At 38.4% G+C, this 126,925-nt stretch overlaps 8 protein-coding genes across 10 annotated transcripts; 3 read left to right on the top strand and 5 right to left on the bottom strand.

Annotated features, from left to right (window-relative positions):
* Positions 1 to 3,176: 3,176 nt before the first annotated feature.
* timeless (timeless circadian clock) lies at positions 3,177 to 16,498 on the bottom strand. 2 transcript variants are annotated; one of them, XM_084732048.1, is made up of 30 exons: positions 16,356 to 16,498; positions 14,923 to 15,034; positions 14,631 to 14,784; positions 14,249 to 14,363; positions 13,571 to 13,633; positions 13,321 to 13,422; positions 13,048 to 13,203; positions 12,828 to 12,961; positions 12,420 to 12,507; positions 12,151 to 12,327; positions 11,218 to 11,435; positions 11,029 to 11,132; positions 10,626 to 10,795; positions 10,410 to 10,535; positions 9,923 to 10,074; positions 9,739 to 9,836; positions 9,534 to 9,654; positions 9,237 to 9,438; positions 8,562 to 8,701; positions 8,267 to 8,346; positions 7,674 to 7,797; positions 7,460 to 7,542; positions 7,168 to 7,322; positions 6,778 to 7,009; positions 6,460 to 6,528; positions 6,234 to 6,352; positions 5,419 to 5,668; positions 4,470 to 4,521; positions 4,308 to 4,372; positions 3,177 to 3,494 (listed from the first exon to the last, which is right to left on the bottom strand). In XM_084732048.1, the coding sequence occupies exons 2-30, from the start codon at positions 15,002 to 15,004 to the stop codon at positions 3,364 to 3,366; spliced, it is 3,762 nt and encodes a 1,253-aa protein (XP_084588174.1). In that variant the 5' UTR covers positions 15,005 to 15,034; positions 16,356 to 16,498; the 3' UTR covers positions 3,177 to 3,363. The 2 variants fall into 2 exon arrangements, with proteins under 2 accessions (XP_084588174.1, XP_084588165.1); XM_084732039.1 differs by lacking the exons at positions 3,177 to 3,494; positions 4,308 to 4,372; positions 4,470 to 4,521 and adding an exon at positions 4,749 to 4,893.
* Positions 16,499 to 17,486: 988 nt separating this feature from the next.
* On the bottom strand, positions 17,487 to 26,243 carry prph (peripherin). Its single transcript, XM_084732026.1, has 9 exons — positions 25,602 to 26,243; positions 22,542 to 22,602; positions 21,249 to 21,344; positions 19,927 to 20,091; positions 19,717 to 19,842; positions 19,397 to 19,617; positions 19,058 to 19,110; positions 18,366 to 18,433; positions 17,487 to 18,253 (listed from the first exon to the last, which is right to left on the bottom strand). Exons 1-9 carry the CDS (start codon positions 26,222 to 26,224, stop codon positions 18,173 to 18,175), a joined length of 1,494 nt encoding a protein of 497 aa, XP_084588152.1. The 5' UTR covers positions 26,225 to 26,243; the 3' UTR covers positions 17,487 to 18,172.
* A 7,329-nt stretch (positions 26,244 to 33,572) lies between these two features.
* Positions 33,573 to 42,416, bottom strand: pmela (premelanosome protein a). Its single transcript, XM_084732015.1, has 12 exons — positions 42,256 to 42,416; positions 40,348 to 40,443; positions 40,102 to 40,248; positions 39,668 to 39,802; positions 38,558 to 38,719; positions 38,171 to 38,455; positions 36,979 to 37,806; positions 36,734 to 36,895; positions 36,520 to 36,622; positions 35,532 to 35,737; positions 35,357 to 35,447; positions 33,573 to 33,860 (listed from the first exon to the last, which is right to left on the bottom strand). The coding sequence occupies exons 1-12, from the start codon at positions 42,311 to 42,313 to the stop codon at positions 33,713 to 33,715; spliced, it is 2,421 nt and encodes an 806-aa protein (XP_084588141.1). The 5' UTR covers positions 42,314 to 42,416; the 3' UTR covers positions 33,573 to 33,712.
* A 7,194-nt stretch (positions 42,417 to 49,610) lies between these two features.
* Positions 49,611 to 55,114, top strand: cdk2 (cyclin dependent kinase 2). The gene is made up of 7 exons (XM_084732002.1): positions 49,611 to 50,303; positions 51,643 to 51,720; positions 51,826 to 51,946; positions 52,046 to 52,216; positions 52,536 to 52,637; positions 52,737 to 52,940; positions 54,099 to 55,114. The coding sequence occupies exons 1-7, from the start codon at positions 50,188 to 50,190 to the stop codon at positions 54,201 to 54,203; spliced, it is 897 nt and encodes a 298-aa protein (XP_084588128.1). The 5' UTR covers positions 49,611 to 50,187; the 3' UTR covers positions 54,204 to 55,114.
* Positions 55,115 to 58,098: 2,984 nt separating this feature from the next.
* Positions 58,099 to 63,898, bottom strand: olfml3b (olfactomedin-like 3b). The gene is made up of 3 exons (XM_084731988.1): positions 63,728 to 63,898; positions 61,488 to 61,773; positions 58,099 to 59,093 (listed from the first exon to the last, which is right to left on the bottom strand). Exons 1-3 carry the CDS (start codon positions 63,824 to 63,826, stop codon positions 58,309 to 58,311), a joined length of 1,170 nt encoding a protein of 389 aa, XP_084588114.1. The 5' UTR covers positions 63,827 to 63,898; the 3' UTR covers positions 58,099 to 58,308.
* Positions 63,899 to 70,052: 6,154 nt separating this feature from the next.
* Positions 70,053 to 83,275, top strand: avil (advillin). Its single transcript, XM_084731973.1, has 19 exons — positions 70,053 to 70,116; positions 71,070 to 71,144; positions 71,326 to 71,522; positions 71,988 to 72,096; positions 72,184 to 72,294; positions 74,152 to 74,357; positions 74,453 to 74,531; positions 75,579 to 75,677; positions 75,782 to 75,935; positions 76,055 to 76,155; positions 77,373 to 77,510; positions 77,625 to 77,783; positions 77,935 to 78,114; positions 78,869 to 79,026; positions 79,112 to 79,256; positions 79,746 to 79,934; positions 80,029 to 80,097; positions 81,065 to 81,175; positions 81,968 to 83,275. The coding sequence occupies exons 1-19, from the start codon at positions 70,057 to 70,059 to the stop codon at positions 82,079 to 82,081; spliced, it is 2,454 nt and encodes an 817-aa protein (XP_084588099.1). The 5' UTR covers positions 70,053 to 70,056; the 3' UTR covers positions 82,082 to 83,275.
* Positions 83,276 to 86,288: 3,013 nt separating this feature from the next.
* On the bottom strand, positions 86,289 to 91,601 carry LOC146331505 (uncharacterized). The gene is made up of 6 exons (XM_084731960.1): positions 91,351 to 91,601; positions 90,949 to 91,023; positions 88,781 to 88,825; positions 88,371 to 88,532; positions 88,138 to 88,221; positions 86,289 to 87,009 (listed from the first exon to the last, which is right to left on the bottom strand). The coding sequence occupies exons 1-6, from the start codon at positions 91,447 to 91,449 to the stop codon at positions 86,476 to 86,478; spliced, it is 999 nt and encodes a 332-aa protein (XP_084588086.1). The 5' UTR covers positions 91,450 to 91,601; the 3' UTR covers positions 86,289 to 86,475.
* Positions 91,602 to 93,426: 1,825 nt separating this feature from the next.
* LOC146331504 (growth/differentiation factor 11-like) lies at positions 93,427 to 125,498 on the top strand. Of its 2 annotated transcripts, none has more exons than XM_084731947.1 (3): positions 93,427 to 95,483; positions 116,629 to 117,002; positions 123,968 to 125,498. In XM_084731947.1, the coding sequence occupies exons 1-3, from the start codon at positions 95,066 to 95,068 to the stop codon at positions 124,343 to 124,345; spliced, it is 1,170 nt and encodes a 389-aa protein (XP_084588073.1). In that variant the 5' UTR covers positions 93,427 to 95,065; the 3' UTR covers positions 124,346 to 125,498. The 2 variants fall into 2 exon arrangements, with proteins under 2 accessions (XP_084588073.1, XP_084588066.1); XM_084731940.1 differs by having other exon boundaries at positions 123,965 to 125,498.
* The last annotated feature ends 1,427 nt before the right edge of the window (positions 125,499 to 126,925 follow it).

Genomic DNA, 126,925 nt, shown 5'->3' with positions numbered 1-126,925 from the left:
AAAGTCATTTGGGTTGCCAGGTTGTCTCTGGTTGGCATTTAGGACATTTTTTGTTATTGTAGCTCTTTAGTTTACCAAGTAAACCTCTCAAAAAGACCTATGACCTCTAAACTTCTTAGTAAAATTTATAGCTGTAGAGTAGATAATCCACTCAGTATACTACTACACATTAGAAACAAGAGCAGACAATTTAAAGACAATTAAAATACATCAGTAATCGCTTATCAACATTTACATATACCATATAACTGCAGACTTTATGGCAATGATTACCCCCTAAAAATCACCATTAATTAGCAATTTTTACAACCTGACAGGCCAAAAGTTAAATATGACTTGTAAACAATCAGTAACACTTTATAATACAGGCACAAATCATAGTTGAGTAATGCTGAACTAATGCAAGACTCGTGATGATTTAATGCATGAATTAATGCAGGATGTATCATGAAATGCTGTTGCTCACCACTAACAAATGATCAAGTCACTGTGACTTTATGTGATTAGTTTACACTTAAAATAGAGTATCATTTAAGGAATGTTAATCTACAGCAACTTCATGCATTAATAGATTTTTTTTTCAGAGCAGCCATTCAACATGAAACAGGAGGGTATACATCCTGCATTAATCCATGCATTAAATCATATGCATTAGTTAAGAATTTCTAGAGTATGTTTTTGTACCCTTATTGTAAAGTGTTGCCAAATGAACTGATCCACAAAGCAACACAGATTTAACCATAAATTACTTTTTTTTTTAAAGGGTCCCTTTTTATAAAATGCCACAATCTTAAATTATATATAAAATAGTCTGTGCAAGCCCAACACTCCATGAGTTGGCAGACAGTGACCAGTGTTTGAACAAGAGGGGACAGAAGTTGAATATATTTCAGGCTTACTCATTCTCTTCTCCTTTTTGTGCTCACTCTGTTGCACACTGAGGTAGGCTGGGAATTTGTGGTGTTCAGAGAGTAACAACTGGTGACACAGGACCCTGTGGATTGTGTTGGTACATGCAGAGGGAATGAGCTACAGCTGTGAGCACTGAGACTATAGGAGCACTTCATTCTCACCACAGGGTCTCCTGGAGGAGGGGGTGATGGTGGTGGTGGTTGTGTATCTGCGCCAAGGACAGGGTCTTATTCAATTATAGCTACAACCACAGACTGCATGACCACCACACTTCAACAACGACACACAGGTTTCAGGACTCAACTGAGAGTTCATCATTTTGCCATGGCTTTGGTTTTATGACCTTAAATGTGCCAGTAACCTGGTCATTTATTGGGACAGTTATTCTACATAATCCTTTTCCAAGAAGATTTAGCAATAGACAAATGTTTGGCTACTGCTGAGAGTAAAATAAATTGTTGATTAAGCGCAAGTGAGCAATTGAACTGTCCTTGGTTTCTTGTGCTCCACTAAGTAAAGAACTGATGTCATTGTTGATGAGCCTAATACTAATTTATCATGGTCTTCTCTTGGGAAAGCATCAAGTTCTGTAAGCTAAGTAAAGATGCTGTTCACTCCTTTCCAACTATTCATCTCTTAAAAGCCACAACTCATAAATGAGATAATCTTGTTGTGTTGCAACATGAAGCTCATTCCTATCAAAGCGACTTCTGGGAAATTATGCGATAAATAAATCAAGTAGTTTTTTGCCCACACATTACAAACTGAACAGACAGGTGTATTTTCCTGTGAATTTACCTACGCGTTAGATTGTGCCCTGAGGCAGGAGAATCATTACACAGGCATTCAGCCTAAACAGGAGTCAACTATTGATGGGCAATTTGAGGATAAACAATGGCGTCTCTTCTGTCTGTGGCTATGTTTCTTTGAAGTTTTGATATGCTTGACATACCTTTTCTTACACACATTCATCCTCAATATATTTGAAGGGATAACTCTAAAATGGTTCATTTCAAACACTCCCCCCCACTGTATGGTACTTCACAGTGGTAAAGCAGGAGTGAAATGTAGTAAAGTACATTTATTCAAGCACAATTATGGCATACTTGGACTTTACTTGAGCATTTCTGTTTTATGCTACTTTATTCTCACTCCACTAAATTAAATTGACATAATTACTTTTTACAAGCAATGTTTTGCTATACTACTAATCTACCCAGAAGTATACAAACTGGCTAAACTTTGACAAACTACTGTTACCATTTGCATGACTTAATGACTGTATAAGGCATCTGTTTGTTACTAACACTGATGCAACACAGCCTGCAGGCATTTTATGATCTGGTTGCAAAACAATGAGTCACTGCTATATATTGAATATACAGACTGTCCAAGCCTCTTTTCAGTTGATACATGGAGACACGTTAGACTTTTCTCTGTGCAGAGGAAGTGATATACCTTTAACCGCTTAGCTTTGTGAACTATATCCACCCACAGTCGTGCTCACGTGCTTAACTCACAGCAGTTGTATCTGCGGACAGTCTCAGGTCTGCCTCTGGCTCTGTGGGATGGGGGCAGAGCAGATGCTGTGACAGGAAGTTACTAACATGGTCCAGATGTAAGGACAAGAGACCACCTCCAACACAGCTGCATAACATGGACGACTACAGGCAGCGACTGCACACACAAACAGGGTCCCTATCTTGACGAAAAAGCGATCAAAAGACTTGTTCATGTTTTAAGACAAATACGAGCAAACTGAGTTTTTGGTCTGTCCCATTTTCATTGACTCTGTCCTCACTCATTACAGAGGGACAGTACTAATTAAAGTTTTGTTCACAAACATTTTAAAAGTGTTATACATTATATTCACATGAGATATTCAACATATTCAAAAAAAATCTTCAACTCATTCACAAAGGTAATGGTTCAACATGTGCCCTCTAGTGTTCAAACTGATGCAGTGAAACAATGTGACAACAAAAGCCACCAGTGGGCCACTATTTTGACAACAGTGCTTTTTTTTTTTTATTAGTAATAAGTAGACATGAATTTTATTCTAAAATCCAAAGCGAACATTGAAAAAGTAAAAAAAAAAAATTATCCAGATGGAATTTTATCAAAACAATGATACAATTAACTTACAGTATTGAGTTCTAAAGGAAGTCCTGTGATGATGTATGATGTATGATGTCCATGCTGGGAATGGTAGGAACAACACAATGACTCATAAAATTGAAGACTGGCAGAACTCATTTACATGATGACATAAATATGCTTAACAGGATCTATGTCTCCACAGGGGCAGGTCTAAGGGTCGAATTCTTTGGGTTATTTGGTATTCCATTAATAGAGTTTCCGCTGACTGGACTGCAGACCTCCAGAGAGCAAAGTGAGGGACGTTTAAGTCTCTCTTGTCTGCAGTTTTCTACAGTCCATTAAAGAAAGTCACTAATCCTCATCCTCCTCTTCATCAATTAAGACCATCTTCCGTCTACGCTTCACAGGAGCAGAGATATCCTCTCTGCCTGAATCTGCATCACCATTGGTCTCCATATCCTCTGCAGCGGTGGAGTCCTCCTCTGTTAAGACAGTGATGTGTGAGACAAAACACTGCAGTGCAGTCATGCTTAATAACTACTATTGTCACAGGTGTTTTACTTGTTTCTGGCTGGGCTGCAGTTCATATTATCAAACACACACACATTAAAGAGAAAGTCCAGATTTTTTAAAATGGGGTTGTATGAGGTACTCATTTATAGTCGGGTGTATTACCTACAGTAGATGGCGATCCGCACACCCCGAGTTTTGAGAAGCAGCAAGAGTACCAGAACAGGAGCTAAGCAATGTACTGCTATGGACAGGATTAGCAACAAAAAGTACAGCCACATAAAAGAAAAATATCAATTTAAGTGCACGCTTCACATTTTCACTGCTTTACCTTGCAGTCGGAAAGTTATATCACTCATTATATGGCTCTTTCCAAAGCAACCGGACTCCTTTGACAAAAACAGTCATTTTACTTCACAGAGCAAAGAAGTTACCGTTATCTGGTTTGTGTTACTGTATGACTTCAGTGAATCCAAACTCAGTGGTTGTTGTTGTCTGTGAGGTTACTGTTTTTGTCAAAGGATTGTGGTGTCTTTGTAGAGAGCAATATCTAGCTTATTTAACAGCGAACAGAAAAAGCTGTCTGATGGAAAGGTAAAACAGTAAAAATATTCTAAATATTTTGTGCACTTAATCTGATATCAATTTTTTTAGGTGGGCCTTTTTTTTAGGTGTCTATAATACATACATAATACACTGACTGTTTAAGTTCCTCATAGAACCCCATTTCAAAAAGTCTGAACTATCCCTTTAAAACATTAATTTGATTTCCAACAGTAAAATACCATTATCCTCATCATCATCCAGCACTCTGCTCCTGCTTCTTTTAGTTGAAGTCTTCTCCTGAGATCTGATGTAAACAGGAATAGATACAGCATTAAAAATATACATTTCTCAGCTGTGGTTTGGCCTAATGGATACAAACAAACAAACTTTAGATACCTCACCTCTCAACTGTACTGTCTGTATCCTCAATAGGAGTGAAATCTGATGCAGGAGCTAAAACAACAAAACAGTAGAATAATTCTCAACCCATCTTTGATTAGTAGTAGATATAAGCCATATGGTCTTAAATCCTGCTTCCTAAAAGATTTATGAACACCTAAAAAGTGTTGCACTGGTTGAATATGATTTTCAACAGTAAAATACCGTTCTCCTCATCATCATCATCATCCAGCACTCTGCTTCTTTTAGTTGACATCTTCTCTTGGGACCTGATGTAAACAGGGATAGAATAAGAACTAAGAGCATGTAGCATTAAAATTCGACATGTCTCAGCGATGGTTTGGCTTAATGGATTAACAAAAAAAACAAATTAAATGACACCTCACCTCTTAACTGTACTGCCTGTATCCTCAAAGGGAGTGAAGTCTGACACAAGAGCCAAAAAAAAAAAAAAAAAAAAAAAAAAAAAAATCAATAACATTAATAGTCATTCTATTCGATTTGAACCAACTGATGTAAAATGCAGACACTTCCAATCTCACAACTAAGGCAGTTCAACTATTTTTAAAATTTCTTATTATGTGCAGTTTTCATCTTGTGGCCATGTGTTGCAGATTTTTAATGTTCCTTATGTCCCACAGTTTGAAATTTACAATAATCTGTCTGATTCTCCTGTTCAAAGCTAAAACAGCATTTTACTGCAAGATCTTTGCCACTGAATTGGATCTCTGTTATGTTCTCAGGAAACTGAAGCGTAAACGTTGACTTTGTTGAATTTAAAACTAGTCACACCACATTCTCAGCTACTAGAACCAAAGCAGGGTATAAAGGAGACTTTATAAGAGGTTTTATTATGTTCACCATGTAACTTAACGCTAACAGATGTGACAAAGCTGTAATTAACTGCTGTCATCTGAGACAACGTACAGGACATGAAACTCCCACACATACCTGTATGTTCTGAGGTGTGGTGTTTCTTCTTGCGTGCGAGCAGCAGAGCTCTCAAAGCCTGAGCTCTCTGTTCACCTGAGACCTCCTCCTCCTCCTCCTCCTCCTCCTCCTCCTTGGATTCTGCGGCTGGACTCCTGGAGTCATTTTGCTCCTCGTCTCCTTTAGGTTCTTCCGCATTTGGACTAAGAGCTGCAGCTGCACTCTGGAGCTGGGACACACTGATCTTTGCTGGGATCCTCCAAAAGATCTCCTGGTCAAAGAACAGTGGAAAAAAAATCAATGTATGTGCAAAGTATCAGTTGTAACTTTATTTTATCGTTAAGCTTTTTTTTTTTTTTTAATCCATTGCTTAGAAATGATTTTGCAATCAACTCCACACTGGTCTGAAATGTAAGCGCAAAGAGCAGATTAAAATGTCTATAATTAGAATTAATGCAAGGAAAGGTGTCTTAATCAATCAGCTGATCAAAAGAAAATTAGTTGTCAACTGTTTTGATGAATCATTTCAGTCATTTTTCAAGCAAAAATGTTAAACATCTGCCAGCTCCAGCTTCTGAAACGTGAGGATTTGCTGCTTTTGTCTGTCATTTATAACAGTAAATGAAGAGTCTTTGTGTTTTGGACTGTTGGTTGGACAAAAGAAGCAATTTGAAAAGGTCACTTTAAGCATTTTTCAATTTTTTAAAAAATATTTTACAGACAAAACAATTAAATGTGAAAAAAATTGTCAGATTAATCGATAATAAATTAGAAATAAAGATAATTGTTAGTGAAAGAGGTCAAATGATCTGAAAGTGATATCACACAAAACACACCTGTTCATTTGCAGGTGGTCTCACTCCCAGTTTGCGCAGCAGCTTCTTGAAGCTCTTGTTGTCCATGGCTTCTTCATTTTCCTCTGTCAGAGGAACAAGTGGCACCGGCTGGGACAAACCTGGTGAGTGGTCCATAACAATGTCATTAACAAATGGCAACAGAATAAAGACAAAATGTTTTAAATTGTTTTTAAAAATGTGTTTTTTGTTTAACAGTTGCTCTTACCATCGCGTTTACGGTCCAATGCTGTTTTGTTTAGACAATTCTGCAGCCACAACATGGGTCCAGACATACCTGTTATTTAAAAAAAGAGCATGAAACTTCCTAACAGAAGAATATTTTGTTGTTGTTGAACTTCACACATAGGTATACCACCAGTGTCTTTGTACATGAAACAAAACTGTTAACTTCTTTGTTCTCATCTAACAAAGAGAGACTGTCATTACTTTGAAAATCACATTTAAAATCATATAATTTCTAGTATGATCATATTAAATATTTTACACGTCAGCATCTGTCAATCTGCACAGAACTTTGTCTCACCTTCCTGTTGTAGCATGTTCACCATGCTGCTTATGTCAGGTCTCCTCTCTACCGGGGAGTGCAGGCTTTGACTTCTCCTTCCTCCATTTTGTGAGTTTTCCCTTTCTTGCTCGTCATCATCCTCTTCCTCACTCTCTTCGGACTCATCATCCTCTCCTTCATCTTCATCATCTCTGTCCACGGGCTCATCTGGGAAACCTTGTGTCAGTGATTCTAGGAACTCTTCTTCAGTCTGCAGCAGAAAGACATTTATTGTAGAAACTCCTTTTCATGGAATAGAATTAGTTATTTTTTATGATGCTATTGTGTATGAGTGACAAAAGTTTCATTTTCTTAATCTAATCCATAGTGTTACTGTAAAAGATCAAATTACGTCTAAATTAACTTTACCATTCCTTTTCCAGAGCTCTTCCCATGAGCACTGCGACTCCTCTTCTTATAAAGCTCTTTTCTCTCAGACACCAAACCCATACTGAGCAGTTTGTCCACCACACGTGCACGCGACCGCTTGGCTGTGAGCTTCTTCAGGATGTTACCCAGCACATCTGTGGAAATACAGTTTTATCACCACACAAACCATGAAACATTCCTGAGACCACTGACTGCTGTTATAGAAGGACTGGAACTGAGGACAGAGGTACTCTAAAAGGCTGCTTCATTTTGATAATATGGTGTCCGGTACCGTCAGAGTCTTTGAATTCCTCGAAGAGCATCTCCAGCTCCTGCTCCTGCTCCTCAGTCCAGAGAACAATCCGGGTACCCTTCCTTTTGTAGTAGAAAACAAAATAACTATTTAACAAAGATTTCACAAGATTTGCTGTGTATAGAGTCGTTCTGCAATATATTACTTTCTACATTAACTTTAGTGTTTCACTTATTCTGCCTGGAGCACATACTTCTGTTTCTTCAGTTCCTTAGCATTGTCCACCAGACCCATATGCACCAGCTGGGTCACTACCTGGCGTCGGGTGCGGGTGCTGTTGCTGAGTAATGGTAGCAGAGTCTCCACTATATCTGGCACTAAACAAAAGAATCAACAGTCAATTAAATAATCTAAATCAAAGTACGCGGTATGCATCTGTATCTTGTAGCTTCTTGCATCTTGTTCTCTACAAAAGTAAAGCTTAAAAATTGGCCAGAAGTCTAATTGTGACACAAACTAGTCAATATTTGTGTTAATGCTAATGTTTTGTTTTGATGTATTTGTCTGTTTGTTTAAGTGTTGTACTGGATGGTTGTTGTTCTTGTTCTTGGCTGTCATATGTTTTGATTATATGATTTTAAACTGTAACATATCATGCAATTGACAATGAATGTTGGAAATATCAAAGCCCATCAAGTAGCTGGTGCTGGACATCACTGGCCTTGGCTAAATACAAGTACACAATACATGTGTACATGTTACTTACAAATTAACTAATACACTAAACTTAACTTGTACCATACAACAAACAGAAACGATGTGCAAACAACACAGAAAAAAGCAGACCTTCAGAATGACAGTGTTCCTCATAGAGCTTGCGCAACTCCTCTTCCTCCTCTTCAGTCCATGTTGGTTTCTTTCCCTCTCTACATATTTAGAACAATGAGATACAATATTTCAATTCCAGAACCCAAGACTTGTGCTTTTATAATAAATGTACTGTACATGCTGTGTGTTTTATACATGATAACGCTGTACAGTTTCAGATGAGTGTACCTTTTCTCTCTAACAATAGTTGTCTTAACATGACACACAATATTAGACAAACACTAGAAAAACAGAAAACAAAGAGAGCACCAACCCGTCTTTGCTGTAGCCTTCGGTCATCTCACGTACAGCTCCGACATTTTTCCAGAACAGCAATTCAACATATGCTTTGTCGTTTTGTGCTGCCACTGACAAGAAACACTTCAGCACATACTTGGCAAAGGTCACCAGTTCCTGTGAAGGAGAGAATAAAGGTAAGCTCTCGAATCTGATCTACAGCTGACCTGATATCACAAACACTTGATTTAAAACACCATACAGCGGCGGGCAATATAATGATTTTAAGTCATGATAGATCTTGAAGGTGTCCATTAATGTCCTCTTACTTCTATTTCCAAACTTGCCTTAATTTCATTGACTTGCAGATTCACTATTGCACTATGTGAACAAATCAATACAGTAATGGAGCCAACTTGATGGATACACTGATTGGACAAATTACTTCACATGGTTCTTCTTGGGTGACATACTGCTGACAATGCAACTATATAGTGAGTATTTGAAAAGTGTTATTTTATGATTATCTTTTAGCTTCTGTTTAGCTTAACTTCAAATAAAAAAAAAAACATCTAAACTTCAAGTCTGGCTATAGTCTACAGGGCATTTCAAAAGTGTGAAAAGTGTGACAATACAGATTGTGGTTCGTGGCTGCAATTAGACAGATCATTATTTTTTGGTCAGTATGTTTTTTATCATGTCATTACTGTACCGTGTAAGCAGCTGCTGCAGGGTCACTCAGGATCTTGTTGAAAAGGTTGAAGACGGACAGCTGGAAAAGCAGGGCATCCATTTTGAGGTCAACAGCCAAGCGGTGCAGCATCCGAGCGATGCAGTGGTTCGTGTGAGGAGTGTTTTTGGAGTATGTTCTTAATAAGAGGAGGTATGGACGCACAATACTCGGGTTGGCAAACCTGTGAGAGGGTAAGAGAAGAGTAACATTTCTTATTTAGAAGGTCTCAAAACTACTATTTAGCATGCGGTGGAAGGATATAACTGTTTTCCTCACCTCTTGATAAAGTCTAAAAAGTTGAACTCTTTTTCCGAAACCTGGACAGACTCCAACTCTTCCTCCTCTAACTCGGCTGCATCATCTTCATCTTCTGCCAGAGGCTCAGGTGGAGAAGACCCTGAAATTAGAAAGGCAAAGTTTAAATGCTGCACAGTTGTGGTGTATACAAAGGGTAACCTAAGCATACATTTTGAAATCTTACTTGGCAAGGTGGCATGCAGGATCTGCTTCAAGAGCTCCAGTTCCTCTTCAGGTTCAACATCAACTGAACCAAACACATCTCCCTCAGGCCACACCTCCCTAAGTGCGACATGAAGATGGTAAACACTTAAATAACTCAACATGTGTCAGACTGAGGGACTGATTGAGTGTTGAGTCTTGCTGACCTGGCAGCACGCAGAAGCCCCAGCGCTTCTGGTCCCAGTCGAGCCAGCAGGGCATCCTGCACCCGCACCATGGCCTCAGTCCGCTGTTCCTCGAGTGGAATTTCAGATGTGGCATCAAACGGCACGATGCTTTCAGTTAAAGATTCTGACAGCTGAGAACAGAAGACACAGAGGTGGTGTTCAGCAGAGGCTGCATCAGACTTTCTCATTTTCTGTCATTTTGACAGTTTCATAAAAATTCTCTCATAATCTATTATTCCTGGTGATTTTCATTTTCATTTTCAATAATAATGACTCTTCGCCTATTGATGGACAATATTCAGTTAATGTGACCTCTGGCATTCAGGTAAATTTGTCCCTTTAGAGAGCATCCTTATTGTGCAACTTTGGAGAGTTGTTTGAAGCCACGTGCTCTTGTGCAATACTCCTCCCCCTTCTGACAATAGACACTCTCTGCTGCCCCCCTGAGGCTGATTCTCACACTGACCTGAAACCCTAAAGCTTTCAGGTCCTCCTCCACAGTCTTCCAGATCTCCTCCAGGGCCTCTGGACTGGTCTCCACAGCTGACGGCTTCTTTTTACTTTGAGACCTTTTCCGCCTCACCTTCTTCTTCTGCAGAGTTCACAGAGTAACACATTAACATTTATAAAGGTACCAATTTCAAGAACTTACACGCACTACAAACATAACACATGAACTTACCTGAACCATCAGGCTTTTGCGACCCTTGCAGAAGCGTTCTAACATGCGCAAGAAGAGATGAGTGGACTCCACCAAGTCTTTGAGGTAGGACTGAGGCTGTCTGGTTTCGTCGTACTTCCTCAACAAGGTCAGGAAAATCTCTCTGTACTCCATCAGGTAGAATATGTTACCTATTAAGTGAAGTTAAACAGATGAGCCATCACTGTATGAGCCAGCACTGCAACTACACTCTTATATTTCAGACTTAAAACAAAATTCAAAACAGAATAGATTTCTTAAAAGTATATCCATTCACTTAAAGCATCATGCAATGAGTGCATGTGCAAACTTGTTTCATTTAATTATCCTGATAGTTTATGACCGAAAAAGAATTCCATCTGAAGAAGAGCTGTTAGCATCTTACTTTTAATAACGCTGGAACTCTGTTGGATGCTTTCATCCTGTGAGCGGTCCATCTCGTTCACAGTTAGCAGCAGCTCCTGATATGCCTTTAGTGCCAGGTGCATCCTAGAAATAACAAGTCATTTCAGTCTGGGAACAACATACAGATTTGAAAATGTTCTTTTGAGCTGCTTATTAATGATCTTCTTACCTGCGTGACCAGGACGTGGACTCTTTGCGGTCTGTGAGAATCATCTCATAATAGTTGGTGATGTTGCGCTCAATAAAATGGAATGCACGGATGGACATGGTCTCAGACACGAAGTCAGCACGGAAACCGTTGCCACGATTGAAGGCCATGAAGAAACTGAGCGCCCACAGGTAGTATGTTTCATCATGTTCCTGAGTTTGCTCTCGAATGAGACTTTCCTGCAGCAAAGACACAAAGTATTGAGAGTTTTGTAATTTGTGTTCCATACAAAGAGCCCTCTGCAACTTTTACAACACTGGTCAACAAATGTACACAGCAACTGAATTTAACCTATTCTACACAAACATCTTTGAAAGGGTTTTATGTAAATTAATTTTATAAAGGACTTTTAACTCTTTCACTGCACCCAGAGCAGAACATGGTCTGCAGTGTTTTCAGTTCCTTTCTTGTGTCCACATCATACTGATTACTGTTTTGCCAGCAGATTTTTTTATGTTGCACTCAGAGAGACCTAGTGGCGTGAAATTTTATTGCATTTGTGTTCTTCTAATTGACCCTCCACTCTTGCTGTCATTAGTCCCTTTTGTTTCTGACTCTACTGAGTGGACATACTGCAGTTACTTTTTCACTTTTCACCTTTATTAGTTTTTGTAGGTGCCAGTGTATGAGTACAGTATTTCTGTATGTGACATGTAAGCATCTACCATCATATATGTGTGTATTTTCCATTTTGTATTTTTTTTATAACATTTATGTTGCAGTAATAGATGCTAATCGCTGAAAGCATTTATCCTGTTAAGTACTTGATGATGTGGTGTTCAGGTGTCTTATTTTCCGTTTGCATTCTACTCAAGAGTTATCAAGGGTCATTGTTGTATTGGATTTGTGGGTCTATGCTACATAAAATAAACCTTTGATGTTACAGCAGCTGACCTTTACGAGGTACATGATGCGATTGTAGCAGTTCTCCAGGAAGTCCATGCAAAACTCTCGCAGGAAGAGTCGAACATTTAAGGCTGAGCGGCGTTGGTCCTTACATTCCTGAGCCTTTCGATGCCTCTTGGGAACACGTCTCACTGCTTTGCCCGTGTCGTGAGTATAATTTTTGAACTAATTAAAAAAAACAATATATTAACATTGTTTTTTCAAGCACCATATAATTGCTTTGTATCACAGATGAGCTGCAGTAGTTCATGACTCACATTGTGAAGATTTCTGTGATAAATAACATCTTTGTCTCCAATCGACTTGAGGCCTTGAACAACATAGGATCCTCCAAAGCGAGAGTGTCTGAAAGAAAAACGTCAACACACAGATACAACAACACAAAGTTATTTTTAAAACAGAGTACCTAAAACAATTCATACAGAGATTGACACATTCCCCCTCACTTTATATCTAATTTGGACTCAAGCAAAATATCTGTAAAAAACATCCAGTGAATCTTTTCCAGCCAAAATGGAAAATAAAACATATTTTATCTCTGGAATGAAGACTGTAGTTTTGTGGTTCACCTGTAATGCACAGAAGAATAGGCTGGGAAATGCAGCAAATTGCAACTTGTGCTTGAGTAAGAAAGTATGAAAATGTATAATTCAGCCCGATTGTACCTGGTTCCTCTTTGAAATGTGCGAGAGCGTTTTGCTGCCTGCTCCCTCTGCCTCAGCGCCTCCAACTCCTGAGAGTCTCTCTGCTTCTCCTCTGTCGAACGAGCCTGACCGGCGCTCACCAAAGCTTCCGGTGTCTGTGAGACATGAAGAAAGAGCTCAAACACAGAACAGCTGGAAGTCTATACAGTATCTGTACCTCTGAGGGATTCTTCAGTCTAACCTGGTCTCTGAACATGAGGGAGATGATTTCCAACACATGCATACTCCACTGCTGCTCACTCTGGGCTGACGCCAAGAACTTGACCAGGTCATCGAAGCCGCTCATGTGAATGGCCCACAGTAGCCTATCATGGACACTGGCATCATCATCCACTTTCTACAGGAGAGGCAGGAAAGAGGTACAGGTCAGAAGTAGGGTAAAGGAAAGACAATACAAGACAGATTTAGCTCTGCCTCTTATCTGACCACATTGGCATTCATGTTAAAGTCAGACCTTCTCTTCACAAGGATCAGCAGGTACATGAAGCACATTCCTGACCAGCAGCAGGATCCTCTCTATCAGCAGGTTGTCCTCCTCCTGTCTCTGCTCCCAGTCCTGACAAAACAAGTTATTGAGTAAGAATACAGAAAAGGAAAAACACATGGACAGACAGGACGATTTTCACTGATATTACATTCCAAACAGGTGAGGTGAAAGTAATGTTTTTTGTTGCTGTAGTTTTTTTAACAAGTCAAACACTCACCAGTTGTAGAAGGTTGTATAATGTCTCACTTAAAATGCCAAACACCCTCTCACTCGCAAATGCCTGAAAAAAACAGGAAAAGACACAAAAAGTAGTCATTATTATACAGTACAGCATGTTATAAATATAAATTACTGTTGTTATTTATGGGATGCCACAATAGAAACACACATAAATATATAAATGAATCAATAGAGTCAAATAAATAAATAGGATGTTATTTAAAAAGGACCTTTTTCAAAGGGCAACTTTATTTCCTAACGCCACATTTATTTCCGAAGCTCTTTATATTTCCATTTGTTATATACAAATGAAGGAGCTGTGGTTATCTCACAGATTAATTTGAATTGAAATGAAATAAATAAATGTGCAATTAGGAAATAAAAGTCCCCTGAAAAGTAGTCTTTTGAAAAATATCTATTTATTTATTTAACTATACTGGCAATTTATTTATATACATGTACTTATATATTTATTGCATCATTTATTCGTTTCAGGATTTATTTCAAAGCCTTATTTATTTATTTATTTAATATTGACTGAAACGGCATTCCATAGTTATTAAATAAGTAATGACAGAACTCATCCAACCCATAAATATTTCCTGTGTTAATATCATTACAGATTAAGAAATGTGGATTGTAAAATGGTATTGCAGTTATACTGAGATCACAATACCTCTTTATAGGCTTGTAAATGAGAGGTCACTTGCAAAAAGTGACATCTAAACACGGGGTCATCAGGAACTTTACCAAAGCAAAGCATGGCAGGCTGAGTGAGGTTGACCATGAGCCTGAGGAAAAACAGAGAAGAGTCATATGAACAACTGTTTTTCCTGTTCACCAACATTATAAAAAAAACAAAAAAACTGACAACAGAAAAATAGCAAATTCCTAGTTAAATCTAATGACCACGTTTGATAAAACAAAACTCGGAACCTGTATATTAATAATGTATTATAATATTGCCATTTTTGTATCAATAAATCTCTGATAAAACAATAAGATGATATATTAATAAATGCACATACACACATACATTTTCATGTAAAGGTTTATACCTGATGCAGGCATCAAATAAAGCCTTGTCTTGTCCATGCTGAATGATAATAGGTAGAAGGTCATTCTGTACAATCTGGCTGGCCCCCAACTGCTGGCGGACATCACGGGTGTCATCTTCATGGCGTAAATACCTGATCAGATCTTTTATACTCTCTACAACACAGGTGGACAGAAGCAAATGCTTTTCTGTTCTTAATCCATAATAGCAATATATTTCCCTTCTCTCTGATGATGCAGGGAAATAATTCATACATTATGATGACAAAATACTTGTATTTTAAAGACAGTTACCTAAGCAATCAGCTTCCTTGTGATAAGTGTCTCCCTCCAGATAGCCAAGAGCACTGCACGTTGCCAAAAGCTCACAATTCATTTTGAACAGGTCCAAACAGGTCCAGCCAGCCTAGAAGAGGAGATTTAGATTAATCAGCTTTGCAGTAAGATGATGAAAAAACCAACAGATCAAGTTCAACAGAACTGAACATAAAGTTCCCCTCTGCTCAAAAATATGTTTTTTCCCTTCTTGTCCCTACGTTGGATATTTAAGTTTCACTGTACAGAATGATGTATGTGCAGAGCGTGGCACCTGGACGATGTTTTCACATGCATCTGCTGAAAATTAGGTTTCTATGTGCTCATTGATAATCCCATTTTCAGGGGCTGGCATTATTTGTGTCATCACAAACACTTTATAGGCCAATCCTGGTCTAATATTTAATTAGCAAATTTGCATTGTGGAAACTTGAAGGCCTCCAGACCAGACCACATACACTGAGAATTATCTTTACAGTGACAAAGGAAACACTTATTATCCAGCAGTTCAACTTGATTTTTTTCTGCTTTTTTATAATGAGCTATTTTAATCTATTTTTGTTACTTGGGAGTTATCTTTCTATATAGTTCTCTCTTCTTATGATTACATAATTACTGTGTATTTACTGTCTCTGAGTAATATCTGGAGTTTTCCAGTTTGGGAGCAATAAAGTCTATTCATCGAGATATATTTTAGATTTTAGATTTTGAATGAAAGATAGCAGATAAAAAAAAAATATTTTTTAACATTGAGCAATTCTTAGACACCTTAAATCAAGTCGTTATAAATCTTCTCAATGTTGCAAAAAGTACTCATAAGTCATATTTGAGTCAAAGTGAAGATATCGTGCCAAAATAATACTTCATTAAAAGTGACTATATGAATGGTACTCGAGTAAAATACTTAAATGTACTTAAGTATCAAAAGTATTTTTTGTAATGGATTTACTTAAGCAACAAAAGTACAACACAAAGTATATCATGCACATATCCTGTATATGAACATATATAATGTACATGCATACATACGCGTGCAGGACCACCGTTAGTGACAAGCATTCAAAATTAACAGATCTCAAGATAAATGGTTTTCACGGGACAGAAAGGGTAAAGTAACTAGTAACTAACTTAAAGCTTTCAGGCAAAAAGTGGACTATGTAGCTAATAAAGTATAATTATTGAGTCGCATATAACAGAGTACCACCGATTTGTACATAAGTGCATTACATGAGTAAATGTGTATACATTAGTCACAGCGTAAAGCTAGCTAACCCACGAACAACCGCACATACTGTATTGCTAATATTATATAGCCGAGGCAGTTAGCCTGCTTCAGTGTGTTGTAGTTCAACTGTCCGCACAATGACCCGAGTCGTGTTTCAGATAAAGAAAAACAACACGGACTAACTTACCTAATCGTTTAAAAGTTGTTATTGTACAGATGTCGTGTTCAGTAGTCGGCGGTGTGTAAAGTGAATAGCTTTTCCATTAGTTAAACGGTGATTTCAACCTGCTGTCTACAAACCAGACAAGTCTCGCGCCAAGACAGCGAGCGAAAACTCAGAAAGCGGATATAGAATGTCGTGAGGATATGAAGTATTTTTGCCCTGAGTTTAGCATTTAAGGCAGCACCCTCCCAGGTTCACCTACCTAACAAACCCCAAACTAATCAGCATCGTTAAAATGATACTGTCAGATTAAGGCAAAACAGGTAGTGTAGCCATGGCTGAGGGTTGGATGTGCCGGACTTTGAGAACTGATTGGAATATACCTGCATTTTGAGAAAAACACTGTCGCCTGAGTGGGTGTACTCAGGGCACAACAACACGGCGGAGTAAATGTTCCTCCCCACACTCTAGGCGGGTTGTCAGTGCAGCGCTGCACTGGTCAGGGACATGGAAGTAAGAGAATCCACACAACCACTGACTGATTACACTGACAATAACAAGTGACAAGTCTTACACTGTAAGTTCATCAGCTTTTTAGAACTGCCAGTTGTCTGTAAAGCTATGCCCATTATCCCGAAAACATACTCCACTGCTCCAAAAATACACATGCTGGAGTTGGAGACTCGACTACTTTCCAGACTTTGTTAATATATTACTCCGTTTTAGCCCCTTTTGTGGCCAAAACAAAAACAGATGTTCTGCTCTGTGTTGGAGGGGCCAGTGTTTTAACTTAGCATTTTTTCTTAACCTCTGATAACATATCATGATCATGTTATGATTAGAACAATAAACATATTACACATCTCTCCTTTAAAAGTACATTTGAGAAATGTGAAGTGAAAGTTTTTCACCATTGGATTCCAGTGGGCCTAACAAATGTATAATGTTTTCATGTCAAACTTTGTATATATCATTTGTTCAAAGACAAAATACTAAGAGTTTGTGCAATGTGCTCTTGGACAAGTGCAGATTATAGGCTGAAATCCATGTTTTTTATGGAACCAAACACAGCTTATAGAAAAGAGGAAATTAATAAAAAACAAAACACTCTCTTGTAGTACATTCATAATAAGTGATGTAGACAGACAACACAGATTGGCTCCAATTAAGTTTATTTGCACTTACATGTTCATTCATCAATCGTGCCAGGTACACACAGCATTGCAAAGCACATTCAGCAAGTCTTTTCAGTTGGTGACGTTCATATTTTCGGTGTCAGCATTTTCTTCTGCATTACAGGTTAATTAATGATCCGTGTCTTTGGTGGTTGGTTTGAGGATAGCAAAGCTTCTAAAACAAATGCAAATAGCTTGATTTATTCTCAGTCTGTCTATTAAGGTATGTTGACCAAAGGGCAGTGTCTGAAGTTGTGTTAGTAAGTCATGTCTACAACACTAACTACTAAAACTATGCTTTTAAACTACCTGTAGTTTAATTCTCTGCTACAAACGTGTGGTCGTCTAAGGATTGCACTGTAAATCAAGGCCTCAAGTGGTATGTTAATAAAGTGGTTTTGCTTAGCCCTACAGATGACACAAGTGTTTAGCAAAAACTGGGTAGCTTAAATAGCACCAAAGTGACACTGTCTAAAGGGTTTCATTCAACATTGCACCTATACTGAGAGACTCTTTGCGAGACAATAAAACACATAAGTAGTGGAAATGAGGACTATAGATCAGTTTGTTTTTTCTATCTCTTGCTATCTCTTTTTTGTTTTTCCCCTTTTTTATGTTTTTGTTTCTCTCATGGCTCTGGCTTTCACATTTTCTCGTTAATTTTATCTACTCGTCCTTATCATCCTTGCTGGTTCTATCAGAGCGGTCTGAGTCTCTCTCCTTCTCCCTCCTGGATTCCTTCACCACCTGATGGAAAACAAACAGATTTGTTCAAATTCACTTTCATCTGGTGAAAGCAAATCTTATGTTATTCACAATTTTCAATTGCGTCATGCCATGTCTGTTTAAATCTTTGTACCTCTCCATCTCTAGTCTCCACTGTCTTTATCACCACAGTCTTCTTGGTGCCTGGAGTTTGCTCAAAGTCTGTGAAAAGACAGATTAAAGTACTGTTGAGATATTAACAGTCAGATACATTTGCATTCACAAAATAGAAGTTTTTAAGAATGGTAGAAAGAAGCACTGTAAACAGCAATGGAAAAAAACATGTACTTCATTTTTCAGGTGAAATAATCTTGTTATTTTTTTATTTTATTTTTTTAATTTTTACATTTTTAAGATTCACTTGCAGGAGCTAAAATGACAGGGGTTAGTTCAGAGACCCCTGATTCCAAAAGCAACTACTTCATTTATTTTTCTCGTAGATAATGTTACGTGACTCACAACTGGAGAATTTTAATTCTCTTATTGGCATGAAACTCTCCTGGTTGAATTGAGACGTTCTTTGATTGAACTGACAGACAAGCCATTCATTATCACATACTAATTATTAAACATTTAAAATTTAATGCTATAATATAAATATACAGGATTATTATATGATCCAGCAGAGTGACACATATTTCTGTCAAGTAATATTGAAGATATTGCTTAAAGAAAAAATTAAAATGGGAATACAGAATGGGGAAAACTACCGTCAGAACCAGTGGTTCATCCTTCCTAACAACTGAAATCATGATTTGATCTTGGACAAAGAGAACTAGAACTTACCTTTATCACCAAAGTGATTGCTCATGCCAAGACTGACGATGGGAATAGTAATCCTAAATGGGGAATGTAAAATTTGGGTGTTATACATTAATATGTAATGAAATAGTCTTACTTGATGATGGATTATAGCTTATCAATTACTATGAGGTTTGTAGTTTGCATAGATTAAAGACTAAATCTTGCTAGAAATAAAACAGTCATATTTTGTGTTAACATCCAGAAAGTGGCTTATAACACAAGAAAATCAACATTTGGTATATAATATTAGCAGTTTACATGCACTTGTCTTTCATTTAGAACAACAAGTTTAGACTACTGGGTTATCTAGAGGACCCTAACCTGCTCTCCTCCCCCTCCAGCAGTTTACGGTAAGTAGCGATCTCAATGTCCAGAGCCATTTTGACATTGAGGAGGTCCTGGTACTCCCGAAGGTGGCGAGCCATCTCCTCCTTCAGATGGCGGATCTCATCCTCCAATCTGGCTACATTATCCTGGTAGTTGCCGATCTCATTTCCAAACTGGTCCTCCATGTCACGCATCTGCCTCAGCAGAGCTTCGTTCTGAAAAACAGAGTAGCACATACAGTGTAATAAGAGGGTGGAATGTATGTGGATTATATAGATCAATATAGAGAAATGATTGGTGGTGTTTGGCCTCACAGTGTTCTTCAGTGCATCAATTTCACAGTTGAGAGACTGAATCTGCCTCCTGGACTCGTTGGCCTCCTGCTTGGCCTGCCTCAGAGAATCGTTGTTGCGCTTTGCTGACTCAGTCAAATCAGCAAACTGCAGGAACAAAAGAGGAAGCACACATGAAATATTGTGTGTTTGTATGTTCACGTGTGATTCTCAGTGTGTCTGTCTGCCCACCTTGGACTTGTACCACTCTTCAGATTCCTGCATGTTCTTTAGGGCTATGGTCTCATACTGGGCCCTGATGTCCCTCAGAGCACCAGTCAGGTCGGGCCGAGCACTGCTGTCCACCTCCATCTTCAGCTGCTGGGTCTGGACATTCACTTGTACTTCCTGGATTTCCTGATAACACCAAGATATGGACAGATGGTGAAAAATGTTAAAATATTGTCAAAACACAAAAAACTTTATATCAAGAATTTGCCAACAAAAAATTTGCCAACTATTAATTAAAAATTATTTATTTAATTTGCCAACAATTAAATAAAAGTACCATTCTTCCATGCAGAAAACCCCCTCACCCATACCCTTGCAGCAGAAAGAGTGCGGGTCAGAGGAGTTGTTTAGTTGAATCTGTTCATTTATATAAGTTAGTCAATAGTCTGCCTGATTCATTGATCCTTTATCTGACTGATGTTTGTGCAAGTTAGAATCTATGGCCCTGACCAAGGCTCTGAAATATCAGGTGCCGAACTGTGGCATGTATAAATAATTCAGTGAAGCTGCTCATGGTCCTGAAGTAGGAGATAGATTTGTACTCTGTCAGTTTGGTCTCGGATTTACAATATTTATCTATATCTATGGCTACAGGGTCAAACCAATCTAGCTGTTCACAATTTGGTCTGCTGGTGGCCGGTGCTGGTGAAATGAACAGGGTTACTTAAAAGAAAAGGTCCCCTCATCATTAGGGTGCTCCCACTAGGCCATCTCAGTTGTTAAAAAATAACAATTCACCTACAGTAATCACTTAACATTGCTTTTTAGTCAACTGCTATGCAGATGACACTCAAATAATCTTTCAGTCTTTTCCTTGTAATACAAGCTGTAGGTGCAGATCTCCACATCAGATTTGGAGAAAAAATTTTTCAAACTAAAATTCCACAGTTTCAAAACATATCTGATTGGAAACCTTGGTAGAGTTTACTCTCTCAAAATTACATGTTGCATAGTTGTCCAAAGTGTCAGTGGCATCCAACCACTCATGTCTATAACCTAAACATACAGTTAACATTTTATTAAGCTGGAGAAGATAAGTTGAATCCTGTCAGTCCAGTTAGTTCATCAGATTATCCTTTGCAGCACTGATTGCACTATTTGTCAGCTAGTCACTAGGATGATCTCAATGCAGGCTCATGTCTACTGTATTGCGAATACCTAAGAGTCAGTAGCTGATATACCATCAGTAAACTAGTGTGACCAGCGACTCCTGAAAGAAAAGACTTATCCATTCATACTGTATAAGCACAGTGGAAAAGTGCAGGGGAGTTCGCGTCACTTACTTCATCATGGAGCTTCTTGAGGAATTCAATCTCATCCATCAGAGACTCAATCTTCCTCTCCAGCTCCAGACGGGACAAGGTGGCATCATCCACATCCTAGTTTTTTATATGAGACAAGCATAGTTTATGTTACCATTAGTGAAACATGTCATATGTCTTTTGGTCATAAACTTGTATTTTAAGATAATATTACCGTGCCACTGTATTTAACAAATTATTGTGATTTGACCTGTGAGAGCTGTAAAAACACCATTACATGTTTACTTTAGAGCATAAACATATTTTCTGATGTGCTACAAAGACTTTCTACATAGACATCCTTAAAAATGTAACCTCCAGGATATGATTGTCCTTTCTCTAAACCCCTTGTCTGGACAACAGCTGTCCATTCATTGCTTTGTAACTAACTAAGCACTGCAGGTCTGGCAAGCTTTTGGTTTTCCAACATGCTGAAGTGATGTGCATGGTGCTTTAAGTGATACTCAGAGGAAGAGATTGGAGGATGGCTTCTTTTTTGTAGTTTTTCAAAAACATATAACACAGGGCTAACATATAGGGAATGGATTAAACTTTGAATTTATTTGCTGTAACTTCAGACCTACTGCCCTACTAACAGGCTTACTACCAACAGTAGCCTACCTGAGTTAGATACCCAGCTCATGGCTTATTCATGTACACAGCTTTAAGACTCTTTTACAGGGTCCTTGTTTTAAAATGGGTCAGATGGAAACAGTTTTGAGTTCTCAATTGACTGAAGGAGTTTAAGCATTAGCATTAGCTTACATTAGCTAGCTACACTTCTGTTTGTGAGAGTCATTTTTTTTTAGCATCTAATGTCATCAGAAATGAGAAGCTGCTTTTGTTTACTTCTCTGTGGAACTAAAAACCTAGTGTTTCAAAAATTACTGTGAATTTCAGTGTTAAAATTGTTTATCACTTATAACAACATATGTGCAGTTCATGAATAGAAAGCTTGATAGATGTAGCAAATTAGCTCAAGAGTGTCGGGCTTAGCAACAGGCCAATTCACAAGGATTTTTTTTTTGCCATTAAAACAGTTCAACTAAGGACAAAAAGAGTCTAGACAACTATTTCAAAAGTGCAAAAAACAAGCATCTGTCCTGCACAGTAGTCTACATCAATGACATTTTAGAAATCTGTCCTGTCATATTACTGTGACCCTATTGTGGAGGTGTTGGCAATGGAACAAAGCTGCCCATTGTGACCTGTTATCCGAGCCCGAGGACACTGTAACCAATATGGTAATCACGGTCCAGTGAGCTGAGTGTTTACCTTGCGGAAGGCAACCAGGTTATTCTCAGCATCTGCCCTCTTCTGGGCTTCCTCCTCCAACCTTGAGGACAAAGAATGAGACAAAATATTTCAAACAATGTGCAGATTTCCTCCAGGCATTAAGAATCAGCTTTGTACTAAAGGGTGAGACAGAATAACCTGATGAACTTGTCCGGGGACATCCCTATACTGTCTAAGGTTGCACCAGGGCATCAGCTGGCAAAAAGCTTTCTGGATCAATTTGTTAATTCACTGTCCTGTAAAAAGGGTTTGGGAGAGTGCCCAGTGGGAACAGCATCTGCTCCTTTCAACTAATGTGGTTTCTCCACAGTTCAATAAGGTCATCGCACACACTCAATAAGGTTATGTACACACACTTCCTATCTCTTTAAAGATTTTAAATAGTCATTTTAATATCGGCCAGTGCACAGCGACAGGACAAAAACTGAAGAACAGATAACAGGAGTAATGAGATCAGACAGAGACGGGGTTGAACAACAAAAGATTAATCTAATCCAAGATTAGTTCTAATCAGAGTTTGGTAAAAAAAAAATAGGTTTAAAATGAGTAAATCCAGATTTAAATCTACATTCTGTACATTAAAATAAATTTAATGAATAAAAATAAATTAATAATAAATAATAAATTTAAGTGCTGCAGTTGGGACCTAAAGGGGTGGGTTGACTGTGTTGTATTCCTTACATAACGTTGCATATTTTGCTAGTTATTTAGAGGCACATCATAAAACGCAATTGAGTTAGTCCTTAAACTTGCTTTGAAAAACTTGATTATTTTGCTCAATCCATCTCAAAAAGGCAGACAATTTAAAAGTTAACCATCCTCAAAGGTAAAGTTACTGCATCACATTTGGTGCAACAGAATTAAATGAGTAAAACATAAATAAGGCCAAAGAGAAGTTAAATTTAAACCACGACTTAATCTGTTTAAAAGTGAATCCTTGTTGGTGCAACCAGCAAAATGTCATTTGATGCTCCTGGGAAAGCAAGCAAAATGACATAAAAATGAAAAATGATATTTCATAATGCTCTTGCAAACTCAGTTACAATTCCTGAGTCACTGTGGTGAGTCATCACAAATTATATCACAGTATACAATAGACAAGTTTGCCAATTCTCTGCTAACATTTTCTGACTGATGGACTGTCTGTGTGGTCGATGTCCGGATGTGAATCCAGCTCCATCTGTCCTGTCAGACAGAAGTCATGCCCGGACTGGACATAAAGTAGATTAGTGGGGGGAAAGCATCACATAGTGGGGCCTGCTTCCTCATCTTTTATTCATGCTGTGTTACAGGGGTCCTTTTGTCCTAATGGGGTCTCTGGCACCATCCCATCAGTACAGAGGGACACTGAAAACACACCTAATGGAGTCATTGAGTCACATTGATTTTTCCTGATGCTATTCTCACCACGCCTGATATCCAACCTCTCTTCCTCTGGACTCATTTCCTCTCTCTCCCTTTCCCCTCCCTGCTCCTCAGCCAGCCCCACCCAGTGTCTGCTTCATCCGTCCTCCTCCTCATCCTTTCTCTGCTCATCACAATGGATGCATGCATGATTGTGTGTGTTTGTGAAAGTCAATAAGTTTGCGTTATTTAAGGCAATCATTCATCACCAAACACTTCCTTATGTAATTTCAAGTACTGTATCATAGTTTTCTGTGGGTCACTTTAGTGTCATGTACTGAGTGTTTTACCCTTGTTTTATGTTCAATCCTGCCTGTAAACAAGACATTTTCATTCAGTCAACCTTTATTTAATCTTGACAAATCACTGAGGAAATGTTCTCATTTACAATAATGTTGAGAGTACATTAAAACAAAATACAACAACACAATAAAAGAGAAATAAAACAGACATACAGCAACATGCACAAAAAGAACAATTAAAATCACTTAACTTAAAGTGCAGAGTAGTTTGTAATCATGGTTTTCAACAGGTCTATAGGCACAAGTCCATTAAGTTTTAATGTGTGCTGTAAACTAAAACTAAAGGCAGATTTCCCCAAATTAATTGTTTTGTACGTGGGACTTTGAACACGAGCCAGTTGCTAACTGACAAGTTGAATAAAGACTACTGGAAGATTTTAATAAGGAGGTGATATATACTCTCCATTAAAGGTTTTATAATTAATGGAAACCAATGTCAGAGATGCCCTTATAATACATGTATACATAGAAAGCTATTGGGAGAAGTTAGTCTCCAAGGCTTCATGTCAGAATGTAATCAAGCTTTTCTCAAAATCACAATATGGCCTACTACAATGGCAGGAGGGACAATATTTGTTTAAGGCAAAATGTCAGTCAAAATACCATTTTAAAATGCAGAGATGCCCTGGCCTACACATCATATTCTAATCTGCAGATGTACAAAAACGTATTTGTTTGGTACACCATAATCATTTTAATATGTTTGTAATGAAAATGAGAATAATGATCTAAAAATATAATTCCCTATAACATGTAAGTTTTTTTTCCCAAATCAATAAACCAATATTTATGCCAGAACTAACATGTGCATATGTGCAGGATGCAGGGCAGCGTGCTGTATCATGCTGCTGCTCTGTGGCGTCCATGTGTTCTGATGTGCCACGCCCTACACCATCACTACTGGACTCAAGAGGTAAACGCCCAGCGACTCTCTACTTTCTCTGTGCTCAAAGTGGACCATAAACAGTATATTATGACAAGAGTCAGTGAATCATATCACAGTGGCATTGGTGTTTAAGTAGAAGCCCACACCTTTGGCTCAACATATATGAGTGAAACCCCCCCTGCCAAGGGAAATATTGGAATGAAGACAAGAGAAAAATGTTGACTTTGTTTGTTGACAATATGTTCCACAACTTTCTCTGTAGCCACATGATTTGTAATGGCTGTATTACTCTCTTAAGACAAGGCCAAACAATTCCTCAATCTATTTTATTGTTTTCTTTTTTTGTGTAATCTTATAATCACCCAACCCTTTACCCAAATATTCTATCTATCTATCTATCTATCTATCTATCTATCTATCTATCTATCTATCTATGTTGGTACCCACCTCTGCTTGAGCAGGGTCAGGTCCTCAGCCAGGTTGTCCCTCTCCAGCAGGTACTGGTCCCTCTCCTTTCCGATGGCATCCATTTGGCGGCGCAGCTCCCGCATCTCCTCCTGGAAGATGTCAGTGGCACGGTTGGGCTGACCGTGCGTCTGCTGGCCCTTGAACTGGTTGACCTCCTGCTGCAGCACACTATTCTGCTGCTCCAGGTAGCGCACCTTCTCGATGAAGCTGGCGAAGCGGTCATTGAGCTCCTGCAGCTCGGCCTTCTCATTGCTACGGGTGGTGAGGAACTCCTGGTTGATGGCTTCAGCAAGGGTGAAGTCCACCTTGTCATAGCTGATGCGAGGAGGCTGGGTGGCGGAGCGGGAACGCTGTGTTTGGTAGGTGGTGGAGCGGGATGCAACCACAGGGGACACTGAACGCATGTAGCGCCCCCCGGACAGGGGCATACCGGAGGACACGCGGGAGTAGGAGGACATGGAGATAGGATGTGGGCTTCCAAAGGTGCGCCTGTAGGAGGTTGCATGCATTGTATGGCTCATGGCTGGTCTTGTTCTGTTCTTTATCGCTGTGGAAAGATGTAGAGCTGGAGGCTTGGAGATGCTCGTGAGGCAACAGGACATCAGACTGAAGAGCACCGGGGGTTTTTATGCTCTTAAGCTGGCTATCCCATCATCCTCACGCCTCCCCCTCCCTCATTTCTCCTCACCCCACCCACATGAACCCTTCCTTTCTCAATCACTCATCAGCATACAAGCTTTGGCCACTCCCTACCTCTCAGAGACAGACCCTGCCTCTCTCTGTGTGCTTTCACCGGCGCTCCGTCTTACTCTCTGTCTCGACAGGTCCACCCTTTTAACCAGAGCAGCTGGCACTAGGCCAGACCGGCTTCCACATCGCTGCGTTTATTACTAAAGATGTCTCACCATGCCCATGCCCCTCCTCACCCTGATTTGTGTCCTCCTTGACACTTTTCACTGTTGATTCCTCAGTCAGTTTTGATTATCATTCCTCTGTATAATACCTTTTTATATATTTGATTTCACTCTTACTTGCATGTATAATTTTCTTAACATTACTATCAGATATGTGTGAAGGATTCTGTTACCTGGTCCTCAATAAGGAAACCGTGAAATTCCGACCTAAATTGAATCACATGGATACATTGATTTGATTCTTTTTCCCCTCCATCTGTCTCCCATTCCCTCTCCTCTCTGTCTCTCTGTCTCTCTCTCCTTTTACAGTAATGGAATACTTTATTGATATTCTGGGCGTCTGGGGCAGAGCCATGACTATGCAGTTATTCCATCCTTTTGAAATGCTCTAGATCCGGTAATCCCTGTTAGAATAAGAGTTGTCAAATAACTTTGTTGGTAATTATGGTGAACAGTGGCTTTTTGGTTCAGTCATATAGATGAAAGAGGTCAAAGAATAGCAACTGTTTAGCAGCTCCATGAACTCAGTGACTTCCCCAGCACAGATGATTAATATTTCAGGAAGACATCAAGATGTTTTATTGTTCTGACTACAACGTAAGCTGAAAGTAATCATTTAATCAGCTGTTGAAACATAGAGACCTGAGCCAGTGCTGATGGTGACACTCTTTTAGCCAGTCAGTAATATCAAACTTACAACTTTATATCACCTTTAACTCAGAAAATAATGCATTTTGCTCTTGACACTTTTTGGGAATCAGCTGAAGTTGCTTCAACCAGGGACAAATAGGCTGTGCTATAAAACTAGTCTTGCAATACCAGAAAACCAAAAATCTTGCCACCTACCGGTTGTATGGGTATTTCTAAATGCAAGGTAGTTGCTTGAACAGCAGTGAGTACAGTCACTACATTTACACTTTTTTCAAGGGCATGCTCTTCCCCCCTTCTCCTCAGTAATAAGCCCCCATAGACAGAATAATGAATAGTTGACAGAGTGTCTGTGACATCAGCGCAGGTTTCTGAAGAGCTGTTGTGAGACTCACAGAGTAGCGGCTCACGTAAATCCCGCCTAATCCAAAAAAATGGAGCGTGAGTGGAGCTGGAGCAGCCAAATGAAGCAGCTACCTAACGGCTAGCCATCTGTGACAGTACCTACCTGTCACTCAAAGCGGGCACTCCCTTAATCACGCATAACTTTAAGCCGTAATATAATTTAAATGGTAGTTATACAAAAATCTGAAAAAACTGAACTGCAGCTTTTGGCGCTCTGTGTTGGCTTTATTTTTCAGCCCAGATGAAAAAGTATGTGGGTTTGACACTATGATTGACATTAGCTAGGTACCTAACTTAATGTTAACTCGACAGAGGGTTGACTACACAACTAACAAGCTTACAATCTCTGAGTGATAAACGCACATTACTCACCAGCAACATTCAGTGTTTGACCAGTCTGCTCCTATGAAAGTCTCTATTATGATTGTTTATGTCCGACACAGACAGAACAAGCGTCTCCTCTTTCTTGGTTACCAGGGTGATGAATCCCCATCTATGGTTGCTTGCCTGAAAAAAAAGTGATGGTGAGAGCACCTTTCTGAAAAGTTTAGAGATTTTCAACTAGAAGCACTCAGTGTGGCTGCACAAAGACGACGGACCATTTTTTTTTAAATGATGCTGGGCGCAGTGTCTTTTTTCTAGGTGGCTACATGTTAGATGCTACATGAAACCACTGACAACAAGGTCTGTGGATCTATCCTGAGTGATCAGTACATGATTCCTGGAATATATAACATGTATTTTTGATTTTGCTGTGAACTGTCCCTTTAAACGTTAATTCAAGGCTACAGCTATGTGCATTAGTGTCAAATCTTGGGTAAAATGTGACATTAATGGTGGCGACGTTCTGTGAGGCAGCACCTTCACATTTTTCTGCAAAGTATGTGTGTGTGCACACATGTGTGCGTCTGTGTGTGTGTGTGTGTGTGTGTGTGTGTGTGTGTGTGTGTGTGTGTGTGTGTGTGTGGTCTATAGCCATTTTAACTGAGGTCTGCAGACAGGCTAGTCTCATATAAAAGTGATGTAATTCCGAGCATGCTCTGTGGCCACTGGGTGTGGCACTTTCTTCCCTTTGTGTCCCCTGTGATGCTGCTCAGTACCTTTAATCCTCCCCTTCCTTGGACTCTTTAGTGTAATACACAACTAAATATAACATATTGTGTCATATTTGTTTCTCTTTCAAACACACACGAGCTGTTACACACCAATCAGCCTCCGTTATTTTAAGCTGGACTCAGCACTTCTTCTGATTACATTTAACTTTGGGTTCCTCTCTCTAATGGAGCATCTGGATCACACAGTAGTAAAAGTAATCTCTTTTGCTGTCTGTCATTCTCAAACACACACTTCCACACTTGATTCTCTTCCTTGTAGGTTTGCATGGCTGCTGCTGCCGAGCTCTGGCTTTCTGTGTAATAAATGGCCTGTGTTCGTCTTAGCTCTGTAATCTAATCAACCTGCTTTATGGTCAGTAACTCTCTCCTCTCCCTCCCTCCCTCCCTCCCCCCTCTGTCTCACCCTCTGTCTCACTCTCTCTCTCTATGTTCAGAGCACATCTCACTTTCTATTCGTTCACCAGATCCTGCTCCAGTCTGCACATATGTCAAGGTTTCCTATCAGTGTAAAGATTATATCTGCACTTTAATCAGTGTATCCAACACTCGTCACACTTGCAAAAACCTATAGTTGAATGATTTTGAACTGGAGTGTGTCAGTAATACTAACCATCAACCAGATGTTACCATTAGCAATTGATCCTTCTTGTTCTGGCAGAATTCCCGAAGGACCCATAAATTCAATAATGTGTCTTTGACAGTATCAGGCTAGAATATCTGTTCCTGTTTCCACATATTGAACTCGCAGTATGTGTCTCATATTTCATGTAGAAACGGGCATTCATTTAGATATCTCAGTGTTATTGGGATGACAGGGAATAAACATTACTTTCATTTTCATATATGAAATTTATGTGGGTGTGGTCTCTGATGAGAATTCTGATCTAACAGCACATCAACAGTAAGAACAGGACAGAGCACTGGAGCTTACAGCAGTGTTTAATTTTATGTCAGTCACAGTGGTCATCCTTTAAACTTTAATGGTTGTATTTATATAAATTCAAAGAATTCTAACTCATAGTGGAAGCATCCCCACTAAACTAAACTAAAATGGTAAGACTGTCTGTTTTCACAACAACCAGTCATCCAGACAACTTCACACTTGACGGGCGTATTGCTGAGGATCCAGGGCAGTTCAGTGTCAAGTGCAAGCTCTTGAGATCTGCAGGGCATCTGTAGGTTACTCACAGTGTGTGAAGACAGATGAACACGCTGTATCTGTACTGAGAGGGAAACCCTTTTACTTTAACTGTAACGCCACTGATCAGCATGTTGAGTACACCTCTCTCTATTGCATCATTCAAGAATGTCTCTCTTCATCAGGAAGACATTAGCCAGCTGTCACCAATGAATGCATGCAGCCAATTGGTTATTCCATGTTTGCTACACAGTCAAAGGCTATTTTTGCCCAAAATGCCTGTCCCTAATTGTATCCAGGGCATTACTATTCAATAGCCTTGACTCTGCTGGATCAGGGAATATAGGACATGTGATGTTACAAAAAAACAAACAAACAAAAGGGCTGGACTTTGGGAATGAACGATTCTTCCTTTGCTAGTGTCTGCAGTGTAAAGGACAGATGAAGGAAACCTCATCCTTTTTAAGATCAGTTGCTAGGGAGTGGCGAGCAATAAAGAAACACTCAAATTAATCAAAGCTGTTAAGCTGCTTGGATGGTGTCACCCTACTGACTTATCTCCAGGTTCACTGTCCACAGACAACTGTGATTATAAAAGTCTGGCCTGGTTATCTCTGGAAAAGCGAAGCCAGTTCCTGGGGGTTGGTGAGAATTCAGCCAGTAATGCTGCCATTTTGCTGTGACTGGGACAATTGGTGAGGATCCTGTGACCTATTAAAAGCTGCACGCCCGCTAAGATCCGGGAGGGCTGACAGGGCCAAGATAAAGATCATCTGTGAGAAATGACGGCCATCCAGCAGAGCTGTGGGGTTTCGTCTTGGCTGCAGTGCAGGTCCAGAGTGAATGGGGATGGCAGAACAACATTTGGTACATGTGACAGAGAGACATGTTAACAGTCGAGGAAGATTAATGGCTGCGTTAGGTAATTACTGTAATGGACCACTGCAGTGTTACGCAAGTCTGTTGGAAGGATATTCATTTAGTATACTTATGCATGTAAGTAAAGAACACTGTTCAGCAATGCATACATGAGTGAACCCATACCAATACAAACTGGCCCAAATATCTCTAAAAGTTTCCACGAGAAAGGTGCACAGCAGGTACCTACTCCATCTCATATTTTGCTGCTTGGGCAAATGCAATAACAAAATAGACTGAATTTTAAAGACTGTAAAAATAAAATGAAGACATAATGCAACAGCCAAAACAGAACAATTTTCACTTTGAACTTTGTTCTGATTCATATACAAACCATGTAATCAAGACCCATCTTTTCCCTCACTTCTCTATCACCTCACATCTTTGTTTCCACCGCCAGGCCATAGCTTCTTCCATTAAAGATCTTGCTGCAGTGACGTCAGCTTTTCTCCTGCACTGCAGTGTGTGTCATATGATGCACATGTTACTATCCGCCACACTTTGTCTGCTCAGTGCATTAAGGTAGCCTGCAACATCTTAAATCATTTTAATTGAGCAGAGAGCAGGAGGTGATGGCAGTATTTTTTTTTAGCACACTCAGCTGAAGCAATTCTATAACTACACCACTTTGTGACCGCGCCTCTACTCCACCCAAATGCCTGCTGATACCATGTGAAATGTTTGTGATCTGTCTATGTGTATTTTATAAAGTTATGGATTGCCACAGCTTTTATAGTTTTGAGATGATTCTACTTTATATTTTACTTTAGTGTTATGTCTCAGTGTTTTGTGTAGATGTTCTCTCTCTACTAATTAATCTAATTGCAATGTCATAGGTGCACCGGAGTGACACTCCACCTCTTTTTTCTGCAAGTGAGGAAATAGAATATTCACAGTTCCATAATCATGTGTATGACATCTTTTTCCATCTCTTTTCATTTCCAGCTCATGTGGACTGACTGCCTGATAATAAGTTCAACATGAAGAAGCTGTTCATAAAGTCAATCTATCATTTGATCATGTGCTCAGTTATAGTTGACTAATGTATGGAAACTTGCCACTGAAGTAACAGTGGAAAAATGACCTGACAAAAAACACATTTTAAGTGTGCAAGTTAGTGATGGAAACATGGGTTCTCAGTTCATCTGAATCAGCATGTACACATGAATCACCTACCCAGCGATTTAGAAACCTGCACCTCTACCTGTAGGCTATAGTACTTGCTACCTTTTTAAATGATGTCACACAGTGCGAGCTCTCCAGGTGATTTGTTTATTGTGTGTTTCATTGATATCTGAGTGATTTCTTAATAAATAAAGAGGTTGCTTACAGTTTAATTTCCATGCACGCAGTTATATCATTGCAGCAATTATCATGAGACATTTAAGTGGCAAAACTCGAAACTGTAATAAATTGAACTTGTTCTAACTGGACAGGACAGAGGAAATGCTCCAGTAGAAACAGAGTCAAAGTCAGAGACACACACTATTTCCAAACCACCAACTCACGCAACCCATCCGCTATTAATCAGAATGTTAATTCTCATGACCTGGACCATCCATTCCACTGATGAACCACAGCACCTGCAGTTGCAACTGCTGTCCAGGCATCATTAGTGCACATGCATGTATGCACACGTCATAGGAGGCTCTGGTATTTAAGCAAATACAGCAGCCCTGCTCAGTTTACAAGGTACATTGCATCATCCATGCAGTGCGGTGGCCTGAGGATTGCAAAGCTGCTTTTTGCAGATGATATGGTTCTGATGGCATCATCGGCCTGTGACCGCCAGCACTCACTGGATCAGTTCGCATCCGAGTGTGAAGCGGCTGGGATGAGGATCAGCACCTCTAAGTCTGAGGCCATGGTTCTTAGCAGCAAACTGGTGGATTGTCTGCTCTGAGTAGGGAATGAGTCCTTACCCCAAGTGAGGCAGTTCAAGTATCTCGGGGTCTTGTTCTCGAGTGAGGGAACAATGGAGCATGAGATGGGCCGGACAATCAGAGCAGCAGGAGTGGTATTGTGTTCGCTTTACTGCACCGTTGTGACAAAAAGAGAGCTTAGCCAGAAGGTGAAGCTCTCAGTCTACCAGTCAGTCTTCGTTCCTACTCTTACCTATGGTCATAAAGGGTGGGTCATGACCAAAAGAATGAGACTGTGGATACAAGCGGCTGAAATGGGTTTTCTCAGGAGGGTGGCTGACATCTTCCTTAGGGATAGGGTGAGAAACTCAGTCATCCGTGAGGAACTCGGAGTAGAGCCGCTGCTCCTTTGCATAGAGGTGATTTTGGCATTAGCTTCAATAAAATAATAGTAATAAACTATATGCAAATCAAACATTTTGGTGGTACTGGTGATTGATTAATCAGTTTCTTATTGAATAAATTCACCAAACATTGCTGTTGATGATCAGATTGAAAATCTCTACTCACATCTGATCTTTTACTGTTCCGGACATAAAATCACATAAATGTAAATGAAAAAGAAATAAATAGGTAAAGCATGCATATGGTGGTGATAAAGTTTCATTTTATTAATTTCAGGGTAGCAAACATAATAGTTCAGTGGTGTAAATGAATTAAATTACATTGTAAAGAAATTGAACTGAAATACGTTAACATTGATTTTCCAATTGGTTTAGTATAAGTAGGCCACAAATAAGAGAACACGTTATGACTTCTACAAACTATAAGTTCCAATTAATACAAAATACTGTAGGTCAAAATAAATATCACTTTTGTCTACAAATGCTTGAACATTTTTATTTCACTTTTTTACACACTTGACTCCTTTCTATTTTCTACATGTCGTACACTTAACTCGGTACATTTAATTGGTTCTGGTTCAGTACATTAGGTGGGAGTTAGAACATTGCTACAGTTAAAGTATAATGGGTATAAAGCCAATATTTTAGCAGATACTGTAGATGTTGAGTGCATTATTCGATGATATTTACACAATCCTCCCCTGAAGCAGTGGACGACTCTCTCCTGGTGACTGTCGGCTCAACAAGTTCCACAACAACAAAGGCACTGATGTTACTGAGCTGCCATTACTGCCAACACCGTCTTCTCTGAGTGGCTGGTACTGCTTGAACCGCCTGTGTAGAAATATTAAACAGGTGAGACAGCTGAGGAGGCTCCACTAATGAAGAAGTGACAAAGTTGAAGTGATTAGTGAAACATATTAGTTTATATTGCATGAGATAAAGCCCAAAATGTCTGTCAATAACAAACAAAATAATAAAACTGTTTTTGCTTTTCCATTCTGTCTTTGCCTTAGCCTGATTTTTGCATGACCACATTATTTTTTGGTGAGTGAGGTAATCTTATTTGGACATAGTTAAAAGGCAAGATTTCTTTGGTCAAAGCCGAGCTTCATGAACTTTTGTATAGATGTTTTTGGTGATTTGGTGATCATCTGACTTTTCCTCAAGCACCACCATGTGATTGACATTCATGCTTTTGAGTCAACTGTCCATTTTATAGATACAAAATGTGGATTTTTTTTATACAAAAATCCATTTTATAGACACATTTTATGTCCACCTCAGAATACATTGTATTCACTTTGGTGAATACGTACATGTATCACATGGCATTTGTCAGGCAAGTTGCAGGACATAGGTCACATGTGATGATGTGTACTTGAAACTTTTAATAGCATTTTGGTTTCACATGGGACACGTCATGGATGCCAGTCTCCTGTGTTAAAATCATGGGTTTGTTTGACTCATGCATCCACCCAACCTCCGTACATAGATTTCTCACTCTTTATGCTGCATCAAAAGCCTGGTGCATCTCAAGGGTACATCCACTCAAGGGTACCGTGTGCATCTGTATGAGTCACCGAGCATTGGTATTTATTGTGTTGGGAATAAGAATGGGCTGTACATTGTTTTATGACCAAATACCTGCAAATGTAAAATTATGTAGTATTTTTTGTTAAGCTCTTATTGGTAAATGTTAGTGTGCTAACATGCTAAATTTAGATTATGAACGTGATAAATAGTACCTGTTATACATCAGCATGTTAATATTGTCATTGTGAGCATGTTAGCATGTTGATGTTTGCTCAAAGCACTGTTGGACAGACTGTTAAAAGGAAACTGTCTATTTGGATGATCCATGGGGATCAAACTCTGGACCCTTACTCTTCCTAATACTGTACATAGAGATGCTGCTCTTGATTCAGTTTTTCAGGTTACCTCAAAATATGTTTTGATATTGCACTTGATGGCTTATTGATATGGCCTCTGACACATTAATACTGAACTGAGCCATCAATAAAGCGATGTGCTTTTCCTGTGATGACAAGTGAAACAATCCCATGTGAGGAAGGTCAGAGGGACTGACATTAAAACAGAGTCAAAACTGAAAAATATTGATGTTGGTGATAAGAGTAACGGAAATGTATTTTATACAATCAAATTAGGATAAATGATGTACCATAATTAGAGTAGCTTTGCTTTCATTTATTGGTTGGAGTTATTGCAGTTGGTGGTTTTCTTCATTGCAATTTTTAGGCTTTTCATTTTTCTTAATTTCCATTCATTTAGGCCTCAAATTAAAAAACGTTAATGCATTAGGTACTCACCTGTACATCAAACCAATACAACAGACAACACAGGCGAGAACCATAACACCCAGGACTGTGGCTGCAGTTCCAGCTGGGGAACCACCGGCAGCTGAAATTGAAGCACATTATACAAATGAGATAACCTATAGATTAAGTGTGTTTGTGGCTATTTATTAATTTTTCTTCCACCCACCTACTGTCACACTGACTCTAGCGCTTGCCACAGCAAGACTGACATCATTGGTCAAGGAGACATTGATGCAAAATACTCCAGAGTCATTGAAGAACTGACGAAGGATCATTTGACAGTCTGGAGAGGGTGTGGCTGCATTACAGACGGTCTCCACCGGTGTGATACAGTCAGCATCCGAAATGACTGTGCAGACCTCATTTGGCAGACTGAGGGAAGGAGAGTGAAGATGAAGGGACATAGTTACAAGTGAGTATTTTCTTGTTATAAATACATGTTTTTGTACTAAACATAATACACAAGACATCACATATCACAGTTTCTATGTCAGCTAACTGAAAGATCATTGTTGTCTTAGTTAAAAAGTTCATTAGGGAAGTCCAAATCAATACACCTCTAATGTAAAGCTGAACAGTAAATGAACCTCCTGATTCTGTCTTTGTGCTCCATATTTTTATAGAGTCAGACCCACTTTATGTCCATTTAACAGGCTGTGACCATGCAGGTGTTTCCAATAAATTGCCAATAGTGTTTACATGTTTACAGTGCAATTTCTTTCTTCATGTTTTTTTGTACGTAGGTTGAATATACAATTTTAGAAACATTGTTTAATCCCAACTCTGACAATATGAGTAAACTGTCTGTGATGTAAAACCTACCTACATTCAAAATAGAAAATCAAACAATAAATCAATAATTAAAGATTAATTTAAAACATCTGAGGCAGGTAGAAGTTTGTTTGCTGGCAATAATGCTAATAAGGCAGAAACATGCTGCCTTGATCATCTGTACCATCCTGTGTGCAGAAACTGTGGCTTAAAAACTGTGTCAGAAACAGGCTCAGATCATACATTGTTTACTCACACACCAGTGATTTGGGTGAAGTGTGAGTGCAGGTGATTTGTTTGAGTTGTGTAGCCGAGAAGAAATAACAACCATGACACTACAAATTTTCAATTAGATTGAGTGAATGATGAATGTTACTGCTTACCTTCCCTGACAGGTAATGGTGACGTCCACCGCGTTCTGATCCAACTCAGTTGCAAGTGATACAACGTTGGCCACCTCTACAATCTCTACACTTTCAATACCCTCTGCAGGGTTGAAAGAGGCAGTAAGAGAGATTTTAAATCAGTTTCAATTAAATAATATTTTTATCTGCTGAGGTTTAAACTGTCATAATCACAAAAGCTACACTGACTTACGGACAACATCTAAGGAGGTGGCGAGGGAGCCGTAACGGTAGACCATGCAGTCAGCTGTCAGCTCTGGGGCTTGTCTCTTAGCCACAATGAGTGGAACCTGTGCTGGATCTGTTTCTGCTTCTGCTTGAACTTCGCCTTCAGCTGGAACAGCTTCTTCATCACCTGGCAATTTGTCATAAGACTTTTGTTACAAGAGCCATCTTTTCATTTTTACCTGCTTATTTTAGTTTACAGTAAATTCTCACCTGCAGTCGCTGCAGTCGCTGCAACTTCATTCTCAGTTGCCTGTAGTTCAGCCTCGGTATCAGCTGCAGCATCAGCCGGTGCTACCTCTTCTACAGCTGTGGCCTCAGTGGCAGCAGGGGCTATGATGTTATCAACAGGGGCTTCTGTCGCAGCTTGGACAACCTCTGCAGCAGTATCGACAGCAGCAACATCAGCAGCGGCATCAACAGCAGCAGCAGCATCAGCAGCAGGAACAGGAGCAGCAGTAGCCTCAGCAGCAGCAGCAGCAGCAGCAGCTTCTTCCTCTGCAGCTACATCTGCTGCAGGAGCAACAGTGACAGTGTCAACGGCCTCTTCTCCCTCAACGACAGGGGCAACTGAAGCAGCAGCAGCATCAATCACAGCCACATTTTCTTCAGCTGCATCTGTAACCACTGCGGTCTCATCTGCAGCAGCTGCAGCAGCATCTGCTGGCTCCTCAGCTGCAGGTGCAACAGACGCAGCAGCAGCCTCCTCACCTGCTGCTGCTGCATCCTCACCTGCTGCTGCTGCATCTGTATCCTCAGCAGCAACATCTGCTTCCACAGCAGTGTTTGCGGAATCTTGTTCCTCTGGGACAACAGCTGCATCGACTGCAGGAGCTACTGAAGCAACCTCTACCACTTCTGTGTCTGGGTCAACAACTGCTTCTCCATCTTCTGTGTTTTCGGCTGCTTCAGCTGGCTGCACAGAAGCAGGAACATCCAGAGCAATTGCATCTCCTCCCTCAGTTGGTGCTGCTGGGGCAGCTGCAGCAGTGGCAGGGATCACAACTACCTCTGGAGCAGCAGAGGCATCAACAGGAACAACTGAAAGAAAAGTTTAAAACAAATGAGCAAAAGTTAGTTCAGACATCTAATGCTTTATTTTCATAAGCTGAAGTAAAAAATCTCTGTACACACACAAAGGTTGATTTCTCTCAAATTTTGCTGACAAATTTGTTAAAATCTTTGTTAGTGAGCACTAACACATGTGCATCACGTGACTTGCATGTCACGTGAGTACTAAGCAATCAGATTTTAACCAATTTTATAACAAAATTTGAGAAAAATAAACCTTTTGTGTGCATAGACAAACTTCTGGACTTTTTTTTACTTCAGCTCATAAAAATGGGAGCAACAAAAAAAATACATAGAGAATTAAAAAGAGACAATAATTAGTTTAAAATCTCACCAGCAGTGGGGTTTCCGCAGCCATTGGGGATGCTTGCCATGAGGACCACCTGAGGTTTGAAGGTCCCAACGTTGAGGTATGTGTGTGTGACAGTGAGGTCTCTGGAGATCAGAGTACCAGTGGTATCACCAAAGTCCCAGCTGAAACTGATGTCGGCGTTGTTCAGATACTGGCTGGGATCGTGGAGTTTCACAGTAAAAGCAATGGCTCGATTCTGGATGAAGTTCTGATCTTCCTGGTTTACATCATTGACTTGGGCGAGGGATATGGTGAAAGGAACCTGGTCTGATGACAGGGGAAAAGACGTAGAGTGGTTATGATGAGGGTTACAGAAATAGAATAATTTAGGATCATTTTCCTCAAGTTATGCATCAGTTGGAAGGAAACCTGTGATGGTGAAGACTGTGGAAGCGTAGCCGAGAGGGATGAACTTGTCTTGACCACGGCAGTGATAGATGACGACCTCCATGTTGTAGGAGCCCAGGGGGACGTTGTCTGTGCCGATAGTGAGGGAGGATGACGGTCCATCTGCCACCTGCCAGTAACGCCCTTCAATAGAGCAACAGCGTGATTACTTAGAGTGGTCTGTTAATCACAGCAAAAATAATTGAATTCACACATTTTGGAGACACTCCAGGTGTCACTCTCATTATATTGTGTGAGTTGCTATTGTCAAGGCTTGTGTTTGATGTGTTTTTGCAGAAATCTCCCAGAAAGTTTTCAAAAATCAAAGGTTTTTGATACCAAATCACAGCATGAAATTTCTATGGTATATATCATATTTTGGAAGGATTTTTGACAATTTTTATCAATTCTCAAATTCTCAAAAAACTGCTACAACTTTTTGCCATCCTATTGCCATCATATACTTTCATCTCAGTGTTGTCAGAATTTGAATGCACGAGCCAAAACACAACTTTTAGTATAGATTTATGACTAGGGGTAAGGCCACCACAAAGCAATTACGCTTACTAAAGCAACACTAATTTAATCCACATAATACACATTATTCAAAGTTAAAGATTTAACAGCACAGTTTAAATCCTGCATGTATTTTCTGTTGCCGTTTCTTCAGATGCACAAAGAGATGCCAACTTTTCATGACAAATATAAAGTATCAGAGATAGAAGATCATTCACAAGTTGTAACTAAAAAGTCTTTTTCTTTGTTTGTGATACAGCCTGGGGAAATTGTTGCACTTTAACTTCCCTGCCTGGAGGAGAAACCTCCCTGCTATTCTTTTACAGACCCTTTATGCTCTGTCCTTTGTCTCTCAGGGGATTTTACATGTTAATGTAATGCAGTCTTTGTCATTGAATGTGGTGTCCCTTTTCTCATCACTGCAGGTTTACTATGGGTTGTTTTGTGCTAACAAAAAAAATGTCTTACCTGAAACACAATGCTACTACTGGAGCATTACATACAGCCATGGAGGGAGCAGCCCTATGATTATTAGATTAATCAAAATATAAAATGTATATATATATATATCTTTACCCCATGTTTTCCACACAAACACATAGCGGGGTTTCTTGTTCTGGCTCCTGGTTAACGGTGTGCCATCAGGGAAAACTCCGGTCTGCTGAGTGTCCTGGTCAGGATACACAGCCTGACCCTCCTGATACTGTTGTCCTGGAAAAAAGCAGCATATTGATATGAGGCAACACATGTGAAATAAATAAAGAATAAAATATGGATATGAAATTCAAAAAGCAATTAAGAGAAAAAAGGCTTTTTTAAAGTGTAAGTTACTTCTTATTTCTTTAGAGAATACCATGACAGAAACTTTTTATCCACAGGTTGAAGATCATTTTGTAATCACATCTGTGATAAAATGATCTGTTCATAGCTTCTTGTTATTGATTTTGGCTTTTAGCATTAATGAAAACAGCTAAAATGATGACATTTCATGACTGGAAAGTTTATCTTACCATTAATGGTGCAGTTTCGTGCCCAGACCACCTGCCCATCAGAGAGCACTGTCTGGTTTGGTGGGAAATTAAGATTAATGTTGAAGGTTGCTCTTGCTCCAGTCAGGGTGGGTGCATCATTTTTTAGATCAAAAGTTACTTCACCACCTGGAAAGGAGATCACACAATTTAAGATCTTTAGACTGAGACAGAAAAGTTTATAAGTTTATATATTTTTGTTTTTAGAAATGGAGGAATGAGCCTCACCGGACCAACAGTTCCTGAATCTCGGGTCTCCATCTTTCCACACTGGATACATCCGTGAGTTCCATGAGCGGTAACGTGTGAACTGACTTCTTGGTTCTGGAAGAAAAAGTGCAAACTCTTCATGAAGAGTGGGAAGATATACCTCTAACCTTTGTGCTGAGATGGATCCTGGTGGTTTCTTTTCATAATAATGAAAACAATGCTAACCTTGATGAAGGTTAGTATTTATTCCCTACGCCTGTGCACTTAACTTATTCAGCTTAATATCTTAAGCTTATTAAACTTGAATGTTTTGTCAAGTTCACTTAACTCAGTTGGTTTTATGTTTTAAAAACTCATAAAATGACTGTGAAAATATTATTCAACCCATTTTCAGTTAACTCACGTTTGTAAGGCAGCATGGGAACTCACATTTTTAAATTGAACCACATTAAAATGATATACAGTACAATGTAGAATTAAAGTTGTATAGATTATTTAAAAGAGGTACAAATTCTATATGGTAACTGAGATCTGAATCCAGAGGATATCATGTGAGATGTGTAATGATGATTTTGAAACACATGGTATTTTCATGTGTTTCGTACATCAATGAAAAGTGTCCTATCTGTATGTTTTATCTGTGTGTAAATCTCTTGAATTAAACTGCCCAAGGATGCAAAATGAATTTCAGTGTAAACTGACAATAAAGGTGTATCGTATCGTATCGTATCGTATCACATTGCATCGCATTGTATTGTATCATATTGTACAATCTAGCAGGCTAAGAACATAATATTAGAGATATTTCTGTGAATGCGAGCAGGTTTATGTTTGTAGTGTTGAGGAGGGGTGAGAAGTGTCGGGGTTCTTGGCGGTGGGAGTCACACGACCTGCAATCCCCCTCAATCCCTTTCATGTGACTATCAGCTGAGCAGCAGCAGCAGTAATCCCAGTGAAAGGAATGAGGGATCCCAGACAACTGACTGGCTGACTGGGTTTTCTCTCAGCCAGTGATGTGTAAGTAACTAAGTAAGTAAGTAAGCTTTATTTATATAGCACTTTTCAAAACAGCAGTCTAAAAGTGCTTAACAGTTAATAAATGCATAATAATACACAGCATGAAAACAGCAAGTAAAATACAATTTGTGTGTATATGTGAAAATGCTATTGCATGAAATCCCCTCACATTAACATGAAAGGTGATTTTAAAATTTCAAAGTGGGACAATATTTTGAATGACAGTATTCTGAATTACAGCATACACCTCTGAGCCCGTAGTCATGAATGCAAACTGGCATAAGAAACACTTAAACAGTATAAAACTTTGGCATATAAAAGTTCAAGTCCATCTTGTTTCTGTTTAACAGTGTGGAGTGTGTTAGCATGAAATAAGCGAAAAAATCATAGGTCAACACATTTACTGCTCAGTTTGTAGTCCAAACAAAGAAATAGATTCAGACACAACCTTGTAATTGGTGGGAAAGAAATTTGTCACAGAAATTACAATAAATCACTTTCTCTGTTGCTAAACTCATAACTGAGGCTCGCACTCAGCTTTCAGTCTTTGTTCTTAAACTGAGAAGAAGAATTGCGCCATTAAAATAATTCCACTTAATCCTTTTTCACTTTCTCTTACTCTAGATATTTAATGTCAGATGAGATAGAAAATGCAGTACAGTTTAGTTGCAATGAGGGGGAAATAAAGTGGTTTTCTGATGGAAAAAGCATTCACTGAAGTTTTTTTTCACCTTTTTGATTGCAGAACTGTAATAATTACTTATAAACCGTATTTATTCTTACAAGGCAGTAGAACATCCTTTATTGTCTTGCTAAGAAATTCACTTGTTGCTCAGCATATATGATTTTTCTGAAGCAAATCAAACATCCACCTAACAGCTGACTGAATCTAATGGTTGATGTACTCACTTATTGCGGTGGCAGATGTAAAAACCAAAACCAGCAGCACCAGTGTCAGAGTCGTCATCCTGTATTTGGTTGTGTGTGTCCTCTCTCTGAGCCCCGATCCTCACCCAGCAGTCCTAAACCCCAACACAACTCCCAAAGAGACTTCAGAAAAGTCTCCTCACTCTGTTTAAGAGGCCCTCCTCGGATCTGAATTACCATAAAGTTTCCTCTCACCTCTGACATCAGCGGGAGTCTGCAAACTGGCACCACCCCTCTGAAACTCCATCAGTACTATTTTGTTGTGTTTTACAGGAATTGTTATGTTTAGCTCTAGCTTGTGACATTACTATTATCATTTTATTACATTTTCTAATCCTCATTTTCTAATCCGCATCATCCACAATGATTTTACTTTGTCTGCTACGTGCTTTTAGTTGGAAAAGGAGGTTAAACATCTACATTTTAATCTGAGTTTAATTTAGAGTTTTTGATGTTTAATTTATAAGTTTTAATAATTTACAATATTTACATTATTTTTTTATGCCTGGTGTTTATCTTATAAAGAAGTAGACAACGGCCATACATATGAATATTTTTTTTTTATGTTGTTATATGTTGTTAAACTTCTATTGTCAAGATAACGAGATCAATTAACCTGTTCTCACATTAAAACAAGCGTTGTCATCCAAAGATAACAAAATTATTAACCTGTTATTACGAAAAAATGAAACCATTAACCTGTCATCATGAGAAAACGGCTTTATTATTCCAAGATAACAAAATAATTAACCCGTCAGCACAAGAAAATAAGCTTTTTTATCCCAAGCTAAAAAATTACTTAAACCATTATCACGAGAAAGCAAACTTTCATATCCTACGATAATGAAATAATTAACCCATTGTCAAAGACAGCAAGCATTGTTATTCCATGATAATGAAATAATTAACCCGCTGTTACCAGACAACAAGTGTTGTTATCCCAATTTAACAAAACATTTGACCCATTATCACCAGAAAATGAGCTTCATTATCCCAAGCCAACAAAAAGTTATCATGAGAAAACAAACTTTGTTATCATGAGATAACAAAATAATTAACTCTTTATCACAGGAAAACAAGCTTTATTATCCCCAGATAATGAAATAATGAACCCAATATCATGAGAAAACTAGCTCTGTTATCCTGCGATAACAAAATAATTAACAAGTTATCACAAGAAAGTTAGTTCTGTTATCATGAGATGACGATATCGTTAACCCATTATCATGACAAAACAAGCTTTGTTATCTCGATATAACAAAATAACAAAGTAAACAGAACTCCTTCAGCACAGTCTCAAGGATCAGGTGCTGGTCGACCATAGGAACATCTCAGATAAAATCATCAACATAAATCACAGCACACTGAACTGAGTTACTGTGACTTTATTGGAAGCAAACAACACGTTTCGTCAGTGGCTTCTTCAGGTTCACTCAACAGAATCACATGAGCACCCACAGGTGTGATAAATCAACATGGGTCACATCATTGTGACCCATGTTCAGTTTATAACAAAATAACTGACCTCTTATCACAAGAAAAAGAACTTTATTATCCCAGTATAATGAACTCTTCAGAAAAAAATAATTTTTGCATATACGGTCATTCTTGGCTTCCATAAATGTATTTTACCTAATAACTTTTATTTATTGATATTTAACAATTTATTTTATTGTTTTATTGTTACTTCAGAATTTTTGCTTATTGTTCTTTATTCAATGCATTTATTTTTTTGTCTGTGGTGTTTCAGTTTTGCTACATGAACACTCCACGTGTATCGATTAATGAATTGTGCTATATAAATAAAGTTGACTGAGTTGAAAATAAATCCCTTTTATCTGATCTTAATGCTATGCTGTCAGATACGCAATATTTCTATTAAAGCACTCAGGAAACCTGTACAGGAACCTTAATGCAAAAAAGGTCTCAAAAGATGGATTAAGTGCACAAACACAAATACAGACATCCCTCAAGTGGGACAATATTTTCTAAGTGCATTATTGGAAAATCAATGAGTGCTTTCTGCACAGTGTAAATGAAAATGTTGTACGTGACGAGTGTTTTAGAGTGGTGAGAACTCTGAGCAAATCTCGAGTCATGCCTGCTTTTGACGTATGACCTTAAAGCTATGTGTGCATGGGCGTCACAAGATGAGTGTGTGGATGGCTAATCAATAGCATCCTTTTGTTTCCTCAGCTATTACCCCGCATCCTGCTGTCCACCTCAGGCTGCAGCAGCTCTGAGAATCTGTGCTCGCAGCAATGCAGACACACCCGTGCTCAGTTTATGATGCATTATCTTCCGTCATGATCCAAAGTTTCAGTCAGAAGAGTACAGTACATCTAGAGGAATGCGCTGATTGATCGTGGAAGTGATTAAAAACTAAAATTTAATTTCACACAGAAAGTGTCACAGAATAAAATGCTTTGTATCAAATTCCACAACTGTTTCTGTCGCTCGTTTTTACTATATTTTCTCAGCAAATATGAGTAACATGCAGATTATTGAAGCCCCCTACATTTAGTATCTTCATGTAACACAATGCAAATCACATCAATAGATCCTGAAACAAGATATCATGGATACATCTCAATGAATTATTTATGTTAGCTGGATTATCTTGGTTCATGTTCTATAAAGCTGGAAGTTTAAATTTGTAATGGAAGAAACAGGCAGTTATCTTCCTCTTAATTACTCTGATAATGATGAATGAAGTTGTTGACTTCTGCATTTGTCATACTTTACTGCAGCATAAAAAATAACACAGTCGCTTCAGAATAGACTGGATTGAGCATTGTTGGTAAGGAAGTTCACTCTAATAGTTCTAAAATTTTGGGATCAACCTTTTTAAAAAAAACAAACAAACAACAAAAAAACAATATACATTTACAGTAAAAACAAAAACCTTTGTGTCAAAATTTAAAATTATTATTATTATTTATTTATTTTTATACTTCGACTCCACTACATGTTGAGGCAAATATACCCACTTTTTATACTCCATGACGCTAGCTGGATTTTTAGAAAGACATAATTAATTAACAAAAAGTAAAATAAGAAAATCCTCAACCATAACTTTATGAGGCGTTTTATGGCGCCCTTAGTAGTTTGGCGACTAAGGCAATTGCTGACATTTGCCTAATGGTGAGTCCCTCCCCTAAAATTACAAAGGATGAGGAAAATAATAAAAAATGAATGGGTGCATGATAGCTTTTATCATTTACTCACTCTATCAACAAATTTATTTAATGAATTTTTCTTTGGGCTTGGTTTTCTTTTATCTCCGTAACTACTGCTGAGCAATAAAAATAAAATAAATAATCATTTGAAAAAACACTGATAAAAAGTTAGATAGAGAATGGATGTTTAAGTGCTTAAAACATTTGACTTTAAAGACAGAGTCATTATGTGCTCTTTTATCACAGTGATTGGTGGTTTCCCAGTAATGTTGTCTCATGGCTGTGAGGCTGCTCAGGCTGCACTACATGTGACCCCTCATGTGCTACCAGCAGAGTTCAGGAAGAAATAAATCCTTCCCACAGAGCACCTGACCCAACATACCACAAATAGTCAACTATTAGCTTCTTTCCTCATTAATCTCCACTGTGTAGTATCCTAATGACATTGTTCCTGAGGTCCAGGGAATATCTGAAGTATTTTAGCCAGGGTCAAATCACTGGAAATAATCAATAATCTGGGAATTTTACATCTGCCTGCTTTCCAGGAATATTCCTTGATTAATGTGCTGTGCATGCTGGTTGCACTAGACTGCAGTTTGTTGTAGTTTTTCTCACAGCAGTCCAAAACAAAATGATTCAACAGCCACAAAATCATAAAAAATACATTACATTTTTAACTTGTAGAAGCTCCTAAAGTTAGTGGAAGTAGAAATTAAGCGATGAAAGGTCATATAATTTAACATCAAAGTTATAAAAATTGTTTTCATACATAGATGTGGGCTCACTATTTTGCAAGGTAGAGTTAATCTTACTAATGAGTTACTAATATTTATAATTGGCAAAGTGAGCCTTAGTGTAAAATGGTGCATAATGAAAATGTCAAAGTAAACAATACTGCTAAAGCCTTAGTGTGCAGAATGAATGCCTGTAACTTATTAACAACTATGTGAAGAAGCTGACAGATAGAAATGCTGCTGATGCTTGCTTTACAACCAAATTGATAACCTAATTATTAATTGTTTATAAGGATTACTTTTACTGTAAAGTGGTTCCCAAAACTGTTCAAATAAACCAACATATACATGGCATGTAGCTATAGTAACATTTTATGTCTTACTGATACTATACATAATCATCTCCATCAAATGAAATAATAGAAATAATTTGTTTGTGGTGGATGGAGATGACTCTTCACATATACACGTCGAGCGTCTCTGCTTTGATCATGTGCAGCACTGGTATGAATGCGTCCATGTCCAGACAGACCAACAGAGGCTGTTCCTTCATGCAGTAATGCAGGACACAATGCCTCATGACCGATCCCGCTCCATACACATTACGTAATAAAGGCTTTTTTCACTGAAGACATCTTGACTTTTCATAGAAAAGCACAGGTGTTACTCATAACATTAACAATTAAGGTGATGATAATGACATGGGTCAGACCAGCGAGAAAGACACATACCATACAACTACAGTGTCTCCACCTTGATCCTGACTCTGGACCAGTGTTGTATGTTCCACAGGGGGTTAAATAGGAGCCCTGCAGCTCCTGGGTCCTGTAACTGATAAATCCGGCGGCCATAGCCCTGGAGGCACACAAAGCCACTGCAAAGGGTGACACGTGATTAAAGAGGAACATGTGACGTAAAACGAAAGTTGAAAAGAGCTTTCACGGTTATCAAAGTTGCCAAACACAGGTGTGACTAACAACCAGAGCTGGCAAAAGTACACACAGTCTTCACTCAAGTAGAAGTACAGATACTTATGTAAGAAAATGACTCTTGTAGAAGTAGAAGTACTGAATCAATTTCCTCACTCGAGTAAAACTGAAAAAGTACAGGCTCTGAAAAGTACTCCAAGTATAAAGGTGTCCTCTGGAGGACATTTCTAAAAGCTGTTTCTGTGCAAATCTAACTGAACCTCAGCTTTTCTCCTTGGTCGAGTCTCCCTCTCTTTACGTCTTGTTAAAAATGTCTTGTTAGGTCATTTTAATCTTGTTTCGTCTTTTACATCATTATCATCTTGTTATGTCATTTTTGTCTACTTACATCTTTTTTTGCCTTATTATGTCTTTTTTGTCCTAGTATGTGTTTTTTGTCTTGTCACGTTTTCAACTTTTTTGTTTGTTACATCTTTTTTCTCCAGTTACATCTTTTTTTTTGTCTTGTTGTCTTTTTGTCTTGTTATGACTTTTTCATCTTGTTATGTTGTTTTTGTCTTGTTATGTTGTCTGTTGTTTTTGTTTTGAAACATCTTTTACATCCTGTTTACATTTTGTTGTGTCTGTGCATGTTATACACTGATGGATAAACTTAATTGTCTTTTCTATGTGTTATTATCCAATCCATTTAGGTAATCAGTTTTGATGCTGTCAGCACATAATTAACACAAAATAAAGTAGTAAGGAGTAAAAGTAAAAAGTTGTCAGACAAATAAATGCTCAAATACCTATAAAATCTACTTCAGCACAGTAACTAAGTATTTGTTCTTAGGAGCTAAGTATTTGAACTAAATGATTTCCCACCTGTTAAGTGCTGCAACACATCACAAGAATGAATGGGACAGAGCACCAGTCAGGGTTTTTGTATCTTGTCCTTTTTCTGCTAAAACAAGTCAAAATGTCTGCTGTCAGAAAGGCTCCGTGAATCTGGTTTATTTAGGATTAATAGAGGAATAAGAGTTAGTGAGACATTCTTTCAGTTTCAAAGGGACATGATAGAAATAGATTGGAGCCAGTGAGGGATTACATGCCTACACTCAGCTACCTCCACTAGAGGGAGCAATGGTGTTTCTTTTTCTGTTTCTTTTTCATTCTATCCTATTCAGTACACTGTGGAATATGCAGCTACACTAAATTACTACAATTGACATTTACCAACATACCAGGCCACATGATTTCTGTGCAAAACTACACAAAGATAAGTAAAACTGCCTTTATATAGATTAAGGTATTTTAAAAGTCTTGCTCACCTTTGGAAAACATCTTTGCAGTCTATAAAATGTCATATGACTGTGTGATCAAATTTATGAAGCTGAATGATACCTTTTTTTTTGTCATTTTATAAGATTTATGCTATTCAGTGGTATTTTTCTTGTGTTTTATTTTGTGTCAGATTGCGAAAGCTGTGTGTTTTTTTTTTTGAATAATTTATTTTTCTAAAAACCCAAAAGCTATTAAAAAGGTTTTATTTAACATTTTTGTAACTACCCTCTGACCTACAGTGGTGGAGGAGGTACTCAGACGTCTGCTTAAGTAAAAGTACCAGTACCATAGTGTAGAAATATTCTTGTAGGCTACAAGTAAACATCCTGAATTCCTAATTCCTAAAGTAAAAGTACATGAAATGTGCTTAAGAGTACCAAAAGTAAAAGTCCTTATCATGCATATGGCCCATTTCAGATTATATTTCTGAATTATGGTTATTAATAATTAATGGATGCATTAATGCAAAGACCACTAATGCTGCATCTGGTTAAGGTGCCCCAGGGGTCAATAAAGTTTTGTCTTTACCTATAATCATACATAATTAATTTGTTGATTATACTTTGTATTATTAATATGAATCTTATGAGTAACTAGTGATTAAAGGACTAAAAAGCATAATATTTCCCTCTGAAATGTATAGTATAAAGTAGCAAACAAGTTAAATATGGAAGTTGAGTATATTTACCTCAAAATAGTAATTAAGTATAGTACTTAAAAGAAAATACACGAGAGTCCTTAACATGCCATTATAGTGTGTGCATTTGAATTTCATACAAAAAAAAAGTTTGAAGTTTGCAGGCCTACTTGTTCTTAGTCGTGCTTACAAGAGAACCCAAGATTTGGGAAACTATCGCGATGGTTATATGCAGGGTTTCTTTATTACGCACATTCTACAAACAAATTATAGTTTATAATTTACCGTCGCTGCGAAGAAGATCTGCTTAGGTTGTGGGTCAAGAAAGACTTGGTCAGAGTTAGAGAAAGATCATAGATTGGGTTAAAATTATTATTCTCGCGAGATGTTCCGCGGGTCTAGGATTCCCCTCTAGACACGGCGCTGTTCCTCTATTTCATGGTGCCATTTCCGTTTTCGACGTCGGTTACGTAAAACGTCATAGCTGAAGTTTGATTGGTGTACGTTTGTTTCGTTTCTCGATGTAACACCACTGCACCGGACTTGGACGATTGGCATTAAACCAAGCAATTGACACTCAAGTAACGGTATTTTTTAAAAAGACATTTTACTTAATTGCTGACGCCAGTCTTCAAAACAAGGATTCCAGAGAAGGACGTTTTTGAAGAGCCTGATAAAAAACTGTCAAACACCACCCGGATACAGTAGTCGGTGTTTGTTGAATGTAAAAACAAGCGCTTCCATGCTAACGCGGGAAACGCTGCTGTGTTGGTTCAGTGTTTTCCACTGAGGAGCACCCGCCACGCTAACCCTTATATTTACGGAAAGTAACATTATCAGAGCCAACAAATGAGCTGAAACCATAGTGTTTAGTTGTTTCTTTATGTATAGAAACAGTCTATCCTCGGCGGGACCTCTGCCCTGAGACTGTGCTGTGTCCGGGCCGTTTGAACCACTTAATTATATGTCGGTCCTCGCGCTGCCCGTTAACGTCTGTCTGTGTAGCCACCGAGCAGCTGTTAGCTCACACACAAAGAGAGGAGTCTCGCTAACTAAAGCTAGCTAAACAACCGACAAACACAACTGCTGCTGTTGTTTACTTTCTTTAAATCATGGAGACGTTTCAGAAGGTGGAGAAAATTGGAGAAGGGACGTATGGAGTGGTTTACAAAGCCAAGAATAAAGTGACCGGAGAAACTGTTGCTCTGAAGAAAATCAGGCTGGAGACGTAAGTTTAGATAACCTAGCTAATTATTTTTGTTGGTTATCATCAGGGGCCAGTATATTTCAAAACTTTTAATCCAGATCAGAATGATCCGGAGAACACTAGCTCTAAGTCTCAAAATTTGTTTTTGGTTTATTTAGGCTGGTGATTAAAGCAAATCTGCCAGCCACTTCAACATTTTACTAGCATTTGGCTGGTAGATTGTGCTAATATAAGTATTGATTAGACCAGAACATGATACAGATAATAAAAAAGGACCTACAAACTATGTTAGGTGTTTTTGAAGGAGTTCCAAGATAAATTTGAGGAGTGACAGGTTAATTAAGGCGATACGAAATACGCACCGTCATTCTGTAACAAACTTACTTTAATCCTTATAAAATTCACCTACATCTAATTACACAATCTGAAAAGGAAAAATGCCTTTGGTTGAACTGCTCAAGGCCTGCAGCTAACGATTATTTTCATTGTTGATTAATCTGTCGATTATTTTCTCGATGATATCTTCAATTTTTGTCCAGAATCCAAAGATATTCAGATCACTGTTATAGAGGAGTAAAGAAACCAGAAAATATTCACATTTTAGGAGATGAAATCAGAGAATTTGTACCTAAAAAGACTCAAAATGATTATGTTATCATCAAAATAGTTGGTGATTAATTTAATAGTTAATTAATAATTGATTAATTGTTTCAGCTCTAAACTGCTCAGAACTTATGTATGAAGGTTTTTTTTTAATGTCCATCTGATTGTTGGTTTGTTTACACTGACTTCATAAATGAAGAGGATTAAACCTGAAGTTAAGACTGATAGCTAAGTTGTTTACTACCTGCATCATCAGGACCCTGACTGTGCATGGAGAAGTGATTTTACAAAAAAACATGCATAATTTGTGCAGGCCTACATTAAAATTGTTTTTTTTATTGCTAGCATGTTGTGCCAAGGAATATGATTTCTTATGCTTAAGCAGGTGGCACTGATGACTTTCTTTATCCAATGTTTTCTGACCTTTGTGTCAGACCACAGAGAGCACAAGCATTGCTTTGCTTATCTTGTATTGGTTGATTTGTTAGCTGTGATGGTGCAGTGATGTGCTGTGTTTGTAAGACTTGCAGCTGTGTCATTACAAGAGAGGAAGCTGATTGTACTGCTCTGGTCATTGATCTTTCAACCGTGGAAGTCTCTCTTGTGTCTCAAGTTGCTTTTGTTGTGAATGCTTTGACTGTGCCTTGTGTGAAGATGCACAAAAACATGGTGAAGTTAATAAAAAGTTAAAATAACCTGGAATGAGTGTAAGAAATTAAGTAACATAAGGAGTTAATTTACAATGTGTTTCATACAGAGAAACAGAGGGTGTACCAAGCACTGCCATCCGAGAGATTTCACTCCTCAAAGAACTCAGTCACCCAAATATTGTCAAGTAAGTGCCTAATGTGACAACTTTGAGCTAAATCCTGTTTGCGTGATTCTTGTGTTATTTGTTTGTGGCATTTATTAAGCGAATTTGCCTGTTAACACATTTCAGATTGCGGGATGTCATCCACACTGAGAACAAGCTCTACCTTGTTTTTGAGTTCCTTCATCAGGATCTTAAAAAGTTCATGGACTCCTCATCAGTCACTGGTATCCCACTGCCTCTGGTTAAGGTAAACATCAGCTATATTTGCAAAACACTTCTGTATTGATCTCTTTAAGAAATCTCTTGACTTACCTGGGTTCATTTAACTTTTTATTTCCATTTGTAGAGTTATCTTTTCCAGCTGCTGCAAGGCCTGGCCTTCTGCCACTCTCACAGGGTTCTTCATCGAGACCTGAAACCCCAGAACCTCCTCATCAACGCCCAGGGCGAGATCAAGCTGGCTGACTTTGGCCTTGCAAGAGCCTTTGGGGTGCCTGTCCGCACATACACACATGAGGTAATGTGTACTGGTTCTCTATTTGCCCATGTCAACAGGCTTTTTAAGAAACTAATCAGATTAAAGTGTATATTTATTGCCATGCCGTCAAGTGCACTCCATCATGCTTCCTCTGAGTGACCTGAATGCTCTGGTATAGTCAACATCAGCTAATGGCAAAAATTTCTCGCTCCACTCAAGGTTTATTGTGTTTATATCTTGGAGTACACATTACTAAACAAAGGGGTATCAGGTGGCTTTTGTTGATACTTACTTTGGTTCGTTTTTTCCTGAGTAGTTGTTTTCCTCAATGCAAACTTGCTTCTGTGATATTTTTCAGGTGGTAACACTTTGGTACAGAGCACCAGAAATTCTCCTGGGCTGTAAATACTACTCCACAGCTGTCGACATCTGGAGTCTTGGGTGCATCTTTGCTGAAATGGTATTGCACCAAGTTTCATCTGTCACAATAAGCTCCACTTTGAGCATACAATGCCTGCACATGTTGCACAGTCTTGCCTGACTGTCCGTTGTTTCACAGATCACCAGGAGGGCCTTATTCCCCGGCGACTCAGAGATCGATCAGCTGTTCCGCATCTTCCGCACCTTGGGCACACCTGATGAGACCGTCTGGCCAGGAGTCACATCAATGCCCGACTACAAACCGTCTTTCCCGAAGTGGGCCCGGCAGGATTTAGCCAAAGTGGTGCCTCTCCTTGATGAAGATGGAAGAGAGCTGCTTGGAGTGAGAACATTTGTTTTAATTTCTGCTGTCTCATACATTTGTTGTGTGTTACTCTTTTTTGATATCAGACAGAATTGTAAACTTGTTCCACTCTGTTTCCATCTTCGGTCTGACATTGCCTACACTCTAAACAATTTCTGTGGTGGAGGGGGATTCAGTTTTTGCTAATCAATCACAAGAGACCAACGTTTCAGTCTGAATTAACCATCATTTTAAGTCGAGACTGATACTGGTACCTTTTATTTAGAGCAGCTACAATAGCAGCATCTTTAGGAGTCACCATTGTTGTTATTACTCCACCTTGGTTTCCATGCACAGTTTGAGAACAACTTGACAACAGTGTTAGTCCCCCTGCCTTTACTTCAAGAGTAAAGAGTTTTGCAGCTGGAGCAGAAGTATGCACTTTGTTAGTGCTGTAGTTTGGTTTATTTGTCCTACCAAGGATATGAGATAGCATTCTAAGCAAATGAGACACAAAGTAAATTGTTTTTCCACTACAGCATACAAGTATATGCAAAGCTGGTACAGCTGTAACAGTCGGTTCAATAGAACAGTTGATCAACAGAAAATTAACCTGCAACAATTGCAGAAAACAATGAGAAATCATTTCAGTCATTTTTTTCAAGCAATATCACAGTTTCTTCAGTGTGAGGATGTGATTTACTTCTTTATCATATATGATTTGAACCTGATTTTAATTTAGTTTCTGACTATTGGAAATAAACAATGAGCTTCAATACATGACTGGGCTGTGGGAAATTATAACAGAAATTTTCACTATTTTCTGAAATCGGTAAATCAAGAAAAAAAATGGAAGATTTTTTTTTAAAATCTGTTTGTTGTTATCCCTCCTTAACTTGTAAATATTCCAATTCTTAGTACTTATCTAGAGTTCTGTTAGCTTTTTTAGTGTTTTGTTATTTTTTTAATATCTTGTTTCTAGCCTAGTATTTTTTTAAGTGCTGTTGTTGTTTGAGTACTTGTATGTCTACATGGGCTGGTGTGATAGAAGCAGCATTTCAATTGTCTTTATCTCTTGTACACATGGCAGAATTGCCACTAAATTTGACTTTGAAAATGAAAATAATCACTGGATGCAGGCCTACTTATAGACACATTCTTGACTATCCTTTTCCATCTCTGTTTTTGTCCTTGCAGGAAATGCTGAATTATGATCCGAACAAAAGGTTATCTGCCAAAAACGCCCTTGTGCATCGATTCTTCCGTGACGTCACCATGCCAATTCCTCATCTGAGACTCTGAGTCCTGCCAAATACCAGCCCATTTTAAGGCCAACAATGTCTAAGCAATAAGGACCTCCTCGCCTCGCTCCATGTCCACGCCCAGAATGGACAGAAACAGTGGACACTACAGGTTATGTTGGATCCTTCAGTGGATGTTTGTTAACACCTAAAACCAACGATCTACACAATAGATGTCCGGAGAGTTTTGCTGTTTCTTCAGCCAATATGTTATCATAGTTTAGAAGGTTTAATTCTAATTGTCAGAAACTATTTTGCATATTTATGTGCAGCTGCCATCTTTGATGTAAATGTTACTTGTGATTGGGATGATTTTGTGCAGGTCAAAGAAACATTTTAGTTATCTGCCATTAAATTTCCCAATTTAAACAGTGTGTCGGCTTTAGAATGTCCAAATTCAGATCAGTCTAATAGTTGGGATTAAATATGATTGAATACGTTTGTGGGATAGTGCAAATAACAGATATCATGCTTTGTAAGACTGAGTGGCAGCTGAATAACAGATGGCGTGACGGCTCTCAGCACAAGTTGTCACACAACAAACATCGTCACCTGATGTAAAACAGTTGGTGCTGAAGGAACACAAGTTTACTGTAGTGTTTTTTCAGGTTTACTTTCTTGCAGTTAAGTTCAAAATTTGGGTCTGAAGTATCTTGAAGTGATTATAAAAATGGCACCTTTTGGTTGTTTGGTACACAAAAATGTTTGTTGGTCATTCAGGATTTCTTACCAAACTGAGGTTCTCAGCTTTGTACATACAGTCATATAAATGTTCCTGTTGTAATTCAGATTTTACAGAATTTAATTTGCTGTTGCATCTTTCTTACTCTTGATTTTATTCAAACTTCATGGACTGTTTTTATGGATGTTTATTTAGAGTTTGAAAAAATAAAGTTGTTTAAATAACTGTAACTGTTGGTTGGTGTGAGGATCATTTTGCAGCACAGCTGGTTCATTTGAAGGGTCAGCAGACTGATTGGTGTTTTCTTCAGTTCTGGAGCCAAGTGAAACAATTAATGCCAAATAGTTTGTGGAACTCAAATACCAGAGTCAAGTACTGTTTCGCATTGTTAAATCCAATTACTGTTACACTTCATTAATCCTTGCCTAGACAAACACACAGCCTAATTTCTACAGCTGGAACCTCATCAGACACAAACTTATAATGGATGGTTTTCATAACCTTGTTAGGTTTTAAAATAAGTGGTGTCATTTTCCCCTATTAGAAATTCCATCTATGTTTTTATCATGAAATGGCAGTAATGATGAGTCACAAATTTAAGTCAAATTTTAAGTCAGGTGTTAATGAGTCAAGCTAGGCAGAGAAATACTGCATGAGCATTTAAGGATTAAAATGATGTTTCTGTTTTCCAGACAAAAATGTTAAAGCATGCACTAAAATTAAATTGTGAACTTGTGGCATGAGGTAAAATGTCATTCAAAACTCACAAAATTAAAAAAGATTTAAAATTTTTAAATGTTGAATTGGGCGTGGTGTTCAAAAAAATATGAATGCAGTAACAACACTCAATGTTATAAGTGTAATATCTATTATTTTAGATATTCAACACCCCTCCTTTCAGAGTTTGAAATCAGATCTTTCACTTCTGGGTGCCAGGATTTCTGACAGTATTTTCACAGATAAATGCAACTGAAAAAAAGCAGCACAAAACGCTCCAAACCACACATGAAATACAATCAATTGAACATATATGTTGTGCATTCTTCACATTCATGTACATACAAAAGTAAATACGTGTTTAAAATGTATAAATGATATATCTGCTCTGCAGCCTACATATTTGTATATATATTTGTGAACCTGTTTAAAATTCAATAAAAAATATTAATGAGAAAAACAATCAGTGAAGCAACGGATTTCAAGCTAAATGAGTTTTTATAAGTCAAGAAATCAGGTGAAATCAAGAGGAGATGTTCAGTCACAGAAAGTTAGAAAATCAGAATGACAGACAAAACAATGGCATTTTGATATGTGGCCATCAGGGGGCATCAAAGTCTAAAATGTTTAAATCTTACATATAGTGGCTTTAATATATTTTATCTCTGCACAGAAGAAGACACAAAAAGAGTCCTTGTGTTAACAGGTGTAGTTTATTTTCATAATGAACAATAATTAGAGATGGATGATTGTGGGGAAACCAGTAAGAAACATATGAAAATATGTTAGATTTAAATTAATAAAGAATTGCATTATATGAGAGGCATAATTCAAATAGTGGTGCTTGTTGTTAATTTGGATGATTTAATTTAGTAAAAAAAATCAACACCACAAAATACATATGTGCTCAGTTTGTGGGAGAAGTACACATAATCCATAAACAGAGAAATATCACAGCACTAGCCAGCTAGCTGTTTCTCACACATGTCCCAGTTATATTTACTGCAGCTCTAATGTTGCCTGCCGTCCTGACAACATTGTGGTGATGTGAGATAAATATTTGGATGATGACATTTGCTTTTTATTTTAATCACATTTGTTGTTTGTCTTTGCAAATCTGTACCCTAGACATTTTAATGACAGCTGTGGTTTACTGTATTTGTTGCCAGGACTGACCATTTTATTAATACATATGTAATTTTTTATTATTATTGTAAAACCGAATAAAAGTATGGTTAAAAAACTTAATAAGGCTGCAAAGTGAAAATTTTGCTTCTATTTCTGAACTTAGCATGGGCCTATTCTTAATAAATGTTATATACTGACTAGTTCAGCAACAATAAAGCTTGTGTTTAGCCTGAATTATTAGAAATGGCTTTTGCTATTGATTGCCCATAAGGCAATGCTCCTCAAACTCAGGGGCTTCTCCTGCTGGTCGAGTGCTTTCATGCAATGCTGCAAAGATTTATATCAACATTTATTCAGACAGAAAACGACAGGTAAAGATTAAAAAATGGACAGATTTTGTTAGTGAGGTTAAAGTGAGTGGTGCTGTAAATTATACTCAGAAGCATAAACAACAAGAAATAAGTGCTCGGCTGATTTAACACTGTAACCTAAAGTCAGCAGCACAAGAGATCACAGGTGAGTACAGTAAGTTGACGTGTCAGTAGACACAGAAATGGCCATGAAAACAGAAGTGCAGTGTGGTCCGATTTACTAGAAATAAGTGTTTGCGCCATCAAGAAACTGTGCCTCAGTTGAAAGAGTCAGTTAACACCTTTCAAAATTTGGAAATATGTTTAATGTTCATGTCTAAAAGTGTGTGAAGGTCTATAGATACAGTTCTACAGTCCAGCACTTTTGGAGATTCAGACTTAAAGCCCATACCAGTGATGTTTGCATGTTTCCAGTAATAAAAACTAATGTCACTGCTGACTGTTTTGCATAGCATATTGGAATGTTTGCTATTATTGAATTTATTTTTCCTACCCTCTGTTGTTATCCATTCTTTCCGTATGATGTGAAAATACTGTGTCAGAAAAGTAATTAAATAAATGCCAGATTTATACTTCTTTGTTTCCTAAAAATGTTATTCTTGAGACTTTTCAAATCAGTCTCTTAAAAAGTTATTCCATGTCACAATAATAAAAAAAAATCTCTGCCAATAACAGCCTGTTGGCTAATTTCTATGTAAAGGACTCAAAAAAAAAACTGTTTTCTGGCTGAAGATGTTTAAAAATGACATGAAATAACATGCTGTGATTACTCAACCTATCAGAAATGTTCAGCCTTGCAAAGCCCACCCCGAAAGTTCCTGTACTTTTGGAAAGTACTGTGCCTGAGCAAGGACTTTTTGCGAGGTAATATAATGTCCCTCAAACTTAATTTAGACCCTGATCCCTGCGGTGGAAACACAGCAAGTTCCTCCAAAGGATCCTAGTCCTTGGGGAAAGTTCTTGTGGGTGAAACATGACTATGGTACCCTTAAAGTTAGTTTGAAGAGTCGCTTGTGGATTTTTATATCATACGGAAACCAGCGGCTGCCTGAGAGGTAAAAAAAAGACATTCAAATTAATCTGAAAAATTTGTCTGCAGCGATGTAAAATACACATGACTTGTAGCTGTAAAAACACTGGTATGGTGCTTTAAGCAGTTTTGGGTGTTTGTGGAAGTTCTGGGAGGATGGTGCGGAGCATTATTTAGTTCAAATTTCTAATTTCGGTTTCATGGCAAGCTTGTAGAGGATCTGGTAGCCATCATCCCAGGCATACAGCAGCTGCTCCTGTGGGTTGTACTTCAGACTGGAGTGGGCTCCGTAACGCTTTGGGAAGTAAATCATTGGAGCGTCTTCAGTGGTCACCATACCATTGACATCATACACACATTGGATACGGGAGCGACCAGGCTGCTCGGTGTTGTACACCACATACAAAGTGCCACAGATGACAAAAGCCGCCTCTGCGTTCTCTCTCGGACAGTTTGTGTCCCACATTTGCTCGATGTCCAGAGAACTGGGGTCCATTTTAGCCACAGAGATGTACCGCTCGTTCTGCCGTGTGGCATAAATGGCCCACAGGCCCTCCTCATCCACAGCCAGGTCCATCATTGTCTCAGGGGTCAGGCCATACACTGGGACATGGTCCTGCTCTGGGAACACCGCGCTGTCCGTCACAGAGCCATTTTTCAAGTCATATTTAACCACCATTATCTCGTCCACCTGGTTTATGTAATACGCGTGATTGTTGTAGACCACGTGTCCTGTTCCTCTCCAGGAGGACGGCAGTTTCAGGCTCCTAGACAGAGACATGCCCAGCGAGCGGGTGAAGTCTTGCACAGTGGCAAACTGATGGATGGTGTCTTCATCTGTGCCGTTAAATATGTAGACCCTCCCAGAGGGCCTGCTGGTGTCTTTGGTCCACATGCCCTTTGGGCCTCCGACTCGCTTCAAGATCTTCATGGCTTTTATGTTGGAGATCATGTCGCTGCAGTCTGAAAACAAGACAGTGATGGGATTTACATGGTGGGTGTCTTTGAAATATCTTTGCTTTCTTGTCAAGAGTTAGATAAATACAATAACACTCCCATATGTGCCTGTTCATTGACATACAGAAGACAGTGTAAAGATAGGCGACAAATTAAAGAAGATGCTAACTTAAAGTTCCATAGAGAGGTTTTGGACCATCATGATCAATGCCAAAGCTTCTTGCAGGGTCTGAGGTCAACGATGTCATGGTCCTGTGGCCCATGGCCACAAAAAAGTTACTCTGTGGCCACCAAACATTCCATGTAGATGCCCCCCTGTGGCTACCAAGTTTTACCCCCATACTGTGAGCCTTCACCAATACTTTCCATGAGAAAAATGGACAACATAAGTGTCACAATTCAGTTACATTACTTTTCTGTATTGTTTTACATAAGTTTACAATTGGGCTCCCAGATTTAGAGACTTTGTGTCCTGTGAGAGTTTCTAAACTCTATTAGGGCTCAACACTATTCTTTCATTCACTCCCTCATTTGGTGTTTTGATGATGCTGGTGGAAAGATTGTGATTATGAAGGCCATAGCACATGATTCACATTATTTTGACACTCATCAAATCATTCAGTGACCCCTCATGCCCTCTGTGCAAACATATGCATTTGTTATGTTTCTCCACTCATTTATTTAGATTTTTCTTTTTCTTTTTTTTTTTTTTTTTTTAGCAACAAACAATACAAGTTGGGACACTTGGTAAAATGGAAATAAAATCAGAATGCAATGATTTACAAATGACCTATATTCAGTTGAGAACAGTACGATGACAAGATATTTCATGTTTAAATTGTTAAGCTTTGTTGTTTTTGTAAATGTACACTCATTTTGAATTTGGATAATTGGATATAGGATGCTACACTGGCTCAGGAACACTATGGGAAACACACAGTTTGTTGCTGCATCTACAAATGCAAGTTGAGCCTCTAAAGTGTAAAGAGAAAGCCAGATCTCAACAACAGAAACACAGCAGACTTCTCTGGGGCCCAAGTGCATCAGGTCCACATTTCAGATTGTTTTCAAATCATGGACGTTGAGTCCTCTGGGCTAAAGAGGAAACGGATCATCCAGATTGTTACCAGTGCTAACTTCAAAAGCCCGCATCTGTGTTTGTATCAGGATGTGTTAGTGTCCATGACAGGCCTGCCTGCGGTCCAGACCTGTCTCCCACTGAAAATGTGTGGTGCATTATGAAGTAAAAAAAAACAACACAACAGAGCCCCTGGGCTGTTGAACAACTGGAGCCATATTAAGCAAGAATGGGAAAGAATTTCACTTTCAAAATTCCAAAAAATTGTCATCGGTTCCCAAATGCTTTCTGAGTGTTGTTAAAAGAAAAAGTGATGGATCACAGTAGTAGACATGACCCTGTCCTGGCTTTTTTGGAACATGTTGCAACTTCAGAATGAGTGTATATTTACAAATAAACAATAACATTTGTCTTTCTGAATATTAAATATCTTGTCATTGGACTGTATTGAAGTGAATACAGAAAGAAAAACATTTGCAAATCATTGCAAAATCATTTTAGTCATGTTTTACACAACATTTTTTTTAAAATTGGGGAAATAGTTTTAAGAATAAGACTGGAGGTATTCTATATTTTTCTTATTGTCAACAAATGCTGTGAAAATAATCAGAACAACAATAAATTGATCACACTACGTGTGTGTGTAGCCAAGGCCTGCAGCTCAAGACACATCAGTGTAGCACTGGAAGTTCCTTCATTATGATGAACATGAGTTGTACTGTAGTTTAGTTTAAATTAATACCACATACCCCGACCTGCTGCCGTCAATATAATAATAATAACATCGCTGCATAATTCAAACTAGCACACCAAACGTGTATCGGTTAACCACTGGAAATAATCCCTGACTAATGCACTTTTACTACTCTTTGAATTATTCTACAGTGCCCAGCTGGTTTAGGACATTACCTTGCGTCTTTTAAAATGAAACTACTTGTGATTGGTTTTTAGAGATATATATCTTCAGTAGGCATCAACAGGCAAAAATAGTCAAAGTCAAAATAGCACTAGACGGACTAGCTAATTATTGCTTTTCATCTTTTCATGGGATTTGGTGACAATAAGAAAAATGTAGAATAATGCCACCTTATCTTTTCATACCACTTCTTAAGAAGAAAGTTTTAAGAATATGAGCGGCCTGATGTGAGGGTGTGTAGCCTCACACAGGTGATGGAAAACTCAAACTTTGTAAATGGAGTGCTTTGGGTTTCAGTTGTTGGTCAGATAAAATAATAATAATAATGAACTTTGAGTAAACATTAGGTTGGCATTTTTATATTCACCCTGAAAAAAACAGTGGGTTTATTCAGGTCATATCTCACCTGATAGTTTTGAATACTTGGCCTTCTGCTTCTCCTTCACCAGCGTCACCTGCTGCTCAATCAGCTTGTCGTCCACATCCACACATGGCTGAGCTCCATTCTGAGTCTCCAGGTAGTCCAGCTCACGCTCGACCCGGTCCACCCGTGTCCCCACACTGTCTAGATTTGTCCTCAGTGTCTCTTTCTCTTTGTCCAGGTTCTCCAGCTGGGAAACCATCTGTTGCTTTAGCTCCCGCAGCTCTGAGGCGTAGCGGGTGGTCTGTTCGTGCCACAGAGAGATCCGGTCCTGTTTTAAAAGAAGGTGGCACAAGATAATAAGTGACGGTTCTGATTGCGATACAATTCTGTTTATTGATATCGAGTTTTTACCGATTCTTGATTTCGATTCTTTGAGTGTCCTGCATTCTTCTCAGTGGACGTGTGTGAAACTCTACCATGGACAAATGTTACCAACTGAAACACTGAGCTGACTTATGGTCAACACTAACCATGACGACAATGGTTTCTTTTCTGCTTTCTTGACTATTTGGGGGTTTACTTAGGCTACTTTATTGTAATGGCATAGCATTTGCCAAATGTAGATGATTGTTACAAGACTCACATTTACCTGCTGGTCAATCAACTTATCAACGGCTGAGTAGGGTAACTAAGAATAATGCTAGACTCACAATTTAATAAGACAAATGCACGCAACAGGCATGCATTAGACTTGCATGTCTGCAGCACAAAGTTTAATTTGAAATAAGCACAAGTGAAATTTGTGTATGAATCAATACACACAATTTATATTAACATTTCTTAATGATTTCTTTGGAGTCATAATTCTTGAGTTCTTGAATTCTTGATTTGTGTTCTTGATGCCCAAACCTAGATAATATGGGAAATTTTACACAACGTGAAGTGTTCACACTCCATCTTACTCCTTTGTATTTTAGTAATAATGTGAGCAATACATATTTATTTTACAGGAACTGTAAATGCAGCTCTAGAAAGCTCTGAAAAACCCATAATTTTATGTCCTTTACAGGCTCAGTAAATAGACTGTGACAGGAGGCCATAATAAGTAGGAAACTCATCCTACAAACAACCAGGTTCAGCCCACACGTGGCAAGTATCCACCCTGCTCAAATGTCCTTTAGCAAAACACCAAATCCTACCAGCTGACTCTGTGGCAGACGATGACCTCTGACCTCGCTGTGGAGGAGAAAAATGAGAGGAGATCTTTTCTACAGCTGACCAGTAAAGTCTGACTCCAGTTTTGTTTAACAAACTTGTTAGAATGGCTATAGACCTAATATAAAAAGAAATAAGACATATTTTATATTTAATCTTTCACACAAATAAAACTGCAGTATTATAATAGAATGACTAACTGTCAGTGTGTGCTATTACTGCAACAGCCTGTTCCTTGAGATTTATTTGGAGCTGTAAGTGAGATAGATTTGTATCCATCACAGAAAATGTTTCCACACATTCAACAATAATTTCCCAGGAAGTTCTCTGAAAGCTGTGAAATCTGTTATTGGTCAATTACTTTTCTTTTCATTTATCATCACAGTAAGTCTAATTATGGGATGTAAATATAGCACAATTCTTCCAAACAAACCAGCTTTCATATAATTTTAGTTTTTTTCCCCAAAATAACTTTAATAAACTGCAGTTTATGTTTGCATTTGCATGCATATGCATCATATATGCATATCTGGACAAATCAAGATATATATTTATTTCAGTCTTTTAACCCAGACAAGAAGCTCATATTATCATCATATTATCATACCAGGGGTTCCCAAAATGTACATTAGACCACAGACCCAGAATTTGTCCTAAGAAATCCTATCTGAGTATTTTTTTTAATGTTTGGGTTATAGGATTTAAAAAGTCTTCATAGTCAGTCAATGATCAAACTACAATCACCAAAATTACAATCAATCAAAAGGGCCAACCTGAATTCTTCCATGATTTTTCCAACTTTCAAAAAAGCTGACAAAAGTTAAAATATTCTATTCCTCCTTTTGTTAGGGACCCCTTACAACCCACTCAAGGACCCCTGTTGGTCCCCGGACCCCAGTTTGAAAACCACTACCCTATACATTTCAGAGAGCTGCATTTTCCAGCATTTTCCTCAGGATTTGCCCACATCTGCATTCCATTGCCTTTGCCCTGTCTGTCCCTGGAAGTTTTCCTCTCAGAGGGACTCTGGAGCGCAGGGCTCGGCAGGAAGGTGAAGGGAGTCTTACCTCAATAGCAAGCAGCCTCCGCTCCAAGTAGTCAATCAGTGCTTGGTGCTGAGCGGTGGCTAAGCAGGCCAAAGTAACCAAGACAACAAGTCCTCTCATTTTGTGCAGTCTCTGTAGCTCCTGTAAAGGTTTGACTGGACTTCAGTGAGAGAGTGTGGAGGAGCCAGCAGATTCCCAGAGGTGGGCTGGAATGTTTTACTGAGCTGTCTGGGAGGAGGAGCCAAAAACATCTGGTGTAGATGGAAGCATGAAGTCTTTGAGAAAGAAAGTGGTTTCTCTTTACTTAAACTTTTAACTGATTGACAAACTGAAAAAAACAAAACAAAATATAAAGTAGCTTATAGTCTGGTGTTTGAATGTATGTATGGCTTTGATGGAATGGGAAGTGTTTCATGTGTGGTCCTGCGGCACATTAACGTGTGGCGCAGGACCACAAGTTACGTAGGAGGAGGAAACGTAATGTGAGTGGGAGTCAGGAATCAGTGAGACAGTGTACTCCTGTATTACACAAGCAGAGGGCCATGGACTGTGGATTTGAATCAACTTCAGAAAAATAACTTATGTCTTAAAAAAAACTCTTTAACAATGACAATAATATAACAAAAATATGAGCTATTCTAACAAAGGAATTTCTGAGATGCTTGTTATTTATCCTTTATTTAATCAGGAGGGATTCATTCAGATACAATTATCTTCCACATACAAAACATCACAGAAACATACCAAGACACAAGAAACCAATATACAGGGATCAGGGGCTAAAAAGATTCATGGCAAATAACGGCACTTATTAGAAAGTATGCTTTGCGGCTCTTCCCAGGCGTGTGGGGTGTGTAAAAGGAAAAGGCAGGTTTACCCAGCTTGATTCAGAAGGTTGGGATGTTGAGCTCTGATCTAAACACATATCTTTATTTTGCAAGGTGAAAGTAGAAATCTAATGTGTCTCTTTTTCATGGGACATGATGCTGACAGATCCATGCTTTTAATGTGACTGTGGCAACAAAATACCTCATTTTAACAGGTCAGAAGCCTTCAGTGGTTTCAGGATCTTTATTAAGGATGGGGGCCGTCCACTGGCACTACAACACAATGCTAGGCCTACCTGTTTTCCCAGACCCTCTATTTCAGAGTTTCAGACCGGCTCTTCCAGACAACGCTGCCAGGAATCCAGTGACTCAGTAGCTTGCAGTTTTGTGTGGAGATCTCTGAAAAGTGGGCGTTGTAAACAATGCTCTTCTAAAAGAAAAAGCCTGCAATGCAGGTGCAAATCTGCAAACGTTTCAGAATAAAGATTTGCCCTAAATATGTGCACAACAACAACAACAAAAACAAAGCTGCTGTTACAGCTTCTGAGGCCCTTTATTGGGGAGCCAGCTCCCTAAGAGGTATTTGATGATATCTTGAGGTCACTGTAACCTTGACTTTTGACCTTTGACCACCAAAGTCATTTCATCTTTGAATCCAAGTGAACATCTGTGCCAAAATTGAAGAAAATTCCTTCAAGGTATTCATAGAGATGTGGCATTCACAAGCATGAGATAACCTCAAAACATAATGCCTCCAGTCATGATAACATGAGGGCATAAAAGTCATGAACAAACTTTTTAAAGGTTTTTCATAAATTCTGAGTCACAGAGGTCCTTCAGCATACAGTCACGAATGGGCACAATAAAAAAATAGGCTGATTGGTCCAGTAGTGTTTGACATTACCTGCAGCCAAGCTGTAGTTCTAGTCATTACATATGCATGGACACGTGCACACACACACACTCACTCACTCACTCACTCACTCACTCACTCACTCACTCACTCACTCACACATACACTCATGCACACACAGAAACGATTACATGATCTCCTCCAGGCTTACACCTGGCGGAGATGATAATAATAATCATAGTGGGTTCATGTCTACAGTAAAAATAGTAGTTAGTTTGTCTTGTGCTGAATTACTGGGGAAATTGTGTTAATACTGTAATTATATGTCCACCTTGCCGCACAAAAGTCAGTGATGACATCACTGCACACCTCTTTTGACAGGGTTTGTTTAACTGTTTTCTCGTTAGATTTAAAAATCACTCCAAGTCACTCTTTAGAGGTTTGTGACTCATTTAATTTTGCCTGTTGAGCTACATGTCATAGCTTCTGATACACACATTTGTGGAGGACAGACTCGAAGAAAGATGTCATTATATAAGTTTGCTATAAATCGTGCTGTACGCCTTGTATTCATGCTCTCTCTCGTATGATTTTATGTAAATTGCACCCTGTGCTTCTAAGGTGGTGAATGGATTTTGCAAATCAAAACAGTATTATTTTCATTCTGTATAAACTACAGTGGAATTGCTTTGCATTGTCATATTTTCAGCACCACTGCAGTGTGTCTGCCTACACATGGTCCACCAGCATGATCGCCACTGACAGTATGGCTGCCTTTATCCTTGTAATATCATTAATTGATGCAATCAAACCAGGAACTCTGAAAGACTGTACTGCTCAGTTATGTACAGTTATACAGTTACAGTTGTTTTCTGGGGAAAATAAAGCACCAGCTGCATGTGATGAGGCACCAGTGCCCAGAAAGTCATGATGCATTTATGGTGAAAGAGTTCAAAACCCTTCTCTAGCATCTGGGGAAACCTATGTGGCACCACAACCCATTTTCTGCACTGGAGCGTGCTGCAGGACACATTGTCATTCATTCTTTCCCTTTCACATTGGACCACCAAAAATGGTGCTTTGTCATGTTTTATCTACCAGCCACCATCCAAGATGGTACTTTTGCTGCCTTTCTTTCAGTCATGTGGGTATCAGCCGTTATCCATTAAAGCAGGGTTTCCCAAAGTGCAGTGCTGCCTTTAGGGCAGTGTTTCTCAAACTTTTCATCATGTACCACCTCAGAAAATACGGAGGTCCTCAAGAATAAACCCCCCAGGATAAAACTTAACAGTGTTACTTAGAAAATTTAAGGTTGTACATTTACATTTTTACTTTACATTACAAATTATCTGTACAGCAAATGTTACTGTAGCACAGAAGTATGAGGTAACAAAGTACAAATGCTTCATTATTATCCTTCAGTAGATTTGCAGGTATCTGCAGTTTTTCTACTTTCACTCCTTAAATATTAACACAAATATCTGTATGTTCTTCTTCTAACATTTTCTAAATGGGTTTTTTACTTTGGTTTTAATGCATTTGAAGGGAATTATTTATAATTTCTATTTTGCATCATGCATGCCGCCTTCCCAAGGCCAGGACTGATTTTATCCCAAATGGATGGAACAGTAGCACCTAGAAAAGATGCTCCTATGGTGGGTCCATCAGGCACAACAGACGTAATAAAACATAAAAGATTTAACAACAACACAACAAGCTAAAACAACATAATGGAGTTAACAAAATGTAGAATATGTAACAAGTTGTGTAAAAGTGCAGCATGACGTGAAAGACGTAAATTGACAAAAAAGACTTTTTACAGACAGAGGGAGACTCGACTGCAGAGAAAAGGTGAGACTCAGTTAGCTTTACACAGAAACGGCTAGTAGAAATGTCCTTCAGAGGGCTCCTTTTTACTTTTATACTTTGGATACATTTCAGAGCCTGTACTTTTTACTTTTACTGTAGTAAAGAAGTTGAATCTTCTACTTTTCTTCTTCTACTTTTATCAGAGTTGTGTTTTTTTACACAAGCATCTGTACTTCTACTTGAATAAAGAAAGTGTGTACTTTTGGCACCTCTGCTGTACCAAAAATAATTTACCATGTGGTCCTACCGAGCCCAGTAAGATGTGTGTGTGGTTTAGAAAAGGCACTTGCATTGAGCTCTGGTTATAAGTTTTTAAAATCTGAGGATCTTTTTCTTGCCCAAGTCATTTCCTCCTGCCAACAGTACTCTATTGTTCTGGACTGTAACTCATTTGTGAATCTGCCATCTGCTCTCAGGCCATCTCTTCTTCATACACACGAACTGCAGCACTAATGCTGCTGCTGTTTAAGGTCCACTGTGCAGTCATTTTTTACAATATGGTCATTGTAATTCATGGTGGTAACCATAACCATCATTGGTCGATGTCTGTTTGTTTAAGGATGTGTTCATTTGAATATGAGTCCTTTTATTATCCAATTAGTTTTCATTTTATTACTATAAAAAAGTGAGTACACTGGAGAAAAAATACAACAAACCCTAAATCAGACAGGCCATGAAAGTATCTATAGCAACGTGGATAGACATAAATAAAAATAGAAATAAAATGATTATTGAATTACATAAACGATCAGTATGTGCGAGTGTGTGTAACTATGCTGTGTATGAAAATGTTTCTGTGCTAAGTGATAACAGATAGGACTGTGCAGGTGAACTGAAAGAGACCCATTATTAGTTCAAAAAATTCACAAACATTTGTTATTTAACATTAAAAAACTGTCTTGTGTTTTTGCATGTATGTAATGAGGATGTATTTAGAAGTACTCAATGCATGTAACTCATAAATCACATAGCTCTTCCTCCATGATAGTTCATTCACCACTTTGTCTATGGTATTACTTGGTATCAGATCAGAATCTAATTTTGTGGATTTGTCCACTTCTGATAACAGAATAATGTGTTTGATGTATTTGTGCTGCGTTTTAAAAGAGTTTACCCCCAGTTTTGTGTTGTACTTATTTTACACTGTTGGTCTGATGATGAAAGGATCAAAACTGATGCAGCAGACCATAGACTGTATAATTAATAGTGGACAGACTGTCTGTGATGTCAAGAAGAGGTTTCTGAAGAGCTATTTTGAAGCTCACCATGCAATCTCGGCAGTGCCTGACTCGGCCAACTCTCCCGGCCGCTTTCTAGCAACAAGTTGCCTGTAATGATATCCACGTGTCACTCAAAGCGGCCACACCCTTAATTATGCATAACTGTGAGCCTTAATATAATTTTAAGCAGTCTTTCCAAGAGACTTGGTTGTGACCCACAGGTGCATCACAGGAGATTTTAGTTTGGTTGCCAAATAAATAAGAGACTATGGAAGAAATTCTGCAAATTAATTCTTCCCAAGACTTATTGATGAGGCCTATTGTGAACTGGGTTACAATGGTTTGTAGTTTTTAAAAAGTGGGTCTGTGGAAAAAATATTTTGGAATCGCTGTTGTCACAAATGGGAAGATTAGCTAGAGAGCTACTCCTCTTTAAAACAAATTCATGTATTTTTGTATAAATGAATATTTTTGTCAAAATGTCTTAATCTGAAGACTCTGTAGACGTTTGGGTGCAGTGTTCGCAGCGTTCAGACCCTCTCAGGAGGAGACTCAGCCAGGACGGGTCCACTTTGTTTATCGTGGGTACACAGTGGGTATGTGTATGAATGTGTAAACGACCACATCATCCAACCCAGGCTCATGTCAAAGTGTGTCTCAGACTCACTGATCCATTTGAAGATATCATGTCAGTGTCAGGTTTTGGCTCACCTGCAGCATGAACAATACATTTATCTGAGGGTGCTGGATGTTGCATACGTGTTATTACTATCTTGATCCTTGATCAGTGAACTGGCAGGTCTATTACACGCTTACGTGATACTGCATTACCATATTATATTAATAACATACAGGGTGGATATATAAGGTATACAAAAACACTAAAAATAATGCTTGACTACTACTGCTACCACTATGGATAACATTACTACTTGTTGCACATATGTCCATATATGGTGCGAACGTGGTGGTGGAAAATGAATGGCCACGATCTGTGTGTGTGTGTGTATGTGTGTGTGTGTGTGTGTGTGCGTGCGTATGTACATTTGAATATGAGTCAATGCATTTTTTTCAACCCATTTGCCTACAAGATTTTGTGTCTTCGTCAGTGATTGGGCCAAACACAGTGAAAGGTCCTGAAACATGCAAACACAGGCAAATCATTTAGGGGCTCTGTGGGGAAGAGGAGTGAGGGCCTTTTGTTATCACAGAGAAAATCAGCTGTTGGATGATCATAGAGGCGTAGAGACAAGTCCTAAAACAAAAATTCCAGGTAGGTTCTGTTTGATAACATAGACTACGAGATTAGATAATGTTGGCTTGATATAATTTTCTATTTTGGCTTCCCATAAATCTTATTTTGTGCATTTAATAAAGAGGTAAGAGACTAAAGATAAAAGTTTTCAAGAGCAGTGTCGGTGTTTGTGATGTTGTAGATCTGCAAATATGGAAAGTGTATTTAATGTCCCAAAAAACTATGATATTGGAGTTTTGCTTCAGTGATTTCATAATGTTTTCCTCTTCCAGAAAAAGAAAGCCAAGCAATAAAAGTGTCACTGAATCTGAGTGCATTGGAGCAACATGGAGTACACATTCAGAGCAGTAACTCACAGCCCGGGGATTATAATCTGGAGAATTGAGGTAATTTGATTTCACAGTTGTTGCTGCAATAGTGACTAAAGTGGACTAAACCAGGGGTGTCAAACATGTGGCCTGCAAACCAGAATTGCCCCTTCAAAAGGTCCGTTCTGGCCCAATGGATGATTTTGCAAAGTCTAAAAAACTGCAGAGCAGTCATTAATCCCAGATTATGTTGTATTTAAAGATACTGAACATTGTGCAAAACATTGTCAATCAGCAGCTTCAGTACAAACTAAACTGTATCAGACTTCTGTCTTAAAACAACACTGTTGGAATCCTGTTAGTCTAAGGCTCTGACAAAACTTTAGATTTGTAAATAGTTTGTACGGGAGCCCATAACTTTACCTTCTTTCTTATTATCCTCCACTTTAGTTGGTATTGTGTGGTGATGCCTGCATTACTTCAGAGGACTGTCTGGAAATTTATCATCAACTTGTTCTGATAATAAATAAGTAAAACACAGTATTGTTTATCAGTTCCACCACACATGAATGACTGACTGAAAGTAGAAAAACAGTTTCAATTGCACTTGTTTTTGTTAAGACGCCTCGGGCTGTTCATCATCTGTTTTGTGAGTGGATGGTTCATTTACTGTGAATGTTCTCTGAATACTTATTTCCACTAAAAAAAGAAAGGAAAAGTTGGCGGTGTTATTTATAGGCTTATTATGTAATGGATTTACTGATCTGGGCTCAGTTTAGATCAAATTGGGCTGTATATGGCCCCTACACGAAAATGAGTTTGAAACCTCTGGACTTAAGTTTTCCTGAAACAGCTGTTTGGTTTCATGGTAAAAAAGAGGGGGGAAAAAGTCTGTAAATCTAGGAGGAAATGACTAAAACAGCAGCGATGATGTAAAAAAATGGAGATTGAGGAAAACTGGTTATTTTTAGATCTGAAGTATAGAGGGTTTTTGTGGTCATAATGGACACCTTCTTCTCTCTGTGCAACAGAAAATGGAGCTGGTACAAGTCCCAGAGAAATCTTATGGAAACTTTTATGAGGGTGACTGCTACGTACTTCTGTCTGTAAGTCTGAGAAGGTGACTAATGAATCATTGTGGTTTTGGATGCCTGGCCTGCTTGTTTGTTTAGTAAAAACACACTGTAGACTTTGCACTCATACCTTTTTTTTTATAATGAAAACACAGCCAAAATACCTTCAGTATATCAGATAGCAACCCCACACACGTACTGTTTTCTCCTCCAGACTAAGAAGGTGAGCAGCTCTCTAAGTTATGACATCCACTACTGGATCGGCTCACAGTCCAGTCAGGATGAACAGGGTGCAGCTGCTGTTTACACCATCCAGCTCGATGAGTTTCTGGGTTCCACTCCGGTACAGCACCGCGAGGTTCAGAACCACGAGTCTGACGCCTTCAGGGGCTACTTCAAACAAGGAATAATGTGAGTGAAAATGTCATCACAGTTGGTCTTCATTTATGGAAGTCCTGAGAAGCAAGTGAGAAAAACAAATCTACTGATATATTTCCTAAGTCTGAGCTTGCTTTTTTTTTTTGCCAGGATAGTCTTTCTAAGTTCTTTACATTTTTTGAATCTGTGAAACCTTCTACATAACTCCAAACACAAAATACATACAGTATATTGTGTGTTTGCAAGTTATGTAACATTGGTGACATGACTCTGTCCTGGCAAAACCTGGTTAATCTGTTCTTACACAAACAGAAAGAAAAACACATTTAGATTCGACTTTTACATCGCCAGAATTCTCTCTTTCCTGTGTTGGCTATTGAGAGTCGATGCAGAGACGAGACAGAGGCAGTAACTTAGTGCACTTGCCTCTCAGAACTTCCCTACTTCATTTATACACAGTAATGGAAACCATAACAATCATCATTGTGCCTTGTTTAGCTTTAAAAAAGGTGGAGTTGCATCAGGTATGAGGCACACTGAAACCAACACCTATGATGTGAAGAGACTGCTCCATGTCAAAGGGAAGAAAAGAGTGATTGCAACCGAGGTGAGCCAGGCTTCTCAGGGATTATGTAACATTTTGAGACAGAGGATGTTGTGTACAAAGATTGCTTTATGTTTTTATTTATTTCAGGTGGAGATGAGCTGGAACAGCTTCAACCTTGGAGATGTGTTTTTGTTGGACACTGGCAAGACCATCGTTCAGTGGAACGGACCCAACAGTAACAGACAGGAGAAACTGAAAGTAAGATTTTTGTGACTGTGTGTGTGTTGTGCATACAGTTGGGTGCAGAATTCATATGGAAAACATGTAAACTATATTAGTAGAAAAAAATAAATATATATATATATATATATCTCTCTCTCTCTATATATATATATATATATATATATATATATGAATGAGGTAAACACAGAATAAGATTTGTTACTAGGTGGAGGGGAAAAAAATATAATAAAACATATAAATATAAATAAAATAATATATATATATATATATATATATATATATTAGTATATATATATTAGTAACAAATCTTATTCTGTGTTTACCTCATTCACTCTTATAATTTTCTTTTCAGTATTGCAGACATATAATAATCATATTACCAGTGAATTTGCAACATTTACAACTAAATTTCTATGTACAGCAATAATACAGCAATAACTTTAATGTCTGAATTTTCTGAAATAAAGATGTTTGTGACCATATGAAACATGACATAAAAGGCAGTGTTGGTTTTCCCACAGAAGTGGGCTACTTTTGAAGTGTCTGAATGATTGAATGTTTTTTCAGCTGTAGACCTATTTTGCATGCATAAAATCTATATTTTAATTTAAATATGGATTTTACATTCACAGAGCAGAATATATAATGTAACTAAAGCCAAAGAACTGTTTACAGTAAACAATTTAATACTGGCACACTAAACATTCATGGTGTTAGTTTGTCATTACAAGACATTTGGCAATGATAGCATTTCTGTTGGACTTTAAAAGCAGTGTATATGGATGGCAGGGCCACATTTTGAGTTCTGGTATAAGACTGTTTTTTGGGACCATTTTATTTGCGAGTTGGGACTACAAACTTAAATCTGATTACACAACTTTGTGTTGTAAAATGACCATTTAAGGTCTAGTATTGATGTTTGCAATCTGCAACCCCACAGCTAGATCCCATTTAATTATACACATTGGTTCTTTAAACAAACTCTTTAAATTAAGCCTTGAAGTTAGTTCAGACATATTTAGCCGCTAGTTAACCTAAATGTTTATCAAAGTTCCATGTCCTAGCATAATAAAGCAATTTCTGACAAACTAACATTGGAAGCCCAAAATTAAAAATAGATAAAAACTATTATTTAGTAAACATAGAATTAAGTTAAACGTGTAGTTAACTCTAACAAAACTCTGTATGGACTTAAGTCTGAAGCTGGTTGACCAGTGCTCATTATGATGGGTAACCTGAACTTCCTGTGTAAAACTGGCTAAGTTAATATTAAATATCTGCTGATTTGCCCAGCTCTGACATACAGAAGCCCTGAAAAGAAAATGGGAAAAAAAATAAATAAAATAAAAATCATTTTCTAAGTCTGATCTAAATCTTCTCCTGTGTTTCCAACTTCTGAAGAGCAGGTGAAATGGCAAAATAATATTTCCAAGCATTTGTTGTTGTAATACCCATTTTGTTCACAAGAGGCTGTTAAAACCCACCTGGAAGACAACAGGAATGCTTTTAGCTCTATGCAGCCTCTTGTGGCTGACCCATGCAAAAAGAGGGGAAAAAATCACCTGGTTCTGACCTATTTCATAAAACATTTAAGGAACTTAGAAAGACTATCTTAGCACAATTTTTTCACCTGTTCTTAAGTCATAAACACAGGAGAGAAAACAATGTCACTGACTCAGTAAAAACTGCAAATATATCTGACTGAGGCTGTTGCAACATTAATGACATGTCAATTTAAAACTGATTTTAAATTTTGTAGCATATTTCTTTAATATCTGGTGGTAAATTTAGTGTTTGCACTCAATTCGTTTAGTTTGAAGTCTGATATTTCTGGATTGTTTAGTTTATTTGTGTTGTATCTGTGATTCTCAGGGTATGTTGTTGGCCAAAGACATCCGAGACAGAGAGCGAGGAGGTCGGGCAGACATCAGAGTGGTCGAGGGTGATGCAGAGGGAGACTCTCCTCACAACATGGAGATCATGAACAGCGCTCTGGGAGAAAGACGCTCCACGCTGATGGATGGACCTCCAGATGAAACTGCTGACCAGGAACAGAAGTCAAAACTCACACTTTACCAGTGAGCTGCTCCCTCACCGTGGTGATGAGGATTCATTTATGTCCAGTTAAAGTGTTGTATGTTTGTTCTTATTTATTTGTGCCTTCGTTTCACAGTGTGTCAGATGCAGATGGTCAGATGAAGGTCACAGAAGTTGCTACCAGACCACTGACTCAGGATCTCCTCAGCCATGATGTGAGTTGGTGGATACTTCTTCCTGTCCCTTTTGTTACTTTGTCCTTTAATTTTCGAACATGAGTGGAATTTGAGTTGCACAGTTGTTACTCAGATATTGCTGACGATCTTGTTTGCTTTTGTTTTATAGTGTTGAACTCCTGCTCATTCTAGTCCATTAAAATCATCATATGTGTGAGCGAGTTCTGCGTGTTGGTTAATGAAGCAATAGGAGAAGATATCTGGTTTCGATCAGTATTTATTCCAGCAATCAAAGTTCAGTATACAGAGTATTTGTCAGTTCACGAAGTCTGACTGCCTATTCTATCCTGACCCAGTCATTTACACTATACAGAGACAAACTAGAGAATGTAGGTAGATCTCTCTTCCGACTGGCTGTTGACCCGCTGGTGGAGTGTGTCGATTGGCTACCTCCTCTCAGCAACAGGGTGCACGCGCCTCGTTCATCTGTGTTGGCGCCCTGTTTCGAGGAAGTCAAGTTGGAAACATATGCACAAACAGCTCCTGTCTGGTATCCTCTCACCCCTAAATGATACACATATTTTTCTCGTGTGGTTTTAACACAGTTCCTATTTTTACCTGTTAAAGCAGTACATTTTATGCCTACATCCTGTTGTTCAGCTCGGTGTACGTGACTTTCTGCAAATTGCCTGCAACTGCTGCACTTTGCCCTTCTTAGCATGATTATTCTTAATGCAACATTGTAGATATTTAATAGCACACTCATAACTATCTAAAAGCTGTAATCAATGTATCAATGTATAAAAGCTGTAAAAAAGAAAACATTAAAGGAACATATATTCACAATAGCTTGTATGTTACTTTTGTTTTGTGTTATTTTAACATGTTCAGTTAATTGATCAGATGAAATGAAATAAAGAAATTATAATGATCACATCAAGATGGATGCCATGCCACTATAAAACTCGGTGTGGTTGTTCAGTTTGACATTTCCCCATTCATGTACTGGTAAGGGCTTTAAACCTGCAATATGAAATTATTTAGTCATGTATATTTACATGTACATACATGTAATTATTTATTTAGGACTGCTATTTCGTGGACCAGGGAGGGACGAAGATCTTTGTGTGGAAGGGGAAGAAAGCAAACAAAGCTGAGAGACAGGCTGCTATGGGCAGAGCTTTGGTGAGTGACTCTACATCAGACCTTCACATGTATTCTTAGTAGTAGTAGCTATGTCTGCCTAATGAACTGGCAACTGAGTGTATTTCCTTGTTTGGCTGTTGTAGGAGTTCATCAAAGCTAAAAGCTACCCGATCACTACAAATGTGGAGACGGTGAACGATGGGGCAGAGTCAGCTCTGTTCAAGCAGCTGTTCCAGAAGTGGACAGTGAAGGACCAGACTCAAGGTCTGGGCAAAGTGCACACAAGAGGGAAAGTTGGTATGTGTGTTCTTAAATTCACAAAAAAAACAAAAACAAAACAAAACATATTTTTCTTCTAATAAATCCGCTGTTGTTTGTCATTAATGATTTTGTCTTGTGACCACACTCTGCTTTAGCTCATATCACACAGGAGAAATTTGATGCTTCACTGATGCACGTGATGCCAGAGGTCGCTGCACAGGAGCGAATGGTGGACAATGGCACGGGTCAAGTGGAGGTATCTGTGAAAGTTTCATCTGAATTCACTATGAGGAGGATCAGTCTATTATCTACTGTATCAACAGATCCAAAAACTAAAACCCCAAAACCCCAGTAGTCAGAAGAATGCCCCATTGGACCAAAAGCCTATTTGTCCAACAGCCCGTTAACCCGAAAACAAGCGCCCATTCCTCTGAAAATACACACTCTCCCTGCAGCTGTTAGTTCAGTGACTGTCAGCCCTGTCCATGGTGCTGAATTGGTGTTTTTTTTCCCCCCATACTCTGCTATTTTTCTGGCCATACATCAAATGACATTTCAAGTGCACCTCCATCACCTGAATCATTAGATGTAGGCTATTAAAACCCTTAGTCAGAGCTGTCTTAACAGTGTTGGGGGTAAATATTTTACTTTTAGCTGTAACAAAGAACTATAATGCACTATTTATAGGATTCAGGCACTAATATTGCATTTACTATGTCAAGTAACGCATCACCAGTGTCACACACATTTCTGAAGGCATGTTTCACGTGGTGGGCAAGAATGATTGAAACTTTTTACCATAAGTGTTGCAATATAGGGGCATCTGTAGGGATATCACTATGAAAATTTACTCTCTTCCACTTTATAATGCTGAGTCGTACTTTTGCAATAATTTGGGTGAAAGTAATCCAAAAGTAGTGTAACACATTATTCCACACAGACAGTAAAATTGTAAAATAACTTTACTTTCAAATGAAAGTAACTGGTTATATAATATATTTCTTTTTGAAGGAAACTTGCCAAACACTGTGTCTTAATAGCTTGCAGTCCTTTTTGTTGTCTTGGCTGTTACAACAATATCAAATATGCTTGATATTGGTTATTAGATATTAGGGTTATTTTCAGTGCAATGGGCCTTTGGACAAATAGGCTTTCAGTCCAGTGGGACATTTTTCAGTCTATTGGAGCTTCAGGAATAGACTGTCAGAACAATGCCATGGCACCATGTCAGTGTCAAACATGTTAACCATAAAAATGTTTCATTGACATGTTAAATGTGATGTTATGATGTTAAATGCACCATGCTAAAGAGTACATGCTAATGTTGGCATGCTAACATGCAGCAGTAAAATGCCTGTCAACATGCTAACTGTCAGTATGAGCATGCTAATGCTAGCAATGCCACATTTGTGCAACTGGCCTGCAGCCACACATGAAACAGTGCAGCCCAACAGCTTTCTGTGATGTGTTCAGGTGTGGAGAATTGAGAACCTGGAGCTGGTCCCAGTGGGCCCTGAATGGTACGGATACTTCTATGGAGGAGACTGCTACCTTATCCTCTACACATACCTGGTTAACAACAAGAAGTGTTACTTGCTCTATATATGGCAGGTGAGTTGTTAGTGTATCACAAAATGCTCTTACTGTCCCTGCTTTGGATTTTTCTGATTACCTTTGTATTATATGATAAAATTAAAGTACTTCATCACTTATTATTTATTTCAGGGGCGTCATGCGACTCAGGATGAACTGGCCGCCTCAGCGTTTCAGGCTGTGGACTTGGATCAGAAGTACGGTGGAGAGCCAGTTCAAGTGAGAATAACAATGGGCAAAGAACCAAGACACTTCATGGCGATTTTCAAGGGTAAAATGGTCATCTTTGAGGTACGACTGTTGACTGTATTCATATTAATTGCTTTGGAAGCATTCTACTTATTATTTTTTAACGGCTTATCAACAAGAGGGTATTATTCTCTGCTTCACTGTTATTTCTGGCACCGGTAACAGTGCACAATACATCTCTTTCTCCTGTTAGGGCGGGACATCTAGAAAAGGGTCTTCTGACCCAGAGCCACCGATCAGGTTGTTCCAGGTCCGTGGTTCTGACCAGTCCAACACAAAGGCCATCGAAGTTCCAGCACTATCCACCTCTCTGAACTCCAACGATGTGTTTTTACTGAGGAGCCAATCAGGAATTTATCTGTGGTGTGGAAAGGTAAAGGAGATGGTGTTAAACTCAGATACTGAACTGCAGCAGCACCGTGACAATACAATATGATGATACTTTTTTTGTTTCTTGTGGTTCTTGGATTTTATGTAATTTTGTATGTACGTTTACATCTTTGTATCTGATGTAACATTAAGTAAAAGTTGAGGATGCTCACATCATTGGGCTCCTGGTCATTATCAGCTGTTAATCTGTAAAAACAAAAAAAAGTGATAGAGAGATTGGGATTCATTTTTTACTCATCATTTGCAAATCCTAACTAACCTAAAGGAGCACTTCACCCCCAAAATGTTTTGGATATCAATAACTCACTCTGTGTTGCCTTGAATAACTGAAGATTTCTTTGTTCTTGCATGCAAATATCTCCATGAGAACATAAAATTAAATCCACACTGTTTTTTAAAATAGCAAAACTATAGCAAAATATCAATTCAAAAACTGTCACACAACCGGTGCAGCATAATCCAAGTCTCATTTATCTATTCGTTTGCTCAATATTTTCAAAACTCCTTGCTAATGAAATTATTGCTGGCGGAAAGCTCTGAAGGTGAACTAATACTCCACACCTGTGGTTAAACACTCCTGTGGATGCAGGTGAGAGCAACAACCTCAACAGCTTCTTGCCTCCTGCACTGGTCAGGAGCTGCACCTGTAGTTGCTCAGGTGTTGTATAGTCACAAAGCATTTATAGCCAAGGTTACACTGCCACCCAGAGGAAGTATAACTGACTATTTGTCATCAGGGGTCAAGTGGAGACGAGCGAGCCATGGCAAAGGAGATCAGCTCTGTGATTGGCTACAAGTCCGAGAGAGGCTCTGAGGAGATTGTGGCGGAGGGTCAGGAGCCCCTTGAATTCTGGGAGTTGCTTGGAGGGAAAGCTCCCTATGCGAATGACAAGAGGTGATGATGAATCAAACACGATGCTAATATTTGAAAATGAGCTTTATGAGTGTTATAGTGAGGGTAACACACCTGTTGACTGCAGATTACAGCAGACGGTTCCAGACCACCAGCCACGCCTGTTTGAATGCTCCAATAAGACGGGCCGATTCATCGTGACTGAGGTGACTCAGTTCATGCAGGATGACCTCAGTGAGGATGATGTCATGCTGCTGGACACATGGGACCAGGTGGGAATTTAGAATATTTTCACTGCTTTGCCTTGCCGTCAGACAGAAAACCACCGTTACATGAGCCAAATATTGCTCTCCCAAAAGTAACCAGACTCCATTAGCAAAAACAATCATTTCACCTTGAAAAAACGCTGGAGTTACTGGTCAATTACTGCATCGATTGGCTAGTTTGTTCATGTTTTTGTGTGACTTTGGTGAATCTGAGCTAACCCTTTGAAACACTGAAGTCACACAGTAACACAAACTACCTAACCATTCATAGCAGCGGTATACCTGCAAATTCCATGTTCTGCAAGGTAAAATGACAAATTTTGCCAATGGAGTCCAGTAGCTTTGGAGAGAATGATATTTGGCTCATATAATGGTGGTTTCCTGTCAGAAAAGGTGGACTTCGGATAAGTACCTCATACTACCACACTTCAAATAATCTGATCTATTCCTTTAAATCAGTTAAATCACATTTTGTCTTTCCTTATTGTTGGTCAGGTGTTTCTCTGGATCGGTAAAGAGGCCAATGAGGTTGAGCGTAAAGAAGCAGTGGTCACGAGCCAGGAGTACCTGCGCACCCACCCGGGCACCAGAGACCCAGACACCCCCATCGTTTTGATCAAGCAGGGATTTGAGCCGCCCACCTTCACTGGCTGGTTCACAGCTTGGGACCCCTCCAAATGGAGCGTGAGTGGTTTGGTTTTAAAATAGAGCATCAACTTGTACATTGATGAGTAAAAAAAGGACATATGCTTACAAAACTGTGCTTGCTTTCTTCTAGGGAGGAAAGAGCTATGAGGAGCTGAAGAAGGAGTTGGGAGATGTAGCATCACCTGTCAATGTTACAACTGTATGTAAAATCTTTTTTTCAGGCTTTTTAGTTGTTTCTTTGATGCAATAGTTTGTTACCATTCTTTATGCACATGTTATATTTGGGATAGTGTCTATGTTTGTGCTTAATATAACAAGGTGGTGTTATTATATACAAAGAGACATTCAGGTTACTTTTGGGCCACAAATGTCCAGTCTGACCCTCTTCAGAACAGCTGCTGAATGACATGCAATAATTTTAACCCTGTAAAGTCTGACTCATCAAATAATTGTCTGAAAATTCACATTTTTAAAAACTGAGGTGTTTATTGGACCATTTGATGAAAAGAAAATCTATATAATTTACCTACCGTTTATTTTGTTTGTATCGTATTTGATAAGTCTGGCATTCATGAAATTTAATTGATCATAATAGTTTTTATTTTAAAAACAGAAACAAATATCTATATATAGTGTTATTCTTACTGTTTCTTGCCAAAAAGGGGCATTACGTGAAGCCACGCTAGATTTTGCATTCACAGGCTGGCTGCTGCCTGCAGTGCACTGATGATCCACCAGAGGGCAGAAGACATGTCTCAGCCTGCATACAACAAGTTTTGTTATGAAAGTACAGATCATATTGATGTTGTAGAGGTCTCAAAATGTCGTGCATCAAACATGATACAAATCACATTACAGGGTTAAAATATCCTCACTCAGTTTAACCATTCTGATAGTGGACATGTAGAGGTTACAGGAAATCAGTGCAGAGAGGGAAGATGACATCAGTTACATGGTCAACATCTTGGATCATGATGACTTTTGGGTTAACCAATCTTACATGTGAATGAGAGTCGAGACAAGGAGTCAAACAGGATAAGGCACTCAGTACACTGATAAAGTACTCTACTCATCTTACCATCAAACATTTTAGATGTTTTTTAAGAGCTGCTGATGGAAATTTATAGATTAAGAATCTTAGCCTGAACTTTAATGTAATTTTCTAGGAGCAGAACTGTGTTGAAAGTGAGAAAAACTATCAGCCTTTTCCACCTGAAGATCTGGTCAACAAACATGCCAGCGAACTGCCTGAAGGTGTTGACCCAGGCGAGAAAGAGGTATGTGTGTGTGTGTGTGTGTGTGTGTGTGTGTGTGTGTGTGTGTGTGTGTGTGTGTGCATGTGTGTGTGTGTTTGAGGGTAATGTGTGCATGAAGTGTGTGTTTACCATGAAGTAAGAGTTCCAAACAGGACAGATGCAGCAGGAAACCATGTTTGTATTTTTTTTTTTTTTTTTTTTTTTTTTGTTTTTTTGCATACAGGATTTTATTTTTCATTTTATTAAGCAAAACATAGGTATGATATGTTGAAACATATATATCAAAAAGCAATCAATTGCCTCCAAATGTCTACATGAAATTACCCAGAGTATAAATTATACAATTTGGCAATGCTTTCCTTGTGTAAACATTACCAATAATAGTAATAATTATTATTCCTTTAATTATTGGAAATTCCATTCTTCATATATATTGGATTATGAGCAGGCATTTCACTTTTTTTCATGTTCAGCTGACCTGCTGTCTTTATCTTTGCTATAATTAGTACAAAATTACATAGTTCTTTTTTTAGAAAACTTCCTGGGAGACTGTTGTGGAAATTATGGATCAGTAAAACAAAAATTATTAATTATCTCTTAAGTCATTATGTTCCATGTTTGATTCAGATCATCAATCAACTGTTACTTCCTGATTTGGTCTCTATTCAATCATTTCTTTACTTTGTGGTAACCATGATGCTTTGCTGCTCCCAATTAGTGATAAATATTTATCTTACAGAGGATGTGTATGCTTCATCAGTTCAAGCTAAAGAAAACCACATCGTTTCATCATTAGTCTTCACTTGTTTTCAGAAACACCTCTCTGACTCTGACTTCATCGATGTATTTGGGATCACCAAAGACGTCTTTGTGAGTCTGCCGCGGTGGAAACAACTGAACATGAAGAAAGAAAAAGGGATGTTTTGATCATCTTGACTTGAAATAAGCTTTTACTCTTAAAACACAACAAGAATTGTCTCTTTGTGTCCTCTACAAATACCAACTTTCTACTTTAGCTCAATATCAGGATTAATTTTGTTTTCATCCTGATTTTATTGTGATTAGTACTTTTTTTTTTTAAATCACTCTAATATAAGTCTTGAATATTTATTAGCCTGAATATTGTTTAGTCTGTTCTAATTTTGAATTACTGACACTGTTTAATTAGGAGTTCTTACATATTATTTAACCTCTCAGTATGAAAAAATAATAAACTGTATTGCTTATTCTGCTGTGTGATTTCAAGGCATGTCTTATCAGTTTATATTCATGTTCATTATATTATTATAAGCCTTGTGGGGTTATGGTGGACACTTACTAGCGACTCACCACCTGTAGCTGTATGTTTCTATGTTATATTGTATGTTTTTATGTTCTGTTACATGTTTTTGTGTGTTGTTGCAGCACAAATGGCCTAATTGGGAAAGATAATAAATTGAATTGAACTGAATTATCCAAAATGAGACTTTCTCTAAACATACTCTGAAGGCTTCACCAAACTTGTCTAGTAGCATCACAACTATCCAAATGTCTGCCTTTAAGTTAAAAAAAAGCATGTTATTTACTCATAATAACTTCAGGAAACCAGATCCAGATGTCTTCTAAACTGATTGTTCCAGTTTCTTCACAAAGATCTTTAAACAAGTTTATGAGGAGTCTTAAAAGGAATTCCTCCCACATCCCCTGAATTGGCTCCAATGTGAAGCCACATTAAAGCTGCTTCTGATGGTGGTTCCTTTGTTGTGGTGGTCATGAACTAATCAAGCATCAAGCATTGTTTACTCCTTTTATTTTGATATGTCTGGAATGTAATATCAGTTACAAGTATAAATCCATGTCATTTACTATTACATCTGAACATTTAATACAAAGCTGAGGACAAGTCAAAAATATCTAGACCCTTAAAACCACATGAAGTTACAGTAAGAACATTTTTTGCATTGATGTGTGAAAATGAAAGAAAGGCAATTTGATTGCTTGATATGTTGGCAAAAAGTCACTGCTGTGAACTCAAATGTGATGTTTGATCACTTAAACATATGAAGTCAGAGTAACTTTACTGGTCCATTACAGCAAACCAAATCCTTTGACCTGACTGAATTACTAGGAAAATAAAAAGAATTGATGATGAACAACATAAACAATGAATGATTGTGTCATGTAGAATGATTGTTTCAGAACAGTGCCAGCACATAGCACTACAGTGTAACAGAACTACAGTAACAGCACTACAGTAGCAGTACTACTATCAGCTCATTTGTGGAAGAAAAAGCATGTCATCTGAGCTGCTTGTGCTTCATGGCAGCCAGCAAAACAGATAATCAAGTATTTGCACGTGAACCAGCTTTATGTTGAAGTAGGACTGTGTGATAAAAGTAACAAATAAAGACAAACGAGTAAATACGGACATTAATATGCTCCCTTAAACCAACAAAATTATATTTAGCTAAATTCAATAATGGGGCCGCAAATAATGATTAATCATTAATCTGCCAATTATTCTTGAGATCAATTAATTGGGAAAAAATTCTCATCAAAATTTTCCAGAGCCCAAAGCGATGTCTTGCGTCTTTTGTACAACCAATGGTCCAAAACCCAAAGACTCTTCCTTTACTCTCGAAAATGTTTAGCATTTTTGCTTGAAAAATGACTGAAACAATTAATCAATTATCAAAATAGTTTGATAGTTAGATTGACTAAGTGACTGATATGTGCAGCTCTACTGTCCCAGATGTCTTAGTTGGTCTACAAAAGACATTCGGTGTACTGATATAGAGGACTAAAGAAACTAGAAAATATTCATATTTAAGTAGCTGAAATCAGAGACTTTGGATTTTTTTTTCTTAAAAAAAACTTTAACTGAACACTACTAATTACTTACTTACTCAAAACTACTAATCTATTACAAAAATAATAGTTGACAACTAATCAATTAATCAACTTGCAGCTCTAATCAGCAACTGCAAAGCTATTTTCATTTCCATCAATGTATTGATGGTGCTCAACATTTGTTTTCTGTATGGCAGAATCAGTTAAGATAGCAATTTTCACTTTAAAAAATATTTGTGTCACATGACATGCTCCCTCACAACTGAAAATCCCTTCAAAACATATTTTCAGTAAATAACTTCGATCAAAGTATTATTTAATATATGTGTGAAAGTACTGCGTGCAAAAGTACTAATAAATGGCAGATCAATTCATGTGCAGTTTAGAAATCAATATACATTCTTATGTGCTCATGCAAACTATTTATCTCAAATGAGGTGAAAGGGTCTATTGTTGCTTCAAGCATAAAAAAGAACATTGTAAAAAGTAAACATAAAAATTGTGATTAAATACAAAGTATACAGCAAAAAGAGACATCCAGAGAGACTAATTTCAGCAAGTGTCACTGTAAATGTGCAAACATACAGTTTTACCATGCAGGCGGAGAGAATACAGCCTGCAGCAGGTCAGCTGATTATTTCTCACCAGCGTGTTTGGTTGTAAAGGGAATGTTGTTTCTAATGTAATCTGACAAATTTATGACACAATACAAGAACTTTTAAAAGTGCAAATGCAGCTTAATCAATTTCCCTAAATTCAAAATAAAACAGGACAAAAAGGGCCGTATAAGAAAGATAAAAAAATAAGTGTTCTTGTGAAGGTCAGCAAGGCAGTAAATAGATGGCATTTTCCCTTCCTTAAAAAAAATCTGTATCTTATAACCTTCCTAACAACTGCCTTTGATCACCTGTATCTGATCTAATCCTCCAGAGGCTGATGGCAAACATACCAGTCTTCACAGTGAGCTCTACAGCTGTGGACAGACAGACCAAAGGATTAAAAGGACCAGTGTGTAGGATTTAGTCGCATCAAGTAGTGTGCTGGCCTCACCCTCCCCTTCCAAGCATGTAGGAGAAATTACAGTGACCATGAAACTCGCAAAAAAACACAAAAGGCCGGATCTAGAGTCGGTGTTTGGTTTGTCCATTCTGGCTACTGTAAAAACATGGCAGCCTCTGTGGAAGAGGAACCATGCTCTCTGTAGATATAGATGGTTCATTCTAAAGCAACAAAAACAACAATTCTTATTTTCACGTGTTTATACACTAATGAAATCATACTTATGAATGTTGTATTCCGTTTCTTGAAATATTCAGGCTGCCTTTTAAAATCCCTAACTTTCTCATGTGTAGTTATGATTGGAGCCAAAACAGCATCAGTCCAAATACCTACAGAGCTCACTGTGTTTTGTCTACAGGTAAATCCTGATTTATGTCCTGGCAGCTGTTACAATATATACAAATACCCTTCTTTAAAGATTACCAAAGAGGTAAATGGTCAAAGCAGCATGGAGTATTTTCCATGTCTATCCATGTATTGTAAGCCATTAAAAACAGATTATTGGCAATTAATATAAAGTAGTCATTAATCCAGCTAGTAAACCACCTGGATCCTGAGTCCATGTGTTGTGATTTTAAAACTAAAACCTACAACTCTACTACAGTGCATTATAACTAGGGCTGAAACTAAGCACTATTTTCATTAGTAACTAGTCTGCCAATTATTTTCTCAAATAATCATTTATAATCAATTATTATAAAATGTTACATAATAGTGTAAAATTGTCACAATTTCCCAGAACCCAAAGTGACATCTTCAGATTGATTGTTTTGTTCCACCAGCGGTCCAAATCCCAAACTGATTTCTTAGACTATACTACATGACAAAGAAAAGCAGCAAATTCTCACTTTATGAAACTTTGAAAAGCTAATTTTTGGCATTTCTGCTTTAAAAACTTACTGAAACAAAATAGTTGCAGATTAGTTCTTTTGTCTAACTGGTTGATTAATTGACTACTCGCTGCAGAGGAAAAATATCAGATGTGTGTAAACTGCTAATCAAAGAGCTCTTGAATTACACAATATGATAAAAAGAAATTATTGGCAATCAATATTAAGTAGTCATTAGTGGAATTCCAGCTAGTAAACAACTGGGATCCTGAGTTCCTTTGTTGTGAATTTAAAACAAAAACTTACAACAATGCATTACAACTAAGGCTGCAACTAAGAACTATGTTCATTTTCAATTAAGCTGCTTATTATTTTCTTGATTATTGATTTAGTTAGATTTGTTGTCATTTGAGTGACTATTTGATTAATTACCTACTGAGAGTTCTAACTAAAACCTATAATAAGAAAAAATTATTGTTGGCCTCAAAGTTTTCTATGAGCATAATTATCAGATGTGTGTAAACCACAAAGAGCTCTTGAATTACACCAAATAATCAGTAATTACCTTTGACCTTTTGCCCAGACGTAGATAAAACAAGTTAGTTAAGACACAACACAACTTTCATTTTTGGCATCCTGTGTGTCGCTGTCAGTGGCCTGGCAGTTGTTAGTCAAACTTTTCTTTTCGTTCTCTGAATCATACGGCAGCTCTGTGTCTGCATCACCCGAAAACATCCCGTCCTGCTCTGGAGTCTCAGCTGACGCATCCTCGTAGGCACTTATGCTGTCTGAGTCGGTCCTGTCAGGAGAAGGATCTCGTCCGTCCTCAACGCCGTTTTCACAAGGCCTCCGCAGGATCCCGTCTACACAGACTGGGTTGTCCAGTGCAAGAGAGGGCATGTGGATCAGGGGCTTACTAACCATCTTCCGCAGCTTCGTCATGACACTTCCTTCATCCTCTTCACTTTGTCTCACCTCTTCTGATGCTCTGGCTCTGCTTTCACTGCTGTCAGGGTCACACTGAGACGAGTTGATTTCGTCTCTTTGTGCAAAACTCTTCATTTGGTGTCCTTGTCTCATTATCTCATCCACACTGGCATGTGTGTTTGCTGCAGCAGATGATTCATTATTCCTTTCCTGCAAAGAGAAATTGAAAATTTAGTGTCCTTTCAGAACAGCCAAAATTTAATGGCATGCAATGCATGGTTGGGAAAAGTAGTCATTAATGAATAATAAACATTTATTGTAGTTACTTCACAGAGTAATTTGAAGCTTTATAAATTTCAAAAATGTGTTCCCACTTGCTCTGAACTTTTCTTTCATGGACTGACAGAATGTGATCTGATAGAACAAACTTTATCTTTAGTAGACTCAATGTTCAAGTTTCAGTTTTGGAAACACTGAATTTTTCAAACTTCGTTATTTTCACATCTAACTTGGTGAAGGTTGTTTTGGCAAGTTTTAAGTGTGTTTATGATAAGTTAACAAGACAACTAAAGTAGTAGTTTAGTAAAAGAGAGAAACTTGGCTCAAAAGGTTATAGTTTTTTTCTGTTCAATAAGGAAAATATTTCCTTTCTTGACATTTTGTGAGTTTATTTTGTTTATTTATTGGATGTATCAAACATAACATAATGGGCTTGCACACATCTCCCAACCAATGCCACCCGGATTGAGAATGTGGATGCAGTTTCTATAGTGGACCCTTGCTTTGTAACATTTGTTTAAAAAAAAATCCAATACATTTTTTTAATTTTAAATTTAAATTACAATATTAAGTATGAATTTGTCATTAAATTTTAATTAGATACTGAAGTGCTAATAAATCTTAAAATCCATATGGCCTTTCTGTGCTTCAATATACCAGTGATGACTTGGTTCTCAACATCTCATTTCGAGATAAATATTGTTTGTTTATCCTCAGATTTAATACTGTATGAGTTTCTCCAGTGAACAGACTAGCAATACACCATGAGGGAGTGAGCGTAATACTCCAGTACATGATGTACTGCTGTAACTAGTGATATACAGTAGTCACTTATTCGTATAAGTTGGCAGAGAAAGGTCTAGATTAGCTTAGAAAAACAAAACATGCACAATTATTCATACTTCATGCTCTGTTATTTACACTCAATAAGAAGTGATCATGCTGCTGACAAACTGTTACATAACATGTTCCATAAGACTTTACATCTTTATACATTAATTCAAAATCCTGGTGCCTCTCTCGTGTTACGTAATGTTCTCCTTTAAACTGTCACATTACCTCTTTTAATCTCTCCACCTCTTTCATCAGAGAGCAGACCATGCTCTCTAGTTTCCTCTTGGCCTCCCTCTCTCGTTCCAACTCCTACAAATGCAGAGAAATGTTGGCATAATGAGAGGACCAGCAGCTTGTTAGTGTCATAATTTGTTAGAACAACAAACTTCTCATTAGAAGGGATGGAGACTAAAAGACGTGTATATGTGGCTTCATGTGTTTATGTGGCTTTGACATACCAAACTAGCCTGTCCAGCTTCCCTCTGGGCCTCGGCCAGCAGCTCCTCTACACCCTCCAGTGTGTCCTGTAGGACGTCCACCTGGAACAACAGAGCCTCTCGCTCGACCTCTAGCCCACGCAGCTCCTGCACCACCTCGTCATAGCTGGCCTGCAGCTCCAACTACACCATAAACGCAGTAACAAATCAGCGTGGGCAACTTTAGAGGAGCGCATGCCAGTCAGTGGGTGGGCACGTGTTTAGTAATTCTCAGAGGCATTAGTGGGAGGCCTCATCTGGCAGCATGACAATTGCTCCATATGTACAGGAATATGTATCACTGCAGTCATCTATTAGACCTGACAGGACTATGAACAAGACATTCAATACAAAAAATAGTCATAGTCATGATAACAATAAGAAATACCTACCATTTCTGGAGTTTCATGGAGTCCCATGAAGAGGTCCTGGTCAGACTGATGAAAGAGAAAAAAAAACTTTTGAAAATAATTCATTTGTAAACAATAGTTGAGTCTTTTTTAATGAAGTTAAATGAAAACAAAAATGCCTTTGGTCCTCAAAATAACTATGATGTGAACACTTACAGAACACATGGCCTGCAAACTGTAGCATTAAAATGATCATTAATTCACAAATGAAATCAGTATAAGCTTCATAAAGTTCCATGTGTTTCAGGACTATGGTAATGGATTGCGTAAAATCCATAACAAGAAAGGTGACATAATATATCACAACCTTTTATATACATTTTGAAATTCTTTGCTGTGGTAAAAAAGTTAAATTATGTGTATTTTAAAGTAAGGAGTCCATTGTATTGAAATAAGGTCAAACAAACAGTAATCTGTAAATCTATTTGTGGCTGAAGTAAAGTTTCTAAATTCATAGCTAAGCTACCCCAACAGTTCTGATTGTTTATATTTTATTTTCATGCAGTTAATCTTCTAGCGTCACAGACTTTGCTAAACCAAAATCGCAGCTATCAAAATGCGTGACCTTGTCTAAAGACTGTGCTACGGCGGCACCATGTCTGATAAAAGCACTCAAAACACAGTGTGTGATTAAGAATGAGAAAAACATAAGCAGTGGTGACATTCCCAGGTCATAGAAAGAGAGATGCATTTGCATCAGACTTGTTGCCTTTCTGTTTTGTTTTTTTTACCTCAGTAGTGGAAAATTTTAAAGGTATATTTAGATTTTTTAGATTTTCAAAGGTACACAAGGACTGAATGTAAGCTTAGTTTTCTGTAATAAAATCTGAAACAGTCTTTGGGATGTGACAAACATATAAAGCAATATATCAAAAGCAAATACAGTAATAGAGTAATCTAAATATATCTTAATAAAAATAAATACTAAATTACAACTAAAAATTCAGTAAAATTGTACTTTAGTTATAGTATACAAGTATTATCTCCAAAATGTACTTAAAGTATCAAAAGCAAAGTTAGTCATTCTGCAGAAAAATGTCCAAATGTAAATGTTATACTAGATTAGATTAGATTATCAGTACAGATGCTGCAATCTGCATGTAACATTTTACTACTGTAGTTGGTCGAGATGGAGCTGTTTAGCTAGTTAAATCCAGTGGCTCCCATCCTAGGGGGGCCTTCAAAGAGGCACAAAATATATCTGAGTGACCTTGAAGTGATTAACCAAGTAGAAAAGAGGAAACAACAAAGTTTCTTCTTTTTTTATTAACAACCTGCACACAGTGCACTAAACACCGTCTGGTTTTGCTATGATGCAAACAAATTTTCAGGAAGGAAATAAAGACTAAACTGCGGTCTTGAAAGAGTTTAGAGATTATTTTTATAGCTTCAGTACCTTTGATTCTATAATTAACAGATACTGTATCATTTTAAACATGTAGTATCAAAAGAGTACACTTTTGACAACCTTACCCACAACTAATTTAAACACATTTAAACAAAGCACCCCAACTAGAAAGATTTTCTTGTAAGGGGTCACAAGCCCAAAACATTGTTTTATTAAGTAACAATGCATTGTTTTTTATGAGCTCATCATATGTTTCCAGGTTGCAAAATTAACTTTTTTGTCCACAGACCAAATGGCAAGTGAATGTTCAAACCTTACCAGTATTTTTTGGCTGGCAAGTAAGGCAGGGTGTGCAGTATCAGTAAGTTATGTGTAACACGTCTGAAGACTTTTTCCATGCCATCCTTCAATTAAATTCGAGGCCAATTTTGCAATTAAACAAAATGTTAAAATATAGGCCTCCTCCTCTGAGTATATACATATACTGTTGCTTGTAACAACAGCTTGCATATATCTTAATCTGACCATAGCTGTTAAGTGTAGTTACTGGAGTAAAAAGTACAAAATTTACCCTGAAATTTAGTGGAAGTGGCTAACAATAGAAAAATACTCAAACACAAGTACCTCAAAATTGTATTTAAGCAAATAACCTTTTCACAACTGCTTCTGTATAATTACACTGCAATGATCATGACACATGACAGACATGCACTGGAGATGTCCAGGACCACTGACAGGGTTTGATTGATCAGACGTACAGCTGTATCGATTTATCTGCTCAGTCATGTTATCTGGCTCTTACCTGGCTGTCACTTCTCTTCTTCAGGGTGCCTGCTCGGCTGTCGCTCCGTGCCAGACGCCTGGACGAACTCTCGGTCTGATAGAGAGACAAAACCACACGTCAGGAACAGGTAGAGCCTAGCATCACACACTGTGCACTCAGAGTACAAACACAACAACCTAGTTAGCTACGTTAATTAAGGGGAAGTGAGCTGAAGAAACTGCAAGCCTGATAAAAACAAGCGTGACTGTTCATTTTGTCCAGTCTTAAACAGTTAACAAAATGGCTGACTAACGTCCCATTTTCTCACGCTCCATCTTCTAACCGTAACTGTTTAAAAAGTCGAATTCTGAACCGAACGTTAGCTTAGCTTTAGCTCCAAACAAACACAGACGTTAATGTCGCTGTGATTTGTCCGCTCACCTCTTTTATAAGGCTGCGGAGGGACTCATCCTCGCTAATTCCCCGAGATAACGTCCGTTTCTTTGGCGAACCGCTGCTGTCCAGAGTGACTGAATGCATTTTTTATGGTTTATATTAAGTTTTCGTTTATGTAACAGACACCACCAAGCCCTCTGGGTGAAGTGGTGTTTGGTGTTTGTTTCCTACGCAGCAGCAGCAGCAGCGGCAGCACTGTCAGTGAACTGCCGACGCCCAGGCCGTGATCTACGGAAAGCCTCAGGGACCAAACCTTCTTTAACACCGCCCTCGCTCCGCCCACGCTCACGGAGGAGTCAGAGATCAGCCCTTCACAGTCATTTTTGGAGCGGAGGAGAGTCAAAAATAAATAAGTTCGTGTTTGTTTTGAAGTTGAGATAAGCAGCATGGCGCACGTCAAGCCCCACGTGCTGAAACTGGTCGATGACAACAAGGTCTGCCAGGTGTTTTACAGGTGAGCTTGATGGTTTAGTGCATAATGTGGACAAATGAAGAGGATGACGGGCCTTTAGGGAAAGTTACTTAAGAGGAATTTTAATAAAAAAAACACAAAAATATGAATTCATTAAGAAGCTGTTTTTCCAAGCACCTAATGGTAGTGTCAACATATACAATGCAATAGTTGTCTGGCTGTTCATATATCTATGAGCTCATGTAAATAACAGAGCAGTTTTTGCATCTGTTCAGCAGACAGTATTTGATGCTAAGCATTTACAATGCAAACAACACTTACATTGATAACATGAGCACCTGTTTTCATGTTGTGGACCAGGTGCTGTGAACTGTGACTGTATTGGTTGCCACAGTGAAGGGAAAAAGGCCAAAGCTGGTCTGTTTTACCAACCACCTGGGTTTTCTTCCTGTAGCTCTCTTACTTTTTGTCCACTTAATTTATAGTATAAAGCAATAAACATTAAACATTTTGTAAAATAAATTATTTGTCTTCATGCTACGAGATTGATGAAAAGACCAATACCACATTTAGGATTAATAAGAAGCCAGCAGCTGATTAGCTTAGCTTAGCATAAATATTGGAAACTGGGGGAATCAGTTAGTCTCTGTACAAAGATTACAAAATCTACCACTAATAACATGCTTGTGTGTTTAAACCCAAAATATCTAACTTTTCTGCATTAAAATGTCTAAAAATGCTAGACCTATTTTGTATATTTTGCTGAGCTGTGTATTTAGAAATTAGCACAAATATTTTCATCAATGTTCAGAAGAGAAATCCATGATTTATTCAAGGTAACAATATGTTTCCTACCAGCCTTTAGTTGCTGTAACTTCCAGGAAAACATGAGGTATGTCTGATATGCCAGAGAGTGAGGAAGGAAATTGGCAAATGTGACTAAACATAATGTGAATAAAACTTTAATACATACTTTAATACCTATTAACAATGAAGACAACAACTCCCATGATCCCACTCTTCTTTACAGCATGAAACTACTTTTTTGTTAGAGACCCCTAGCAGCACAGTTTACATACTGTGTTTAATTCATACAAAAACCAAAGTTTAGCAATGTCTGGCTTTACACTTGCAAGAAAGCAACCCTCATAAAAAATGTAATGTGTGGTTTGTTTTTTGTTTTTTGTTTTTTTTGACTTGAACAATAGTCTGAGCTTCACTATTCAAGTATAGGTTTAATTTTTTTTTAAAGATAATACTATTTTTCTATGTTATATTTTGTGGTTATGATGAAGGTAGTGAGGAAGTGGTGTGGAAATTTCATATCATGATTATAGTGACTAAAATTATCTTTATTATCACCATTATCATGGTTTTGTTAAAATGTGCTAAAATGTTCAAAAAGTTTTGACACACTCTCAGATGTCATTTCACCAGGTTTTATATTTAAAAGTTCTTTATGATTTGTCATGACATCATGTCCTTTGAGATTTGTCTGAGAGACTGTTGCTAACTTTGGTTGATGCTGGACTGTATTTCCTGAGTTTTTCCAAATGCAGTAATGCAGTAATCAAACAATAAAAAAAAACATATTTGGAACGGTGCTACTAATCGTCAGGAATCATATCAGGGCTAATCATGAAAAAATCAGCATAATAAGAAAGTTCCTTGTTGTGGCTTTAAGGTGCCGGAAAGCATGATCCTCACAAACTTAGCACAGTTTTTAGTTATATCAGTATTTGAACAGTACAGATTTAATACTGCCGTATATGCACATTACAATGCCTACAGGACTGTGTCATACAATGAAGCACCACATCTGACCATAATAAGAAATGAAAGGCACAGCACACATGAAAACTAGTACCATGATCTGTTCTGAGGCTGCAACTGTGTTTTCCTCCAGCAGATGACACTAGTGGGTCAGTGATGAGCTCACTGAGAGCAGGAAACTCATTGTTTGTACATGAACAAGAAATGTGCTCCAGAAATATCCCAACTTTCATCAATAAGCACATAAACCGTCATAAATATGGTATCACTGCAAGATTGTTGTTGGACCACATCAGATCATCTGACATTTTATTGAACTGGAGGCTTACAGATCAAATGTGACACATGGAAGGCTTTAAATTGTACAATTCATAGTAATTAATGAAGAGACAATTTAAGAAAAAAAAGACATTTTCATCAGCTTTACACCAACTACAGTGATCAGTACAAATCCAATTTCAAGTAGGCCTGTAATACGTTGTAAAGTGTCTGTAGAGTATGCAAATCTGCAGCTACTGCATGACTTCAGTCAATCTATTAATACAAGCTATTAACTTAAGACTATCTTTTAATTATTACTATGCCATGCACCTTTTTAAAAACCACATTTGCGCATTTAAAAGCCTTTGATTTTAAATGATATAGTCAACTATCACTTTACTGGTCCACACAAATGGACCAGCTCAATTTTCATGCAAGCTCTTGCAACTTCTAAATAATCTGCATTTAACCATCATGAGGATTCCCCATTAGTGAGTTTTTAGTTAAAATGCACCAGAAATGTTTAGATGTGAGTTACTGAGGGGATGATGTGGAAGAATCGGGAGGAATCCATGCATCTTTTTTAAAAAAAAATCATTTACACCATAATAAATCATTAATACCAACAGGCGCAGTGAGCCATAGTTTCTGTCATCATCATAATAACCTAATTGGGCTCTATGGCTAATATGAGAGCTTGTTTGTGCACTGTAAAAACATTTATCCTCTCATAACAGTGCGCGCACCCTCCCTCCGCTCTGTCCCTCTTGACTTGGTGACAGACCTAAAAGCCTTTTGTTGCAATCTTAGCCAATGGAGACGGATTACGACACCGGGCAGCTGAGATATATAAAGAGCCCCTTTTTGACCGCACATGCACATTTTTCAGTGACACTTCTGAACACTCACACACCTCCATGGACTAAAATTGTACAGAGGAGCCCAAAAACAACCATCATACTACATGTGAGCGGGCTATGCATTCATCAGACAAATAATCTGGTAACTTTCAATCACCGAGACACACTGGAACCTACTTTTTTTCCTGAAAATTTATTGCAAAATCTCCTGCTGCAAAAAAGCTACTTCGGGGTGATCGTGTTGGATTAGATGCATGTCACTGAGTCCCTGCCTTTTGTAGGATAAGGCGAGCAGCGGCGCACACCCGATAGAAGGGATATAACGGGATAAAGCGAGTAAAAAGACAAGAAAAAGAAAGCAAAAAGTTGTATTGCCTGGTGTCCACGCATCGTCATGCCGAGGTACAACTTCTTACTGTGCATGATGGTGCTCATCTCCCTGGGACAGTCAGGGAGCGATGAGCCCAATCTGCTGCTGCCTTCTGCCAGCGAGACGCCCACGGATCATGCCGGGCTGTCCCTGCTGGACGAGGACGCCGGTTCCCACGAGTGCTCCGCCTGTGTGTGGAGGGAGCAGAGCAAAGTGCTGAGGCTGGAGACAATCAAGTCCCAGATCCTGAGCAAGCTGCGTCTCAAGCAGGCGCCCAACATCAGCCGGGAGGTGGTCAACCAGCTGCTGCCCAAGGCGCCTCCGCTCCAGCAGCTCCTGGACCATCACGACTTCCAGGGAGACGCGTCGTCCCAGGATGAGTTTATGGAGGAGGATGAGTACCACGCCACCACGGAGTCCGTGATCACCATGGCCTCTGAGCGTGAGTAATAGTTTACAACCCCACAACAATATTGTCTCCAAATGCGTCATGCGCGTAATTGCGAGAGCAGAAAAGGTTCAAGTGGCTCATCAGGCCTGCTGCGTGGACAGTCAGTGACCTAACCTACTTTTTCACATTCAGTTTGGTAGTCCGCTCAGTGTGTGCGTGTTTGTGTGTGTGTGCGCGCGCGCGTGCGCGCATGTGTGTGATACAATTAGACAAATGTCTCTCTGGTCAGCTGTTGGCCACGGCTGTCAAAATAGGCGAGGGATTACGCGTGAAGCTGATAAATCAATAATCAGCAGCATAAAGAGCCTCGTCACTGAGACAGACAGCTCCAATATGGCCTGATGAACTTTTGTTTTCATGGTGATGATGATAGAGCTGCTGAACTCCTCAATCCACCTGCTGTCATGCTCAGACTTTGCCTCTTTTGGCTGATTTTTGCGCGTAAACGCATGACAGACCCATGTGAACGTCAAGTGCATTATTAATGATAATGCAGCATTTGGCTCGCATCCTTTTATGTCTTCTTTTTAGCATAAAAGCCCATGAAATCTGGAGTTATGATCACGTCTGCTCTGATTATTGGCCCCTAACAATTTGCTCGCCCTCTTATACTTTCCCATAAATCCACAGATAAACCGCAGGCAGGCCCCTCTGAGACATTTTATAAAATTACTGTTGAACCCTGGCAGCTGTGCTCTATCGCTCTTTTATAGGAGCCTCTACCGGTTTCCCTGCTGTTCATCGCAGTGAGAAAAAGTGTGTCCAAAAAGCTGCTATTGTTCCCCTCATGCAGCGGCCCCCCTCGGCCGCACTTGCCTTTTAAATGCGAAGTTTATGGGCGCAGCTCGTTTTTTTTTCCACCACGAGTACACAAAGACAGAGAATCACTTAGGGTCGAGGGGAGTGTGTGACCTTTTCCTGGCGAATCGCGGGGTTCAACAACATTTACACACGTAATATATTCTGCACAAGGCGGATAAAACACACTCAAAATAATCAGTGAACAAAGATAAGCCTGTGTGCAGGAGGTATCTGTGTTTTTTTCCTCTCAGTTGTTGGATAAACTGGTTGAGGTGTATTTTCATATAAGATAAATTAAGATAAAATAAAATAAGATAAGATACAATATACTTTATTTTGGCTTTAATTTGGCTTGGGCAATAGTGTTACACAGCTGCAGTTAACAATACAGCTGGGCTGCAACTAACAATTATTGTCATTACCAATTAATCACTCATTATTTTCCCAGTTAATTGATTAGTTGTTTGGTCTTTGAAAAGCCAGAAATTAGGGAAAAATGTTTATCAGTCTGCCCTCAAGTGTCAGTTCACTGTCAGAGAAACTAAAGAAACCTGAAAATATCCACATAATACATGAGGTTTCAAGTTGCAATGAATAATCACTTTGGTATCAAATAATGAATGAATCACCTCTGTTTTAATAATCTATTAATGAGTTTGTGTATTTCTTTAAAGGAAAACTTCTAAATTCTCTGATTCCAGCTTCTCAGATTGCATATTTTTTTGGTTTCTTTACTCCTCAGTAACTAAACTAAAAAAAATTTGAGTTGTGGAAAAAAAACAAGTCTTCTGAGGACAACATCTTGGGCTTGGGAAACCGTGATCAACATTGTTCATCATTATCTGACATTTAATAGACCAAACAACTAATTGATGAATTAAGAAAATAATCAACAGATTCATGAGCAATGGAAAAAAATCATTAGTTGCAGTTCTAGTGAGGCAGCATATGTGAGAATTGAGCTGGTTGCTTGTTGAGTAGGGCTATGGACATAGGAATGATGGAAAACTTAAAGTAGTTGTTTTTGCTCTTGCTGGCTTTGTATTGTCTGCCTGAAGGTAGAAGTTCATATTCAGAGTGTAGGATGTGTGCTGGATCCTTCAGGATATCTTATAGTTTAACAACACTTCTTCACCTGTCCTGACAACCCCACCTGTCTCTTATAGAGCTGCAATGATTAGTCGAATAATTTATTAGCTGTCAACTATTAAATTAACCACTTGCCTAAATATTTTGACCGATTAATCGTTTGTTTTTGAGGTTTTTTAAGAAGAAGTATTCAAATACTCTGATTTTAGCTTCTCAAATGTGAGTATTTTCCGTTTTTTTAACTCCTGTATCACAGTAAACTGATTGTCTTTGGGTTGTTAACAAAGCAAGATATTTGTGTATGTCATAGGGGACTTTGGGAAAAACTGATGACATCTTTCACCATTTACTGGCATTTTATTGACCAAACAACTAATCGATCAATCCAATCCATTAAAACAATCAACAGATTATTCAATATTGAAAATAGTCGTTAGTTGTAGCCCTAGATTATAGTAAATCAACCTACACATGACATGTTGTTGGGTAACTGAATTTTTTTAGATATTTCTTTCTAAAATCCATGTGAACTCTGTGGATGTTTTAAAAATAGTTTGCTTTGATGATTCAGTTCAGTTCATCCTAAAGGAGAACGGTACACAGCTGATATCTTGTACCTTAACAGGTGAATTAAGAAGGCATTGTAAATCATTTGATGCATCATTTGTCAACCATTTTGCTTTATGTGGCAGCTGTCTTCTACATAACAATCAGTTAGTGCTGTCTGCCCATAGAATAGGATGTATACAATACATGCTGACAGTGAATGTTTTCTGTAATGACTTGCTGTCATCTCTCTGATGTGCAGATCAATGGATGATTCCATCTCCATCTGTAAATACAGACAAGATGAAAGCTCATCTGCACATGACAAGGCAAATCAACAACATTCTCAAACTGTATTTCAAACTTTATTATCTATTATTGTAGGCAATAACAGAAACTTGTCTTCCACTGGTGCATGGCACATGTAGAGATATACAGTACATATTAAAACATAAAATCCACATAAAAATATTAAATCACCTCTGTACTTAGTCCTTGTCATCAAACTGGGCTCCATCGGTCTCTGAGGCTGTGTCTCAGTCTAATGGCTGTGCTAACGGGCGACTTCAGAGTTTCAAGAGAAAAGGTCCATGTTGGAACAACCCCGGGCCTAACGGCAAGGTGCAACTCCTGAATGGACTTTGAGGTGTTTGACTAAGACTGTTCTCACCAACTATTAGGGGTCAGCACTAATGTAGATAAAACTTAATACATTACCTCCTCCATGAATATTGCCTGCAGTGGTGGATGGTGGTCAATGAAGACAACAAATCCAATGATCCCAGGCTACTTCACAGTGTCATCGAACTGCATCTTTGTTATTGCTTTCATGCAAGAGACCCCTGACTGCAGAACTTATGTATTGTATCGTATTTAGAGAGTTGAGTAGTGTCAGTTAAAAATTAAAATTAAAATATTAAATATTAAGTACTGTATGCTGGCTCAGCTCAGTGAGTCTATAGGTTCCTCCTTAGCTGCTGTAGAGTTGCCATTGTACAGCTCAACAGCAGACTGTTTGTTACCCATCCTTTGCACTGCCACACTCACATACATACACACACTGCACACACCATGCAAAGTGATTTGATACCTTCTCAAGTTAGAAACGGGCATTATGTATGACGCTGGCTTAATTGCGTATTTCTAGTGGCGTCGTGCCAGCCAGAGGAGCTAATGACTGACATTACTGCTGTATCTGTCATGTTACAGCACTTCCTCTCTGTTCTGTTTGCCTCATCTCTCTACGTCAGCTGCAGTTTTTATCATCTGCTCCTTCTCTCTCCCTCAGCCCCTCCCTCCACCCCCATCTTCCTCCCCGTTTGCCCCCTCTCTTTCTCTTTCCTCCTCTTTTCTCCGGTACTCATAGAAGAGTTGAGAGAATGACTGCATCTCTTTTGCCTGTGGCGCCTTAGTGATCCCACAGGATTAAAAGTGCATTTTCTGTCTCTCTGATAGAAGGAGGACTTCAAACACTATTCCCTGCGCACCTCGAACCCAATCACCCTTTCACGGTCGTGCACGCTGCCTTTGATGGGCCATGTGGGTTCACACAGTACATACTGAACTGGACCCGTGCCAGAGTTGCTTCTTAGTATTCACTCAAGGTACGTGGGTGCCGCAGTGGGGGTTGAGAGGGTCCATGCTTCCTGGTCTCTAATTACTATGAAATTTCATGGAAAAGTACAGCTATTTATATCATAGTGCAGCACTAAAAGATCTCCCTCCATCCATACAGTGTGTTGTGTAGGTAACCGCTTCGCTCGCTGTTCATGCATTAAAAAATGGCTCAGTTTGGAGTTTATCAGGGTCATTTTCTTGTGCAGCAGCGTGAAGGAGCTGTGATTTCTACTGACAAATCTATTTGCATTCATGTATGAGCTATACTCTTTGTATATTGATTGATTTATGTGTGTAATTGTGCATGAGCGTGCAAGCAGAGTGTGTATTTTGGAGCTCAGTTTGTTTTGCCCGAGGCAGGGTGAGGATTTGACCCCACTAGTCTTCCATTTGTCACCTGTCCAAGACATTTAGACCAGACCTTCCTCTGCCATCACGACCTCCTCCTCCTTTCTTTCTCTCCGTCTGTCTGTGGATGTTTTGATGCTGTTTACGGTTGTAACTGCAAATGCATCAATTATTGTCATTGTCGATCAATCTGTCGATTATCTTTTCAATTAATCGATTAGTTGTTGGGCCCAGAAAATGGTGAGAAAGTGTTTTCCAAAGCCAAGACAACGTTGTCAAATGTCTTGTTTTGTCCACAACCCTAAGATATTCAGTTTACTGTCATGTATATGTAAAGAAAAAAATCACTTTAACGCTAACTCAAACCAAAAACTAATAGATTAAGAAATTAAGATCAAATGGTAATTAAATGCAAACCATTCAACTGTTGGATTAAATTCTGCCAGAGCAGGGAAAATATTTCAAGAGAAATGGCATCTCTGTGGACTAAGACAATTCATGGTTATATCATCTGTTGTACAAAAACTTTTATAAAAAACTTTGTATATGTGATCATCTTTTCCCTTGTGTAAACACTTTCCCTGTGCTGTGACATTTTGAGTAGAGCTGTAACAATTAGTTGAATAGTTTTCAACTATTATATTACTTAATTATTAGTTTTGTGCCACTCTTAGGAAAAATATCTAGCTCCTCCTCTTCAGTACCTCAAATGTAAATATTTTCTTATTTATTTAGTCCTCCTAACATCTTTGGTTTGTCGACAAAATACATTTGAGGGCGTCATCTTGGGCTTTGGGAAAATGTGATCAATATTTTTCACCATTTTCTAACATTTTATAGACCAAACAAGTAATCAATTAAAAATTTAGCAAAAGTACAAACATTCTTTACTCAAGTAGAAGTTCAGATAGTTGTGTTAAAGTAGAATCACTGATTCAACTTTTCACTTGTCCCCTCAAGTAAAAGTGACAAAGTACAGACTCTGAAATGTTCTCAAAATATAACAGTAAAAAGTGGCCCTCTGAAGGATATTTCTACCCACTGTTTCTGTGCTAAGCTAACTGAGCCTGATATTTCTTTCTATGTGTTATTGTCCCATCCATTTAGGTTTAAATCAGTGTTGATGCTGGGGTGGCGGCGTGCAATGACACAAAATTAAAATTATGGGTAATTCCCCCATGCATTTCAAAATGTAAGGACAAGAAAGTACAGATATTTGTGTTAAAATGTAGGGTGTAGAAGTAAAAAGTTGTCACGAAAAATAAATACTCAGTTAAAATACAGGTACCTGAAAAATATACTTTGTATGTTGTTACTTCTCACCTCTGTCGATTAATTGAGAAAATGGTGGACAGATCATTAGTTGCAGCCTTAATTTTGAGTAATTTTGATATTAACATGTCCAAAATCAAAGTCACATCAAGTCAAGTCAAATCAAAGCATTTACTGTCAACAGCTGTCAAATTCTTATTTTTTCCTTCCGCTCTGAATGGTGTTTGACATGGGAAAAACAAGGTATAAAAACTGAAAAAATATATAATACAAGAAAAAAGATATTAGGAGAGATAAAGAGAAAAGAGGAAAGTAAAAACGTATCAGAAGAACACTATGTACAATATAGAAAATACAGTATCAGGCGACGATCAAGGCTACATGCAAGTAAAAACTTTACCTTTCGAAACATTTGAAACATTTCTGATCCCTACTGAACTATTCTGGAAACTTCTCACTTTGTTAAATCATGTTATCCCCACATTTCATCCCCTCCATCGTGATTGTGTGTGTAGGCTAACATTAGGAAGTGCTATACTGGCATTATTATATAATCCTGTTAAGATGTGGCACATTCAGTTCGAGCAGAGGCTTACACAACTCTGAGTACATCAAAATGAACATCTACACACATGTATACAAATCTATACAGATTTCCACATGTGCACACTTGTGTAGACACATAAGGATGCTCACACACACACTCACACAGTCACACACACACTCCAGAGAAAAGTTCTCCTATTGACAAAAAGGGTCACAGAGTTCACAGCTATGTGATATATTGGAAGAGGAGACTATTAACCTCATCGGGTCTCTTTCTTTGGCAGCAAAGACGAACCGGTAGTAACTTGAACACTTATCCCCCCACCACACACACACACACACACACACACACACTCATCCACTAACCACTCCCACAAAAAAACAAGTCTTTTATAGTGTTGACCCTATAAAAGGGTCATTTCCTGAAGGTGCAGGAACCATAAAAATTAAGAGGGAGAGCGCTAAAAGGACAGAGCAGCAGAAGTCGGACTGTCTTCAGCTCCCTGGCCAGTGTTTGCTGCAAGTTGATGACTATGTGAGGTTTTTATAGATTTATTTATTCCATGGAGGTCTCAGTTTGACGATGACACCTGTTCTCCCGGCTTGTGTGGTTTGGTGGCATCAGTTTGAGGGAAAAATAAACTTTGGTGTGTTGGATTGTTTGGACGCCGGGGGGCACGACCGGTTTGTTTAAAAAGAAGTAAAAAGGTAAGAAAGGAAAGGTCTGTGGGACTGTAGAAATTGCACAACATACTGTCAACTTTATGGGTAATAAAATTTCAAAGGGACCAAAGTCTATTAATACGGGGACAAAATTTCCCCAGGACCTCAGGAATCTCACTCCTTCCACCCTCCTTCCCCTATTCCCACGCTCCCATATACCAGTCCCTGCAGCCGGCCTTTTCCCTCTTGGCATTTGGGAATATGTTGCTTTGGAATTTAATGCATGCTTTACCAAAAATACAACACTGAGAAGTCTGGACAGTTAATGGTACACTGCATTAATTCCTTTAAATTTGGAGGCACTGCTAGTGCAGGAATATTTTTTGTCTCGATCTGAGCACTGGTGAGGTCCTCGATGCTTCTTTAAAGGATTTCAAAGAGTGTGATCGAGTTAGGTGCACGCGGCTCACGCTGCTGTATGAAGGAGGAGGGGGGTCGTGGAGGGAAGAAGGGAGTGAGTCCACAGGGAGCAACAAGCAGCCCAGTCCTATCCTAAAGGGACAGAAATCACGGACGGGTTTTATAGGTACAATTAAAAAGACCTGAAACAGATGTTACGTTTCGCTAATAAAGGAAATAATTACTTCACACCAGTAATTAAGCCCTGTGTAGGGACATGAGTGAGGAGGAGGAGGAGGAGGAGGAGGAGGAGGAGTGAAAAGATAAAATGGAGATCATTGAGGGGATTATTGTTGATGGATGCGTTCAGGCTCTGTGTGGTCATGCTGAGGATCAGTTTATGGAAGAGTCCATTAAATCTAAGAGGCGTTTAAGCAAAGGAAGTGCTGCATGGGCATAATGCCGCATCCCATGAGGGAGCCACTGTGTCGGAGAGAAGCACAATTAACAGTGGCTTACCTCACGATTATCTACATGAAAATTTAATTAGCCTCTTCTCTGCTCGCTGTATTTATCACCTGTGGTTGTGTTTCTGCCTGCTGTAGTCACATCACCCCAGGAAGTTCATTATGGAAGTTATGAAAACGCACAGTCGGAGTGATTTCTTCAGGGACCAGAGCCAAATTTGATTTATATACATTATGTAAAACACAGATGGATAAAGAGGAGCTCATAAAGAGAGCGATGGATGTACAATAGAGGAGAGTTTGTATATGCAGAAAAAGCTTCCTGGAGGGAGCGTTGGCACAATCTGGTCACGCTAACTTTGTCTTTAGAGAAAACCCTTGGCTCAGACTCTAACAGATTTGGGAGGCTTCAGGGATTTTTTTCAGTAGTTGAGTGTGCCCAAACAGCTTGCAGGGAGAAATATGGCACATTTTTTAAACGTTTAAGGTGATGAAACTAATCAGTGGGCGAAATGTGTGTGGAGGACGTATGTGGTCATGTCAGGAACAGAATTTTTTAAAAAGTAACTTTGACCTGCTGGTTGCTTAGTTTGAGAGTTTCAGGTTGAGTGACAATAAGTACAAAAATACGATCAGCCTCCCCATGCTATAGGAAAATGATTGTTTTCAGGGCCAGCTCTAAACAACAGAGGCCCTTGGCAAGATTTTCTTTGGGGACCCTCCTCACTTTGCCTGGAGCTGAGAACTATGAAATAAACCTATGAGCTATATGTAGTTTACTATGTATTAGCATTGAGATGATGGAGCCTTCTCTATTTGCGATTTTAGTATCCCCTCAGAGTTCAGGTAGGGTGGGAGGTGTTGGCAAAGTTCTGTATTTACATGTTGGAGAGAATATAAAAAGCAGCTGTTGCTGCTGGTCATTGCACAGCGTTACGTCTCCATCTCGTCTTTATTATTTTCTTACTAATCCTGCCTGGTTAGGTAAACCCAAAACTATTGGTTTCATTGGTGGCAGCTGTGTTTGTTTATCTGCAGGCTACTGTGAGTGTGTTTCTTTCAATCATACAGCTGTTATATGTGCTATTGTTTTCTTAGCTTAGCTTCGTCAGTGTAGCTAGCCAGCTAACTTCAAGCTTCAGAGGCTGAACACAACAAAGTTACAGATATGTGGTGCCAAGATAAAACCCAACATGGGGACGTATGTCTGACACTCGCCTGGCAGGGATGTGAGCACTGATCCGCCTGCTGCCTTCGGCTGAGTGAGATAGTTAGTGGTCGCAGAGCGACAGTGGGAAGTGGTGATGAGTACGCTGGTGAGCTGGTCAAAGTTAAGTTGTTTCCTCCGCTGTGGGACATGGGACACAATCTTAAGAGTATAGTAACTGCAGTATACTCCTTCATCACATGGGGACAGAGTAGCAGAGAGTACCAGGGGAAACTTTATAAATAAATATAAACTCTTGTGAGTTGACAAAGGTCTACTTTAAGTTATTCCTTTGTTTGTATAAAACAATCTCAATTTGTCACAGCATGTTGCTGTAACAACATGTAATATTAGGCTCATCTGTGTGTAAACTGTGTTTTACCTGCCATCATAAGAAAAAGATGAGCAGTTTCATTTTTAAGCCGCCATGTTTTCGGTGTCAAATGTATAGCAAAATCTCTGTAATTGTTTTAAGATGTTATCATGTAATGCAACTGTCTAGCATTGAAACGAACCTTTCTCATGTCTCATGATGTCTTTATGTGAAGCAGGGACTGTTTCACTGGCAAATTTCCCCTCTGAGACAATAAAGTTTACTCTAATACACAACTACACAACAACAATAGGCAGTACACTGTTTTAACCTGTTTCACCATTACATTTTCTTCTAACAGAAGTCAAATTTTTAATGAAGGTAACATTGTCAGATTTTACGAAAATAGTAAGTTGAATAGCAGTTTGATCTTTTGTCACCTGGAAAGTAAGTTCCCAGACTCCCTGGAGTTTTATGAGTCTTTGAATTCTGGGGAACTTTATCAACTTTGTGAAACGCTGTCAGTGACATATTCTTAATTATTTGTCCCCTGTTGCAAATTCAGCAAATGCCTGAATCCCAACTTCTGCTCCCTGTATTAATTTCCAGAATTTTAATGTCGGCATTGCTGGATGAATACTCGTGTTTTGGAGGTGCCATCATGTTGTGCATCATATCGTACTTAAGCAGCATAAGCAGATTGATTGGACAGTTGCTGCAGAACTTGTGTCATCAAATCCATCCACTGACTTGACTGACATGAGCCCCCTGGGTCTGAGAGATGTTGATTGTCTTGACATAATCTTACTCCCCCCCTCTTGTCTGAGATATTCTGAAAGTTTGTTCAGCTATAAGGAGCATAGTAACTTATCAATGTTTAATTTGGAACAGTTGCTACCAGAGAGGCTCATGATGTTTCACATGATACAAGACAGAGTGAAGAGAAGAATCAAAGTTTTGTCTGTATCTGTATCTGTATCTTCCTATCAGTGATGTGTTAAATACACTGGTTACTGAGTATAAGGGAGTATTATCACTTGGTGAGGGAGATTTGTGTTTGTCATCAGGAACATATGTGGTGTGGGGACAGATTTCTCACCTCAGTACCAGGTAGCGGCATCTCCAGGTTGGTCATGCATCCCAGCAAACACAGTTGACTGGGAAGCCAGTGAGGGATCATATTCTTGTCAATGCACTTCAGGCAAAAACCAACCTACTGCCCCGTGAAACAGACTGCATGCAGTATGGAGAAATAACATTTCATTACAGGGAAATAATCTTAAAAAAAACCAAACATTTCCAAAGCCATTGAACCATCTGAAAAATTTCACATTTTCCACAAAACTGAAAACATGGCTGCTTTTCTTAGCTTCTGAAAAGTTGGAGACAAGTGTTTTTCACTGGACAGTGACAATATGCAATCTTAAAGATTTTATATATTTAGGGGGGGAAGAATACATTTTTGTCCACACAGTTAAGCAGACTTGTTTTCAGTGTACCAATTTAACATATTAAGTGTATCAAATTAACAACATAAAAGTGACACTACCTCTCGATGTCATATCATATGGACTTAGATATTGGCAGAGAATTGGGTAGAGATCCTGACACCGCAACCAAATGACAGCACTGGAACCTTAGAGCCCTTTGCACACTGTTTTGAGGAAAGCAAGAGAGAAATATGATCCCAGAGGTCAAACTTTAACAAAATGTGTTAGCTTGTAATTATACAGTGTGTGTTCTTTTAGGTCACTTGGAGCGTGTGATGAGAGGACTTAGAGATAGACAGGTATGTTTGTAGAGATGTGCTCGTTCAAATAAGGCAGTTCAGCAGTCATGCAGTTCAAATTATAATCCTTCTGCTGCTGGTTTTAGTGTCACTGCTGAGCTGAACAAACTAAATTAAATGACCAGTAATTTGTCTGTGATGTTAGCTGACCCATGATACAAAGTAAACTGAACTTTGCTTTAGTTTTTTTTACAGAGTAAACTCATACTCTGAGGTTTTTTGCATTACACATGTTGCTGCAGAGTTTGAGTTTGCTTTGCTTGTTACATTGAGCAATAGTCCATAAATGCGTTGTAAAAGACCCAAACTGATTATAACATTATATCTGTTTTAGTCCCTCAACTCAGATTTCCTTCTTACACGAGTCAACAGGACAGCAACTGAATGACCAGTGTTGGAGTGCAAGTTGATAGTGGATTTAGGTTTTGCACTTTTGTTCTTTACATTTAATCAATAGATGCATCATGTTAGTAATATCATACGGTCAGCCTGGAAATCATGAAGTGATGTATGTCCCTGTTTACACTTGGTTTAAAAATGTGTTTCGGGGATCCAAACACATTGACAGCTGAGACACCTCATTGTTCACACCTGTGTCTATCATGTGTCTTCAATGTGACCAGCTGACGCTTGTGTTCAGAATTTGTTCTTGTCTATGTCACTTCTGCTGGAAGGTCAAAGAGCCATCCGTGCAGTTCTTTTGTTAGTCTATCACCAGACCGGCACCAGATTTACTTAACATTGGCTTGCTAAGAAAAAAAAAGTTTCAAGAACTAATATACCTGGACAGTCTATTCCAACTGTTGAGACTGACAGGACAAAGTCATTTGTGACTTACAAAAGGCTGCAGGACAACATGAAAAATGATAACCATGCCAGGCATTGATCTGGAGGATGTGTTAGCATTTACACTACAAAATACATGTGGTCAAATCCATCCCATATGTCTTGGTGGTTGTTTATTCTTGCATTTAGCACTGTCCACTCATGATATGATCATCCAACACACATCTTTAAAACCAAGTGTAAACAGTGTCTATGTTACATCTGTATGAGTTTTAAGTTTCTGTTACCTAAAGAATAATGGCTGAATTTCTCACCGTATAATTACTCAATCGCCTCTCAAGTGTTTATTCTCCTCCATCCGTTTCCCATCAGTCACCTCTGTGCTACATCACTGCTGAAGCTTTTTGCCTCGGGGGCTTCAGCCATTTCTGAAACGATTGCAAGAGGGTCACTGCCAAATTGAACGGCAGAGACACTTGGGTTACCACATTGTTAAGTTGCAGCACATTTCTGATAGGTCAAAAAAATTAAAGTCATTTTCAGCAACTGATTTTGTACTTTGCCGTATGTTTTGACTCTTTGAATGATTGACAGGATTTTTAGAGGGAGATGAAACACACACTGACACGACACTATTCTGATGTATTTTGGGGAAACTGGCTGAAATTCTCTAATGTAATAAAGTTGGCAAGAAAGCCAAAAAAAAAAGTGAACTCTTCAGCATGAAGGCTCCACTTCAGACCTTAATTATAACAAAATGAGTTGCAACAGTACTTCTGATTGGTGTGAGTTAGCAAAACTCAGTTTGTCAAATGTCAAAATACATTCATAGTTGTTTTCCTTGTCATTTGTGTGAAATATATTTTTTATTTACTTGGATTCTAATAATCAGTGGCTTGCAATGGGTACCAACATGAGTATTGCTCAGCTGTGTGCATGATAGTCTTGAACTATAATAACTTTTTTATTTTATTTCTTTATTGGTTTACGTAATAGGGACATGATTAAAATTACAAAGTTATTCGTCAGTTATCATTTATCAACAATTGTTGTCTTCAATTGTTGTCTTGCTTTTTTTCCCCCTTTAAATCTAATAAAAAAGAAGCTGAATGCAGCCCTAAATTATGATATCTTAGTAATCATAATTGTGTTTAGATGTGTGTTTATGTAAGAAAAAGTTTGGGATTTAACTTTTGAAACCAGCAGCAGAACATTGTCCTGTGATGTCTTGCATGCATGTGTGGATGCACACAGACACAAGCGGTGAGAGAGACCCCAGCATGCTTCCTGCTGTCCAGCTGTCCACCTTATTGCAGTTCACTGCACGCTCATGCTTTTCATCGTCTGTCCTGCTGGAGGTGATGTCCTGACGCAGACGTTGTCCTCTTATAATACAAACATATATAAAAACAATGAGCTGTTTGCTGAGGACGGTCAGTTTGGAGCTGGTGTGTCTTGTGTGTTTATGTGTGGCTGCATGTTTCCGTGTGTGTGTGTGTGTGTGTGTTCAGTGAGCTAGAACAGGGAGCATTAGGAGGTGTCTTTTGTTGCTCCTGGGGGGCTACTGTGCTCAGTCCTAATAGGAGTCTTGTGCCTGCCGTTGTCCCAGGGGAGGGCTTCTGAATGAGGAGGTCTAACTTCACACACCCCCCCTCGTCCTCCATCCCCAGCTCGAGCCGGGCCTCCCCCACCACCCTCTCCCGTCCCTTGGGACTGGCCGAGAGACAAAGAGGGAGCGGGGCTGGGGTGGGATGGGATGTTTGAGGGGGTGCACTGTGGCCCCTGTCTTATTAGAAGGGTCGTGAACGTGTCACGATGATTAATATGCCGAGGTGCGTGGGGATACCCTAGAGTCACATTTATTCAACATGAAGGCTCCCAAACACACACTCACCACAAAATGGCACATTTGCATTTCCCATTAAGAAAAGAAAATATAGATATATATGCAAATGAAACTCCTATCTAGGTTTATACCATTATGCATTATCCATTTGGACATTAACAATAAGTGACCATTTCTCTCCCAGCACACCATTTTATCTGCAGATTTTCACCTGACCAGAAGTTACGGCACACGTACACAATGTGAACATGACTGCCTTTCAAGAGTTTGGATAAAAAATGTGAACTCTAGGGAATTAAAAATAAAGTGTGATGGCAATTTTTAAATTTAGCCTGACATCAAGGAACATGAGTATCAACACATATTCACCTTGTTGACTACTATCAACCTACCACAAATAAGATGACATTCACCGATGGCAGTGGCAGATGTTTATCTGATGTGTTGCATCAGTTTTGTGCTGGTTAAAAGTTGTGTTGGTTATTTGCAGCTGGACTCAGGCAACAGTAGCCACTAAACCCAGCTGCTGATGTAGAGATGATGCTACTGGCTGAGCACGACTGTTTAATGACGTATGTTGTGCTCATTCAAAGATAGTGTGAAGAAGGGCTGAATGACTATAAGAGTTATTTATTCTAATGAAGATTTCTTTGTTTGCCTGGCACAAAAAGGGGAATAAATAACAACAAAAACAAAATAAACAACAATAACAGAAAAAAATATTGGTAATGAGCTACTGGCCAAATTGTTATTTTAACCATCATATGAGTGCATCTGTATCTGACGTAATTTACTGTAAAACAAATTCATCATTTACTTCACATTTTTACTTTGTTTCCTGATATTTGACAAAACATATTTAATTATTTACATATAAGGATATGAGACAGTTCTTAAAGTAAGAGCGTAATCTTTGTTATGTATTTTATCTTGTTATAATCATTGTGTGGGATCTTATAGGTACATTAACTATAGTGAGGTTGTTCTTCATTGCTAAAGTTGATAGCATGTGGACAAGGGCTGCAACTAATGAATATTTTCATTATCTATTAAATTGCCAATCATTTTCTTGATTAATCATTAATCAGTTAGTTGTTTGATTGATAAAATGGTGAAAAATGTAGATCAGTGTTTCCCCAAGTTGTCCACTAGCCAAATGTAATCAGTTTACTGTCATAGAGGACTAAAAAACAGAAAATATTCACATTTCAGAAGCTGGACTCACATAGGATATGGATATTTTTTTCTTTAAAAAATTACTCAAAATGATTAATCAGTTGAAAAATAATAATCACAGCTCTAATATAGAGGCACAAGAAGCAGAAGCACAGAAAACCATTTCTGTAAAAAAAAGTACAAAACTTTAGAAGTCTCTAACATTTTTTTATATATGTCTTGTGGAAATCAAAGATAAATAAATATCCATTTGATTCAGTAAGAATCTATTATTTTTCAAGATTAATCAATTAATTGTTGAGTCTATAAGATGTTGAAAGATTGTGAAAAATGCTCATTACAATTCCTTCTTTTGTCCAACTAACAGTCTAAAACCCAAAGACTCTTTATTTAGTATCATTAATGACAAAGATAAACAGATCATCATATTCAAGAGGGTGGAACCAGCAAATGTTTGACATTTTTGCTTGAAAAATGACTGAAACAATTAATCAATTAGTAAAATATCAATTAATTTTCTTTCAATTGATTAGTCATCTAATCGTTGCAGCTCTAATACACTGTACAGATTGTAAAGCCCCCTGAGGCAAACTGTGATTTGTGATTTGGAGCTACATAAATAAAATCTGTCTTGACTTAAGCACCCTCAGTGGTACCACATGTTAACTATTCATTGTGTAAGTCCACCTTAACTTCCCCTCTCCATCTGTTTTCAACAGTTTAACTGGCTCGTGCTCCTGTAGCCCTCAGTAACATTACTGCATTTGGTTATTAAAAGCATTTAACTTTGAAACAGCCTCTGCTCTTATTAAAATGGACAGATGGCATGCTGAATAAACCCTTATATTCTATATGTCTCCCCCTAACATGCACATACTGTATAGGAGGCTCTGCATGGGCTAACTCTGGGACACAGGTACCCTGGGAGTCCACCAGATGTTTGATAGGCTCACCTGCAGGCCTGCTGCGTGCTGGCAGTAAAATTCATGCGCTGCATATGCTGCAATTATACCACAGGGAAATAAGCTGCTGTAATAATGAAGTAGGCTGGAAACATGAGGAGGAAAAGCAAACAAGCCTGGTTCCTTTGGAAAAACACAGCCTCTGTCCATACTTTTGCTTCATTTGAATTGATTGTTGATTCCTGAGTCTCATTCACAGGATGCAAATATGGACATTTTGGGTTGGTGAAGCATCCCAAACACAGTAAAATAATGAGAAATTAAGGAATTAAAGGCAAAGGACATCCACCACTACACTACTTAGTGGGTAATTGAAAGGGATTATGTCTATATATACAGTGTTTTTCAGGAAAATGTTGCTCATTATGCCTTTAAGTAAAATAATTGGAGTCTTATGACTGATGTGGACTAGTTTCTGTCTTCATCTTCAGTTTGGCCGAGGACAGAGGTGCTATTGCTCCAGTAGGTGGTGCTGAATGCAAAATCAGAATTCATATCCTTACAGCAGGATTGAAATCAAACACTGAACTATAACAGAGTAAATTGTTCAGGAAATGAAGCTGTAAAAAACAGTCCTGCAGCAGTAATGTGTTATGGCAGCGGGAGCAAAGTTAGCTCAGGTAGAAGGATTAAATGTCCCATTGGTTTTCTGATCTTTACAAGCTAGCTTAGTGCTCGTTTCTGCACAAGTGGAGTGACTCTGCCAAGATGTGGGGTGTAATTAAGCTGCAGGCATTCATCCTCCATGCGCTGCCTCTTTACTTGTGCACTTACAGGATCTATAAAGGCACAAATTGATTTCACCTATCAATGCAGTCATTGTTTAACATGACGTCGCTCATGTGTTGTGCATGTGTGTTTAATAACTGGGGCTCCTAACTGGATCACGGTGTAGTACAGAGCTCTCGCTTCTCAGATTACTCCTTCTCAAGAAAGGCCTCTGCTCCAGAAACTGACCCGTTTCAGCTCTGCAGTGTTTGCTGGCTTTTTTTTCTTTTAGGCTTTTTTTTTCTAAAATCCAACAAAAGTGATAAAAAGCTGTTTGCAAAGGAAGAGCCGGTTGTGTGTCAGCGCCCATCTGCAGTGATTAAAAACAACAAAAAGTAGTAATCACAAGTAAACCCCAAGCAAACTGCAGAATCATTCATTCCCAGTTTTGTGCTGATGAGCAAACACAACACTACCCACGTTAATTGCTGTGACCCCAGCAACCCACCAAAAGGAACATTGACATATTGTTTGTCCAGCGTGAGACACTGTATAATTTACACTCACTAATGACTGTCCCTGGAAATACAGGCTGAAGGACCACGTCTGTCCCTGGCTTGGCCCTTGTTCAACTTTCGCCCTGGACTCGTCTAATGGATAGTCCATCTGTACCTCAGTGAATTCATATCCCTCAATGCATGCCCATAATTCAATTACAACACTTGTTTAGTGTAAAAAAAAACAAAAAAAACAGCCCGGTGCAGTGTTCCCCCCTGGCCAATTGAGGTTTAGATAAACAATTCATGATTGGCTGGAGAATCTCCACCCTGATCAAAACAAAAACAAACTGCTGTTGTTGTTGTGTCTCTCTCAGAGATTTTAAATGATTCTCTGGTTTTAAAATAAGGCGTGTTGTGAAGAAAGACATATTACCATTGCCATAGGGTCGACCTTGACCTTCAAACTCAATCTGGCTATTAGGGCAGCCCCTCCCCAGCACCCCTGAGATGTAAAGAGGCTGACGGTTTTGACCCCTGATCCCATTTCTTAACTAGGCTGAGGTGCCAAATAACCTTTTGACCCAGGAAGCATTTTCAGGTTGCCTGAGCAACCTCAGATTTGGCAATGATTGACAGGTCCATACAGTTTTTATCTGCTTTTTTTTTTTTTTTTGTAAACACTCGTCTGCAAGATAAATGACAGAAAACAACGATTTATTTGCTAAAAACTGGAGTTGCTATAAGTTAAATATGCTCAGAGAAAATGGGCAGATTAGATATTCTATTGTAGTCAGTTGGCACATTATTATGCCAGATAGATGCAGAATAAATTTCCCTTAATAAATGAACGCTTTACATGGAAATGAATGTATGAATTCAATGGATGGATGTCATTATATCAGATGGAGGTCTATGTAAATGAACCATGTGCAGATTTGACATGTGGTGCAAATCACAGAAACACCAGAGCCGAAGGATCACGACAGGAATAAATCAGCCTATTTTAGGAGACGCCTCGCGTTCTTTGACGTAACCCTTAATCCAAACCCCAAATATATTTTTCAACCAGAGTGAGCCACTAAAATAAACTTGAGATGTTTTAATTTTGCTAGTTATAATGTAGTGGTAGACCATTTCATTATGATTGACCCAGGGGAATCTAAGGTTACCATCTGGCCACTGGCCACCATTACTGATCCTTGTTTTAATATGCAAATGTATCTGTTTGTCCAACCTTGATGTAATCGCAAATGTAACCTGGCTGAATGGACCGAACAACAGGACCATGTGCACATATGATAACCAACTGCCTTGATGCAGATGTGGCAGTTGGTTAGAATGGCAATTTACCAAAAAGAAAAAAAAGAAAGAAAAACAGTCAGTTTGTGACCATGTTTGTGATCATGTTGTGAAATAAATGCTGATTTTCTTCTCTGGGTTAAGACCAGACCTGTGGACTCAAACTTAACGTGTATAAAATGCGTTATGTCTAAAAATATGTTATATATTTTGTTTAGTTGTGTACTTACATTACCCCAAATGTTTCCAACAATGTTCAAATGCAGAGTAATCTGTAATTTATTCAAGGTAATGGTACGTTTCCTACTAGCTGCTAGCTATTGTAATTTTAGTGAAAACAGTGGGACGTCAGAGATTGGTATGGGTATTGAGAAACGTTACTAAATTGGTACTGGTTCCTGACTGGTCAGTACCAAAGTACTCATAAACTATTCCAGTGTACAAACAGTTAAGGCTATTTGTCACTGAATAAATACAAAGACCCAAACCAAGTTCCTGTGTCTTGCGTGCTGCTGGAGGAGGTTAGCTTCGAAGTTCGAGACAACTGTGACCCAAGCTCACTTAAGGTAGACTGACCTTTAAGGTGGACCAGGCCATCTATTCTCGTTTAAGTGATGAGCTGCTCCTCCTTTGCTCAGGAGATGACCACGGACTTCAGTTAAAAGATTTGAATCCTTTCACATCTTTGCATGTGAGAGACACCTAGCAGCAGAACTTGCATATTATGAATTTAATATTATCACCGAAGAAACTCTTTGCATTTAGAAAACAAGTTTTATGTCATTTGTTGACAACGGCAGTGTGTTACAGAGTTATAGCCCTTCTTCTGCATACATAGGAGTTAAACAAACATATGCTAACACTTCTCAGTGATGTGCAGATCTGTGGTTTTCTATGCCTTTATGGTCGGTGTGCACATCTTTCTTGTCAAGGTGTTGAGTCCGAAAATGTGCATCTGTACCTGCCAAGGAGTCACAGTATGGTTAACTGCTCCCTTTAAGATTTAATTATATCAGGAAAAGAGCAACGTTTCAAGCCCAGAATGTCTCTCCATCACGTACAGATGAATTAAACAAACTTGTTGTTGTTTCATAAATGAAATAGTTTTATTCACCAACATTTCTCGGTGACTGCTTTCATCTTTAAAGGTGCAGTTAGCGATTATGGAGAAAGACGGTTTGATTTTTGGGTCTCATTTCTAGGTCATCAATGGACATGAGACTCAACAATTTTTACTGACCTGTGATTGGCCAAAGTGTTCTGTCATGGGCTAGATTTTCGAGAGCCTGAGAACAGCCAAGAGGAGGAGCAGAAGTCTAGTTTTCTCTCAGACCACTTCAATTACAAAGTGCTTAAAGGTTATTTTGGGATGTTTGCCCGATGACACCAAAACTGAACTGCCTACCACAGCTTTAAGTCATCAGCAGCTAGTAATGATTGTGATCCATGGTGGTCCAGGGCCATGTGACTTAAAATGTCTGGTGATGGATTAAAGCACAAAGAAAACAGAGAAGTCTGTGTGTATCAAATCAGTGTCCCACCTGACAATAACTGTGCCTGCCTTGACCACTGTTGCTTCCTGCAGAATATACTGTAGTATTTGTCAGTTTTGCACTTTGCTTTTTGCTGTTTGAATTTATGAAAGCTTTGTGCAACAGTCTGAGCTAATGGTAGCTGCTCAGAAAACTGCTGAGAAATGTTGTTGACTCTGTGTGCTCCTTTGGGAGTAAACTCTCTTTTATCTTCAAACACCCTCGCTTGGCTCTATTAGAGATGATCTCTTTCAGTGATGTGGCTGAATATGATCGCAGTTATTAACAATACATGAGTTACAGTGTCATGGTTTGTTCCTTTGTGGATGACTGAGCAGGGATGTAGCTGTCTCTGTTTTTACAGGCTAGCTAAAATATATATTTCTGAACATGTCAGTCAAGCCCAGGATTGTACATTGAGCTGAAGAAAGGTTATGCATGTTGTCGTTCCAAATACTCTGTTCTGGACTGGGCTTTGCTGATAAATTCCCCTGTGATGCACAGAAAAGGATATGTCTGTCACCAATGATGCACATTTCATTAAAAGAACATCATAGCAGTAATGTTTATCACCACACTGAGGCAAAATGCATGTTGTGGTAGATCTCTCATGAAATACAGGGGAGAGAGATGGGGAATGACATATAGCAAAGGTCCCTCATTGGAAGTGAAGTGGGGATGTTGCAATTCATGGCCAGTGCAGTGTGTTCAGTGCTAAATGATCCTTGGTGATGATCCTGATGATATATGTACACATCATTTACTGCACTGTAAACCCCAATCCATTAATGACACAAAAAAATTATTGTCCACACAAATGTTCAAGACTGCCAACAAGACATTAAAAACTTTCAGTTCACTTTGCAAAAACACTTGAATAAACCAATTAACTGTTTTTGCCAACTTACTATGTTTGTGTACACACATTTTAGTAAAAATGAGTCAAAACAACATGTATTTTTAAAGTGCAAGCACGGCATACTCACAGACTTTGCAGCATGCATCCTGTGAGAGTTAAAACATTCTTGAGATCTTTTTTTTTTTTTTGAGGTTTGAAGAAAAACATGATGGAAATTTAATGCATGTCTATGATACATTTTCAGATAAGTCATGGTTGTTTCTTTGTGTGAAATGAAGAACTGTCTCTTCAAACTGAAAAAATATAAGAGAAACATTAAAAATTTAATGTGCAAATCAGGTTTAGTCAATGAATTGGCATTTACAGTGTATACAGAACATTTAAAAATCTAACTGTCTCTCTTTTCTACAGCGGAGCCTCTGGTGCAGGTGAATGGGAAGCCAAGCTGCTGCTTCTTCAAGTTCAGCCCCAAGCTGATGTTCACCAAAGTGCTGAAGGCCCAGCTGTGGGTGTACCTGCGACCACTGCAGCAGACGTCCACCGTCTACCTGCAGATCCTCCGGCTGAAGCCCGTCACGGAGCAGGGCAGCCGCCACATCCGCATCCGCTCGCTGAAGATCGAGCTCAACTCCAGGGTCGGCCACTGGCAAAGTATTGACTTTAAGCACGTGTTGCAGAACTGGTTCAAACAGCCCCACACCAACTGGGGAATCGACATCAACGCCTTTGACGAGAGTGGCAATGACCTGGCAGTTACCTCGCTGCGACCCGGGGAGGAGGGGCTGGTAAGGACCCTCAGACCTGTCATTGGGGTGGGTGGGTGGATCTGGGGTGGGGGGGGGTCACTCCCATTGTAGCTCAGATTTATGCAAATACAAAATCTCAAAGGAGTTCAGCCAAAATCATGTTAGTGAAAAAAAAAATACTTGAATCAAAGAGAAATGTGGATCTGTATTAAAGCCGTCGTAGGCAGCTTATTTTTGCCAAGATTGAGCAAAAGTTCCATAATAACCTTTAAGCATAATGTGATTCAAGTAGTCTGATAGAAAACTAGACTTCTGCTCCTCTTTTTGACTCTGTTTTCAGGCTTTACAAAATCTAGCTTGTGACAGGAGACTTTGGCCAATCACGGGTCAGTAAGAGTCTCGTTCACAATACATATTTGATGACCTGAGAATGAGACTCAACCATCTTTCTCCGGAATCACTTACTGCACCTTTAATATCAGGACTGAACTAAAATTGAATTAATGGTCATGGAGAAAAGAAGTCTTTACATCAATCTTTACTGTCAATGCTTAAAAACCTAAAATAGAAAATTCTGAGTTAAATATTAACACAAAATTACTCGTAATATCTAGTATCTAAAGAGAATGCAACACTGATGTATACAACTCTGTCTCTTTTCAAGTAACTTGGATTGCATGCTGTTCCCTTTAGCTTTCTGAAAATTGTTTCCTGCCTTTCAGGCACATGCTGTTAATTTCACTAAAGTATCAAATCAACTTGCAGAAACTCTAAACCTGCTTATGTCAAGTGAAGCATCATATTGATCATAATCACAGTAAATGATTGTTCATATTAAGCAAGTTTTAAGCATCTGCTAGTTGTTTTTCATATAGCAGTGTAATTAATGAAAACCAGTGGCCGCACAGATGGACAGGAATCACATTCGGAACTGAACTACGATATGACATGAAAAAACACCATTGATTTGCCTAATCTGAAACTAATCTCTATAAAGAGATATCTGCATATGAATGCAGGATCTGTAGACAACGGACAAGATTTTGTTATTGAAAGCGTTCTGGTTTGTGTTTGCAGTCTGAGTGATATTGACCAATCACATTTGAGTGGGCTTTGGTAGCTTGCAGGTAAACAGTCAATGTGAGGATCAAAACAGGTGGAATGCATTGGCCAAAATGCAATCTTAGAAACCATCATCGTCTGATGATGATTTAGCTTTGTTTTTTGTTTTTTTGTGTTTGTAGCTTTTTCTCATTTTATCTGCATTCATATACAGATTTCTGTTTAGAAATCTCAACTCCGACTTTATTCTTGCGATTGAAGTTGCTAATCAGACTGTAAGCAATGATCAGTGGACAGAAAAGGAAGTTTTGGCAGAAATAGCAGTTATGTGAGTATCTGCTGGTTACACTGAAAGCCTCAAAACATTAACATTTACACTGCACTTGTTTTAAAGCACACACAACATAAATTACTATAAATAGAACAACTTCTCTTTGACTTGTATTGCAAGTTTACCTTAAAATCAAACATGCATTTCATGTATGTGACATTTAAACATTTAGTTTGTTATAATTGGTGCAAGAGATTTTCGAAGGGTGTTTACATGTAGAAACACAGGAATAGCTGTTTTCTGTTATTTAAAATTCTAGCTAATTCTGTCTTTCAATCATATCCATATCACCAAATTTGGATAGAAAATTTCAGTTTGAAACAAAGATAATGGACAGCTTAAAACAGAGTTTTATAAACCAGTCATGTATTAAAACATTGCATGTTTTTCAAGGCTAAATACCATCACCACAACATGCCTGTGATCTATATTTAGTTCAGTCCAAAGAAAACACAGCTGCTTTGTTTGGATCAGCCTTCACCAAAGTCATCACCACATCCTCTGCTGCTAATCCTCATCCTCAAATCTGCTGCTAACTAATACTAGCGCACACTATCTGCACAATGCACATATTCTTTGCAAATGCACTGTCATCCATTTTTGTTGCTGACTTTCTTCTTCTTATGTCTTGTTGAAAACTAAAAAAAAAAAATTCCTACACAGACGTTTATAACAAAAAATAAAGTAGAAAAGATCACTTTTTTTTTTTTTTGCAAAATGTGAATGGATCCTAACCTGAATAGTTTGGGCATTCCTTGAAAGAGGTTGACATTGTGGATCATTCAGCCTCATGTTGGCAGAAGCTGCTGGGCCTCAAACTCTGAGAGCAGGATTTTAAAAATGTGCTGGCTTCATGTCTAATGTAATGGATGGGTCCACACGGATGAGTTCAAACTTCAGTGTTAAAGCAAAACCATCCGTGAACCATTAATCTAGTTAGAAATTCCAGTTACCACAACTGACAGTTACATACAACATCTATGTTGAATTATGTAGGCCACTCATCCCAGTGAAGCAACACCAAATATTTACCAAGTGGTCATTTGGGTCAGATCTTCACAACACATATCAGAGGTCAGCTCTGGTGTCTTGGCCAATAAATCGCTGCCCTCTGAGCACACAGCAGTGTGCAATATTATTCTTGACCAGAAAAAAGGAAAAGATCAAAAACACAGGCAAGCGTACCAAAATAAAACAAAACACAACAAGCAAAGAAAGAATCAAACTCTGCTTCTCCCTGATCCTCTCAGTCCTTTTTTTCTGCAACAAAAGCCCTAAAGGCCAAGCTGACATGGTCTCACCCCAACGGCCTTTCAGCTTATTTCCTCTTTTGAATACGTCACAAAAAACTGTGCTCAAGCTCAGCTGGAATCACTGTGGGGAGAGGAAGGCTTTGTAAAACAAACATGATGGAGTAAAATATTTGATCCGCTTGCTTTGCCCAAAGGTCAAGGTTATGGTAGCCTGCAGATGACCTCCAAAGTCAGGGATCAAACTGAGCATACAAAGTCAGCCATCAACATTAGAAAAGCCCAGTTTCTATCAGTGCTCAAATGGCTCATTGTTTTCTTTCTCTAAAAATGACAAATCAATTCATATGTTTTTTGTGAAATATCAGATGAACAGGTTCTGGATTTTAAACTTGAAATAGACAATTTTTTTGCTATAACTTATCATTATGAAGTAAGTGGATTGTACAATGTAATGACTGTAGAACAATGATGCCATCCATGTTCAGATTAGTTTTCATGAGCCTCGCTTTAACTGTGCAAATCTGTTTGTCACTGGGCATAATTTTTGGGAGAACTTTGTCTACATTATTAACTAAATTAATGAACAAATTCACAGTTTTCTTCTGATGTTACACCCTCCTCCGCCCAACACCAGTTCCTGCTGTAGATTTGTTTGTGTGAGGCAGTAGTGTAATATTACCCATGAGTGAGTGCAATGCACATCATTACAACAGCTTTCAATTTACCTCTTCAGCAAACATACTTCTTTCTTATTTCTTATTTACATTTATAATTTATCCACTGAGATGGGCACTGAGGAAACAAAAAGCGATCTGGTCTTGTAGACAGGTGTTGTCTTTGCAACAGCAGCTCAAACACTACTTGGAAACAACACAGTTGAAGACCTGTTTCCACTTTAAGCAGTTTTCTTTGTCACTTTAGCTCCTTTTGGATTGTCAAAGTATAAATGTTTTACTTTGTTATGACCATCTGTTAATGCTTTTTCTTTTTTTTCTTTTTCTTTTTGTTTTTTTACCAATATTATACACTGACTAAACTGATATGTTGGTGGACTTGAGATTAACTCCCGTAGCAAAATAACCAGACCTGGTTGAGGAAATTGAAAACTAAAACAAAATTTGGAGCTTGGATGCCCAGGGGCTCAGACACTTACAGTGTCAGCCTCAGTGTACAGACGGATAGATATGAAATGGCTAATCTCTATGTATACATAATGTGTTTTCATTCACATTAGTGAGTAAATGTTTGTGGAAGAGTTAAAACTTTGTTTTATTTACAATTTCATTTCATTTTGGAAGCTAAGATGCTCACACATGAGGCGTTTTGGCTTATTATAGCAAGAACATCACAGGTGTAATTGATTACATTAGTCAAAATGTCTGCTGGGAAAAAGAATCATTTTGTTGTCATGGTGACTAATAAAATTATATTCTATATTCTCAAACTATTTAGCTGTGGAGCTGACAAGATGGCTTTTACTCTTAAAATTTATTTGTGTGACAGCAGTTGAGTTGTAAAATGTCATAAAATCAGCAGTTTAATTTACTTGGTTTGGTTTCTTTTACTTTGATCTCTGCAGTAGTACAAAGTGTGTGACATAATCTAGAATGAATTAACATCTGGTGTGTCAGCTGAATGCACCTGGTGTGACAGGAGACCACCAGGATGTGGTACTGGTGTACTGACTGTGAACTGCTGCACTTGTCTAACTAGTTGATTTTCACAGAAGACATTTTGACTGTCACAGTAAGAAAAATACAGGTATTACTGATAACATTTATGATGGCTCTGCTGTGTTTAAGTGTCCCAGTAAGTCATGACAGTGTGACAGAGAGACAGCATGCACAGTACCAGGTCCCTGAAAATGAACCAGCTAAATGGAATTCAGCCATCATTAATATAATTAATGTTAAAACCTCATCAGTTAAAACAGCTTATTTGGCTGCTGTTTGTCATGGATCATTGTATTTTAGTGTTCCAGAAATCAGTCATTTTATACCTGGATTATATTTGAATTATTGGTATATTGGCCAGGAATTATCCTGAGAGGAAGGTCACAACAGTACATCTACTTGACATGTTGAAATGGAAACACTGCGGGTTGACATTAGTACTTAGTTTGCATCTTTAGGATATCCACTGCTGTTTCTTGTAGTGCAAGTTGGTGTGGTTTGCTTTATTAGTATAAGCAACAGTGATGTGTGATAAAGCTGCATGGTTTTCAACTTTGTTTACTTTGAAAAGTCTTTCTAGAGGGTCTTGTCTACATCATTTAGTATGTAATCCAAACAACAGGATGTGAAATGTCTTAAACCGTAAAATATCATGTTGGGATCAGTCAGGATGTTAATCTGGCCCCAAATAAGACAAACTGTAAAAACATACACACAACGTTATCCTCTGTTTTTCAGTACAGTGAAAGCTTGTGTTTACCAACAGATTAACTACCACATATAATCACACATCATAATCACTTATTCAGATTTACATACATTTTGATTTAGTTAAGCTTCTGTCTTTTGCAATGTCATCTCTCTTGGATAGCTTCTATCCTGAAAATACATAATTACTTACTGAAACTGAGCTACTAAGGTATCAAAGAGTCAAGTGTGTAGTTCAGCTTCTGTCAGTTTGTAGGTTAGCTGACAGTTGTGTGCATGTGTGCGCTTAAGCACATGTTGTGTGTGTTTTCTTTATCTGAAGAAAAATTGCATATGCAGTTTTCATTGCAAATGCCTCCTCAGCTGCATTTTTTTTTTCATCTTGCTTTGCAAGAGCAGGAACGCCACAGAAGGTGATAGTTACATTAACAGTGGCTTAGTTTTATCCAAATATTCCACTAAGCCAAACCAGTGAATTGAATGAAGGATTACACTTTTTTATGCTATGATGTGAGGGGTCACTCAGGGTCACTTCTATTCATTTTATTAAAGCAAAGTTTATGTGTTATGATATGTCAATATGTCTCCTAGGTAAAAAGGGGTACTCAATCTCCTCTGTTTGTGCCTAAACTAAACATATGAGTGACATTATGGAAAATATGTTTGTATGGATCAGATTACTTTTGTGCTTTATATATAAATTGTAGATATATACAGATTATGCTGATGCCATAAACAGTCCGGTCCTAGTGGGACATTGTCAACAGTCTTACACCTAAAGTCTAAGAAATAAAAGAATAGTTCAGCATTTTGTGTACTTGCTTTGTCGCTGAGAGCTAGATGAGAAAATTAATACAACTCTCTTGTGTGTATTATGTAGCATATTGCATAGTTTAGTAGTATATAGTTAAAACTGTGAGGGAATTAGCTTAGCATTAGCAGAGAGGCAGCTGCCCTGGCTCTGTTCAAAAATACATCTAACAACACCTTTAAAGCACACTGATTAACATGTTGTATCTCATTTGTTTAATCTGTACACAAAGAACATTTAAACATTTCAAGGAGACTTACATGCCGTTACTATTTCTTGGCAAATACCGCTGGGAAATCTAACTTCCCAGAGTCTTCTTGTTGCTGTGAGGTTGCCCGGCAACCAGAGATGGGCTGATTGCCATTTCAGTTTGTGTACGGATTAAAACAATAAGAAACGTCATGTTAATTAGTGACTTTAGAGGTGTCGGTGAGCATATTTTTAAACTTTGGAAAGAGCCAGGCTGGCTGTTTCTTTCCATCTCTGTGCTAAGCTAAGCTAATAACCACTTGGTTCTATCTCTATTGTTAATGCATAGAAATAAGAGTGGTATTGATCTTCTCATCTAATGCTCTGAAAAAAGCATATAAGCATATTTGTGAAAATGCTGATGATATTAAGTGACATAAAGTGGTGACAGAATTATCAAAAAAATCATTCAACTTTTTGTTTAATAGTTCTGATTGACCCTTCCTAAGTCCTTCAATGTTCTGTGCTTGATACCTTGCGGAACCTCGGTCATCTTTTCCTTTTCCTGTTTGTACTTAGATGTGCTACGTGCTAGGCTCATCTAGTCACATCCTAAACTAGCTAATATCTATCTGGGTGTATGTAGACAGGGTAGACAGACAGAGTTTTGCCAACATTAGTCAACAAAGGTCTGACGATATAGAGTATATGTCGCTTTTACAGGTACCCCAGCAGCATCTTTTAACTCAGATCTTCAAAATGTGGTTTTCTTTTCAGCATAAACGAGACTGGCAAATAAGTTATCTAAGTTCGGGAATTTGGAAAAGAGAAAGTTAAACAAGGTTCTGAAAGGAGTGGAGCTTAGGAAGGCTCAATTCTATTTTTTGTAAATGAGATGTCTGCCATGTTTTTGCTGTTGATCTCTTATAACCACCTCTTTTTCTCTGCCCTGCCCCTCCTCCCCCTGATTCCAGCAGCCGTTCCTGGAAGTGAAGGTTCTTGAGACGACCAAACGTTCTCGGAGAAACCTGGGCCTGGACTGCGACGAGCACTCCACCGAGTCCCGCTGCTGTCGCTACCCTCTGACTGTGGATTTCGAGGCGTTCGGCTGGGACTGGATCATTGCCCCCAAACGCTACAAAGCCAACTACTGCTCCGGCCAGTGCGAGTACATGTTTATGCAGAAATACCCGCACACCCACCTGGTGCAGCATGCCAACCCGCGAGGCTCAGCAGGGCCCTGCTGTACCCCGACCAAGATGTCCCCCATTAACATGCTCTACTTCAATGACAAGCAGCAGATCATTCATGGCAAAATCCCAGGAATGGTGGTGGATAGATGTGGCTGCTCTTAGGTTGCAGGAGAGACGCACACTTATGTACAGCCACCATCGCATCAAACCACCCAAAACCCTTATGGAGCCCTCCCCTGGCACCAGAACCCACTCCTCGGCACCAGATTTCACTTTTTGCTCAGCCACAAAAATCATCCCACTGGGTTTCCATTTTTCCAGTAATTAAACTGATTCTAACTATAAAAAAAAGTTATAAATGAAACATGAATCAAAAAAAAAAAGGAAGTGATGGAAATACAATACATTATGAATGATTTAAAGAGGTTATCCTTGTGGAGGAGCTTCAGAAAATGGTAAATGAGACAAAAACTATGTTATAGAGTGTGTTAGTTTTGTGGGTTTTTAAAGATTTTTTTTTTTAAATGGCATCTTTGTGAAATGTCCAGGTTAGTGGATTGAGATGACAGGAGACATTAAGCATTTACAATATTTTTAAAATCCTAAGGTGAGTTTGGAAATACTTAATTTCACAGATACACTTACTTACGGGTGAGATTTGATCCACAAAAATGGTTTGCAAGGGGGCATGATCAGAATTATTTTGCAATCCTTCACTTTAACAAAAGAAGAAAAATCCATGCTAATATGAGGAGGGTTTACTGTTAGAAATACTCTTAGTATAAATCCAAAATCTTGTTTACAGATGTTTAGAGATGTGCTCTAGAGATGTAAAGTGTTGAGGAGATCCAAAACCAAACCTATACCCTCTATTAATGTATAACACCCCAGTGTGACATTCTCGAGTATCTACGAAACCTTTCACAGTTACTTTGATCTTTTTTTATTTGTAGTCTTGTAAAACTCAAAAAGGAAGAGGGCAAGAAGACGAGGTTTTACTATTTTAACTCTTAAATCTTTCAAAGCGGATAAATAAAGCCAGTATTGCTTTTTCTGACATTCTGCAAAAGTAGATAATAGAGATTTAGTTTTCACTTGCACATTAAAGTCTAAAACAGTACTGTAATGTAGATGCACTCTGAAGTCATTCGGCACCACCTGGGAGAGGAGGAGGAGGAGGAGGAGGAGCACGGTCCTGCAGGATGACGAGAACCCGACAGATTTCCTTTCTTCTGTGTAACAAAGGAAAACACACTTTGCCACCTGCATTATATGTTTAAAACAGATAATTAAATGCACTGTTTCATAACTTGAAGAGGCCTGGGACTGAGCATGTAATAACAAACAGAAACAAAAATCCATCCATACCCTGAAATAAAACACTCACAAAGGTGTCAGTATGTTCAAAAATGTTCACTCTGCTGTTACCTGAGTGAATTTATGAGGTGGAAACAGCACAAAACATGATTACAGTATTATCACTAGAGGTTTACATACTCATACATACTCTGTGTTTATAAATACACGTAAATTAAAGGGTAACATTGGATTTTTTTTAATCCTGTTTTTGTTTGTTCCTGTTTTTGTGTATAAATAACTAATGGGGACAACAGTTTTTCCAACTGGTTAATTATTGAGGGAGAGCGCTGCAGCCAGCAGAAACGAAACTAATTAAGCTGCAACATGATCCCTTCAGGCAACTGTGCGCAGTTAAACTAAAAGTGGTCATTTTTGCCACTGACAGGCTCAGGTTTTTATTCTAAGTGTTGGACAACATGGAAAAGATCACTACAGAGAGAAAGAGAGACAGAGAGAGACCTCTTTTTTAAAGAGCATGATTTGTTTTGTTTAACTACAACTGTTACCAGACTCCATTTGCAAAATCTGTAATTTTGACATCCTTATCTTCATTAAACAAAATAACAAAAACAAAACAACAAAAACAAAAACAAAATAAAACTCATCAAAAATGTCTTGGCTCATCTTTCCACTGTTCCAGCAATCACCATCTGTGGTTTGGTCTAAATGAACCCAATTTAGGTGTGAAAATATCACCAGGAGACGAGCGAGAGGGAGGGCGGACATCAGCGAAGCAGCTGGGACAAACAGTCTGTAGAGCCAAAATATTTTCACATCTAATGTGGTAATTGATGGAAAGATGGGCCAAGATGTTTTCAGTTGGTTTTATTTTGTTTCTGTAGATTTAGAGTGAAAATGACAATGACAATATTAAAATTACAATTTGCAAAGGGAGTCTGGTTAGTTTGGCAAGACCAATCAAATTTTTATGTAAAAATGCATATCTTACTCTTTTAAAAAAAAGGTCTCTCTGTAGCAGTCCTTTCTGTAATATGGTCTGACACTTATAATAACAATCTGAGCCTGTCAGTGGCAAAAACATGCATTTTTAGTGCACACTTACTTACTTACTACGATTCACAGTTTGTGAATCACACTATTCATTTTTTTCTCCCTAAATACCGTTTCAATTTGAAAAGTTGTTGTTAGTCACTTAGACACAAAAACATTGGAAAATTGGTTGAAAAATACCAAAGTTACCCTTTAAGAAACAGTAATAGCTTCACTACTCATGTTGAGCCAGTTCATTCACTTTTTCTCAGAGCTAGTTTTAGGAAAAATGAAAATGGGAAATCCTTTAACTGCAGTACTGTACTGACAAACAAACCACATAACGTGCGAAAAAAAAAAAAAAAAAGGAAAAAAAAATCAAGAGAATGTAAC

The sequence above is a fragment of the Lutjanus erythropterus genome, chromosome 2, assembly GCF_056507025.1.
Source record: "Lutjanus erythropterus isolate fLutEry1 chromosome 2, fLutEry1.hap2, whole genome shotgun sequence".
Lineage (NCBI taxonomy): Eukaryota > Metazoa > Chordata > Actinopteri > Lutjaniformes > Lutjanidae > Lutjanus > Lutjanus erythropterus.
The sequence above is the reverse complement of the archived record's forward strand: the minus strand, read 5'-3'. Positions and strand labels throughout refer to the sequence as shown.

Coding starts and splice junctions, on each gene's coding strand:
- LOC146331505 (XM_084731960.1), bottom strand. CDS start 91,449: ATGCATTCAGTCACTCTGGACAGCAGCGGTTCGCCAAAGAAACGGACG. Junction 88,222..88,370: donor AAGCTGGACAGGCTAGTTTG/GTATGTCAAAGC, acceptor CTGCATTTGTAG/GAGTTGGAACGAGAGAGGGA. Junction 87,010..88,137: donor AGGTGGAGAGATTAAAAGAG/GTAATGTGACAG, acceptor TTCTCTTTGCAG/GAAAGGAATAATGAATCATC.
- cdk2 (XM_084732002.1), top strand. CDS start 50,188: ATGGAGACGTTTCAGAAGGTGGAGAAAATTGGAGAAGGGACGTATGGA. Junction 51,721..51,825: donor AGTCACCCAAATATTGTCAA/GTAAGTGCCTAA, acceptor AACACATTTCAG/ATTGCGGGATGTCATCCACA. Junction 52,941..54,098: donor ATGGAAGAGAGCTGCTTGGA/GTGAGAACATTT, acceptor TTGTCCTTGCAG/GAAATGCTGAATTATGATCC.
- olfml3b (XM_084731988.1), bottom strand. CDS start 63,826: ATGAGAGGACTTGTTGTCTTGGTTACTTTGGCCTGCTTAGCCACCGCT. Junction 61,774..63,727: donor GGAGGCTGCTTGCTATTGAG/GTAAGACTCCCT, acceptor CTTTTAAAACAG/GACCGGATCTCTCTGTGGCA. Junction 59,094..61,487: donor CAAGTATTCAAAACTATCAG/GTGAGATATGAC, acceptor TCTTGTTTTCAG/ACTGCAGCGACATGATCTCC.
- pmela (XM_084732015.1), bottom strand. CDS start 42,313: ATGACGACTCTGACACTGGTGCTGCTGGTTTTGGTTTTTACATCTGCC. Junction 40,249..40,347: donor ATTCAGGAACTGTTGGTCCG/GTGAGGCTCATT, acceptor TCTCCTTTCCAG/GTGGTGAAGTAACTTTTGAT. Junction 39,803..40,101: donor ACGAAACTGCACCATTAATG/GTAAGATAAACT, acceptor GCTTTTTTCCAG/GACAACAGTATCAGGAGGGT.
- LOC146331504 (XM_084731940.1), top strand. CDS start 95,066: ATGCCGAGGTACAACTTCTTACTGTGCATGATGGTGCTCATCTCCCTG. Junction 95,484..116,628: donor GATCACCATGGCCTCTGAGC/GTGAGTAATAGT, acceptor TCTTTTCTACAG/CGGAGCCTCTGGTGCAGGTG. Junction 117,003..123,964: donor GACCCGGGGAGGAGGGGCTG/GTAAGGACCCTC, acceptor CCCTGATTCCAG/CAGCCGTTCCTGGAAGTGAA.
- avil (XM_084731973.1), top strand. CDS start 70,057: ATGGAGTACACATTCAGAGCAGTAACTCACAGCCCGGGGATTATAATC. Junction 72,097..72,183: donor AAAGAGTGATTGCAACCGAG/GTGAGCCAGGCT, acceptor TATTTATTTCAG/GTGGAGATGAGCTGGAACAG. Junction 78,115..78,868: donor TTTATCTGTGGTGTGGAAAG/GTAAAGGAGATG, acceptor ATTTGTCATCAG/GGGTCAAGTGGAGACGAGCG.
- timeless (XM_084732048.1), bottom strand. CDS start 15,004: ATGAATTGTGAGCTTTTGGCAACGTGCAGTGCTCTTGGCTATCTGGAG. Junction 11,133..11,217: donor TCCACGTCCTGGTCACGCAG/GTAAGAAGATCA, acceptor TGTTATTTCTAG/GATGCACCTGGCACTAAAGG. Junction 10,796..11,028: donor GAGTTCCAGCGTTATTAAAA/GTAAGATGCTAA, acceptor TTCACTTAATAG/GTAACATATTCTACCTGATG.
- prph (XM_084732026.1), bottom strand. CDS start 26,224: ATGTCCTGTTGCCTCACGAGCATCTCCAAGCCTCCAGCTCTACATCTT. Junction 20,092..21,248: donor TCAAGAAGCTCCATGATGAA/GTAAGTGACGCG, acceptor TGGTGTTATCAG/GAAATCCAGGAAGTACAAGT. Junction 19,618..19,716: donor TTGATGCACTGAAGAACACT/GTGAGGCCAAAC, acceptor TCTGTTTTTCAG/AACGAAGCTCTGCTGAGGCA.